Here is a 144,179-nt window from a genome sequence, read left to right as displayed (position 1 = left end):
AGGAATTGACCGGCCAGGCTTCCAAAAAGCGCAAAACTACCGAAACGTCCCATAAGGCCACATATTTGGGACGTGGAGGAACCGACATACGAACGCCTTTAAGGACTTTGGACACCAAAGGATGCTCCCCCACAGGTTTACCATCAATAGGAATATGACCCGCTGAAATAGCAGAGCGGAAGTTGTTGACGGTACCGTACGCCAAACCAGAAGCTGAATATAGGGAAGCCAAAAAATTGACAATTAAAGAGACATCCGCTGATGTCGGATCAGCTTGCCGTTGAGCACACCAATCACTCCAACGTTTCCAGGAACCTCTGTAACGTTTGTGGGTAGCTGGAGCCCAGGCGTTGCTGAGGAGTCTGGTAGCGTCCGTCGAAAGGCCTGACACAGCCCACCGTTCCCCGAAATCCGCCACGCCAGGAGAAGGAGAGAGCCTGACTGAACCAGGGGATGCGGATTCTGAAGCGGATCTAACAGGAGATTCCGCTTCTGAGGCAGAAGAAATGGCAATGCGCAAGTCATTTCCAGGAGAACAGGGAACCACGGTTGAGCCTGCCACAGAGGAGTGATCAGAATCAGCTCCGCCTGAAAACGCGTCACATAGGCCAGAACCCTGGGGATCATCATAAACGGAGGAAACGCATAACACAGGGACGTCGGCCACGGTTGAAGGAAAGCATCCGTTGCCAGAGCCTCCGGGTCCGGTCTCCAGCTGAAGAACCGGGGAAGTTGGGCATTGAGCCGGGACGCAAAGAGATCGATCTGACAAGGGCCCCAAATCCGTAGAAGTTGTCGAAACACACGCGGATGGAGTCTCCAGTCGCTGAAATCCCTCAGGTATCTGGAGTTCCAATCCGCCACCACATTGCGACAACCCGGAAGGTACTCCGCAATAACTGTGATCCTGTTGTGTAGACAGTAATGCCAAAACTCCTTGGCGATCTCCGCCAACAACCTCGAACGAGTCCCCCCGAGCTTGTTGATATAACGGACTGCTGATACATTGTCCATCCGGAGAAGTATACAGCAGCGGGACTGAAGTGGAGACAGACATTTGATCGCGAACGATCCCGCCAGCAACTCTAAACAATTGATGTGGAGAGAGCGTTCCTGGGGTGACCATCGTCCCCCGGTCGTGACCGAACCGCAGCGGGCTCCCCAGCCCCACTGACTGGCGTCCGACTTGATCACAATCTCCGGAGAAGACCCGAAGAGGGCCCTGCCGTTCCAGGCCTCCATGTGGTGCAACCACCATGTCATCTCTGACTTCGCCTCCTCCGACAGAGGGATGTGGTCGGAATAGCGAAGGCCCCTCTGAAGATGTTGAATCTTCAAGCGCTGCAACGCTCGGTAATGCAGCGGAGCTGGAAATTTCGCCTGCAGAGAAGATGCTAAAAGACCGACAACTCGAGCTAATGATCTCAACGACACCGTCGGACTCGAGACCACAGACCTCAATTCCCTCTTGATGTATCGAACTTTCTGACGAGGTAGCAGAAGTTGACAAGAGAGGGAATTGATTTGGAACCCCAAGAAATCTATCACCTGAGTAGGTTGAAGTACAGATTTGGGAACGTTCACTAAAAATCCTAGAGACTGGAGAAGGTCTACTGTCCACGTCAGATGAGTCATAAGCTTTACTGGACAATCCGCCAACAGGAGGATGTCGTCCAAATAGATGATCAAGCGAACTCCGCGACTGCGGAGTGACTCCACAACCGGACGCAACAGTTTCGTGAAGCACCACGGTGCTGACGAAAGGCCGAAAGGAAGAACCTGATATTGATACCATTTCCCCAGCCACTGGAACTGAAGAAAGCGGCAATGGTGCGGAAAAATCGGAACCGAGAGGTATGCATCCTTGAGGTCTAGACGGACCATCCAATCCCGTTCCCTCAGGAGATCCCTCAAGAGATGGATTCCCTCCATCTTGAAGTGGCGGTAAACCACCCCTGCATTGAAGTCCTTCAGATTGAGGACTAACCTCGATCCCCCTCCCTTTTTCTCCACAAGGAAGATTGAGCTGGCAAAGCCCTGAGGATGGCGCACCGTAGGCACAATCGCCCCCTTCGCCTCCAGAGACCTGAGTTCCTCTGTGATGAACTCTTGACCTCGGTTTGAGAAATGGAGAGGAAAGGGAGGATGGGACTGACGAACAGGGTGATAAACTTCTAGCTTGAAGCCCTGAACCGTCTCCAGCACCCATGCATCGCTGGAGATTGATCGCCAGTTCTCTAGGAAAAGGCGAATCCTGCCCCCCAGAACAACACTGCATGCAGGAAGAATTCTCACCTGAAGTGGCGGAATCGTGGTAGCCGCCGGAGGATCCACCAGCACGTCCTTTTTTAAACTGGCCACGGCCTTTTCTGGAGGGATAGAAGTTCGAACGTGGGGTATATCCCGAATCCTGCTGACCACCCCGCTGGGGCTGGTACCCTTTCTGGGAGGGCTGTTGCTGACCACGGCCGGAGGAACGCCCCCTATTTCTTCCGGCCCTGTTGAAAACCGGACGAAAGGTCCGGCGCAGAGACGCCTGTGCCTTATCTAGGCCGCTGAAGGTATTCACAAAGTTGGTCAGCTCCTTTAAAAATGGATGTCCAAAAAGCAGACCCTGAGCCGCAGGGCCCGACTCTGAAGTAGCCAATTCTTGTAGCTTAGGGTCCAATTTCAGTAAAATCGAACGGCGCCGTTCGGCAGAGAGCGCACAGTTGGCATTACCCAACTGGCAAACGGCGCGTTGAGCCCAATTAATTAGCTCATCCGGATCAACCATCCGATTGGTACTCTTTGCAAGAAAACCAAGGTCTAACATTTTGGTGAGGGGCCCCAGGAGATCCAAAACCTTGTCCTGGCAAGCCCGCCAGGACCTGTCAAGACCCTTTTTGGGATCTTTCGCAAATTTGCGCAGGTACGTCGTCATGGTGGGATCCACCTCAGGGGTCTCCGCCAGATGATCAGCCAAGTCCGGTCGTGGGCATTCAGACCGGAGACGGGCACGCACCTCCTTCTCAAAGGGCTGACGTATGTGCTGCTGGACGTACTCCGTCACAGCAGGGGAAGGAAGCCAAGCCGTGGACTGGGGATGGACAATGTCCGCCGGCTCAAAAGTAAGGACAGGTGGGTTCGTCGACGCATCGACAAAATGTTCTTTACACTTCCTCTTCTTGGGAGGGGGAGGGGCGGGGTCTGAGGACGAAGAGGACTGCAGGTCATCACTCTCATCCTCCTCCACTATAGTGGTAGGGTTGGTAGAAGAGAAGGATTGTGCCAACTTCTTAAAGTCCGAAGCATGCGGATTAGCAGGCGAAGATGAAGAAGCTTTCTTAGTTGCAGGGACCCAACCCTGTTGTCTGGCATACTGAGTTAATTGCCGCTTTAGAGGCGTTATAGCACGTACCATAGCTTTATTCATGGAGTGTTGAACTCCCCGGTCTAAAGCCTCCACAAGATTCTGCTCCATGGTATCCGGAGCCTCATCATCAAACTCCTCCTCCTCCTCATAATAGTACTCACTCATGGTTCACAGGTGTTGTGAAAAATTAATATGCCCACAAAGGAGGAAGGAAAAATAAATGCAAGCCAAAGGCTAATGCAAAGGGGAGTGAAAAAACCCTCACAGCAAGCCCAACTGTAGAAAACTACAGGCAAAATACAAGTAAAGAGTGGAGGGTCGGCTCACTGCATCAAAAAACGTCACTCTAGGCAAAGCCTATGCAATATTATTACAACCGGAGTCTTTTCTCAGGCTCCGGCGTCAACAGGGGCTAAATCTGATGGCCGTGGGCGCTAACGCCGTGAAAGACGTCTGTCAAGAAGCTCCGTCACAAGGTAAACATGGAGCGCCGGAAATGGCACAACGCGCATGCGCGAAGACCGTCTGCCAAACAGAAGAAAGGAGAGCTCGCGCAAGCAGCGCGAGGCTCCCCAAAACCCCCAAGGACCACTCCACAAGCACAGAAAAGAGCGCAGGCACCAAGCGCCTTGCTCCTGGAAGGAGTAACCTCGCTCCCAGCCGCGAGTCGCCGGAAAATAAAAACGGGCGCAATAAACACAACGCGGCGAAAAGCGCAAACCGAGCGCACAACAAGGCATACACAACTCAGCAATGTAAGCACAACAAAGCGCAAAAACAATGATAAGAAGGTAAGAGCACTTAACTGGCTGCGGAGCAGCAAAGAAAGAGGAAGTGGGATTGTCTGTACGCTTATTTATACTACAAGACTCTATGGTTATCACCCAAGTGTTTCTGGGTAATGTGGTTTTTTACTTGGCTGCTGAGCATTTCAATAAAGAAATGAGACTAGCTTAATCGGAGCCTCCTGTCCTGCAATAGAATTAAATATGTCTAATTAATAAACAAATGAATTAAGAAAGAAAGTAATCAGTGAATTAATGAATTGTTTGGATCAGTATAATGCAGTCCTGAGTACTTTTAGATGTCCCTCTCGGGGTAAATAGTATAGTTCTATTGCTATGTGACATGTTACAGATCCATTTACTTTGCGTAGTGGAACAAGGGCTAATGAATCCATTGGTTTAAAGAAGCACGTTTCTGAGGTATTCGTCCGATTGTGAGTATTAATGTAGTGAGAGCAGTACTCATATTCATTGTGATATCTGGAAAGGTGAGGAGCAAGGACCAGGAAATCACCTGGAATAAAACACATCAAAAGGATCATGGAATAAGATGCATTTTCATGGGGAAACTGTGGGGCATATTATCAAGGACCGGTGTTAAAATTATCCCCATTTTATCGGCAGGAAACTGCAGATAAAACGGCGATAATGGGCTAGATAATACGTCCTTGTTAATTCCCATAGAAGCCCATGTTAACACCAGAACATGGGCTTCTATCGGAATTAACAAGGGCGTATTATCAAGCCCATTATCGCGGTTTTATCTGCAGTTTCCTGCCGATAAAACAGCGATAATTTTAACACCGGTCCTTGATAATATGCCCCTGTATTTTTTGTCAGAGTGAGAGATAACCAGGATCAGCACGTTTACCCTAACTATCTGCTACTGTGAAGAGTCTATTCTGAGGATCCATCATGGTGTGTGATAGAGGACAAAGGAGACTGTCAAAGTGAAGCCAAAAAGTTTGCATCAACACATACAGAAGATAAAACTGTCACATTACTGGTGCGCTGAATAAAAAAATGGTTTAACTTTCATTGAGATAGGTCAGAGGTTCACTGGAATTTACAGATCACCTATCACAAGTGTGACTGAAACATTAGCACAGCATCCACTAAGTAGATCAATTGAGTAGTTAGTTCCTGTATTTTTTATTTGCACACATTTAAAAAAAAATCCTGTATCTTCTCAGTTTTTTGCATAAAGTGCAAATATTGAAAGCACTTCTTTCAGCGAATTGACTTTAACAACTCACTGTATCTTGGTCTCTCCCATTATGCTTTACAAAAACTTCTGTTGTAAAACCTTGGAGCCAGGCTAGTGCTGTGGCTCAAGAGAAGCTGTCCCATCTCTGCGGTATTGGGTTTCTTGCCCTGGCTGTCTGCAAAGCAATGGCTGCTCTCTAAGTATCTGATGTATCATAGGGTTTTACCCATTCTGTGTCTATGGGAAGATGTGTTAATACATAAGGCATAACTCTCTATGTCCTCTGCACAAGACAATCACTTCTATCACATTGTTCTCAATGCTATAGGCCAGCTCTTCTCTAAGATCTGAGGATTGGGTCCTGCGACTAGTGGCTGCGCAGGTGGCGGAGCCTTTTCTGGTGGCTGCTGCCACCAGGTGAAACGCTTTTCTTTTAGCCACTTTGCAAGATTCAGATGTGGTAAAATTGAGAAAAAACTAAAATACAGCTGAGTTAACTCGATTTTATCCCTGTAGGGGCTCATTTCCTTTGAGTACTGCCATAAACCCTCAACGTTTTAGTGCTCCATACATCATCTCCTTGTGTTTGCTTAACATGTCAACACTGCCATCAGTATTGTATTGTGTTCTACTACAATTAATTACACCTTACTCAATTAGCTGTGCAGGCCCCGGGTACCACATCTACTTATGAAGAGGTGCTGCCCTTCTGTTGAGATGCTTGGTCCGACGTTTCGCGAGGTGATGTATTTCTGGTGGCCATTTGGATGCCACTGATATTTAAGCCCGTTTTCGGGGACACTGGATGCTTTGCATCAAGGATCCCATAGGGGAAGCATCGTCTCCTAGAACCACCACAGAGCCACAAGAATCCGCACAAAGCCGATAAGGACCTTGGGTTGGGAGGGATCAGACCTGAGCGAGTGTTGGGAGGCTAGGTCCACTATTCTTAGCGGCATTTAACTGTTCTGGGCTATTGATTCTTGAACATTGGACATTTTTGAGGTGGTGGCCGGCTTTCTCTACCACTGCTCTGTTCCACCAGTACTGTTTGGAACACTGAATATACCATTTGGTCATACAGGCACTCCGTACACGGTGCCCAGTACCATAACTACCCAGTTCAAAGGGGGTTCATGATTGTTGTTGTCTGTAATCTCCCCCTAAGGACATTGTGTTTGTGTTATTGTATCCATATTTGTACATGCCAGCCCAGGGTGGTGTAACCTGGTGCCTGGTGCCTGGTGCCTGACTTCCTAGTTCCAAAGCCCCTCGTTTACAGTGGAACCATTGCCATGTTATGGTGATAACCAATCGTGGCACTGACTGTTTGTGAACCAACAGCAATCTAACCTTTTGGGTGTCAGTTTGGGGGGACCCAACGATTGTCACATGGTTGCTCAACTGACCTGCTGCAAAACGTTTGTTATTCTAGCTCATTGATTTTGCTACCTGTTTTAAATTGTTATTTTCGTTTATTGTTTGTTCCAGACGCCTTTTCTTTGTGTTAACGCCGATCATCATGCATAACCTCTGGTCATGATGGCGTGGGTGCTAGGGGGAGTTGGTCCATGCTGCTCCCTCAGCAGACTAACCAACAACCAGGACAGAAGCATTCTTCGTGTGGCGTTTTTGACATTCTCATCCAGATAGACCACAGCAAAGCATGTTACTGGGTCATATAACTGGGGATGTTGGGCTTTGTATATTCCTCTAAGAAAGCCACACATTAGAAGGATTAAGTGTGCCTGGATGGGAGCCCCAGGTCTTAAGATGGACGCCCTACCCGAGCCAACCCAGTAGGCCCCACACACTGAACCAAGACTAACTGTTACTGCCTGAGATGGTCCCCCCCCATGGATACATGATTGCACGGTGATGTCACACTATGCCCAGCCACATATCGGACACCAGCAATACATATCCCCGCCATCACCCCTCACATCTTTCCCATTTCATCCCCCCAAGGTTGAAGTTAACATTATTCATCGGCAGTTCAATGGCCGGTGATCATCAATAGGGAATGCACTCCTTACCTATCACACTACATAGCGCCCATATGTCATCATGGGGATAGGCATACCTATGGACTCTAGGAAAACGCACCCAACCAGGCTCTTACACATGTCTATTAAAGTGTTCGACCTACTAAACAGGTAGCTCCCAGTCTGTACCACCGAAAAAGGTTACTTGTACACTGTATAAACAGTTATCACAAACTTGATATCCTGTAGATGTTTCCCCTTTTGTCCGTATTACAAATAGGAATTGCTCAATTATGTCTGTGCTATGCCAATCAGCTATGTATGATGTTAAAAACCAATGAACAAATTTAAACAAAATAAAGTGTGCCTGGATGGGCCATCACTGGCAGGATACAGTGCGTGCTGGGCACAGCCCCACTTACACGTCAATAGGCTGTGCTCTACCTTCACATAAAGAACTTCATACTAGCCCATTGTGAATGCCAGGCAGGAGCTAGGACGGCAAGGCAGGACTTAAAAGGGAATCTTTAGAAACTTCCCCTACTTCAAAGAATGCACGAGCTGTAAAAATAGAACTCTTCAGTACACACATGGACCTGTGGAAAACTCAGAAGAACAACTGCTGTGCAACTCTGCTGCAAGAAGAACTGTTAACCTGCTGCCCTGCTGCTCTGATGCACTGCTGCCAGAGTGAAAAGGACTGGATCTGCCTGCAGTGAGTCCTATCCCCCAAGTGCTGCCATCCCAGCCCAGTGCTCTTGGAAGTGGGCCTGAAGTTGCTCTGCCAGTTCACCTGTGATCCTAGCAGAACAGACACAGCGCAACGCATTGGCTCGCAGCGCCGTTGTGGAACTGTCGCTGTGTGACACATCCCCCGCACGGAACCTCGCACGGCAGCCCACAGTTTCACAGAGCCACTGCTGCAAGACACATCCTTAATGCAGGACATTGCAACATGGCATGCAGCTCCTCAGATCCGCTGCTGTGTAAAGCATCCTTGGTGCAGGACCTTCTAATACTCTGCAGCAATGATTCTAGGCTCTTTGTTCAACAGAACTAACTTGGTCACTGTATCGCCCCCCTCTCCATTGCGGTTGGTCTTAACTTGTGATTTTATCAAGGTCCAGCGTGACCAGATAACAACAGTTGGAGCTTTGTGCTTTTGGGCACTATTTTTCCCTAAGTCTCTAAAAGTGCATATGTCCTGTTCTACTGACTGGATTTTTGTCGTTTTGGTGTTCAATAGTTTACTAAAATTAACTCTATTTTTCTGAATTGGTGTGGGATTTTTCTAGTTTTTTTTTCCTTTTATTTTAATACTGTTTGTGCGCTGCATAAATACTTTGCACATTGCCTCTAAGTTAAGCATGACTGCTTTTGGGCCAAGCTACCACAGGGCTAAGCACAGGTTAATTTAGTGACATTAGTGGTTCACCCTGACTGGAACTGTGGCTATTGCTTGACAAGGGTTTATACCCCCCTCAACTAACTCAATGTTTCACAAATGGGGGATTATTTATGACCCCTTGCGTCACTTTTGTGCCTCCGGTGCGTCACTTTTTGTGATGCACCAGCGGCGTAAAAAGTGAGCCTTGTTGCACCATATTTACTAAGTGACGCATCTGCCTAGATGCATCACTTTATAAACCCCTGTGTCACATTATACCTGCGCCAGGTATAATGTATGGAAGGGGGGGGGGCGTTCCGTCGCAAGAAAGGGTCGTAAAAGTGATGTAGTAAAATCTATAAGATTTTATTATGCCACTTCTAGGACACAAATGCGTCAATATCTTACGCCTGCCTCACGGCAGGTGTAAGACTGACGCAGGCACAATTCACATGGGACTTGCCCATGTGAAATGACCCATTGCTGGAGTTACGTAACTTTTGTGACACACTCCAGTGATGCGTCATTTTTGAGCCTACAGATACGTCGAAATACTGACGTATCTGTAACTCCTTGCGACATGATGTGTCATACTGTAAATATGACACATCATTGGTGTCGCAAGGAGGGCGCCATGAAAAGTGATGCATTGCTGTTTTCTCCCAGCGATGCATCACTTTTCATAAATGAGGCCCATAGTATCTCTACTCCTCCATATAAATATATACCCCTCTCTGAACCCTAGTATTTCTATACCTGCCTTTGCCTTAGTGCATCAATCTTTGCCTATACCCTTGTACCTCTTTACCCGCTCCCGTGTCCAGTACTCCTAACACTTTTCCACCTTACATGATATGCCCACTTTTCAGTTTTTAGTTAAAATGTATTTATTGAGGATTAGGTTGTTTGTTCATTTTTTGGAAATTTAAAAAGATTGAGTAAAAGTCATAGGTTGTTAGGCTTGTGTTCTCCAATTGTTTCCGAGGGTGAGTAGAGCTATGCAATTATTATTTGAAGTTCTCTCATAAGTATTCATATCCATACCTTCAGATTTGTAATTCGATTCTAAGGAAACATTCAATAACAAAGTCCTCAAAGCAAATGTTTGTTATGCAAATATTATCTTTCGATTAGTTACACGCCAGAAATAAACAACCACTTGGGGGCAGTGGTGCACCATGCAATACTTATTGGACTCACAGCAAAACTCTAAAGTCAGGCGAGTTGAACACACTTCACTGGCGGATGAAGATAACCTTCGTATAAAAAAACGTTATTTGAATCTGGAGATCATTTTTTTCAAATATTGCTAATCCAAGCAAAAATGACTTTCAGAATGTGTTGCTTCACCTTGTAATGGGGAAGAACTTATTTCACCCAGCTCCTTACAATTTCACGAGGCGCCTTGAATGCTCCCAGAAGTCCCTCGAGCCTGAGATTCGTCACTTCAAAACTTCGTAATCACAGAAACATTCCTTCTCTCGTGTTACTACTGTGGCCTTGGGGCCCCCCCAAAAATTGCATACCCCAAAATATTACCTCAAAAGCACGCCCACGGGTGAAGGAATTGGATACAGTGTTAAACCCCAATTTCAGGAGGCAATGTGCCACCGAGATAAGACACCTTCAACATATCAAAATACAGTTAATTAAGGAAAATCGGATATAATGACGACGGGCCCGATTCACAGAACTAACTTAAGACTCAATCCTAAACTTACTACTATTTTGGTATTCACAGAATGCACTTACTACTTTTGGCATTCACAGAATGAATTTACTACTTTTGGTATTCACAGAAGTTAGGATTTTGTCTTAAGTCTGTCTTAAGTTTGTCTTAAGACAAATTTAAGACAAAATCCTAACTTCTGTGAATACCAAAAGTAGTAAGTTCATTCTGTGAATGCCAAAAGTAGTAAGTGCATTCTGTGAATACCAAAATAGTAGTAAGTTTAGGATTGAGTCTTAAGTTCATTCTGTGAATCGGGCCCATAGTTCTAGAGCAGAAACAGACATTTTTATGGATTTCTTACAAAAATTTAAAAAGTGTTCAATAGAAGTTTTCACGGTGCAGGTGCATAAAGAATCATTGCACGAAGACTCTCAGTAAATAGGACAATGCGGAATAATGGGCAAATCAGAAAAATTCTAAGTCCTTAGAGAGCAGCAACATGTATAACAAAATGGGCAGCATCCCTAGAAACATCAGAATGTGTTCAGGAAAGCTCAGTCTCACCGTCAAAATATTATGCTTATGTACCGTTTCTTGAATAGGAAATAATTTGTTTCTGCAAAATCATCAAGGTGATAGCAAAAGAATTATACTTTCAGAACATAGTCCTACAAAACATCACATTGCCTTATCATCTAAGCACTATCCCGCTACATGAATATTGATTCTGCCCACTCTATGCTATTCACATGCTGCGATGGCAGAGCAGACTAGGTAGAATAACAAGAGCACGTTGCTCTGAATAAATGCACACGGGGAGCTAGCAGAAGGATTTGAAAATGCAACGTTGCTATTTTCATGACTGAAAGTTTTCTTCAAGAACAGCACAGAATAACCAGTGCTGGACTGGCTGTAGCAGGCACCGGGTGTTTCCCTGGTGGGCCGCCAGGGTGGGGGAGATTTTGGACACCTGGGTGTCCGTTTTTAGTACGGGGGGGGGGGCAATTTGGGCCCCGGTAACAAAATTGGCCGAAACCGGCCCCAGGAAACAGCTCGGCCGCACCACCAAGCTCCCCCCAGGGGGCCAACCGAGAAGGTTGCTAGGGTCAGTTTCGGTTCCCAGTCCGGCCCTGAGAATAACATCAATGGAAATAAACAAATATGGCTCTGCTTTAACCGTGTGCGGTAGAAATAATGAATGGAGAACACGCAGGATATAAAATGTTAAATAAATAAATAACAGACATACATGCATAAAGGGGTCAGAAGGCAACTTTCATAAATGTTTAGGCCTTTACATGAAAACCACCACCACTAGTTGGCATCCCTGGATGCCAACTGATCTAGCCTTAAATAAGTGCCTGACCTGTCAATGGGCGCTGATCTGGACTGATGAATGCAAAGTCGATGTAAACTGTGGCTACAGCTGTTATGGGTCAGCCAGGCATGAAATATGAATATATAGAAGGTTGCTCTTGATCCACAGTGATCAGAAGGATGTGGTAAATCTGGTGGAGATCAAGAGCATTGGTAGGTCAGGGGGACACAGGAGGGCTGATTGATAATGAAGAAAAAGATGAACTGTAAAAGCAGACTGGCCAATCCGGGAAAAATGAAGGTAAAACCTGCTAAAGAGGAAAACTAAAATGATAATTAAAGCATTTTTTTATCATTTTATTTTTGCCTAAAAGCTAATGAGCGAGCTTCAGTGGGACGGGTCCAGACAATCCTTTTGGAGAGGCATGGCAGGGGGAGGAGTGGTGAGCACTTTTAAATGCACGTGTGTGTTTGGCCTGCCCTCCTAGGTCAGCCAAACACACATGTGCATATACATACAGGTTGGAAAGACACCCAAGGCTCTAATGCACTGTCTGAGTGGCAAACAAAGCTGCTAAGACCAATAGTATTCCTAGCATATGAGAAGCTCTGAGTTGACATTTTGCATCTAGGAGCTTGCACCGTCAGAGTCCAGGATCGGACGAGAGATGGAAGGCGGCGGTCGTCAGATTGCAAGGTAAGTGTGATTTTAATTATAATTTGTTGTGCGTTTAGTTTTGATTGTATTCCCCTCCCGTCTCACCAATGAACACTTATAGCAGCCGCCACTGGGTGAAACTCGTAGGTCAGGAAATAAGAACCATAGCTCATGTGATAGTGAAGTGGTGAATGATGGATGGATGGTAGGTCCATTGTTGCTGGGCCTAAGTGATTTGTGAAAGACTGATTGGAATGGGAATGATAGTCCCATATATTTAATGAATTATTTCAGTGTAAGGTAGTTTTATAAGGTAATGTAAGAGGGTGCAACTTTTGACACACCCAACAGGTGATTGTTGTCAATTTTGTCATCTCATCTGATATAGTTAAAGTATAACAAGATGGCGGGCTGAGAGGACGCACTGTCCGTGAGCTCCCGTAGTCCTGGGCCCTTGAACCGCTGAACATCGCTGATCTCCCCCCGATCGAGCGGTGTTCGGAGCCTGAAGCGGAGGAGCACGCGGCGGCGCCGCGCAGAGCTCCGTGTGGCCTTGCAGTTCCGGGCGCGGAGCACCGGAGTGAGCCCGGGGCGAGAGGTGGCCGAGGAGCCGGCCGGGCGCTGGAGGTGCCGAGATAGCTGCCTGCCGGGGCTGCGAGGGGACGGACTCGCCACCACACCGACGGCCGAGAGAAGGCGGTCGGCCCACGCACAAGCCTCCAGTGGCATCCGGCGGCGGGGGAAGCTTGGAGCACCGGCCTGAGTGCGTTGAGGGAGGACCCGGTGAGGAGTCGCAATGCCAGGCCACGGTCCGGGCCGGCCGTTGGGCCTGTGACCGCTCGCCATCCCCCGCACCCCCCTGCGAAGCCCCACGCGGGAGGTGAGCGTCCTACCAGGTCTACCTGCCCGTAGCGGCGCCCACAGGGACATAACTGCCAGCCATCATCCCGGACCCGACCCAGGGTAGTTGTTTGCACGGGGCCGGGGAGCCGCGCTACAGTTCGGCGTAGGGTCGCTACGCGAGCCCGTGGTCGCGACCAGAAGTGGGCCTTTGGCTGCTTGCGCTTCTCCCGCGGCACCGGTGCTCAGCTCCTGGGGCAGGGACGGCCCTAGCGACCCCTTCGAGGCCGCGGAACAGTCCTGGGCCTCACACCACCAAGCACAGCGCCTGTGGCGCGGCTCGCTTCTGGGCCGAGGGGCCGTGGCCCAGGTGGGCCGGGACGAGACCCCGTCTCCCATCGGTGCGGCGCCGCCGAGGTGTGGGGGACCTGTGCGGCCAACCTGAGGGAGCATCTAGTGGACTGTCCGTGCTTTGGTCGACCCACCCCGGTGGTGCGGATCGTCTTGCCGCCGACGCCACGCGGCCTCTCCTTTTGACTCGAGACATCGTTGCTGCGACCTGCGCTGGAAGTGGTCCGCGATCGCTCCCGTCGAGCCGGTGCTCTTGGTGTCCTGGGAACCCACGGGCGGGAGCGAGGATTGGCAGCGATACCCGTCGGAGTGACACTGGGCCCAGGCCTCGCAGGGAGAATCACCTCCTGGAGCGGTACCTAACCACACAGCTTCGCCCGGGTGCCGTGCCCCTCGGCGCACCTCCCCACTTTCAAGATGTCCAGTAACAGGGGGGGCAAGAAGGGAGACCGCACTCTGCCGGACATGCTGAGCAGGGGTGCCCCGAGACAGGATAGGAGTCAGCCAGCCCCGAGCCCCTCGAACAACTCCCGAGGAGCAGAAGGAGGGGAGCCTCCAGTGACCAGTCTTTCTTGGAGTCGCTGTTCAGCTCCCTCAGAGAGGATTTCCACACGCTAAAGCAGGAGGTGGCCGGAGAGGTTCGTGAGGTGCGGAGAGAGAGAGGTCGACTCCCTTGGCGAACGAGTGGCTACTGTGGAAGACGCTGGCCACTCCCGAGACGAGGAGATTGTGCACCTACAGCAGGAGGTACTGAGACTCAGGGATCAACAGCTTTACCTCCAAGCACACGCTGAAGATCTCGAGAACAGGTCCAGGCGCAATAACATCCGAGTACGGGGAATCCCATCAAAAGAGGAAGGAGACAACGTCGCTGCTTACCTGAGGGACCTGTTCAGAGAAATACTGGGCGAACCTGCAGACTTCCCCGTTAGAATTGATAGGGCACACAGAGTGGGCCTGCCGCGCCGAGCCTCGGCGCCGCCCCCTGACATCTTGGCCTTCCTACCGGACTTCCCCTTGAAGGAATGGATTGTTCGTGAAGCACGGCGACAGCAATCCCTCCGCTTTCGTGACCATCAAGTGGCCCTTTTTCAGGACTTGTCGGCCATCACGCTGCAAAAACACAAAGCGTTTAAAATAGCCACGGATTTCCTGCGGGAGCACGACACGCAGTACTCCTGGGGCCACCCCTTTCGGCTCATCTTCCGCTGGAACGGAACTTGGCATCAACTCCGGTCCCTGCAGGACACCTGTGGAGTGCTGGGAATCACGGATGAGGACGCACCTACCCCCCGCCGTCGGCGCATCACTAGAGACGTGTGCGACGCTTCCAGGGCGGCGGTCCCCACCTACGCCCATGCGGCCTGATTCGCCCACTATCCAGGCCGAAATGGACAGTGCAGTCACGGCCTGAGCGAACTCCGGGGGGAGATCAATATGGCTTCATCATCTTTGCAGGTTCGAGGGGTCCAGGGGTGGGGGGCGGCGGGAGGGTGGGTTGTGGCTGGACGTCCACCTGAATAACTTTCCACGGATTTGTCCACTAGGGACCAGACTGGGACAATGGTGTTTTTTGAGCAGTTGGTTGAGGGGAAGGAGGGTGAGGGGGGTAGTTGGGGAAGTTTCGGGGCTGGAGGGGTAGGAAGAGGGGATGGGAGGAGGGAAGGGGGAGAGGGGGAACAGTGAGGTTGGTTGTTTGCATGGGGGGCCTGTTGGGGGGGAAAGGAATGAGGGGACGGCGACGGGACGGGACGAGCTGTTGGAGAGAAGTTCGAGGGGAGTTGGGGGGGAGGGACGGGGACCGTACTGTATTGCTGCTGCATTTGCTTTGACCTTACACTACTCCTACACACTACTTGCATTGGCACCGCCCCTCCCGGGCTGTGACTCGCTGACTGGGCTATGTTTTTTCCCTCATCGATGACAGCCCTTAAGGTCGTTACTCTTAATGTGAAAGGGCTGAATAACCCTGTCAAAAGGAGGGCAGTGCTGTCCCTGCTAGAAAACACACAGGCTGATATTTGTCTTTTGCAGGAGACACACCTTCTGGCCAGAGATTGTCAAAGGATGCGGTCCACGAAATTTCCAACGCAGTTTTTCTCCTCCAATACCACCAAGACGGTGGGGGTTGCGATCCTAGTGTCCAGAACGTTTAGAGGGGAGGTCCTACATAAAGTGGCAGAACAGAAAGGGAGGCTCCTAGCTTACAGGGTTAAGATGGGGGTCTGGCATTTACCATTGGCTCGATATATAGCCCCAACGAACATCAGGAACGGCTCCTTCACTCGGCCTTGGTGGATATCGCAACCACCCGAGATAGGCACATGATCATAGGAGGGGACCTAAATATGGTCTTCGATTCGTCCTTGGACAGATCGGCGCAGCGATACCCACAGACGGGGGAGATCTCGCAGACGGGTAAGTCCCAATTGGCCGACCTAGATCTGCACGATCTCTGGCGCCGCCTCCATCCTACCGCCCGGGCCTACTCCTATTACTCACATGCACATAAGACCTACGCGAGACTGGACCACCTTCTGGTCACAGGACCGGTCTGTGACCTGGCCATAGCTTCGGAAATAGGGGTCCTCTCGCTGTCGGACCATGCCCCTGTCGTGGGCAGTTTCCGGCTACCACCGATATCTCCCTCACGCTGGGTGTGGCGCCTTAGAGATACCCTTCTGCATTAGAAGGCTGTGGTAGAACACATACGGGACGCAATTCGCGAATACCTGATGCACAATGATAATGCTGACACCACCAGGGCGACACAGTGGGCTGCACTGAAGGCGGTGCTCAGAGGTGAACTCATTGCCATCTCCTCGGCGGAGAATAAAGAACGGCAACAAAAGAGGGACGAACTCACCAGTAAAGTGCGTGAGCTAGAACAGGTACATCAGAGAACCGGGGCTCCCAGAGTCTGGAAGCAACTTAAAGCCGCAAGGAAACTCCTGTCAGCGTTGGACATGGATAGGGCGGAATACACTGCATTACGATTGAAACATGCGTACTACACGGGCGGCGATAGGTGTGGCCGGCCCCTGGCGAATAAGCTCCGAGTAGCGCATCAAAACACTTGGTGAAGGAGCTATCGGTCTCTGCCGGGGTGACGGCCTCGGAGGATACCCAGATAGCAGAAGGCTTCCGTCGATTCTACGCCGAACTGTATGCGGGTGAGCCCCCTTCGGCACAGGCGGAGGCAGAGTATCTGGACTCGGTTGACCTTCCCTCCCTCACCTCGGCACAGGCGGAACATCTGGAACGAGTTGAGGAGGTGATTACAGCCATCTCCAGGCTCAAACACGGGAAGGCGCCGGGCCCTGACGGCTACACGTCTCTCTTTTATAAAACGTTTTGCCTGGAGTTAGCACCTCTCCTTACGCGCCTCTTTAACTCATTCACAGCGCCTGGAGCTATTCCCCCGTATCTACTTCAGGCAACGGTGTCGGTCATCCCCAAACCTGGAAAAGACCGGACTCAGTGTGGCTCCTATAGGCCGATTTCCCTTTTGAACGTTGACCTCAAACTGTACACTGGGATCCTGGCGGCCCGCCTGGCACCTCACCTGCCGGGACTGGTGGACCCAGATCAGGCAGGGTTTATCCCTGGGAGGCAAACAGTGGACAATACCAAGAGAGTGGTCCACATACTGGAGAAGGCCTCCCGAGTCCCGGGGGAGAGGATGCTGCTAGCGATCGACGCGGAGAAGGCCTTCGATCGGCTACATTGGCCCTACTTGGAGAGAGTTCTGTCGAAGGTGGGCATAGGGGAGAAATTTCGCACCCTGGTATTCAACTGCTACAGATTTCCATCTGCGGTGGTATGGGTGAATGGCTGCAGTTCTCAGAAGTTTGCGATAGAGCGGGGCACCAGACAAGGGTGCCCACTGTCACCACTGCTCTTTGCTCTCTATATGGAGCCCTTTGCCCAAAGGATACGCCAAAATCCGAATGCGACTGGCATACGGATGGGGAGGTATACGCACACCATCAGTCCCTACGCATACGATATTATCTTAACGCTAACTGACCCAAGGAGGGCACTCCCTGCTTGTATCACTGAGCTAGATTTTGCTGCTGTCGCAGGCTTTAGGATGAATATGGGGAAATCTGCGGCCCTTGACGTCTCGCTGACTTCCGCCACAAGAACCGAACTTCAGGGCCTCTTCCCCATGCACTGGTCTAGAGACCTAGTGCCATACTTAGGCATACTATTGGCACCCTCCCTACCTGCTATGGTGACCGCCAACTACGCGGCCTTAGGTAAGAAAATTAAAGGGGAGTTAGCCCAATGGAACAAGGGAACGCTGTCTTGGCTGGGCAGAATAGCCGCAGTGAAGATGACTCTCCTGCCACAGGTGCTATATCTCTTCCGAGCTCTGCCGCTTCAGCCCCCGAAAGGATGGCTCCGGCAGACTCAAGCAGACCTGGCACGCTTCGTCTGGCAGGGCCGTAAGCCCCGACTCAAGAGAGCCTTATCCACACTGGCCCCTGAGGCGGGTAGACTGGGCATACCGGATCTACACAGGTATTTCCAAGCGGCACAACTACGATATCTCGTGGAGTGGAGCAGGTGGGAGTCCGATAAGCACTGGCTTTTTCAGGATCAGGCGGTCGCGGGCCGGACCTTGCAAGAGGTGCCCTTCCTGCGCAGGGCTCACCGTCCCCCCAACCTGTATGCGTCCTTCGTCACTAATGCTACACATGATCTCACCACCTTCCCTTCGCCGTTCACACCACTGATTGGGAACCCAGATTTTCATCCCGGGATGGATCCCGAGGCTTTCATACATTGGCGGGCTGCAAGATGCAGTGCGCTGTTCCATATATACGGCCCAGACGGCGTCATCTCATTTCCAGATCTCTGGCGAGAATACAATCTGCCCGAGACCGAACGGATGCGGTATATGCAAGTGCGTCATTGGGCGCTTCAGCCGCAGTTGCGCGAATCGGCAGATAGAAACCTCAAACCTTATGAGAAGTGGCTCGTGACACGCACCTCGGACTCAAAACTCATTTCGGACCTATATAAGCTCCTGCAGCCTTCCTCTTTTCACATTTATAATCCGGGACAGGAACGCGGGGATCGAGAACTGGGGAGAGTTCTGAGTCACGCAGAATGGGACCACATTTCCTACCGGGCACGACATTCCGCGTACCATACCGGACTCACCGAAACGTTCACTAAGGTATCCACATACTGGTATTATACACCGGAGAGACTGCATGAAATGGACCATAACATCGTGAACACTTGTTGGAGGGAATGTGGGCAGGTAGGCACACTTACACATGTTCTATGGGACTGCCCCCTACTATGCCCCTATTGGAAAGAGGTCTTGTGTAGGAGAGTAGGGTCTGCTATCCTATGGTCACCCCAAATTTTTGCTTTTTGCTTCACTGGTTTTCGACTACTGAGGCTGTGGGCCTGCTGATCAGACCCCCAGCCTGCTGTTCTCTCACTAAATTACTGATACATGTGCTATAGGCACATACCCCAATTGGAAATGGACTCCTTGTCAGCCCCTGTATAATGCACTATAGGTGCCCAGGGCATAGGGGCCACCAAGGCCTACCAGGGGCTGCAGCATATCTTTTGCCACCCCTGGCTGGTTCTTAAATTGACACAACTGGCTGATCACTCAGCTGGGGTAAGGTGGTGTAATCACCCCTTGCTTAGATATAGTATACCTATATCTAAACCTATATCTGGACACATATAAACCTGTGAGCCACTCCTATGGAAGGCCTCGTCAATCCTGGAGGCAGAGTGCGTGGTTTAATGTGAGATGGAGCTCTAGCATGAGCTGAGCCTGTCTGCAGCTGTCGGGAACCACTCCCTAAGCTGTTTCAGGATACTGCCATACCATATACTCTTAAGTGCCTTATAATCCTCGCGGTTATATAGCAACTTTGGTTTGGCTTTATCAAAACATGTCGTGTAAGGTGTCATACGATTTGGAATACTATCCCCTCGCCAGTTCTGGCGACGGGGATAGCATTCAACCCCTCTAGAGGGGTAAGACATGTTGCTTTACTTAAATGCGGTTAATTTCTAAAAAGACCTTAGATCCACAAAATGGATGCCTCTGCCACAGACAAGAGTCTGGACCCCTGCAGCTGACCGAAACTCAGCCAAATGGGGCCTGGACAAAGGGTTTGCTGTCGCAGGAGGGTGTCACCACCCTCCAGACAGGAGATAGTGGATTGTAGCAGGGAGGTTTGAAAGAAACCAGACACTGCTTGGGGCGCACAAGGCTGCCCCTTGCATAATCCGGCCAAACCGGTTCTGGGGCACTCCAGCCCTCGTGCCAGGGCGGCCTGGATCAAAGGAAGGGGGTGTATCCACCCACTTCCTGGGTCCCACCCATAGGGGGGGACCTAGCAGGTAATCACGCCCCCCAGATTCGAATAAGAGTGGGAGCAGTGCCAATGCACTTTAGATTTCCTGAACGAAACATAAGAAACAAAACTCTGGACCCTTGGACCTCCTACTCAACGTGGAAGCCCGAAGAATCTCCCTTGTGGTCAAGGAGTGACCACCCTGCGTAAGCAGGCACCATCCAGCCCTCGACGTCTACTTTGTTGCAGTTCCCGCCGGAACTCGAGCAACAGAGATCAACGAGATCAAGCTTGCCTGCCTTCCAACAGCCCGATCCACAGTCTCTGCAGAGCTGAGACCCGTGGAGGCGACCGGAAGCGTGGGGCACGCCATCTTGAATTGACCACGAGACGCTGACCGTGCAGCCCACGAGTGACCCTCAAAGCTGTGCACCGGGGTTTGAGAAGCCCCCACCCTGAGCCACTCTTGCAACGAAGTTCAGCCCTCCACACTAGACGAGTGCTGCGTGGGGCCCTTCTGCTCCATTTGGCTCAACGCGTTGGCCCGGTCAATTGCCAGCTGGCTAGTGGTCCCTGTGCTGACGAAACTACAAATACGACTTGTGAATCTGGTTGCTCCAGATCTACACCAGCTCCCCTGAAAAGGAGCACCCACTCTGACCCTCCTGGTTCGAGTGAGAAGCAATCTCTTGGTTCCGCGTGGATTGCTTTTGCCAAGTGTTGTTTGCTCCAATCTTGAAGCCGACAGCGCCGACGGCGAGAGCTTGCATGGGACAGATCGTGACCTGCTCCTGGACGTCGCAGATGCCCCAGAGCCCACGTGACAGCGGAGAGAAGCTCCTCAACGACCACCTGATTGCGCCCGACATTGCCTGGTTCCGTCCTGGTTCCACCCTGGTCACTGCTGAGTGACCCAGACTCTGTCCCCTCTGCTTTCAGGTACTCTTCGACTTGAGTCCACCCTTGGACTCCACCGGACACTTCACTTTCACCCCGCCTGCAGCCCTTTCAGCTTCAAGCACCAAGAGCCTGCGTGACGAAACCCGACTCAACTTCGACCCCGTGCACCCGCTTCCTGTGGGTGAGGTAACTTTGCTCCGCCGGTGTTCCCACACTGGTACACATCTCTAGGGTCTGTGTCTTAAGTTTTGTTCCTCTAGGTTCAGCGGAAGTGTCCTTAAACTCTAACTTTACACTTTTTACGCACCATTGGTTAACATTGGTGCATGCGTGCGCTTTCCGCACTGCTACCGAATCCCGTGGGCCGTTCCCGACTTCAGCACTGCTTGTCCCGACTGCTCCCAGCGATTCCCTAGGCCCTAGGCCTAACCACTGCTCGAGTGGCATCTCTTATACCACTTGTTTAGTATATGGTTTGAGTGGCCACCCGCCCTCATCCATAATTGTGCAACTTTGTATGTTTAAACAGTGCTTTTGATTTAATGCTTGTGCCCCTTTATTCATAAAGAATACTGGGGATTGTTTTTAGTAATAAACACATATATTTTTATAATATATACTTGTGTGGTGTCCTTTCATTTGATATTACAGGATTGTATGTGGTAAAACAGCTCGCTTAACACGACCTCTTAAGTTAAGCCTTTAGGCTGCTTAGTCCATGCTACCCCTAGGATAGCTTGTCTAATAAGGTTGACTTACAACCAGACACCATAAGGGATTGTTTGGTCTGATAATAGGTGGTTCCAGAATTGGAAACATCACCTATCAGGCCAACTTCTCACATTGGTGAGCAGCGGTGCGGATTTGAGCTTGCTGTTGTTTTACCATTGCAATCTTTTTATCAAATTGAAAGATCACATCAAGTACCTCTAGGTACATATAAATCAAAAGCTTAGCATATTAAGTTCTACTGAACTTAGTAGTTGTAGATTAAAGGGATTAGCACACCCTGACTACAACTCACTAGCAAGGTACAGTAGGAAAACACTTAGTGTAGGTAAGTGCACCACTTACACCTCACTAGTAGTCATGTGTGACACAGGAAAAGCCTCAGGGTCTACTCCTGTGACAGTTGACCTTACCCAGGCAACTTCCAGCTATGACAAACTAACCCGAAAGGACTTGATTGCCTTGTGCGTATCAAGAGGGTTAAAAAGGGGCAGAAGTCCCACCTGTCCTATCCTGATAGCCATTCTAGAACAGGATGACTTAGAGAGGGCGAATGGTATTCCCCTACAGTCAGGAGAAGGAGAGAACCCACCTGTAACTGGTATCCCTCAGGAGGAAGAAGGAGAAGAAGGAGAAGAGGGAGATGAGGACTCAGATGTTGAGGACACAGAAGACCAGGATCAGAGGGGTAGCCAGGTCCAAGTTGCCAGGCTTAACCAGGCCAACTTAGACCTACTAGGGAATGGAGAGGGCCAGCACCTCCCCAGAACCTATAACATTCTCCCAGGCAACAGAAGAGTGAGATCTCCCTCAGGGGACTCTCATATTTCTAGTGCCTCAAGGGAATCACAGAGAGGCATGACTGCTTCTCAAAAGCTAGAGCATAGGGCCAGAATGAGGGCTGTCAAACTCCAAATAGAGAGGGAGGAGGTAGCCTTGGCTCAAGCTAGACTTGCCTTGGCAAGAGAGCAGAAATTGAGTGGCTTAGATGCCACTGGTGGCAGCAATTTTCCAAGAGAAAAAGACAGGGGCTATGATAATAGAAACCTGACAAAAATTGTGCCCCCCTACAAGGAAGGGGATGACATCCACAAATGGATGACTGCTCTGGAGAGAGCCTGCATGGTACAGCAGGTTCCTCAGGATCAGTGGGCTGCAATTTTATGGTACTCCTTTTCTGAGAAAGGGAGGGACAGGCTCCTCACAGTTAGACCTGAGGATGCCAAAAACTACTCTGTTTTGAAGAGTGCTCTTATTGAAGGGTTTGGCCTAACCACTGAGCAATACAGGTTGTTGTTCAGAGACACCCAAAAAGCACAGACTCAAGACTGGACTGATTTCGTTGAGTGTGCCACTAAGGCTTTGGAGGGTTGGTTGCAGGGAAGTAAAGTTTCAGACTATACAGGATTGTACAATCTTATAATGAGAGAGCAGATCCTTAATAACTGTACAAACCAGCTGTTGCATCAATACCTTATTGACTCTGATCTGACCTCTCCCCAAGAATTGGGAAAGAAGGCGGACAAATGGGTCAGAACAAGGATTAAGCAGAAACCCCAGAACCAAGGTGGTGACCAGAAGAAAACAGACCAGAAGGGTGGAAATCAGAAAGATAAAGAAAAAGACCAAAAGTCTTCAGGCCCCCAAACTAATAGTAAGGAGGGTGGTTCCCAAAATGGAAACAAGAAGAAGAAGAACAAAGGTCCAAAGACACCTTGGTGTAATACCTGCAAATCAGTTTCACACTGGGGCAGTGAATGCACTAAGGCAAATCCAGTCCCCACCACTCCAGCTCCTAAAGCAACTGCAACCCCTAGTCCAGTAAGCAGTGGTGGAACACAGTCCAAGGGTGTAGCTGGGTTGACCCTGGGTATTGAAGTAGGATCTGGCCTAGTCAGAACCCCTACACAGGCAGTTCTCCTATATGATGTGGACATAGATTTGCCCACTGCAGTGAGTCCCAGTAACCTGGGCAAATATAGGCAGACGCCTTTAATTAATGAGAAACTGGCTCAGGCCTACAGGGACACATGTGCCAGTGTCACAATGGTGACACCTGACTTTGTGGACCCTGGACAGATTGTACTAGGTGAGAGTTACCTAGTGACCAATGCAAGCAACTGCACTACTTCCCATAGTGTAGCAGTTGTGAACTTCTCCTGGGGAGGGGTAAATGGCCTAAAGAAAGTTGTTGTGAGTGCAGACCTTCCAGTAGACTGTCTGTTAGGCAATGATCTTGAAAGCTCAGCTTGGTCAGAAGTGGAGTACAGGACTCATGCAGAAATGCTAGGGATTTCAGAGCACGTCCTTGCAGTGATGAGGTCTCAGGCTAAGAAGTGCCTTCCTGAACCAGTGGTGGATCTTGGAACAATAGACCAACCACAACCCAAGAGAAGGAGCAAGAGAGGAAAGGCTGAGCCTTCCACCTTGCCCCAGGTTGAGGATCAAGTTTCAGAGGAAACTGATTCTGCAGTCCAAGAGGAGACTGTCTCTGAGGAACTTGAACCTGACCAGGTTGAGTTTCTGGGGACAGGGGGACCCTCAAGGGCAGACCTGAGGCAGGCTCAATTAGATTGCCCTTCCCTTGAACCCCTCAGACAGCAGGCTGCTGCTGAGGCTGCTGGGGATGCCCAAGGTACCCATACTGTGTATTGGGATGATGGACTCCTTTACTCAGAGGCTAGAGACCCCAAGCCTGGCATGACCAGGAGGTTGGTCATACCTCTGCAGTTTAGGGGGTTCCTTCTTACCTTGGCCCATGATATTCCCCTTGCAGGACACTTAGGCCAGAACAAGACGTGGGACAGGCTTGTTTCACACTTTCACTGGCCTCATATGTCAGAAAATGTCAAGGAGTTTTGTCGCTCCTGTGTCACTTGCCAAGCCAGTGGTAAGTCAGGTGGCACAACAAAGGCCCCCCTAATACCACTACCTGTGGTGGGGGTTCCCTTTGAAAGAGTTGGAATTGATATTGTGGGTCCAATGGACCCCCAAACAGCATCTGGGAACAGATTTATACTGGTGGTAGTGGATCATGCCACCAGGTATCCAGAGGCTATTCCCCTAAGGACCACCACAGCACCTGTGGTGGCAAAAGCCCTCATTGCAGTTTTCTCAAGAGTGGGCTTTCCAAAGGAGGTACTATCAGATAGAGGCACGAACTTTATGTCTAGCTATCTGAAAGCAATGTGGAAGGAGTGTGGAGTAAACTATAAGTTTACCACCCCCTATCATCCACAGTGCAATGGGCTTGTGGAGAGATTTAACAAGACCCTTAAAGGCATGATAAAAGGATTACCAGAGAAGCTCAGGCGGAAATGGGACATTCTTTTACCTTGCCTGCTCTTTGCTTACAGAGAGGTCCCACAGAAGGGGGTTGGCTACAGCCCTTTTGAACTTTTGTTTGGCCACCCTGTGAGAGGTCCATTGTGTTTGGTGAAGGAAGGATGGGAGTTACCTCTCAAAAAGCCCAAACTAGACATAGTGGACTATGTACTTGGTCTCCGCTCCAGGATGGCTGAATACATGGAGAGAGCATCCAAAAACCTGGAGGCCAGCCAAGAATTACAAAAAGCTTGGCATGACCAAAAGGCTGTACTGGTAGAGTTCCAACCAGGACAGAAGGTGTGGGTACTGGAGCCAGTGGCCCCAGCAGCACTCCAGGACAAATGGAGTGGACCCTATCCTATCATTGAGAAAAAGGGAGAAGTCACCTACTTGGTTGACTTTGGAACACCCAGGAGCCCTCACAGGGTAATCCATGTGAATCGCTTGAAAGCATTTGTGGACAGGGAGGACATGAGCTTGCTCATGGCCACAGATGGGGATCAGGAGGAAGAGAGTGACCCTCTCCCAGACCTGCTTTCTCAGAACCCTGATGATGGTTCAGTTGATGGAGTAGCCTTGGCGGGCAGCCTCACTGACCAGCAACAGATGGACTGCAGACAAGTTTTGCAGGCCCACAGGCATTTGTTTTCACTCACACCCAGCCAGACTGACTGGTGTACCCATGTGGTGGACACTGGTGACAGTCTGCCTGTGAAGAATAAGATCTACAGGCAACCTGACCATGTCAGGGATTGCATCAAGGCTGAGGTGCAAAAGATGTTGGAGCTTGGAGTGATTGAGCAATCAGAGAGCCCATGGGCCAGCCCAGTAGTCCTGGTGCCAAAACCTCATACCCAAGATGGAAAGAGAGAAATTAGATTTTGCGTGGACTACAGGGGTCTCAATGCTGTCACTAGGACAGATGCTCACCCCATTCCAAGAGCAGATGAGCTCATTGACAGATTGGCTTCTGCCAAGTTTCTGAGCACATTTGATTTGACAGCTGGCTACTGGCAAATCAGACTAGCTGAAGAGTCAAAAGCCAAAACAGCATTCTCTACCCCTAGTGGACATTATCAGTTTGTGGTAATGCCCTTTGGTTTGAAGAATGCACCTCCCACTTTCCAAAGGTTGGTGAACCAAGTCCTTACTGGGTTGGATGACTTTTGTGCAGCATATCTAGATGATATTGCTGTCTTTAGCTCCACCTGGGAGGATCACCTGATCCACCTAAAGAAAGTTTTGGAGGCCCTGCAAAAGGCAGGCCTAACTATCAAGGCTACTAAGTGCCAGATAGGGCAGAGTAAGGTTGTATACCTGGGCCACCTAGTAGGTGGAGGCCAGGTTCAGCCACTGGAGAGCAAAATCCAGGCCATACAGGACTGGGCTCCTCCAGTTACCCAGACACAAGTCAGAGCCTTCTTGGGCCTGACTGGGTATTACAGAAAGTTTGTGAAAAACTATGGGTCTATAGTGACACCATTAAATGACTTGACATCCAAGAAGATGCCAAAAAAGGTTCAGTGGACAGTTAGCTGTCAAAAGGCATTTGATGACCTGAAGAAGGCCATGTGCTCTGCACCTATCCTGAAGAGTCCTGACTACTCCAAACAGTTCATTGTACAGACAGATGCTTCTGAGTTGGGGGTGGGAGCTGTGCTCCCACAACTTAATCAAGATGGTCAAGACCAGCCCATTGCTTTCATTAGCAGAAGGCTGACCCCTAGAGAGAAACGTTGGTCAGCCATTGAGAGGGAGGCCTTTGCTGTGGTTTGGGCCCTGAAGAAGTTGAGGTCCTACTTGTTTGGAACTCACTTCCTAGTTCAGACAGACCATAAGCCCCTCTTGTGGCTTAATCAGATGAAGGGTGAAAATCCCAAACTGCTCAGGTGGTCCATTTCCCTACAGGGGATGGACTTTACAGTGGAGCACCGCCCAGGGACTGACCATGGTAATGCAGATGGTCTCTCCAGGTACTTCCACTTAGAACATGAAGACTTATCTGGTCGAGGTTAGTTTAATGTCCCTGCGTTTGGGGGGGGGGGTTGTGTAGGAGAGTAGGGTCTGCTATCCTATGGTCACCCCAAATTTTTGCTTTTTGCTTCACTGGTTTTCGACTACTGAGGCTGTGGGCCTGCTGATCAGACCCGCAGCCTGCTGTTCTCTCACTAAATTACTGATACATGTGCTATAGGCACATACCCCAATTGGAAATGGACTCCTTGTCAGCCCCTGTATAATGCACTATAGGTGCCCAGGGCATAGGGGCCACCAAGGCCTACCAGGGGCTGCAGCATATCTTTTGCCACCCCTGGCTGGTTCTTAAATTGACACAACTGGCTGATTACCCAGCTGGGGTAAGGTGGTGTAATCACCCCTTGCTTAGATATAGTATACCTATATCTAAACCTATATCTGGACACATATAAACCTGTGAGCCACTCCTATGGAAGGCCTCATCAATCCTGGAGGCAGAGTGCGTGGTTTAATGTGAGATGGAGCTCTAGCATGAGCTGAGCCTGTCTGCAGCTGTCGGGAACCACTCCCTAAGCTGTTTCAGGATACTGCCATACCATATACTCTTAAGTGCCTTATAATCCTCGCGGTTATATAGCAACTTTGGTTTGGCTTTATCAAAACATGTCGTGTAAGGTGTCATACGATTTGGAATACTATCCCCTCGCCAGTTCTGGCGACGGGGATAGCATTCCACCCCTCTAGAGGGGTAAGACATGTTGCTTTACTTAAATGCGGTTAATTTCTAAAAAGACCTTAGATCCACAAAATGGATGCCTCTGCCACAGACAAGAGTCTGGACCCCTGCAGCTGACCGAAACTCAGCCAAATGGGGCCTGGACAAAGGGTTTCCTGTCGCAGGAGGGTGTCACCACCCTCCAGACAGGAGATAGTGGATTGTAGCAGGGAGGTTTGAAAGAAACCAGACACTGCTTGGGGCGCACAAGGCTGCCCCTTGCATAATCCGGCCAAACCGGTTCTGGGGCACTCCAGCCCTCGTGCCAGGGCGGCCTGGATCAAAGGAAGGGGGTGTATCCACCCACTTCCTGGGTCCCACCCATAGGGGGGGACCTAGCAGGTAATCACGCCCCCCAGATTCGAATAAGAGTGGGAGCAGTGCCAATGCACTTTAGATTTCCTGAACGAAACATAAGAAACGAAACTCTGGACCCTTGGACCTCCTACTCAACGTGGAAGCCTGAAGAATCTCCCTTGTGGTCAAGGAGTGACCACCCTGCGTAAGCAGGCACCATCCAGCCCTCGACATCTACTTTGTTGCAGTTCCCGCCGGAACTCGAGCGACAGAGATCGACGAGATCAAGCTTGCCTGCCTTCCAACAGCCCGATCCACAGTCCCTGCAGAGCTGAGACCTGTGGAGGCGACCGGAAGCGTGGGGCACGCCATCTTGAATTGACCACGAGACGCTGACCGTGCAGCCCACGAGTGACCCTCGAAGCTGTGCACCGGGGTTTGAGAAGCCCCCACCCTGAGCCACTCTTGCAACGAAGTTCAGCCCTCCACACTCGACGAGTGCTGCGTGGGGCCCTTCTGCTCCATTTGGCTCAACGCGTTGGCCCGGTCACTTGCCAGATGGCTAGTGGTCCCTGTGCCGACGAAACTACAAATACGACTTGTGAATCTGGTTGCTCCAGATCTACACCAGCTCCCCTGAAAAGGAGCACCCACTCTGACCCTCCTGGTTCGAGTGAGAAGCAATCTCCCGGTTCCGCGTGGATTGCTTTTGCCAAGTGTTGTTTGCTCCAATCTTGAAGCCGACAGCGCCGACGGCGAGAGCCTGCGTGGGACAGATCGTGACCTGCTCCTGGACGTCGCAGATGCCCCAGAGCCCACGTGACAGCGGAGAGAAGCTCCTCGACGACCACCTGATTGCGCCCAACATTGCCTGGTTCCGTCCTGGTTCCACCCTGGTCACTGCTGAGTGACCCAGACTCTGTCCCCTCTGCTTTCAGGTACTCTTCGACTTGAGTCCACCCTTGGACTCCACCGGACACTTCACTTTCACCCCGCCTGCAGCCCTTTCAGCTTCAAGCACCAAGAGCCTGCGTGACGAAACCCGACTCAACTTCGACCCTGTGCACCCGCTTCCTGTGGGTGAGGTAACTTTGCTCCGCCGGTGTTCCCACACTGGTACACATCTCTAGGGTCTGTGTCTTAAGTTTTGTTCCTCTAGGTTCAGCGGAAGTGTCCTTAAACTCTAACTTTACACTTTTTACGCACCATTGGTTAACATTGGTGCATGCGTGCGCTTTCCGCACTGCTCCCGAATCCCGTGGGCCGTTCCCGACTTCAGCACTGCTTGTCCCGACTGCTCCCAGCGATTCCCTAGGCCCTAGGCCTAACCACTGCTCGAGTGGCATCTCTTTTACCACTTGTTTAGTATATGGTTTGAGTGGCCACCCGCCCTCATCCATAATTGTGCAACTTTGTATGTTTAAACAGTGCTTTTGATTTAACACTTGTGCCCCTTTATTCATAAAGAATACTGGGGATTGTTTTTAGTAATAAACACATATATTTTTATAATATATACTTGTGTGGTGTCCTTTCATTTGATATTACAGGATTGTATGTGGTAAAACAGCTCGCTTAACACGACCTCTTAAGTTAAGCCTTTAGGCTGCTTAGTCCATGCTACCCCTAGGATAGCTTGTCTAATAAGGTTGACTTACAACCAGACACCATAAGGGATTGTTTGGTCTGATAATAGGTGGTTCCAGAATTGGAAACATCACCTATCAGGCCAACTTCTCACATCTTGGACGAGATTGACTTGCGCTTTGACATAGAACTGCCTCGCTTCCCCGCATATGTCCTGCTGGGCTCGCCCAACGGGCTGATGTAACCCTTGAAATCCCACAGGGGTAGGCAGATAGCGATTGCATTGTGCTCTGCTGTCCAGAACATACTCATTCACTGGCGCACCACCACGCTCCCTTCCACCACCGGCTGGTTGCACAGGTTGTGGCATGTGCTGGGGATGGAGAAGTTGTCCCTTATGGTGGCGGGGGAGATGGAAAAGTTTAATGACCTGTGGCAGCCGTTCCACTCCTTACTAGTGACGGAATTTAGAGAACTTACATGCCCCCGGTATCTCCGATTGTTGAGATTAACATCACCGGCGGCTCCAGCGGACCATTGAGTTTGGGATTGTGGTCGAATGAGAGGGGAGGGCGCACTGTGGGGGTGACATGGGAGGGCGACTTTGGCACGGTACGGGGGGAGGGCAGGAGGGGATCCGGGGGAAGGGGAGGAGGAGAGTTCGGAATGGGGTTGTTTGGCTTTGAAGTTGTTGTTGCCGCATACGCACCCAGCACCATGCTCTGATGGACATTACGATAACAGAGCCCTGCACGCTGGCTGCGCTCCTTCATAGCGGTACCATGGCATTAACTCTTCAGGACAACTGTTTCATTTGTTTGTACTGTCTTCAAAATAAAATACTTTAAACCTAAAGTATAACAAACCTAACATTACCAATTAACAACTCAATCTATAAGCAACCTTCAGGCAGATAGTAATCTAGTTTGTTAGGTTGTCACATTCACTATTTTACAGAGGTACTACACTGTAAAAATAAAAATTAGATTTTAATTACATTATATTTTCAAGCAATATGCTAGACATTTCTGTATGTGTAGGCTTTATTTTCCCCTGCTGTACAACTTCAAATCATTATTTCTCTTACATTGGGCTGCATTGGATCGAAAGACAGAGATGCTATTAAAAGTAAATCAAAATATAAAAAAGGTATCTCTTTTGACTCATTTTCCTACAATTGATGCAAAAAGCAAAATCCAGATAGGAATTGTGCCATTAGTGAACTTCCATAAATAGGAATCATTCATGGATGTATGAGACCCTAAACATCTGGATGGTGACAGGAGACAGCTTGGGAGCATTGGTAGCTGCCAGACCCTGATCTGAACTGATGTACAGCTTCTATACCCTAACTCCTGCATACATAACATCACTGCAGAGGATCTTTGGCTATGTGCAGTGGAAGGTGTTGCAGGTAGATATGTTCAAGGGTGTTTATTACAAGTGAATAAAATGAAATGAAAAGGGCATTTGTAAAGCGCATGGCTACTAAGAGGCCTCCCCGCGCTAGGCATGACCGGTGAATAGGCGGAGAAGATTATTTTATTTTAGGGGAACAGAAGGATTTTTAGTTGTTTCCGAAAGGCGGGATGGCTGGGTTCTTTCCAGAGGTGGCGAGGCAGTGTATTCCAAAGCTTTCTGGCATTTAGAGAGAAACGTCTGCCGCCGCTTCTGGACCGTTTAATTCTGGGGATATCAATTAAGTGAAGTTTGTCCGAGCGAAGCTTTCTCCTCACTTTTATGGATGAATTATGGCTGCGATACGGGGAGGGCCCATCCCCTGTACGGATCTGTGGAAGATGCAGAGTGATTTGAAGGTAATTCGTTCTTTCACTGGAAGACAATGTAGGAGGCGGAGAGCCGGTTTTGCGGAGAGGAATTTGGATGTTCCCGTCAAAAGTCTAGCTGTGCAGTTCTGGACAGTCTGCAATTTGTTAATTACTGAAATCGGGGCTCCTAAGTGGAGAGCATTTCCGTAATCTAACCTTGAGAGTACGAGGGATTGGACCATCATTTTCTTGGCTTGGGAAGGGAGCAGGGGAAGCACTTTTCTGGCCATTCTAATCAGGCCAAAACAAGTTGCAACTGTCTCCCTCGCTGCGCCTTGAATGTTAGATTCTGGTCTAACCAGATGCCCAGACTCTTTATTTCCAGCTTAGGTGCTGGCACTGGGCCCATGCATGCTGGCCAGATGGTTCTGAGTGTCGTGTTGTCGAAATTACCCAGGGTCATAATCTGTGTCTTTTCTCCATTTAGTTTCAAATGGGATGACCCCATCCATTTTACAACTTCCGTTAGACACGGTTTCAGGGTCATAGGGTATTGTGTGGTTTGGTTCAGAGCTACAACCAGTTGGGTGTTGTCAGCGTAGGTAACGATATGGATCCCGAAAGGAGCCACGATCCAGGCCAAAGGGACCATATAAGCGTTAAAAAGCGTGGGGCTCAAAGATGAACCCAGCGGTACACCACTTAGAAGAGGCCGGGTTTGGAGCTCATGCCTTCTTCAAAAACCTGGAAGGAGCGTCCATCCAGGAAGGAGCGCAGCCAACTCAATGCGGTCCTAGCTACTCCCAAGTTGCTGAGACGGTTGATCAGGACATGGTGGTTCATCGTGTCGAATGCCGCACTCAGATCCAACAGTATAATGGCTGCTGAGCCTCCTGTATCCAGGATCTTCCTGCTTTCCTCAACAACCGCTAACAGGGCAATTTCTGTGCTCTGCCGTGGCCGGAAACCTGTTTGGGAGAGATGCAGCAGGTTAAAGGTTTCAAGAAAATTTGAAAGAATGTGGTTGACCTATTTTTCGGTGATTTTTGCGATCCCCGGGAGAAGCGAGATGGGGCAATAGTTGCCAAGGTCTGCGGGATCAAGTTGGGGCTTCTTCAGGAGAGTTGTGACCATTGTCCCTTTCCAGAGAGGGGGGACTACTCCTGTATTAAGCGAAGCATTGATCACATCTGTGATAGTGGGACCAATTGTGGATGCTGCCTTTATTAGAATGTTCATGGGAGCTGGGTCTCTCGGCGATCCACTTTTTACTGAGGGCATTAGATTCAGGAGCATTTCCTGGGGGAGAGGACGGAAGAACTCCAACCGGTGATCGGTGGGGGGAGGATCATGAACAGACCTCACGCTTGCGGGGTCAATTCGGGGAAGTGTTTTAAGGATGTTCTGAATTTTTGAGTCAAGAATCTCAACCTGATTTTCGCAGCGTGTACCATAGGTGTCAGTGGCAGCTAGAGAGGCTGGGCTTTTGAGGAGTCTTTTTATGATGAGGAAGGTCTCTCTGGGGTAGTTGGCAGCTAGCCAGATTTTCTCCTCATAGAAGGACGCCTGGGCTTTCTTTATTTCAGCTCTGTACTTGCATACAGCTCTTCTGTAAGCGAGCTTGCTGTCAGATGAAAAGTCTTTCCTCCAGTGTCTTTCTAATATTTTACAGTTCTGTTTATGGCTGTGTAGTTCAGAGGAGTACCAGGGCGATCGGTAGGAACCGTTCTTCTTTATGATCAGGGCTTTGGGAAGGACCTGGTTCAGTGAGTCTTCTATCCAACTGCAGAAGTTATTGTACGCTATGACTGGGCTGGGGGCTGTCTGGGGTCTGTTCATTTCCAGCTCTTGGATCCATTTATCCTGGGGGAGTTTAGACCAAGGGCGGATAAGGGCCCGTGCGGGATGGGCGGGGGGTGGATATCTGGGGGCGCCATGATAAGGGCACAATAAGATGGTCAGACCAGGGAATGGGGATAGGGTCATTTCCCTGGAGGTTATCCAGATTGGAAAAGACTGAGTCGAGGCAGTGTCCCTGCTCATGCGTGGGTAGAAATACTTTTTGAGCCAGCTGGAGTGTCGCAAGGTCGTTTGCTAGTTCGACTGCTGAGGTAGTTCCAGGATCATCGAAATGTAAGTTAAAAGGAGCGTGAAATTACCAAGTTACCAATTAAGTTAAGGTAAATCACTTTCATACTGTACAGGTAGCAACAGGGAGGCCAAGCATCCAAAAGAAATGTAGGAGAACAAGAATTAAGCAGATAAGCAGCTCTGTTGCTGCAATGAAAAACAATAACATTAATATTGGGTGCTCGGAGAATAATTTCAAATGATCTTTTCTATACATTAGCAATCTATGTCGTCCAAGCACAAACCAGTGCACAAGATTGCTCAGAGTTCAGGGATCAAGCAACAACTCTATGGAAAACAATTAGGATACGGCACAAGAGTATGAGTAACACCAGCAGAAGCATTTCAAAAGCTCGATCAAGAGTCTTCACTAGTCGGAAATATGTGTCAGTCTAAAGCACTTTTTAGGGGACGTAAAGGGACATAAGGGAAGGTTTTTAAGAGTCCATTCAAGGGCCAATAGAGTTTATGAAATGGTTCAGGTCGGAGTCCAGGGAAGGTTCTGCATAGGGTCTGCAGAAAGGGGTTTAGCAAAAGAAGCTAAAGCATGCGGGCTGCAAAAAAGTCCGAAGTCATCTCCCCCTCACACAGGCCAACAATAAGTTATAATTGATAGAGTCCATCGGCAACTCCCCTTTGGTTACATCATCAATAGAAATATATTGTATTTGTTTCAATCTCTATGGATTCGCATGGTACATACTGCAACAGTAGAGAAATATCCCACACTGGACATGGGAACATCGTCTCAGTCAGACGCTCAGGTTGGAGCGTAATAGTCCATTACTTGTCCACAGGTTTCTCATGTGCTCGCAGTCAAATTCCTTTCTCAGATATGTATGCATTGCTATACAAGAAATGTATCTCTTCTAAGCAAGCAATGCATGAGAACACCTACAAGGAAAGTAAGTCAGCAAATACAGGTGAACAATGAATTATGAAATGGAATACAGGCCTTTGAGTGTCTGCTAACTTCAGGCAATAAATTCAATGATGCATATTTAACATACGTGTGCACAATTCAACATATACGAAAATAATATACTTTAGTACTTTTAGTTCATGTATCATTTCCATATAAAAAATAATCAAGTGGCACATTAATAGGTATGCCCTGGAACTACATTTGAAAGTACATATGTGTAACATTAATGCATACATTGGAAATTCTTTGTTGTTTGACTTATCTTAGAATGCTACACACATAAGGACTGTAGGGAGCTAAAAACAATTGGAAATAGTTACAAGGATTTAACGCCACCAGATTGTCACTTTTTCCGACATTCTGGTGGCGTTGAGACCTCTACCTTATTTACAAGATGGTACAAAAGGGGGTGGTGATGGACGGAGCATCTGAATCAATCAAACACTCACACCCAGATGGCCGCCATAAGTGTGGCAGGGTATGCTCAGACGTGAGTCCCTTGCTCACTTTGCCACTGGATTCAAGCAAGCCGGGCTGAAGACGGCTGTAATGCCAGAAACCGGTCCTCGGAAGCTTGTTTCCGGTCCAGGGAAGGCATGGCTTGGCAGTTCGGGCTGGACTGTTCCCATAGGCACAGGGTCAGACTGATTTGCATATAGCCATGTCTGAACTGGGGTGGCAGAGTGGGCTAAAGAACGGTGATGGATTCAACCCAGATCTTTTGACTGGGTGTGAGTGTTTGATTGGTTCGGATGCTCCGTCTATCACCACCCCCTTTTGTACCGCTTTTGGCCACCATAAGTGTGGTAGGGTATGCTCAGACGTGAGTCCCTTGCTCACTTTGCCACTGGATTCAAGCAAGCCGGGCTGAAGACGGCTGTAATGCCAGAAACCGGTCCTCGGATGCTTGTTTCCAGTCCAGGGAAGGCATGGCTTGGCAGTTCGGGCTGGACTGTTCCCATGAGGCACAGGGTGAGACTGATTTGCATATAGCCATGTCTGAACTGGGGTGGCAGAGTGGGCTAAAGAACGGTGATGGATTCAACCCAGATCTTTTGACTGGGTGTGAGTGTTTGATTGGTTCGGATGCTCCGTCCATCACCACCCCTTTGTGTACCGTTATTTACAAGATGGCATTAAAAATGCCCCTATTCACGCAGCACTTCGTGTGATAGGGGAGTGCAGTGGGTCTTACAGTAGATATTTCGCCGCAACACCCATTGCTGTTTGTTGCTGCCCCATATTTACAGAGTATGGGTCAGTGCCAAAAATATCGCCAGGGAATACCTGGTCTTAAGTAGGTGACACCAGGAGAAATGTTTCATTTCTCCTCCTATGTTGCTCTCTGCAACACACTTAGGAACAGCAAAACGCCTGTAAAGCTAGTTTATGTGCAGGAAGGTCTCCCTTCCTGCACATAAACAATCACCGCTGCAGCGCAGGAAGCCTTGCAACATGGTGCAAGGGTGCCTGCGCTGGTGCTAGGCAGTTTCTTTAGCACTAGCACTAAGGGAAACACAGGGGTTCACTGCATTCTTGTAAATACTGCGCATCCCTGCATTTTGAAAATGACGGAGCGCGGTGTTACCAATTTTGGCGTAACACTGTGCTCCGCCAGTTTCTAGTACATATGCCTCTTTATCTCTATGAGTTACGCAGACAAATTAGCATACATTTAGGATCATGAATCCAGTTTCCGTAATAATGTGAAAAGGGTAGTCTGAAATAAACTGCAGATTACTAATGTTCATTTTTGTAATATAACACGTTATATTAAAAATCTCTTAGTAAAAATGAATATACATTTGTTATTACATGTTGGTCACTTTATTAATCCATACCAATTTAGTATTTCTAAGTCATTTATATTAATACATTTCTTTTGTCAAAGATGGGTACCTTTAGGCGAAGATAGATAAACTAAACATCAAAAGCATTTCTTTCAACTTTAGTAAGCATTCTATGTGAGAAACAGTCAAGCCTCGCCACAATTTATTTATTTATTTATTATAATGTTTTGTATAGCGCGAACAAGACCCGTGGGTATCAGAGCGCTTCACATAAAAGATCATGTTAAAGATTAACATATAAAGTCACATTGATCACATCATAAAGAAATGAGGTAGATAGTCACATCACACATATATGAGGTAGATAATTATAAGGCTTTGGGAGGAGCATATAGATATATATCCCTCCGTATGAACATTATGCATTAAGAGGTCGGTTAAGGTTAACTTATATCATATCTATTTACGCAAACCAGTATGAGGTAGAAGATTATATGGCTTTACGATGTGAGATAATATATAAATTCACATTGATATGAGGTAGTGATGCCCGCCTCAGTAATGACGCCAGTCTCATATCGTCGAATCCTACCACTTATTCCCGTTGAGGCTCCCCTTTCTGATGGCGAGGATGTTCTGAAGTAGGGCTGCACTTGTTTGTAACCGTGATCAATAAACCTATGTAAGGTATTTACTCATCATGAAGCTCTTCACTTCTCGCTTAAATGTTCCAATATTCTGAATCTTCCTGATGTTTGGAGGGAGTGAGTTCCAGATTCTGGGGGAGGCTCCTGAGAATGCTCTGTCATAAGTTTTTTTCTTTCTGAAAAAGGCTGGCCGCAGCAGCAGCTCCTTGGCACTCCTAGTTGGTCTGTTACCTCCCGATAGCTTAATTTTTTTGGCTAGGTATCTTGGCGTGTTGTAGTGGAGCGCTTTATGGGTGATACACGCTATCTTTAGATGTATTCTGGCTTCAAAGGGTAGCCAGTTTAAAGCTTTCAGGTGAGGGGATATATGGTCAAATTTTCTCAAACCCGTGATGAGTCTTGCAGCTGCGTTGAGGCACGCTTTTAGAGGTGCTGTGGACGTTTTTGGTAAGCCAGCTAGGGTGGTGCAGCCATATTCGATCCTAGAGATAACTAGGGATTGGATTGCAAGATTAAGATCCGCCTTTGAGAGGAATGGTTTCAATTTTCTTAAGTAATTCAGGTGGAAGCGGGCACTTTTAGCCATTGAATTAATGTGGACTTTCATGTCAAGGTTTTCATCTAAAGTGATTCCTAGCGATTTAGCTGAATTGACTAGAGTTGGGGTGCAGTTTAGCGCCGTCACCAGCTTGGTCCATTCCTTTATTTCTGCCTGGCTCCTTGTTGGTGAAATTAGTAGGAACTCTGTTTTGTGGGCGTTTAGCTTCAGATGATTGGAAGTTAACCATTGCAATGCTGTTTTTAAAGTCTCATTCATTAGCTCAATGTCTTCAAGGGAGGCGATCTTTATGTATATCTGCGTGTCATCCGCATACATGTGATAGGATATCTGTGATTTTCGGAGAATTTCTGTAAGAGGTTCGACATACAAGTTAAACAAGTCGGGGGATAGTGTCGATCCTTGTGGAACTCCAATTGAATTAGGGCATATAGGTGAAATTGATTGGTTGACCAGGAATCGTTGAGTTCTGTTCCGTAAGAAAGACTCGAACCATTTCAACACATTTCCCGTTAGTCCCATCCTGTCCTGCAGCCTGGTCAGTAATGCTTCGTGATTTACTGTGTCAAATGCCGACGACAGGTCCAGGAGAATCAGTAAGCATGCTTGGTTTTGGTCTAGGGCCTGTAGCGCATCATCGACAATATGGAGAATCGCTGTTTCCGTGCTATGCCCAGATCTGAATCCTGATTGGCATTCATCTAGTAGGGAGAACTTGGTGATGTGTTGGCTCAGTTGGCACTGCATGCATTTCTCAATTAGTTTGGCCAATATAGGGATGTTGGTTACTGGGCGAAAGTTATTCGGATCTGTTGCATCCGCTGTAGGTTTTTTGATTATGGGAACAACTTGTCCTGTTTTTAGACAGTCAGGGAGGATCCCTTGTGACAGTGATACGTTTATTATTTTGGTCCAGATTGGGACTACAATATGGCTGATTTCTCTTAGGCACTTCGCGGGTAGGGGGTCGTGATAGTGGTTGTTAGGCTTAATTTCGGAGAGCGTTCTGGCGACCTTGTCCTGGTCATATAATTCGAATGTGTCCCAGTATGCCTTGTTTTTTGTCTTGCTACACTCTGTAGTCGAGTCGGAATCGTTCGTAGCCAATGATTGGATTGGAAGGTTAGCCGCTGCGTTAGTGAGCTCCACTTCCAACGATTTGGCCTTCTCCGTGAAAAATGTCGAGAATTCCTCGCAGCTTAGAGGAGCCTTCGAGTTCTCATGAGCGGTTTTGGCTAGTTTATTTGATTGTTGCTTTAGGATTTCAAAGAGTTTCCGCGGTCTGTTTTTGGCACTGTCCAGTTCAGATCTTATATATTCCTTTTTGGAATTGATGACCTTTTTGTTATATTGGTTTCTGATGTTTCTGAGGGTTGGGTGATATTGCCCTTTTTCACTACAGGTATCATGAATGTTATGGCGTGGTGATCTGACCAATCACATGGTGTTATTGAGAGGATTGATGTATCCTTGTCTCTTGAAATAATCCAGTCTAACGTTGCTCCTTTCGAATGAGTAGGTTGTGTGCATGCTTGAATGAGGTTTAGCTCGGCGAGGAAGTCTTTAAGCGTGTTAACTAGTTTGTCATTGTAGTCTTCCCAATGTAAGTTGAAATCGCCTAGGAATATATTCTTAGCATCAGTGTTAGTGTTAGAGTTATGATCTCCATTAACTGCTCTGTGAACTTTGCGTTCTCTCTGGGTGGGTGGTAAAACGCATGTAGGTTGCATCTTTGATTAGTTGCTGATCTTATATTAGGACCTAGGTATTCACAAGATTCTAGTGGATCGGATTGTATTTGGTTGACCTCTATATCCGCTCGGTGAATGCAGGCTATCCCTCCTCCAATCTTTTTTACTCTATCTAGTCTCACAATGTTATATTGAGGAGGCACTAATTTATCCATTGTTGGCGAAGATGATTCTGAAAGCCATGTTTCTGTAAGGACTGCCAGATCAATTTCCTTGTTGATGATGAGGTCTGCTATGTCTGAAGCATGTTTGGCTGCCGATCGACAATTGAGTAAGAGGCAGGTCAGTGACTTCCCAGAGTTGTTATGGTTCATCTCTTTGGTCTCAGTTATTAGCTGTATTCGATGTAAATTGTTGAGGTCGGGTTTTCTATCATTCTTTCTGGATGTTCTATTAGAATCGACCGGTACTGTTTTGATTCACAAGGGTGTTGTCAGATACGTGTGCACAGATCATGGTCTCAAGTAAGAATCATATGCAAAGTACATGCTCTTTTATGTGTCGGGTATCATTACTGATAGATTTTATGTGATGTGTAAAGACTAGAAACCTTTGTGGGGCACCAGTTGTATACAGTGGGCTATGGGCACACTGCTTGGCTGTAGGCCAGGCCCGAGACAGCCCTGGATCCAAAATGCTCACTACATGTGCCCTAACCCCAAGGCAAAGTTATTTGTTGTTTGAAATTTGTTCAGGATTTTACCACAGATAAATGTAATGCACATCTTTGAATTCTGCAAAATAAATGGATGTCCCCCAACCTGCCATATACTCCCTATGGGTAGGGAATCTCCCCATTAGTCTAATACATCCTCTTTTGCTTTTTTCAGGCTGCAGGCCTTGGTGCCTGCCATAAAATATTGTCTGCTGCAAAAGAAAATTGCATTTGCTGCCAGGCAATCAGAGCAACCGGATTCTCAATTCTTGTACGGATCCATGGATCCACCATTGAATGAAGCCTCGCAGCCCTGGATTCTAAAAGTGAAGTCTCTAGCCTACAGTCTTAAACTCAAGCAGACAAGAATCTCACCTTAAAAAATATCATCTGGGAAGTGATAAGCAATCTGGCAACAAACTGGCATAAGTAACTAAATCACACCCTAGAAGCACTGTAGCCAAGTGAACTGTGGACAAGCAGCCTGCAGGTGCCCTTGTCTGCCAGACTGCTGACCTCAAAAGAAAATTGCATTTGCTGCCAGGCAATCAGAGCAACCGGATTCTCAATTCTTGTACGGATCCATGGATCCACCATTGAATGAAGCCTCGCAGCCCTGGATTCTAAAAGTGAAGTCTCTAGCCTACTGTCTTAAACTCAAGCAGACAAGAATCTCACCTTAAAACATATCATCTGGGAAGTGATAAGCAATCTGGCAACAAACTGGCATAAGTAACTAAATCACACCCTAGAAGCACTGTAGCCAAGTGAACTGTGGACAAGCAGCCTGCAGGTGCCCTTGGCTGCCAGACTGCTGACCTAGCAAATGAGGCTAATAACAACAGAATATGATGTACAAGCCATGAAGAAATTAGCACACCGAGGGGTGGACTCAGCACTGTATGAGCCAGGGATCCTTCCATCCTGTCTTTCCCTGCCTCTCAGCTTGAGAATGAAACATCAGCTAATGGGCAAGCGATTTGGATTAATCCCTTTAGAACTTTATTGGAACGGATGCAGGAACCTGGATGACTCTGACAGATAATGTCTGTACAAAAGAAAAGGAATCATTGACACATGTACTTTGCATCTGTAACAAGTTGCTCCCATTAAGGAAGCTCTGGCTTTAGTCGGTATAGCACATTTTAAATGTCAAGTCTTGTCGAGGTGCCGTATAAGCCTGGTTAAGATTTAGCCCAGTTAGCTGCACTTTCGTGGAATTTATTAAATCTGTAGCCACACTGTTTGCTTCCCCTCAGGACCCATGAACCTCCTCCATGCTGAATTGTTCACTCTCATCAGGGGCGGCTCTAGGCTCATGGCGGCCCTGGGCAGGGAGCATAGGTAGGGGGCCGCGGAAGAGGGGGTCTGGGCGGGGCGGAGCGCGGAGGCCAGTGAAGAGGGGGGTCAGGGTGTTTGGAAGTGGAACAGAGCCGGAGGCCGCCAAATCCCTGCCTGGGGCCGCCACGCAAATATGTATCCATCCTCAGAGGATTATTATATTAAGGATATATATTGGCGTGGTGGCCCCTGGGGTTTGGTGGCCCTGTGCAGGTGCACGGCTTGCACATGCCTAAGGCCGCCCCTGCTCTCATAATGATTGATTGGCCAAGGATGGGAAAGTCTGTCAACCAATCCATCCCTCATCTGGATTGCGAACAGAGACTGAAGGGGGATACACTTGAGCCTTTTAGATGGGGGGGAAGGCCAACCCACTATTTACAACCTGTTTTCATGTCTTTTACAATAGCTTTTATATTTTTTACTTCCTATTTAACTGTGTGTTCTTCCCCTGCTATGGGATTTCTGGTTGTAATGATTTTAATTATTCAGGCAATAAATATCAATCTATCTATCTAACTATCTATCTATCTATCTATCTATCTATCTATCTATCTATCTATATATCTATCTGTCTATCGCCATTGGATGAAGATGAAATAATACTCCTCTCCTAATCGGAATCATTTATTTTTCAAATATATCATCTTCTGAGGGTTCAAATGATCCAGACCCATGAATTAATAATTTTGTAACCCTTCATATTCAGTCTGGCTTCTTTTTGTAATTCAAATATCTCAAATACTGCTCAAACCATTTACCTCAAACCAAGGAAAACATCACCCTAAGTTTAATTTCTAGGTGTGTGCCAACTCTGTGATAATTTCATTCAGCAGGTTTTGCTGCTGTCGAGAGCAAATTGAGCAATGTGAGTTAAAATGAATTACACAACCTTTTGATCCCTCCTATAATGTTCCTGCATGAACCTTGGCATGCCAGCAAGTAGCCAGTTAAGCTGTTTGGAAAGCTTGGTGCACATTTGTCAAATAGAGTCAACATTACACAAAAAGCACTTTTCCAATAAAAACTGTGACCTAACTATAAGTAAACATTCTCTATTGTTGACTGTATAATATACATGATTATATCAATGTAGAACATTTCAGACAGGGAGAAAGAAACGACTCCACGGACAGCACTGAAATGATCCTCTCATCCAGATGTGGTGGGATAACGTCTGCAAGGGCCATCTGCAGCACCTTCGCTTGCACTACAGCTCTCTGAGGATTTGGTACTCCATGCTCGGAATCTTTAATGCACAATGCTTTTATCTGGTTGTCTGTTGAGCTGGGATTCAGGGCAATATCTCCAAATACATAACACACTACTGTGCAACCTGTGTCTACTATGTCCCACCAGCAGCAGGGGCAGCCCTGCCTAGACAAAAATATTGAATGGACTTACCTGGCCTGATGGAGATGAACTGAACTAGTTTTATGATGTCATGGCTGGGGACCAAGTATTACTTATTCAGTGGTACCACTGCACTGTTAGAAGAGCTAGGAGTACAGGCAGGGGGTGGCTCCTGTGGAGAACAGATATGGAAAGTTAAGATGCAGATGGCAGCATCAGTATTATCTCGCTGTGCTGTCCTCAATGGATTGCTGCAGATCAGAGAAGCAAGTAGATAGGGCTTCTTCAGCTTAAATGCAGTATTTACAGTCATAAACAATATATGTGGTGAATGTTCAATATTGGTGAGAGTGGATGCTTAGGCCATAGTATGGGAGTGTCTAGGCTCAAACATCAATGGAAAAGTAGAGTGAGTTCAAAGAAAAGCAAGGGGGCTGTGTCAAGTCTGTCGCTAATAAAAGCACAGGACCCACAGAAAATATGATAGCGACAGATGTATGGTTTTCAGTGGCAAAGTCAAAAATTCTCCCCATAAGCAGACGGACGTGGCAAAGTGCCCTGTTCGTGAGACCTCCAGCTGCATCAGGCATTGAAATCTTCCAGATGAACAGCAGGGTAGAATGTAGCCCCTTACCAGCTCATCTTAGTGACCTCACTGACCGGTATCATAGCCAGTGTGCCATGGGGAGAGGATGTGGTTTTATGGCTATACTGACGACTTTGGAGCTGGGAAACCAAGGTTTGAGCCTCGGGGTCGACTCCACATCCTGTGATTCTGGGCAAATCACTTAATCTCTCCGTGCCCACCGAAAAAAAAGTAAAAAATGAATGTGTCCTTGTGTAACGTAACTGGTGCTCATGTAAAGTGCTCCAATGCCTTCGGGTCGAGTTCACGCTATATAATTCTGCACAAAAAAAAGGCCCCAGTGAAAGAGAAGGATATTCCCCTCCAGCTGCTTTGAATAATAAAATACAGCGATAATCGTGGTTCAGTGGAGCTCTCAGGCACCTGGGCCCTGGTGCCACTGCACCTGCTGCACCAATGGAAGCAGCGCCCCTGTCGCTGACACAAGATGATATGGATTGAGTTAAGGCACGTTTCAGTGTTCCGAACTTCTCATTTCAGAGACCTTTGTCACATGCTTTATACTCCATTTTATAAGAACTTGCTGACTAGAGAGCCTGCTCGCTGACCTGGTTCAACGCCTGCAGGCTTTGAATCTGCCTCCAGTCCCTACCTCTGAGGTATTGGCTTTGCCAATGCTTGTTTTATATGTTTCAGAAGAGCTACTTATGCATTGGCTTCAGTTGCCTATTTCTAGGCTCGTCGTAGGTTTTTCATCTCTATTTTCTTTCTTTACAGCAATGGGTTTCCTATTATTAACATTGTGACTTCACTAACAAGTATCCTGGTATTATAAAAACAAACCGATTCGTTCATCTTATCACCGTTTTCTTATTGCCCTAATTCACTGATGCAAATACATTGTTGTATACTTAGTTATACTTGACTTCCTCATTAATCAGAACTGTAGCCGAACAATGACAGTTTGGTTTCCACTAAGTGGCAGGCTCTACTAGGAAATCTGTGTTCGAAATTCAGTGTAGTATTAGCCCAGTTTTTAGGTCTGCTGTTAGCCATGACCATTTGATCATACTAACATAATATCTATAATACACTTACTTAAAGGGACTTTTCAGCAAACTCTCTTCACCCATTGGTCTGTTGTTGTGTCATTCCCATTTTTGTCTGCCCATTACAGCATTCAGCATACGGCAATGGGTCGGCCACCTTAAGCCTCTGGCTAATGTCACTTTCAGTGACTGCATTTTGCTCTTTCACAAGGTGCACATCCTCACTCAAGGATCTCCCTTCAGTGCCAATGTTGCCTCATGTGATAGAAGAACGCATTTGAAGTGAGCACAGGGCACATTCCAGTGTTATAAGTTTCTGTCTCTGTCCAATGCTTTTGTAAATTCCTTTTGAAGTGGACAGCTCCTGTTTTACAGTATACCACGTTGTGTTCCTGGACTCAGTTTCACCAATTGTTGGTTGATTAACTTGGCCCTTGAAGAAAACCAAACTTTATGGTGTTAAATTTGCAGCAGACTTATGGTGGGGGTGTGATTTGGGGTTTAGTGTCCAATATTTTAGACTGTGAACCCTTTTACATTATTTCCTTCATTCTTTCTTTTTGTTTTTCCTTCTTTCTTTCATTCTTCCCTTCTTTATGTTTTCCTACTTTCTTTTTTGCCTGCTTTGCTTTTTCTTTCTTTTTTTATGCTTTCCTTCTTTCTTTCTGGCTTCTTAGTTTCATCCCTTCTTTTTTTGCCTTCTTTCCTTTCTTTGCTTTTTCTTTCTTTTTTTATGCTTTCCTTCTTTCTTTCTGGCTTCTTTGTTTCATCCCTTTCTTTTTTGCCTTCTTTCATTTCCTTCTTTCATGCCTTTTTTCCTTTTGCTTTCCTACTATCTTCTTTTCACCTTCTTTACTTCTTACCTTGTTTCTTCCTTTTTGTCCTCCTTCCTTCCCTTTTCTACCTTCGCCTATTCCTTCCAAGAGCAAAACCGATCCTGGGTTGCTTGTGATGCAGTTCAGCGAGGCCGTGGCTTTGCAATTCGGGCTGGACTGTTTCAATTGGAGCAGGGTCAAGACTGATCTGCATATACCACACTGAGGTGGCATGGTGTGTAAAATAACGATGGACTGAGATGCAGCCCTGAATTATTACCAGTTGCTGAGATTAATTCTAGCTTTCCATCCATCATGTTTTAGTATACTTTAGTGTGTTGCACTGAGTGTGATGGGTATGTTCAGACGTGGGTCCTGTGCACACTATGTCACTGCAACCAAGCTATACCTGACCGATGAGCCCGAACTAGGGTATAACCGGTCCTGGGTGGCTTGTGTTCCAATATATAAAGGAAGTGTATGTTGGTAAATATAACGTAGTCGCTGTTGTTTCCTTGCAATGGTCAGCCTTTTCCGCCTTCACCACATCGGAATGTGCTGAAAAAAATGACGTGTGTGCGGTTTGAACGGGCCCGGCTGTCCGACGCACACGCCCACCGTGACGTCAGATGGCCGGGGACCTTCCGACCCATGGAAGGAGTTAATTTGATGGATGTGGCAATTGAAAATCAAGTACACAGGCACGATAAAGTAATACTTAAAGAAGAGATGTAAATATATACTCACACTTCTATGTATTTCATAGATGCTTTATGTGAATGCATGTCTGAAACCCGAATCGTGACACTGATGTAAAACTTTTTTTAAGCGAGTATTTTGACAGTAAATCTTAATTAAAGATCAGCTAAACATGAATCGTTTCAAATGACCTCCGGGCAACCGAAATCTGGCCGCCATCTTGTAGTGGACCAGATCGTAAGAGAAATGAACCAAAACATGTTATCTTGGTTCCCCCAGATATTTTATCGTATAAACTCCTAATTGATATACGTATTATATTTCAGATATACTTTGGCCGTGCCATTTACGGTCGAAAATACGATTGTTCCAGCGCTAAAACAGTCAGCGCCATTTTGAATAGGGGAAGTAACTACCTAGCACAGAAATAGATCTACACCATTTTAAAATTGAAAGTACGGATGTACACTCCTAATTAATATTTTTTAATACGATAGTTTTTGACAGAGAATATTAACAATATGTATTATATTTTTCTGCAATACTTTAACCATGCCCTTTGCAGTCAAGAATACAGTCGCTTAGCGCAAAACCAGTCAGCGCCATTTTGAATTGGGAAGTGATTACCTCGCGCTAAAATTAATCAGCGCTATTTTAAAATCAGATGTACGGGTATAAGGAGTATTTTATAGCCATATATGCTCCAACAGAAAAATAAGTTTCTTCTATTTAGCTCCCTCGCTCATCAAACATGGTTATATATATTAGCGGCAGAGTACAGCATATTCAAGTGGCACGATATTTTATCTACAACACACTTGTTCCGCAGGTCAACAATAAACTATTACTATATCTCTATTCTTTTATCTTTATCGTAATTGTGCTAAAGCTATTTTAAGTTGTTTCATAGTGATATATGCATTCAGACATCGGTTTATTCAGTATACCTCACCTATCTCTATTCTTTTATCTTTATCGTAATTGTGCTGAAGCTATTTTAAGTTGTTTCACAGTAATATATGCATTCAGGCATGGATTTATTCAGTATACCTCAACTATATATTATGGATGTGTGAAACACAATAGTATTCAAGGCTCATAGATAGTTTTAGACATCATTGAAAACAATTTTTTTTAACAGATTAAAAACAAATGTTCCTGGATTCAAACAGATTCTCACTAAGCCTAGTGGGAATCTTATGCAGTTACAACAATATTTGCATTAGCAAGATAAGATTATACAGTTTATGAAAAAATAAAGAATTATCCTTTACAAAAAATGATACAGTTCATTATTAATATTCAGGCCCATGGAGATAGTACGAAGATGACAGATCCAACTAGCCTCAGTCTGTCTAAGTGCTCTAGTTCTATCCCCACCCCTTACTAGAGGTTTCACCTGTTCAATTGCATAGAACCATATTTTTGGTTCTTCTGGATGTTTCTCATGAATGTGTACTAATACTGGGTATCTCTCATCCTTGTTTTTAATCGCCCTCACGTGCTCTTGTATTCGAGTTTTGAGGCTACGGATGCTGCTGCCTACATAGATTTTATTGCAGGCACATCCAATAATGTACACAGTATAGGTTGTATTGCAATTTATAAAGGAATTAATTGTGAACGCTCTTTCGATGTTATGCTTGAATCTAGTTTTTCTATGTAGCCCCAAAGGGCAGATATTGCATGAGCTGCATGTAAAAAAAACATTTGGTTTTTCGGGTAACCACGTCATTGTAGTCTTTTTCAGATCTTTTACATAACTTGGGCAAAGCATGTTCTTTATAGTTTTGCCCCTTCTATACACAATTTAGGGTTTTTCAGAGATAGTGCCCGCAGGTAGCTTTGCGGATTTCAACAGATACCAATTTCGGCGAAGGATGTTATACACATGATGGCTTTAAACATTATACTGGGTTATGAAGGTCATATTTTCATTCTCAGGCATCCTTGCATTTTTAGATTTCTGACTCAGAGTGCTTTGTCTATTGATTTTCTTGATTTTTGACTCTGCTTGTGTTAAACATTCTTTAGAATAACCTCTGCTCAAGAAGTCACTTTTTCTCTGTTCTACATTTTCCTTAAAAGACTCATCAAGGCTGCAATTACGCAATTGGTATCTGTTGAAATCCGCAAAAATTGTTTTCAATGATGTCTAAAACTATCTATGAGCCTTGAATACTATTGTGTTTCACACATCCATAATATATAGTTGAGGTATACTGAATAAATCCATGCCTGAATGCATATATTACTATGAAACAACTTAAAATAGCTTCAGCACAATTACGATAAAGATAAAAGAATAGCGATAGGTGAGGTATACTGAATAAACCCATGTCTGAATGCATATATCACTATGAAACAACTTAAAATAGCTTTAGCACAATTACGATAAAGATAAAAGAATAGAGATATAGTAATAGTTTATTGTTGACCTGCGGAACAAGTGTGTTGTAGATAAAATATCGTGCCACTTGAATATACTGTACTCTGCCGCTAATATATATAACCATGTTTGATGAGCGAGGGAGCTAAATAGAAGAAACTTATTTTTCTGTTGGAGCATATATGGCTATAAAATACTCCTTATACCCGTACATCTGATTTTAAAATAGAGCTGATTAATTTTAGCGCGAGGTAATCACTTCCCAATTCAAAATGGCGCTGACTGGTTTTGCGCTAAGCGACCGTATTCTTGACTGCAAAGGGCATGGTTAAAGTATTGCAGAAAAATATAATACATATTGTTATTATTCTCTGTCAAAAACTATCGTATTAAAAAATATTAATTAGGAGTGTACATCCGTACTTTCAATTTTAAAATGGTGTAGATCTATTTCTGTGCTAGGTAGTTACTTCCCCTATTCAAAATGGCGCTGACTGTTTTAGCGCTGGAACAATCGTATTTTCGATCGTAAATGGCACGGCCAAAGTATATCTGAAATATAATACATATATCAATTAGGAGTTTATACGATATAATATCTGAGGGAACCAAGATAACATGTTTTGGTTCATTTCTCTTACGATCTGGTCCACTACAAGATGGCGGCCAGATTTCGGTTGCTCGGAGGTCATTTGAAACGATTCATGTTTAGCTGATTTTCAATTGCATGGTATTTAAACCCGTGTATGTCACTAAGATCTTATCGACAGTTCTTGAAGACGGCTACGTGGTGCGAGGTTACGGCGCTTAATCGAAGTAAGTGATTATCCTGGGGGCCCTTTTCTCAAGTGCAGGAGCACTGGCACTGCTATTTTTCATGGGCGTCTTATCGACCCTTTTTAAACTCTTGAGAAATATGCGGGGAAGTACTATGTTCATTAGACTGTTCAAAAAATGCTTTTTGCCCCTTTCTTATGTTTATTTAATTATCTTAAATGATTGCATTACTCGTTTTCCTGACTCCTCTACTAAGTGCCGTTTTGTTATAACGTGTACCTCATGCCCAATATTGTTGTTGGCACTTCTAATTTTCATGGTCGTTTTATCGATCCTTTTTAAACTTTTGAGAAATATGCAGGGGAGTACTATGTTTGTTAGCAGGCTGTTCATATAATGCCTTTGTCCCTTTCTTATGTTTATTTAATTATCTTAAATGATTCCATCACTTATTTTCTGACTCCTTAATGGAGTGCCGTTTTATTATAACGTGTACCTCACACCTAAATATCGCTGTTCTTCAACATGACTTAGTCTCTTTTCTTTATGGAGTCCAATAAGGTGCACATGAGATGGTCTGTTATATGTAGGAAACCCCTTATTAAGGATAATTTTATTTTTATGTTAATCCACTGCTTTGCTTTATATTAAGGGGGATCTCATACGCCACAGAGACCGGACGTGACATATACATTTAATCCGAAACCTTTCCTCTTTGCAAATATATGGAGCAAATACATGGAGGAGAATTATTAAAAAATAGTGCGGTATGTCTGGCGTTGTAAACTAAGTTTATTAAAACCATCATATAGGTTAAAATGATCTAATAAAGGGAAATATTTTTCCTCTATTAGGTGGCTATCCCCAGGTACTAACTGGAAGATTGGATAAATATATTCCAGGAATTGAATAATTATCACGCATAAATTGACGATCATTATAGGAGAGAGTTTAAATGGAAACTCAAAGGTACACATGAATAACTGGTTATAAAATTACCAAAACTATATAGATTACAGTACATCAATTACGTGTTTTTTGTTTACCTATAATAATTATAAGGTGCTGCTACCAATGAACATTTTATTATTGGAAGTGGAGATTGAAAGAATAACCATAGATTACTAAGGTCCCTTGTAGTTTTAAGAACGCCTTGCTCATCCCTCTCATTAAAAAACCAGGAGCAAACCCACTTGACCCGATAAATTACAGGCCTATATCTCTTTTACCTTATGCATCTAAAATTCTGGAAGCCTACGTCTCCTCCTGCCTGTCTACGTTTATCGAAAAATATGAATATCTGGAACCAAATCAGGCTGGTTTCCGTCCCTGTCATTCGACGGAGACCGCGATCCTGGCTGTCCAAAATACCCTAAGATCTAATGCTGATAGAGGCATTCATCAGGCTCTTGTACTCCTTGACCTATCGGCCGCGTTCGACACGGTTGACTATACCATTCTTGTCAACCGTGTCGAACAGGCCGGACTCAGAGGACCTGCCTTAAACTGGATCACCTCTTTTATAACAGGACGCTCGCAGTCAGTGAGACTTGGCACTTTCACAGCTCCCAAAACTCCTACTACATGTGGGGTTCCTCAAGGATCCTCATTATCACCTCTACTATTTAATCTTTACCTCCGCCCATTACTTCACTCTTTAAGGAACTCCAAAGTTACCATCTACAACTATGCGGATGACCTCCAACTTGTCTTTCCTCTTAACACCGCAGATTCTGTGACAGACTTCCAGAACACTATGACACATATACAGAGGTGGATGAACCTTAACCATCTAAAACTTAACCCAGGCAAGACAGAGTTGATCTTGCCTGGGAAAAGTGAATTGAGCTGGGGCCCTTGGTTCTGGCCATCTGACATGGGAGCCCCACCCACAAAATCCCTCTCTGTTAAAAGTCTGGGGGTCACGCTGAGCACAGATCTCTCTTTGAAAGGACAAGTTGGAACAGTAGTCTCCGCTAGTTTTTTCCAACTTAAAAAAATAAAAAAAATAGCCTAGTTCCTGACACAATCTGCTCTTATTCAGGTAGTCATTGCCCTTGTTCTTTCCCGATTGGATTTTTCCAACAGCCTCTATCTGGGACTTCCAGTAGGCCAGTTGAAAAGACTTCAGCTTGTTCAAAATCAAGCAGCTAGGCTGATTTGCAGACAATCTAAATGGCAGCCTATCAGACCTGGCCTGGAAAGATTACATTGGCAACCTGTAAAACAAAGGGTTGTGTTCAAGACTGGATGTATTATTTTTAAAGCTTTACAGGATACAGGTTTAAAATTCATTAGGAAACTTGTCTTTAGATATAATCATTCATTAAACCTTCGCTCTGCGCATAAAAGTTTTCTGGTTGTCCCCACCTTTAAGAAAAAACGTCTGGGGGGCAATTGTTTTGATTATCTTGCAGCTACCTTTTGGAATTCTCTTCCCCTGCCTATAAGGCAGAGCCCTGATCTTCTTACTTTCAGACACTCTCTCAAGACTTGGCTTTTTAAACAGGCTTACTTTTAGAGTATTATTTTGTGTTATGTTTTTCTCTGATAGCGCCATGAAGCCCACGGGCGTACGCGCGCTTAATAAATACATTTTAACATAACATTACAGTATATTAATCACATGTGTCATGTTTACCTATATTAATTATAAGGTGCTGCTACCAATGAACATTTTATTATCGGAAGTGGAGATTGAAAGAATAACCAGCATAGTCAGAATCACCACTTCTTGGTAAGCAAACTCAATGGCGTAATCTAAATATGAGCAGTTCTTCCATATGAAAAATCATCGCCCCAAATATAAAAGTGTTTGTTTAGGAATGACCCTTTTTACATTAAGAATAGGTTCTTTTTCCTTCATTTAAAGGAAACTATGAAATAAAATCAGGTATAAATTAGTAGGTGAATTAGGCTGATATATATATGATGAGAACATGTTGATACTAATTTCAACTCTGTATAGAAGATATCGATTGCATTTATCTTTACTGTACATTAGTGTGTGTTTTTAAACTTGTAAAAATGATTGTATATAATATGTATTTTTTTGTATACTTGTTTGTAGCCCTGAAGAAGTCCTTTTGGACGAAACGCGTTGGCTACTTTTTGTATGAAGAATAAGAATAAAGAACTATTAAAGCCCTACTGAACGGATTCTAAACTTCATTTGTTTACTATTGTTCTTTGTGGAAAGTGCTGGACCATTGTGTTTTATTGTAAATTGTGGGTATATACCTTTGGAAACTTAGGGGTATGGAGCTTCAGGTCCCTGGCACACAGATTCTATGAGTACTTAAGACTACATCACAGATAAGTGCAGTCACTATTGCCCTATACCCTGGATTGTCCGGTGCTATTTTTTCACAGATGTGCATATGTATTAAAATACTAATGTCCATGAGTGTATTGCACGTGAGTGAATCATTATATATGGCTTCATATAGCACTAAAAACCAGGCATTCAACTGCAAGTGTAATGTGATTGGTTAAATCGTGCAATTATTTCAGGTTCATTTTTCTTACAAATAAATATGGCCGAATACAGATTAACATAGCAGGCAAAGTCAAACAGTCGGGTGTTGACTTTTTCAAATGCCTGTGTTGTCAACACTGGGGTCCATTAGTGAACAATAAAATAATTTTCAAAACCTTTCAGAGAAAGTCATCAAAGTGTGCACATGCACAGAAAGCCATCTCTGAATGTTTGTGAAATCCTTTAACGTGTATTGCATAATGCTAAAGAAAGATAAAGTACTGAAAAAAGCATTCCAGGATGGCCATTATGCCTTCTCAGGGGATGTATGACGTTACAACGCATGCTATTACAACGCATGCCTTTACGAAGCAAGTTTTACAACGCAAGTCGTTACAACGACTTGCGTTGGGGGGCGCTGGATAGTGAATAGTATAATTTACTATTCCAACTCCAGTCCCCGTGGATAGTAGGGAAGATGTTGGAAACTATTTCCTATCCTAGAGCACACCCCAGCGCAAGTCGTTGTAAAAGTTGCGTTGTAATGGTTGCGTCGTAAAGGCACTTTGTTGTAAAAGTTGCGTTGTAAAGGATGTTCCCCCTTCTCAGGTAGAGGTAGCCATTGTGGAAGAACTTCTGCAATAGTATTTGCAAAACAAATTCATAGATGGCTGTCTGTGGGTGCATGTGCAGCTTTATTGGATTTTTTTTGCTGTAATATTATTTTGCCATTCTAGGATAATTAAGGGCTATTATGGATGTTAAATTAATAACAGGGTATGCACGACATGCCACGCACATTAAGACAAACGTGCAAACCTAATATCAGAGTGCAAGCAGATAGTGGACCCATGCAAAACTACAAACAGAAAATGCTCTTTATCAATCCGCTCAATGCGATTGGAGGGTCAGATCTAGAGTAGGCACAACATTCACCTTGCTGCTCTAGGCTTGCATGTTTTGTTAACACCATGCTATCTCTCTGCACATTGACTTATTCTATGTGGTCTCCATCTACTTGGGTATGCTAATAGAGTACAGATTGTGTCTGTGGTGTATTCAATGTTCATGTGGTATTGTTCTGATAGGTCGCTTTAGGATTCTGAAGGGCTTAACCTTTTACCATCATTGTTCCTGCTGGGTTGTATTTTACCTGTACACCAAACACTACAGTAAATTGAATAAACATTGAAGTTGCTCACCTACAGTCTTAAATGCAATATTTAGCTGACACAGGATTCTGGGATGTGTCTTATGTCGTTTTTGAATGCAGTCTGACTTTTGGGGTACACTCCCAGTACCTTCGCGAGAGCTGTTCCAGAATGCAGTCAGGGCATATTGGAGCTGCCACCCTGGAGGCTTTCCCTCAGCATTGCCCCTACCATGTGGGGGTCACTGTAGGTGAAAAAAGCCAACTCTGGGGTGGAAAACTTTAAACATGGTGGTATGGTGGCGCTTCCTCCTCCGTACCAGCTGATGATTACCCGACAAGCCGAATGACTTTTCCTGAAACGGGAGCTCTAATTCATAAATGCTGGCATGGGAGAATTTGCAATTGACTCTGGCAGTGAGATGAAGCATCATGAAATTACCCACAACTAATGCTAAAGGTACCCTAGGGCAGTGCTCCTGATGGTTTTGTTCCGGTCGGCTCTGCACACAGTGAACATCAGTTGGGTGCACCATGAAGAGTGAAAACAAGTCTTAGATCAGTGCTACATCCTGGACAACCCTGAGGCAGAAGATGCCAGTTGGGTGAATGGAGCATACAACTATGGGCCATATTATCAAGCAATTGCGATAATGATCGCAAAGCGCGCTAAGCACGTTTTTGTCTATCGCTGAATTACATTGCCGTGTAATTGGCGTATTACCAACGCTTTGCTAACAGGCGATGTTCAAACCAGCGATAGACAGCGACAAACCTCATTAGCGCGTGCACTAATGAAAAACTTAAATATGGGAGTGTGGACTTAATTTGTCAATCCACCTCCCATTAAAAAGATAGCTAAGTCAGGATTTTACCTGACGTTAGATTCCTGCGATAACAGCGGTTAGCGCTGCTATTTTTATCGCATTGTGTTTCGGGTCTCACTTGTTAATAGCGCGATGTTGTCTTTGCGACTATTTTGCAGTTGTTTTGTGAAGGAACGCCTACTTTGCATCTAATTAGCAAGGCGAGGCGTCAGTAAAACTGCTGCGAACATGCGCAAACGCATGTTGGCGGCGCATTGATGATATGGAGATACATATATCGCCGCTTTTCTGCAGAAAACAGCTGCTAATGCGGCGATGTTGGGATTGATAATATGCCCCAATGTTGCAGCAACCACTGGCATATTGAGCTGGGCTATGCTCTGGGGCATAATAAAGACCCCTGATGGGTTCCATCCCTTCAGTGGACCTCCACTCAGGACAAAACGTAGGAGTATCTGAGAGCTATGGAACACTCAAGGGTCAGTCAGAACGCTTTAAAGGGGGGGGGGAATCATTTTGCATTGCATCACTAGTGATTTCCAACCACCAGACTCACTAGGCGCATTTAGCCGCAAATAGTTACCAAAGAACGTATAAAGCTCACAAAGCAGCATGTGCCACTTCCAGCTGCTGGAGAGGGAAACTGTTATGCAAATTGATTTAAAGGTACATGCTTTAATAGATACCATCAAAATGCAAATGTTCCTGTTCTTGTGCTGTCTCGTGGCTTTGTGACCTGCCTGGGCCGGAGAAGGAAAGGAGCTTTCTTTTATATGAGACAGAAATATCCAACTTTTAATTTATTTATAGAAGCAGAGGTCTCTGCCAGGCAAGTTAATAGATAACACGTTTAATTTTTAAGAGCTGACCTCATCGCATTTATAGAAAGCGGTCTTTTAGCAACACACGAGGACACAAGATAAAAAAGAACAAAAAAAACCCACAAATATTCCATCTCAGGATCTCTTGTGTATTATAAAGACCGGTAGGGTTCACAGAAGAATGGTGCTTCAGGTAACTTCCCTATGACATATTTTTTAAACCTGATATGAGTCTAGTAATTGTGGTACCATAACAGGTAATTGTAGTCTTAACGAAAATTAAGCTTTATATGGGAATACTTTAGTGATGTCACACACTTGTTTCTCACTGTATTAAGCTACGTACATCTAAACAACATTGTGCTTTGTTACAGTATTCAAGCGTTTACAGAGGGAATGCTTCAATATGTGCCTATTTTAAGATACTAAATACCAAAATCCCGATTATGAGTCTGGCGGTCCGAGGACTGACAAACTCGTGGGGCGTGGCGGTGGCAGTACAGCCACCACCGCAGAGGTGGTCCAACCGTCCAATTACCAGTTGGGGAGTCGGACTGCCATGGGACCCCTGCCACCGCCTTTCCCTGGAGGTGGCGCGGCAATCAGAGGCCGCAATATGCTTGGACGAAATCCTGTGCACATAGCTGACCTTTTGTGGTCAATAAACCAGACATGGGTGCTGTTAGACCCGGGATCCCTGGTTGGCTGAGGTAGGTACCTGAGACCAAGTAGGGACCAGCGTTCCAACGTCAGGGAAAGGAGGGTCAACTTCTTAGATAGCCCGGCTCACCCCCTAGGTAGCTAGGCACAAGCAGCCAGGCTCATTTTCAAAGCAAATTTGTAAAGTATTTGCAACCAAGCTCACAACAACCCAATGTTGACACCACAAATAGACCCCACACCAGTTTTATAAAAACAAGTATAAACGGTATGTAAAAAGATAGACGATAAGGCCATACAATATAAATCCAATATATGAGGTTGTGTACTATTTCTCCTGGACGGTTGTTAGGCCAGCCAGCCCTTGTAAGTTCTGGCGATATTAATGAGTACTTCTAAACATTCTCCTGTAATCCTAATATCATATTAAACAGTTTGTAATGCTAGAATCAGGCACTTATGCAATGTAAAAATACTGGAAGGCATGACGCAGCAATCAGACACTCTGCAATGTAAAAATAATGCAATGCGTAATGCAACAATCAGGCACTTTGCAAAGTAAAATAATGAAATGCGTAATACAACCACAAGGGATGTCGTTATGCAGAAATAAGGCAATGCGTAATTCACTAATCAGGTCATTTGTTTTGCTGGAATAATGCAATGCGCAATACACTAATCCCGTAGTTCGTTATGCAGAAACAGTGCAATGCGTCATACGACAATCAGGTAATTCGTTATGCAGATAAAATGCCATGCGCCATACACTAATCAGGTAGTTTGTTATACAGGAATAATGCAATGCGTAATACTGTAATCAGCTACTCCGTTATGCAGAAATGATGCAATGTGTAATATGTCAGTCAGGTACTCCGTTATGTAGAAATGGAATAAAGCTAAATACACTCAGGCACCGATCACTGTGCCTTAGGCGGTCTCTCTGCCTCTCCTTCTGACTTGCAGTTAGCCGTTCAACAGTTGCCCCCAACACGGTACGATGTAAACAAAAAGTGAAGCTCTGCACTCCGGCCCTTGTACTGCCACTCCCTTAGCAATACGGGCCTCAATCCGAGCCGAAGCAGAGGCTCACGCTGCCGACCCGAGAGAGGCTGAGAGCGTCTCCCGCTGAGCCCGCACCCCGCCCCACCCTAGGAGTCAACACACGTTACCTGGGGGGCGCAAACTCACTCTCCTCCCCTCGTCCAGTGGCTGGGCTTCCAATGCAAGTTTTTGAATTAGAAACAGCAGGCTCGGGCCGGCAACTCAGCTCCTCCGGGACTGCCGGTCTGGGCGGCTAAAGTTACGAAGATCTCAGGCTACCCCAGAGCACACGCACACAGCGTCGCTGAGTTTTCCTTAAACTTCGGGTGCACGATCACTGGGCACTCCACACACAGGTCTCAGGCTGCACGAACATCACGCGCACAGCGTCACTGAGACTCACTTTAACTCTGGTGCACACGATAACAAGGCAAATCCTCACAAAGGGTCTCACAGTGTACAACGCACCCGCACACAGCGTCGAGGAGACTCACTTGGATTCCGGTGCACACGATCACTGGACAATCCTCACAAAGTTGTTCAGGCTGCACAAAGCACACGCACACAACGTAGCTGATCCTTGCTTGGACTCCAGGTGCCCACGATCACAGGGCGTGCCTTACGAGGGTCTCAGGCTGCAACAAGCACGCACACACTGCACTGCACTGCTGAGACTTTCATGGAAACGTTTGTGTTCCTGTGTTTCCAAGCAGGGAGCCAGCTCACCTCGGGCCTTTGGGGATAAGTTACTTCAGGACACAGCACACTGCAAAGTCTTTTCAAGCAGGGGGACACAGGACACAGCAAAGTCCCTTTAGCCTTTCCTTGGTTAAAACAGCAAACTGCAGGCCAGTCCCAGAACACACAGCAAGGTTCAGTCCTATCATTCAGTCTCTTCAGTTGTTTTTTCCTTGGCAAAGGTCCTCTTGACCATGAAGTAGCTCCAGTCTTGTTCACACTTGATCAAGTCATTCTCCAAAGTTCAGGGGCTTCAGCTCTCATAGTTATACCCCTCAATGGCGTTGAAGTCTTTGTGGCTCAGGGGGCATGGGCCCCTGTACAAACCAGTTCTGGGTACCTCCCTACTAGTGATACATTTCTTCCTTTGATTAGTGGAGGTCTGGATTCTCAGTTACTCAGCAGGGGATGGGACAGTTGTTTTATAGCAGCAACCCAGGCCTCTTTACCTCCAGGGCCTTCTCCTCCCCCTACACTCCAGATGCAGGTCAGCCTGTTGTTTTCTCACCTCCTCCCCTGGGTTAAGACATTCCCCAGATCCTATCGCTTTCAAATCCAGACAGTCAATCCACAGCCAGGCAGAGACATACAGAAATGGTGGAGCACAAAAACTCAGCCACTTGCAAAAGAGTGGCTTCTAAACACCCAATGCAAAAACCACCTTCATAAAAAGATGTGTTATTACATTGTGAGTTCAGGCATACTAAACTTCACCTTTCCATCTTAAGCTTTTGGGAAGATAGGCTGGAAAGCATATTACACAGCCTCCCCATTCTATCCTATGGGCAAGATGGCCTTTCCACAGTGAAAAGCGAAATGGAGATTATTTCACTGTCAGGCAGTTGCGGTCGGTGGTGGGAGTAGCTGCCGGGCGGTGACGTGGGGAGGGGTGGGTGGGAGATAGTAAACTATGGATTACGAAGGATTGCAGGTAAGTAAACATATCAATAAATAAAATGAATTTTGTTGCGTGCACTGCATCGCATTTGGGGATGCAGTGCGGGCAACTTTCATCATACACAGCTGTTGTCCTGTTAGGTAATTGGTATGTGGTGCTGTATAAATTCCCTACTTCAACACATAAATAATCCGGGGTTCTACCCGTATCGCGATGGCTATTTATAGCTCTATAATATGTCATTTGCCTTCAATTTAGTGACAGTCCGAGTTTAGTGGTGCTACAAATATTAGGTATCCAAGCAGCTAGGGGGTACAGTTAGTTTGGGCTAGTCACTTGAGCATTATTCATGTATTTTTCTGTCATCAATACCAAAATTGAATTCATGGCCAGCGATAGTTCCAGTTACCTCTGGTGCGGAGTTAGCCAGGGGTTGGTGGTACAGGGAACACCCTGTTTTAGGGTGCATCATTAAAAGAGTTGGTGTACGTGGCTCTCAGTTGATCATCCCCAAGGGTGCCAACAAATCCTGGTGCAGAACTTTAACTTTGAATTGAACTTTTGAGCTGGTTGCACAGCACAGATCGGTGCCCAGGGGGACAGTAATACCCAACTAGGTATCACTGCTACTTGCAGCTTATAGACTTATCGCCCCAGACGGGGGGCGAGCCCTTGAGGCACGAAAGTAAAGAAAAAACACACAGGATTAACAGCAGTGCACGATCCTGCACTCACAGCTGACAGCATTTTCCCGCCTCACAGGATAAGTAGCACGCTAAAGAAAGAACAAAAACAAAAAACAAAATGCAGTACGATGAAATTTCTGTCTCTACAGACAGTAGAGCGGAAACTTTTGCTTATACAATGGAAGCCAGCGAGAAAACATACTCCCTAATTCAACCTTCAGGAACAGAACAAGTGTATACAAAAAACAAAGAACAACAAGTAAAACACCTATTATATTTAACGAGAAAGGAGATCAACCAAAGAATGCACGCATCCACCATGATAAAGTATCACAAAGCTCAGCGTATACCAAGAGGCCTCAGGATAGCTCTCAAGCCCAGCTTATGCAAAAACTCAAAAAATTTCACCGAAAAATGGTTTGCCATCTTGAACAAATGTAGTTTGGATCTTATTCTATTAATCATAGAGGAGTTGGCTCACATATTGGAAGAACTTAAACAGGATATAGACCAAACTAAAGCAGAACTAGGAAAATTAATCTCACCAGAAGAATTCGCAACCATTTTAGAGGATATAAATAACCAATTAATTAAACACTCTCAAGAAGTTAATGAGCGCAAATTGCGCAAATACAAACGTGACACACTGGACTATAAATTACATGAAGTGTACACATGGGCGGAAGTATACGCCCGGAAAAGACAAACTAAAGGATACACGTCCCACACAGACACGTCCTCCACGGACAGCGAAAGAACAACCCAAACCAAAAACAGACCACAAAAGGAGCAACAACAAAGCGAGAAAGCAGCAACACAACTGACAGTAGCTTTTTTAGAGGAAGGCCGGATAGAAACAGAAGACCCCGGAGGGGACGCAGAAAAAGAAAAGGGATCAAATCAACCTCAAACTCGAACAACAACAACCAAAAAAGACAAGAAGAAGCAACAACAGACACCAAAAACTTAGTGTTGAACATTTCCGACTTCATACTCAATTCCACACAAATAGAAACGTTACAAAAGGGATTATCGTTTGTTCCTACCGCCCACACCAACACATTAGAACTCGATGTTAGCCTATTTAAACTAACAAGGAAACTGCGTTTGAGACACTTTTTTGAGAACGTTGTGGAAAAAAAGACGACAGATGAACCGGATGAACTCATGGGTCTTAGAACCCGAAGTACGTATATGCCACCAATAAGCCACAAAACGATTGACCTTTATGAACAACTTTGTAGTAAGGAACTACAGCAACTGAACACCAAGAAAAAGACACACAAAATGAACATGACAAAAAAGGAGTTTGGCATCTTAAGATCAATAGCGACCAACGAGAATATAATTTGCCAAAAGGCAGATAAGGGAGGAGCCCTTGTAATACTCAACAAAACATATTATCAAGAAACCATGACAGAACACCTTATGGACACAGATTTATACATGGAGATGGAATTCAACCCTACAGAGGAGATCAAAAAAACTTTGCTAACAATAGTAGACAAGGCACATGATCTAGGGATCATAACGGACAAAACCAAAAAATACTTAATCCAAGATAATTGCAAATCACCATCGATATACCTTGTACCCAAAGTACATAAAGACTTACAGAAACCACCCTGCAGACCGATCGTGTCCACCAAACAAAGCATCCACGAACCAGTGGGCAAATATCTGGACAGATACCTTCAGTCTTTGGTGTTAAAAACCCGATCATATCTGAAAGACACCACAGATTTCCTCCTAAAACTATCTACTATCAGCCCTGAAGAAAATATGATCATGGCAACCATCGACGTGAAAGCCCTTTATACCTCGATACCTCACCATCAAGGGCTGGAAGCCATAGAAAGAGCACTTTTGGATAGCGAGTATCCACAAGAATTACAAGTCTTCATACTAGAACTTATGCAGTTCACTCTGCTACACAGTTACTTTGAACATGAAAATAAATGGTATATCCAAAAGAACGGCACGTCAATGGGAAATTGTGCCGCACCGGCATATGCCAACCTGTTCATGGCAGCATTCGAGGAAGAACATGTCTACCAAAACCCCACCTGGAACCAACACATAGTGACGTATGTAAGATTCATAGACAATATTTTTGTCATATGGAGGGGCACCAAAGACTCTCTGGAAGAACAAATAAAGATTTTGGACACTCGGTTAGACCGAATAGGATTCACATGGAATATCAATGAAACATGTATACAATACTTAGATGTAGAGATTACCAAACACACCAATACATTTTCTACCAACCTGTACCGCAAAAGCACGGATAGAAATAACTTACTACTATACAACAGTCACCATCCTCCAGCCCTTAAGAAACATCTGCCATATTCTCAAATGCTTAGGGTCAAGAGAGTGGTTTCAGAGGCCACACAATGTACAGAACAACTAGACAATATGACAAAGAGATTCAGTGATAGAGGATATCCACAGGAGGTAACTCAAAAAGCACTAACCCGGGCTCAATCAAAACCAAGGCAAGACCTCCTCAAAAGGAGCGATAAAAAACCCAGTAACCGCATTACGTGCGTAAGTAAATTCTCCACAGTCAGCACACAATTTAAGCATATCATCAAAAAACATTGGCCTATGTTAAAGTTGGAACCGGATTTCCGTGGCATCTTTGCACAAGAACCTATTTTTGCACATACTCGTGCAAAAAATATTGCAGATTTTCTCAAACCAAGAAGCGAAGAAACATGCAAAATCACCTTTCGGGGCACAGTACCCTGTCATAACTGCAGCACATGTAACAACATCATAAAAGGATCAACCATAACACATCCACAAAAGGGGTACCCCATATTATTAAAAGTGAATGCAACATGCGACTCTAGCAAACCTAATCTACATGATAAAGTGCCCATGTGGAGATGTCTACGTAGGACATACCGAAAGAAAACTGAAAATACGCATAAATGAACACAAAAGCACTATAAGGTTGAAATCCACGAAGACAAGCATTGCAGAACATTTCACACAGATGCAGCATAACGTTAGTCAACTAAGAGTGTGCGTTTTGGAAATATTGCCCAAAAAAGAAGGATCTTCCAACAAAACCAGTTTACTAAAACAGGAGAATTATTGGATTTATAACCTTGGCAGCCTGAAACCAGGCGGAGTTAATGAACGGACTGAATTTCTTTGTTACCTATAAATATACATATTCCAGTTTATACCACGCACTTGAAATAAAAAATTTAGCCTTAGTGAATAGGACACCAGCTTTTAGGCAGTACCCATCATAGTTGGAAGCGTGCACCAGGGGGGATCGAACCGGTAACCCTCGCATTCACTTAGTGAACAATAAAGTTACATTGTAAGCAAAAAATCGCGGAGGCGATATCAATGTGCGCAGGTGCGAACCTCTCATAACGCTTACCGGAAGAGAGGAGAGGTAGCGGGTCGTTTTGAGCCACAGAGCAGAGCGTAACACACGCCGAGGTGAGCAATTTGAATTTTAAATAACGGGGGGTTAAAACACAGTAAGCGCGTAAAACCGCTTAGAAACTAGAGGCCTGCATTGTGTGTAGACACCGTGTTTGAGCGAACATTACACCAGACGTTTAAACTGACAGGCCAGCGCGTAAAGCGAGGTTGTAATGACACTATAGCGGTGACTGAAGAGTAAACACGTAGACGGCGAACACCCGCCATAGTAATCCATAACACTATCCTTGTAAAGCACACGCTCAGTGAAAGCTATTTCGATGTTACCTTTAGACAGTTCCCACATTTTAATGAGAGACAAACAAAATGTGGCTCAGGGGTTAGAGGCAGTAGACCCGGAAGCTGAGATCGGTCCTAGACCAGGGTTCAATTCCCCGCCTCGGCGGGTCTTGGGCTAAAAATTCCACGGACTCGATAATTCTTGCCCTGGTGCCTCCTCGACTCACGGGTTCACACTCTGCGACTCTGGGCAATAGCTTGCTTAATCTCCACAACGGCCCCTCGCGGCGGGATGCCTGACTTTCACCTTGTGGATACCCTGCTATCTCACAGGGGAATACCAGGACGGGTTCCCTAAGCAAGCGCCGGGAAACCCACTGCGGGTAGCTGTGCGCTATATAAGCTCAACTACATTTACATTTACATTTAACTAACTTTGAGTTTCATAAAAATCCAAACACGAATGAGTTAACATGTTGATCAATAGTATATGCAATGAGATTGATGATATTACTGATGTTGATTTTTTCATTTTCTGATTATTGTAGAACTTATTTTCCTGATGAAGGCAGTAATAACTGCCGAAATGCATTGGATTTCATGAGGAATAAATGAAATTATGGATAAATAAATACAACTATGAAGAAGCATCATTTTAATTCATTTGAACTTTAACTTTGAATTGAACTTTTGAGCTGGTTGCACAGCACAGATCGGTGCCCAGGGGGACAGTAATACCCAACTAGGTATCACTGCTACTTGCAGCGATTTATTTGGGACATAATCCACAGGTTATTGGGGTAACCGTCAGCAGTACTTAGGACTCATTGTGTGCCTTGGTAAGGAAATCCATTTTACATGCTCATCACAATAATCTGTAGGGATGGTGTTGTAAAGGAAACAAGTTGTAAACGTAGGAACTTCAAAGCAAATACTGGAGTTTATTCACAGCACAGAAAACGAGTGAACAAGCCACCATCTGGCCAAGCTCCAACCGTCTCTCACAGAATGCCCTACAGAACATCAGTAGGTAATACATAGCCAGGGTTCTAATTAAAAGACACAAAGGAAAGACCAACCCATAAATAAGATAAAACATATTTACAACACATCTCCCTCCCATGAGCCCCAAAAGTAAAAACAAGGAAAATAAATTAATTAACAAATATAATCACCCAAATAAGCAGGTGGATGTCGGGAGCGAGAACTTCTCACAGTTGTCCTCACATTTGTACTAACAGCATTGTCATTGTTGGTAACATTATCATGAGTAGAGAAACTAATAGCTTGAGGATTTTCACAACCAGAAGCATCACCACTACCCACCTCCCTCCTTGCACCAGACTGTAAAGATTAATTCGAAACAATTTGAGTAGAGAGCATATAACCATTATTGCTCAAACTAGGGTTAGAAATAGAATTTCCAGAAACATCAGAATGTCTTCGATACTGGGCGACTCTGCGGAAATTCCATTTCTCCCCATTCTCATGGACAATAAAATGGGGAACACTTGTTTGACATAAAAAGGACCTCTAATCTTTTTGAGACCTTTAGAAAACCTTCCAGGTTTAACCTTGACCAGATCCCCCACAGCAATTGGCAAAGAAACACTGTCACTGGTAAATTGGGAGGACGGGTTTACATTAAGATTTGTTAACCACGATGGGATCAATTTCGTGACAGGTGGACGCCCTTGCATCAATTCAAACGGAGACTTGTCATCCTGTTTGTGAGGATTAGACCGATAGGCCCTTACAAGTTCCTGAACCCTATCATCCGAAAAACATCCAAACTCACAAGACATCTGAATAATGCCTTTCACAAGTCTATTGACTCTCTGGCACATACCATTTCCTCTAGGATTGTAGAGACTAGTTCTGCGATGAGTTACTCCACAACTTTGCAAAAACACATTCATTTTGTTCGAAGTCAACTGTGTTCCGTTATCAGTAATTAAAAATGAAGGAAAACCTTCATCTATAAATACACTTTTGAGAAAATCAATTGTGGCATCAGTAGTAATTTCCCTTACAAAAAGCACTGTTAACCATTTGGAATAACAATCTATAACCACGATTGCAAATCGTTGATTAAAAGGCAATTCGTCCATGGGACCAATAAAATCCAAACAGATTGTATGCCAAGGCCGATTGAGATAGGAAATTTCACCAATTTCTTTGGATCCCACAATTTTTAACCTTTTTTCACCCTCTTTACAAAATTCGCACTGCACCACACATCTTACAGCATCAGTATCAATAGATGGCCACCAAAAATTCTCTTTCACCCTACGTTGGGTAAGAGTCTGGCCTAGATGTCCCTCATGTGCCAAGGAAAGTATCTTGTGCCTTAAAGAACAAGGAGGAATGAACCTGTCACCCGTCATCAACACATTAACGTTAGGAAGGGATAACTCATCCACTATTTTGATGAAAGGACGGACGAAAGGTTCAACAGTGCTTTCTCTCCTTGAGCCTTTATTGATAAGATCAACAACACTCCTAAGAGTAACATCCTTTTCCATGCCCATAGACCACTCATCCCAAGTGAAAGAACCAGCACTCAGAAAAAGGACATCCTCCATAAAAGCTATAGCACAGTCATCTTGAGGTTCGACCATCCCATTGGACTGAACGGGAAGACGAGACAAACAGTCAGCTTGCACGTTTTTCCAACATTGAACAAACTGCAACTCAAATTGAAAATCCTGAAGGCGTGAAGCTAGCCTAGCCAATCTGGGTGACCCCTTTCCAGTACCACCAGGAGCCAAAACATTGACTAAAGGTTTGTGATCTGACCGTAACAGAAACTTATTTCCCCACAAAAAGGTCCTAAAATAATACGTGCCCCAGACAGCCGCAAGCGCTTCATGCTCAATTACGGAATAGTTCCGCTCTGAAGATGTTAAAGGCCTGGAAGCAAAGGCTATTGTTTTTTCTTCTGAGCCATGTCTCTGTAATAAAACAGCACCCAGGCCAATGCTGCTTGCATCCACCATTAAGATAGATGAACATTTTATGTCAAAAGGAGTAAGAACCTTAGCAGAAACTAGTTCTTTTTTTATCATTACAAAACAAGTTTCTTGCTCTGAGGTCCAAGAAAATTTGACGCCCTTTTTAAGTAAACTCCTCAAAGGAGCAGTTTTAAAAAAAAAGTCTTTCACAAATTTCGAATAAAATTCAATAAGGCCCATAAAAGACCGCAACTGATCTTTATCAACAGGAGATGGAGCCATTTCAATTGCCTCTAGCAAATTCTTCTTAGGTTTGACCCCATCAGCCGAGAGAGCAAAACCAAAATACTCAATTTCTTGCGACAAAAACGAACACTTTTCCTTCCGTAGAGTAAGGCCAGCCTCATCAATTCTACACAAAACACGCTGGAGAACATTATTATGCTCTTCCAAGGAATCACCAAAGATTAATATGTCATCCTGAAAATAAATGACTTTATCAATGCCCTTAAAAACCTCTGACACCATCCGCTGAAAAACACTGGCTGCAGAAATGAGCCCAAAAGGTAATCTATTGAACTGGAATGTCCCCTCTGCAGTGATAAAGGCTGTAAGGTGCTTAGACTCGTCATGTAGACGAATCTGGTGATAGGCATGTTTTAAATCCAGCTTACTAAAGAATTTAGCCCCTCTCAAAGTAGAGATTAACTCACCAATGTTTGGTAACGGGAAGACATCTGCAACAACACACTTGTTAAGAGATCTCAGATCTACACAGAATCTGATTTTCTTATCAGATTTCTGAGAAATAACTACTGGCGAAATCCATGATGATGCCTCGACGGGTTCAATGATCCCGCCTTGAAGCATCTCCTCTAAAACCTCTTTAACTTCATTTCTAACAGCAAATGGAACTCTTCTAGCTTTATGCTGGACGAGGATGGAACCTTCCTTTAGTAAAATTTTGTGATGATACCTTTGTAACTCTCCCAATTCGTCTCTGAACACATTTCGATAACTGTGAAGAATGTCATCAGTGTTAAGATCATCAACAACCAAAACAGGTTCAACAGCCCTTGGATTGATTATAATGTGAAGGTCAAATTGATGCATCCAATCCAAAATGGCTGGACCATCAGTTGAAACATAGACCTTTCCATAAATCAATCTGTTTTTTAAACGAATTTCTCCTTCAAAATACCCAACTAAATCAATCTTTTCGCCCTGATAGCCCTTTGGATGAATGTCAGAAGACATTAAGATCCTATCTCCCCACACTTGCTTCAGCAAAGACATAGAAATAATCGTCCATTTAGAACCACAATCAACCATTAAACTAATGTCTTTGCCATCAATGATAAAATCAGCTTTTGGGCGTCTCTCTCTATTTTCCAGGCTAATTACAGTATCATCCACAACAAGAATTTTGTTTGCATCACGCTTTAACTCATGTTGTTCACTAACTACAGTCACTCTCGAATTCATCTTATTTTTGCACATTTTTGCAAAATGACTGAGTTTGCCGCACTTCAAGCACTCTTTATTGTTAGCAAAGCACAACTTTGCATCAGCACTATGAGTGTTACTTCCACACCTCGAACACACCTTGGTTTGCCATTTGTTATAGCCTTGACTCATATTTTTTTTTTGCATAACAAACCCTTTTTTTCTAACCATTGCAACAGCTCCACTCTCATTATCACTGTTATCACTATTAATTACAGATTTGTGAGATACTTCTGTTACACTCTGGTCCAAACCACTTTTCTGTAATTCTAACATACACTTTTCTGATTATTCAACAATTTTAGCAAGTTCAATTGCAACTTTTAAGGTTGGGTTTTTCGCCGCCCAAAGCCTCTCTTGTATTTTACGATTGTTACTCTGAACAATAAGTTGGTCAAGTATATGTTGGTCAGTCATTTGCCCGAAGTTACACTTCACTGACAACTCTCGCAACCGAGCCACAAAATCATCAATAGTTTCTGCTTCACGTTGTCTATTTTTGTAGAACTTGTATCTGTTTAGAACAAGATTTTCTTCCTTTGCAAATCTTGTCTCAAGCCTAGCAATTGCTTCTTTGAATTCATCTAAAGGAGATTGCGAACCAGAAGGTAAAACTTGAGGTAAGTACTTGAATAATCTTTGCCCTTCCTTCCCTAAGGTGGTCATTAACAGTGCTTTCTTCCTTTTGGGAGAAAAGTCCTCTCCATCTAATGCCTCTATATAGTTATTAAACATGACAATCCAATATTCCCACGCAGTACTCGGATTACCAGGTTCACAGAGGAAAGGAGGAGGTAAGGCTACATTTACTTGTTGAGACATTATGAATGAAAGAACGTAAAATTAGAAACCAAATTGAAAATAAATTGTTCCAAATAGTAACTTTGTCAATTAGTGAATCACCCCAAAACAGAAACACGCTTGAAGAAACTGGTTAATTGTCAAAAAGGGTGATGAAATTATTTGAAACTATCTGCTTACTTCTTTGCTTTTCCTTTTTCAATTTGGAGAAATCAAGACACAGCTAACTAGTTTCCTAGAAATAATTGTTGTGAAGGAACGTAGCGTTGATCCTGCCTCAGCGTAGACGCAACTGACATGAAATGCGATCAAATACGGGAGGATAAGCATGCGCAGTAAGAAATTGCCTTCACTTTATTTTCTGGATGTAAACAGGAAACCAAAGATGGCCGCCGACATCTTGCGTCTTGCGTAGTGACGTCACAAGGTCAAAGTTGCACGTGATGATAACGCTACAGTCAGCGCATATTCCTCTTTGTTGCCGTGACGACCATTGCCATATGCGTCACACAAGTTCAATCCATTGGTCACTAGGCAACAAAAGTGACACACTACCAACAAAGCACAGTGCTCGAGCGCGCACGCGAAGAAAGTTTCAACGCTCACCTTTAAATTAATCGAAAACGTCTCCTTTTCTTCCGAAATTTGTCGAAATGGAATCGGTTTTAAAATTGAAAAATTTCCACAAACCGTAGCACTCTATGGATTCTCTCTCGATGGCTGTTTTGTCCGTTTTCTGTTATTTTTCTTAAATTGTCCGCTGTGATCATGGAACAGCTTGGCAGATTCTTCGTAGGCCCCTTTTCGCCAAAATGTTGTAAAGGAAACAAGTTGTAAACGTAGGAACTTCAAAGCAAATACTGGAGTTTATTCACAGCACAGAAAACGAGTGAACAAGCCACCATCTGGCCAAGCTCCAACCGTCTCTCACAGAATGCCCTACAGAACATCAGTAGGTAATACATAGCCAGGGTTCTAATTAAAAGACACAAAGGAAAGACCAACCCATAAATAAGATAAAACATATTTACAACAGATGGATTGGGCTTTGCTCAATTGGGGCTTTACTTAATTGCCATATATTTATATACCGAGTTTACTTTTTCTTTTAAGGGTCAGTAGTCCTTAGTGAGGGCTGGTGGGATGCAACACAATTAACATGGAATGGGCCTCAGGAAGTAAATGCATTGTAATAGCGCATCCCAATAACGGGTGGTGAGGCATTTCTGTCATAATCCACAGGCAATGGGACTTGCGGAGAAATCAGTCAACATTACAGTGACGTTTCTGGATTGCAAAGCATGGATATGTAGAGTGCTGGTATTTCTTTTCTGTTACGTGCCAGCAGTCCAATATTTATCTGCAAAGTTTCACTTTCTGTTTTCGTGTTCCAGCAAATGGATGGTGAGTTATTTCTGACATAAACCACTGGCAATAGGAATTGCTGAGTAATCAATCAACATTAGGGTGGCTTTACTAGATTGCCAAGCATTAATATACACAGTCCTGTTTTTCTATTCTGTTACGTATCAGCAGTCCTTCAGGAGGAATGATGGTGTGCAACACAATTAACATGGAGTGGCCCTTGCGAAGGAAATCCATGTTAGAGCCTCGCCCCATTAACCAGTGTAGATTTATGGGGCTGCACTTAACTGCTCAAGATGTCTCCCCAAAGTTTCTCTTTCCTTTTTAAGTATCAGCACTTGTGGTGAGAACTGGTGGTGTGCAACACAACTCACATGGGGTGGGCCTTGGGAGCCACATGCCTATTAAAAGCCAACCCCAATAAAGGGTTGCAATTTATTTTGCGGCACAATCCACAGGCAATTGGAATTGCTTAAAACCATCTACATTATGGTGGCTTTATTCAATAGCATTTTTCTTTTTGAAGTCTGGCAGTTTTAGTAAGGACCAATGGTGTGCAACGCAGTTAACATCCAGTGGGCCGCAGGTCCTCCATGGAAGAGGGGCGAGACGTGGTTTTCTGATGGGTTTCCCTTCTCATCTGAAGCCCATGATAGCGGTAAAACAATGGCATTTGGTTTCTGTCTCCCAAATTGGCAGTTGGGTGGTGGCAATAGCACCACATTAATGGGTGCAGCCCAGTATGCTTACCTCAGGCAGGCGCAGCCCGGTACGAGTACCAGTGGCCATTCCTTCATTTGCAGAGCAAAGTCTGTTAGTATGTACGGAGTACATACTTGGGGAGGCTGCCTATATGCAGGTACCCTGGGGGGCCGGAGTGCTATGTGGAGGCTGGTGCACAGACAAAACATTGAGTTTTTTATTTCGGCCTACATTAATATCAAGTTTTAAATATCGTAGGGACAGAATATCGACATCAAGAATATCGGTGGCCAGAATATCGAACTGAAGGTAAGAAATATTGGTTTTTTTAATACCGAAGTTAGTAATATCGATAGCAAAAAATATCAATGTTAATAATGTCAATGTTTACGTTGGTGTTATGTATTTTAGTATGTATTTTATATGTATGTGTTCCAAATGTTTGTTATGTTTTCTATTTTTTTTTAAATATATGTATTAATTCTTTAGAAGTTAGTAATTGTTTTTAAAGTAAATGTTGCATTTTAGTACCGTAGCGGGTTGTGGGTTTATAGGGGAATAGGGTGGGAAGTAATTTAATTATAATAAATTAATTAATTTTAATGTTTGGGTATTGATGTATTCATTGTTTATTAATTATTAATTGGTAATTACTTTTTATTAAGTAATTAATTGATGAATATATTAATTGTGTTAATTTAGTTTAGGAGCAGGGAGTGGGTTTATAGGGGACTAGGATGGGAAGTAATTTATTATAATTAAGTCATTATTTATTAATAATTTTTGGTCTGGATAATTAATTTATTGTTAATTAATTATTATTGGTAATTACTTTTTCTTAATTAATATTTATTATTATTTATAATTAATGTATTGTTAATTAATTAATAATTGTTAATTATTTTGTATTGATTGATTAATTGATAATCATATTATTTGTGTTATATTTTATGTGGAGTGGGTTGTGTGTTTATAGGGCAATAGGGTGGGAAGTAATTTAATGTAATTAAAGTAATTATTAATCTTAATTTATTGGTATTTATAATTAATTTATTGTTAATTTATTAATAAATCAGTCTTTCATTAAAACAATGATTTAATTAATAAGTATGTTATTTTTAACCCCCACGCTAGCCAAGACTTTCCCTACTGTTGCACTCTCTGGAGTTGGAATAGTAATTTTTACCCCTACTCTATCCAACACTTTCCCTACTGTTGCACTCTCTGATGTGGTAATAGTAATTTTTACCCCTACGCTATTCAACACTTTCCCTACTATTGCACTCTTTGGAGGGGCAATAGTAATTTTTACCCCTACCCTATCCAACACTTTCCCTACTGTTGCACTCTCTGCAGTGGGAATAGTAATTCTTACCCCTACGGTATCCAACACTTTCCCTACTGTTGCATTCTCTGGAGTTGGAATAGTAATTTTTACCCCTACTCTATCCAACACTTCCCCTACTGTTGTACTCACTGGAGTGGGAATAATAATTTTAACCCTTTCGCTATCTAACATTTTCCCTACTGTTGCATTCTCCGGAGTGGGAAAAGTACATTTTTACCCCTACACTATCCAACACTTTCCTTACTGTTGCACTCTCTGGAGTGGAAATAGTAGTTTTTAACCCTACGCTATCCAACACTTTCCCTACTGTTGCACTCTCTGTAGTTGTAATAGTAATTTTTACCCCTATGCCATCCAACACTTTCCCTACTGTTGCACTCTCTGGAGTTGGAATAGTAATTGTTACCCCTACTCTATCCAACACTTTTCCTACTGTTGCACTTTTTGGAGTGGAAATAGTAATTTTATTCCCTCTGCCATCCAATATTTTTCAGTATTGTTTTAGTGAATATTGTGTATAATTTGTTTTAAAAACATTAAAAATATTGTAGTTTTTTAATTTGGTATATACAAGCAAAAAATTCAACTAAGCCGTGGATCACGGAATTTTTGGCAATTCCGAGTTCTACGCGGGACGCAAAATTACCCAAATTTTGCAAATTCCGCGAGCTGAATGGAATTTACCACCCAGGGCTAGTCATATTGCAGGTGCTGTTTGTTTGGAAAGTTTGAATACAGTATCCTGCCTAATTTCTTTACTGTCTTTAGGATGGGGGGGTGCCACATTGCAGGTACTGTTGGGTTGGCTGGGACAGGCTATGCAATCCAATGCAGTTCCCCATTCGGTCCTTTTAATCATTAACGCTGGTGGGAATGATATAATGTCATTAGGCAGGTTACGGTGGAGGGAGGCTTGTTCGCAGCCCCTTTTGGGGTTACACAGTTCTTACCGACAATGTCATTACTGTGGTCGGAAGTAAAACTGCAAGCAGTATGGGCTGGGGGTGCCCCTGATAAGGCAATGAACACGTCTGTAAGCTGAACTATTTCATTAAGTTGGCACAATTTACTCCAATTAGGTAAAAGGGGGCAGTTCATTGGGATGGGGTGCATCTGTCAGTAATAAGCACAGGAGCTCTTTAACCACACTGTACTAGTGGCCATGGGGGAGCACTGTCAGCGTTGGGGGGAGGGCGAGTGCGCCAGGTAGCTTCTCACCCAGTGGAAGAGGACTGTCAGTTAACAACAAAGGGGAATGCACAACAATGCAAGTTCAACGACTCAATGGACCCCAGAAGGGGGTAGGATCCACGTTTGCAAAGGGTAGGTGGAAAAGGGGGACTGGCCTGCTGGTGGTCCTGGGTTCTACTGCCCTAACCCGCAACGTATGGACTGAGTAGAACCTTGGGGGGGCTGCCTGTGTGCAGCTGTGCTATGCGGTGCCCTGGATTTCAAGTAATGCAACTGTTTGCTGTATCGCGTTGGGGCCTGCAGTGCTGGCACAATGTGCGCAGCTGAGTGGGGAGCTTGGCCAAGTTCAACTGTACAGCCAAACTCAAGTGCAGGTGTAATGTCATTTCTAATTTTCTTACTTCCTTTGACATGTTGTTGCCGCTAAAGTGTACGGCCACACTGAAGTTCAAGTGTAATGTCGTTCCTAAATTACTTAGGGCCCGATGTAGGTAATCCCAGATTACCGATTCTTAAATACCGAATCATACCGATTCGGTATTTAAGAACAGGCAAATGGGATGTAGGTAATTTTACTGAAAAAATTTGCGAATCGGTAAGTTTCGGTAATTACCGAATCGGTAGATTCGGTAATTGCCATTCATTCCTATGGGCCTGGAGGCCCATAGGAATGAACCCACCCTGTTGCACCCCTCAATTGTGTATGGGTGCACATGTTGCAGACATACATGCCCTAAGGTCATGTATGTCTGCAACATGGCACTGTTGGAAAAGCAAAAAAAATGCTTTTTCCAAGGTGTTCATTATTTACCACCAACTTGTAGTTGGTGGTAAATAACGAATCCTAAAAGGGGAAAAGCACTCATTTGAGTGCTCCCTACATAGCGAATTCGGTAATTTACCGATTCGGTATTTTAAGGAATCGGTAATTTACCGATTCCTTAAAATACCGATTCGGTAAATTACCGAATCAGTAAAATGCCCACCTACATCTCATTTTCCAAATACCAGTCGGTAACGGACGAAATTACCGAATTTCGGCCGTTACCAACCGGTATTTGCCTACCTACATCTGGCCCTAAATGCCTTTGACAGGTTGATGCAGCTAAAGCATGATACTGTGAATAATTGTATATATCCAAACAGGATGGTTTTCTTCTATTGGTCTGAGATGAATTACCTGCTTTGATGTGAATAAAAGAGGCTACGGCTTGGACAACATGCACTGATTCTGAGAGTTCTTGGGCATAGCGGGTTGGAAATGACGAAAATGGAAAGGAGTGACTGTCACGTTGTGCGCATACTATATGCTGTTCGTGGGAAAGCAACACTCATAGTCGTTGACTGTCACTCATAATTACACTGAAATTATGAAAATGTCACACATCAGCAATCTGAAACTTTGGCAGCTATGATTAGGGTGTTGTATAGAGTGTCACCGTCATCACAAGCAGTAGGTGAGAGGAGCACTTAATCCGGGAAGGGGCTCGGGGCGCCACATTTGGAGAAGCGTGGCTCAATGGTTAGAGCGGCAGACCCTGATGCAGAGGTCTGGCCCGGGACCAGGGTTCGATTCCCGCCTCGGCGGCTCTTGGACTCAATTTCCCCGGACCTGATAATTCTCGCCTCGGTGCCTAGTCTAATCATGGGTCCCACTCTGTGACTCTGGGCAATAGCTCGCTTAATCTCCACAACGGCCCCAGCAGCGCTTGGATGCCTGGCTTCACCTTGGGGGTGCCCAGGAGTGGACATTTCACATGGAAAAGCCAGGAAGGGTTCCACAGCGGTGTGAGTGCAGCGCCGGGACGCCCCGTCGCATGGGCAGCAGTGCGCTTTACAAATACAACACATTTACATTTACATTTACATTTGGTTTTGCCATGTTCCTTATTTCAGCTACGGCCAGCAATGCGTGCACATAGCAAATTACAGGGATCTTTAATAGGATGAAACACATTTTACTTTAACATAAACCTTTGCGAACCTACACTATTAATGTAGGACATCTCTACTAATTAAACTACCAAACACAACCAAGCAACCATACACAGCTGATCTGCGAAGATAACAGTACAGCAGGAAGAGGAAGCCCAGAGTAAAAAAATCATTTAGGTGCAATACAGAGCGTAGACGATGCTATACAAATGCCGGTAGCAAACATTATATAAAATAACACCCCGATCCCTGATAGATTGGAAAAATACCACAAGCAGATTTCTGTGATGTTCGGTCCCATATTATTAGCACATTCACAGCACAGACCTGAGATACTGTATTATTAAAACGTTTTTATAGAGAAAGAGGTATTTTAATTTTTTTTTTTTAAGAAAACGTTTGTTATAACGGCTAGTAGTTATTGTGCTGTTTCGTTTTGTGATGTCACTGGAGCTCGTAAACTCCAGCTGCCGTTTCAGTACAAATAGAACTTAGTTATAAAGACAATGGCCACAAGAGGGCAATGCTGGCTCATGAAACCAGCAGATTACTGACAATGATTCAGCATTTTTGTCTGGAAAAAAATGCTATACCATGCTGCACAAACACTCAAAAACGGTGTTCCAGGGGTATTGTACTCCAGCCTTTGTATGCACTTACTAACTCTACGTGGGGCACTGCAGCACTTACCCCCATGGACAGCAGGTTACACCGTCTAGGGTGTGTAGCTGGTAGGCTGTTTCTCTTTTGAGCCTCTTTGGGAAGTATTTTCACGTCGTGCGTGAGGACCACCAAGATGCAGCTAATGTGATACGGCACCCAGCACTTAGCGGTGTGATGGGTGAAGGTATGAGAGAGGTAGATGCACAAATTATAATTGTAAGAACATACTTGTAGGCAGCTTGCACAGCACCAGCCTAGCTGTAGGGGATGTGCCTACTCCGGAACACATACACCATATGAAGGAGGAAGAAAGTGTAAGCGCTATTAAGACTCACACTTGAGACAAATGCCAGAGACATTTTAAGGCATGGGCAAAGTGGGCAATTGCCCCCTGCCCCCATCTTCCAAGGAAACCCCTAGTAAAGGGGGTTGACAGTCGTGATTCGTGCCATAATATCAACATTGTTTCTCATAAAAAGCAGCTTAATTTGTTAATTTGAAAGCCAAGCATGCCTAACAGAAATGTAAGGCCAAATTTGCTAAAGTCAAGGGGCCTCATTTATGAGGTCGTGCGGGAGTTTTGCGCTTCCGATGTGTCACTTTTTGTGACGCATCGGCGGCGTAAAACATGCGTCGTGTTGCGCACTATTTACAAAGTGACGCATCTAAGCAGATGCGTCACTTTGTAAACCCCTGCGCTACATTTTACCTGCGTCAGGTATAATGTATGCAGAGGGGGCGTTCCCCCGCAAAAAGCCTTGTAATAGTGACGCAGTGAAATCTATGAGATTTCACTGCGTCACTTTTAGGACGCTGGTGCGTCAAAATCTTGCGCCTGCCTCACAGCAGGCGTAAGACTGACGCAAGCCCTTTCACATGGGGCTTTCCCCATGTGAAAGGACGCATTGCTGGAGTTGCGTCACTTTTGTGACACACCCCAGCAATGGGTGACTTTTGAGCTTACAGATACGTCAGAAATACTGACGTATCTGTAACTCCTTGCGACATGATGCGTCATATTATAAATATGACGCATCAATCATGTCGCAGGGAGAGCGCAGTGAAAAGTGACGCATCGCTGTTTTCACGCAGCGATGCGTCACTTTTCATAAATAAGGCCCTTGGGCAGCAACTAGTCAAGCAAAGTGACGCAAAGCCGCAAATTCTTGGGGCCTTATTTATGAAAAGTGACGCATCGCTGCGTGAAAACAGCGATGCGTTACTTTTCACTGCGCTCTCCCTGCGACATGATTGATGCGTCATATTTATAATATGACGCATCATGTCGCAAGGAGTTACAGATACGTCAGTATTTCTGACGTATCTGTAAGCGCAAAAGTCACGCATTGCTGGGGTGTGTCACAAAAGTGACGCAACTCCAGCAATGCGTCCTTTCACATGGGGAAAGCCCCATGTGAAAGGGCTTGCGTCAGTCTTACGCCTGCTGTGAGGCAGGCGCAAGATTTTGACGCACCAGCGTCCTAAAAGTGACGCAGTGAAATCTCATAGATTTCACTGCGTCACTATTACGAGGCTTTTTGCGGGGGAACGCCCCCTCTGCATACATTATACCCGACGCAGGCAAAATGTAGCTCAGGGGTTTACAAAGTGACGCATCTGCTTAGATGCGTCACTTTGTAAATAGTGCGCAACACGACGCATGTTTTATGCCGCCATGCGTCACAAAAAGTGACGCATCGGAAGCGCAAACTCCCGCACGGCCTCATAAATGAGGCCCCAGGAATGGTATTTACTTTTCAATTCAAGTGATATTTTGCACTGGAAAACCATCCTTTTTGCAGCACAAACGGTGTTTTGCGCTGCTTTGCAGCACTTTGGGTAAAGGGGGCGTTACTTGGTTGAACTAGCATGAGCGCCCATACATTTTGACTCAAAGTTCCACCTTACCATATTCCCTTTGGGGGAGCTCCTGAAACCCAGACCACGCTTTCTGTCAGAAACTGATAGAGCGGAAATCCTTGCATCTCAATCACTTAGTAAAATAGTCTATGGACCCTTGATTGCAGACTTGAAGGGCGAGAAAGGATCTACCATCAGCAATACATGATAAGTTCAGGAAACCAATGTGGCTCCACAGAAATGACTGGGAGGATGATGTCTAAACCATACGGGCTTTATTAGCAGTTTAGTTAAATCACAATTCAAATCAGTTTGCAAAAGTTCAGAAATAATTTCATAAGAGTATACATATTAAAATGGTCATTCAATCAAAACGTGTATATTATGAGGAGAAAAATGCGCAAAACATAATCATGTAGGTGAGGCAAAATACCAAATATAAAAGAAACACCTTTCTGCAGAAAAACAATCATCGGAGGCTTTTTCCATGTTCTACGTGTGCTGCAAGATGTAGCACATGTAGAAAGAGGAAACAACGAGGAGAAATGAAGATATTTCTCCTTGCTACAACTCACCTGGGAAGGTGTAGCATTTTGACACATTCCCAGGTCTACGAGTAATGGTAAATCTGAGAATAGGCCAACATCCATGGGTGGATGCATGGGAATATCCACTCGCCACCTATGGAACGCCTTCCTGGGCAGAGTAACGCAAGGCAGTGACTTGCGCTGCTTTGCATTACCCCAAATTTACCAAGCCACATAGGGCCACACGAGGCGGGCCTGTGTGGCTTGGTAAGCCACACAGGCCCACCTTGTGCCACGCTACCTTGCGTGGCACAAGGGTGACACAAAACTTTGGTAAATGTGCCCCTTACGTTTTATGCACACCAACATGTCTTTTGCAAATGACATTCAAAGCACCCAGCAAGATAGTGAAATGATCAATGCACATTAATCTAAAGGCAAGCACAACTCAAGAGAGGAAATGACCAACTATAGAGGCTTTGTCATTACTTGCTCCACTTGTGATTGGATATCAGGTGGTATTTCCCACTCGCCTTTGGCACGCCATAATATATGTCAACTTGTCCAACACTCGATCCCCCAACATCTCTCCCCCTTACTTGACACATGTTTGTTATACATATCTAACCCCTTTAGTCAGGGATAAAGTCCTCTAAGGTGTTCTGAACTGTGAGTCGTCCAATGACTGAGTCGAGATCTTACAATAGTTGAAGTGAGGTTTCAGGTTAGCCACCTATATTGGCAGCCATCTTCGGCACAGTACTATAAATACTGCGCCCAGGTCTTGGCCGTTGTTCAGGTTTCTTTCTCTGGAGCTAAACACACATTCAAGTCAAGTCAAGTCAAGATTTATATAGCGCACTACATACCCAGAGGGTCTCAAGGCGCTTGGGGAAGGGGGAGGTTTACTTATCGAATATCCAGGTTTTAAGCTGTTTTCTGAAGGCTAGGTGGTTTTGAGTAAGGCGAAGGTGGGTGGGAAGGGAATTCCAGGTTTTGGCCGCTAAGTAGGAGAAGGATCTTCCCCCCATGGTGGCTTTGTGGATGCGCGGCACAGCGGCGAGGGCTTGGTTGGACGAGCGCAGCTGGCGGGTGGGGGTGTAAAAGGAGAGGCGCGTGTTGAGACAATCAGGTCCAAGTTCGTATAGGGCTTTGTGTGCATGGGTGAGGAGACGGAACATTATCCTCTTGTTGACGGGGAGCCAGTGAAGGTCTTTCAGGTGAATGGAGATGTGGTCTGTGCGGGGAATGTCAAGTATGAGTCTGGCTGAAGCATTTTGGATGCGTTGGAGTTTTTTCTGCAGTTTTGCGGTGGTACCGGCATATAGGGTGTTTCCGTAGTCCAGACGGCTAGTAACCAGTGCGTGGGTGACCGTTTTTCTTGTTTCGGTGGGGATCCAGCAAAATGTTTTTTTGAGCATGCGTAGGATGTTGAAGCATGAAGAAGAGACGGCGCATGACTTGTCTGGTCATCGAGAGTGAGGAGTCCAGGATGATGCCCAGGTTCCGTGCATGGTCCGTCGGTATGGGGGCTTTTCCTAGTGCCGTTGGCCACCAAGAGTCGTCCCAGGCGGAAGGGGATGCACCTAAGATGAGGACTTCCGTTTTGTCCGAGTCCAGTTTTAGACGACTTTGCTTCATCCACTCGGCTACTTCTTTCATCCCATCATGTAGGTTGGTTTTGGCGGAGATTGGGTCTTTGGTGAGTGAGAGGATCAGCTGAGTGTCATCAGCGTAAGAGATGATGTTGAGGTTGTGTTGACGTGCGATGGTTGCGAGGGGGCTCATGTAGACGTTGAAGAGGGTGGGGCTGAGTGATGATCCTTGCGGGACGCCGCAGATGACTTCAGTGGCCGCTGACTTAAAAGGGGGGAGGCGGACTCTCTGAGTTCTTCCAGCGAGGAATGAGATGATCCAGTCTAATGCTTTTCCTTGAATTCCGATGGTTCTGAGGCGTTGTATCAGGGTGCTATGGCAGACTGTGTCGAAGGCTGCAGAGAGGTCAAGGAGGATGAGGGCGACTGTGTCTCCGTTGTCCAGTAGTGTTCGAATGTCGTCTGTTGCTGCGATGAGGGCGGTCTCGGAGCTCTGTTTGGCGCGGAATCCAGATTGTGAGGAGTCGAGTGATTTGTTGGTTTCGAGGAAGGCGGCGAGCTGATTGTTGACGGCTTTCTCAATGACTTTGGCAGGGAATGGGAGGAGCGAGATGGGGCGGTAATTTTTGAGTTCGGTGGGGTCAGCTGTGGGCTTCTTTAGAAGGGCGCTGAGTTCGGCGTGTTTCCAGCTTTCTGGGAATGTGGCGGAGTTGAGGGAGCAGTTGATGACGTCTCGGAGGTGGGGTGCGATAATGGAGTTTGCTTTGTTGAAGATGTGATGGGGGCATGGGTCTGTAGGGGATCCTGAGTGGATGGAGTTCATTAGGCGAATGGTGTCTTCTGTGGTGATTGGGTTCCAGTCGAAAAGGTTATTCAGAGGAGTTACAGGTTCGGAGGTAAGTGAGGTTGACTGGTTTACGGGTTGGTTGTCGAAGCTGTTGTGGATGTCGGCGATTTTGTCATGGAAGAATGAGGCGAGGGAGTCGCAGAGGACTTGAGAAGGGGTGATGTCGTTTGAGCTGGCGGTGGGGTTGGTGAATTCTTTGATGATGTTGAAAAGTTCCTTGCTGTTGTGGGCGTTGTTGTCTAGTCGGTCTTTGAGCGCTGATTTCTTGGTTGATCGGATTAGTTGGTGGTGTTTTCGGGTGGCGTTTTTGAAGGCGGCTTGGGTGGTAGTGTTTGGGTCTTTTTTCCACGTTTTCTCAAGGGAACGACAGAGCTTCTTGGATTTTTTGAGGTCATCGTTGAACCAGGGGGCGTTCTTGCTGCCTTGTTTGATTTGATGTTTTTTCAAGGGAGCTACTTTGTCGGCGGTTTGGGTTAACCATTTTGTGAGGTTGATGGCGGCTTGGTTAGGGTTCGTTGAGTAGGACGGGGGTTTTTGAAGCAGTGATGTGGAGATCTGGTCGACGGTGATTTTGTTCCAATTTCTTCGCAGAGTTGGTTGAGGGTGGTTGAGGATCGTGGTCTTATTGTAAATGAAGTGGATGCAACTGTGGTCCGTCCAGTGGAGGGGTGTGGTGTGCGTGAAGGAGATATGCTTGCTGGAAGTGAAGATAGGGTCGAGTGTGTGTCTTGCATAGTGTGTGGGGGTGTTAACAAGTTGTTTGAGTCCGAGATTGGCGAGGTTGTCCAGGAGGGTGGTGGTGTTATTGTTGTTGCTCTTTTCCAGGTGGAAATTGAGGTCTCCCAGTAGAATGTATTCTTCCAAGGGGAGGGCGTGTGGGGTGATGAAGTCAGTGATGTCTTCGCTGAATCTAGTGCGGGGTCCTGGTGGCCTGTAGAGGAGGGTGCCTCTAAGTGTGGTCGGTGTGGATCTGGAAGTGAAGGTGTTCGGCGATAGTGAGGTTGTCTTCTGAGCTGGTTGAGACGCGGATGGTGTTCCTGTTTGGATGGTGCGGTCCTTGCGGATGATCTTGTAGCCGTCCGGGATAGCTATGGTGATGTCTGGAGCTGAGGAGGCATTCATCCAGGTTTCTGTTAGGAAGGCGATGTCCGGAGAAATGGTGTCGAGTAGATGCCAAAGGTCGATGGCGTGTTTGTGAACCAAGCGGGTGTTGAGAAGGATGCATTTGAGGTGGTTGGTGTTGGCTCTCTGTTTGGTGTTTGTGGATTTGGTGTGGGATTTGACGCAGGTGAATTTGCAGGAGTGGCAGGTGAAGGGTCCATGGGTGTGTCCTGGTGCTGTTTGGGCGCAGGTAGGGTGTTGGCCGGGGTTAAGTGCTAAGAGGGTGGAGGCGTTGTAAGTGATGCGGGAGGGGTGGGTGAAGCGGGGACCAGGGCGTCTGGCGCTGGGCGCGGGCTAGGCGCGGACAGGCGTAGACGAGCTTACCTTTGGCGCACCTTCGGCGTGGCCGCAGCGCGTGGACGCTGCGCGTTGGGACATCTGTCATAAATGGATAGTGGAGGGGGCGGAGCGTGGGAGGGTCAGCTGGGAGGCGGGAGCGAGGTGCAGGGAGGGTTCAGGACGGGCCGAAAACAAAGCAAATGGCCGTCAGGTAAACAAATGCTGCGAGGGTCTCCTACAGCAAGAGCTAGAATGGTAATGGAGCGCTATGGGGCAAGATTATTTCAGGGCAGCAGAGGAAGCGCTATAACAAGTAAAGCCAGAGAGCGCTGAACAGTACAAATTACGAAGCACACCACAGCCACAGTTCAAATCTAAATTGTAGTAGGCAGCAAGCAAATACAAGGCACAGCAGCGTTGCAGAGCGCGGCGCGGTTATGTAAATAAATAATTTAATATGCGAGCCAGAAATCAGCAGTGTGGTACAATACCAGGAGAGGAGAGGAGGTGGGGGAGCGACCACTTCTGGAAGCAGCAGGGCGGTCACAATAGCGTTGGAGATCATGCGACTTACCTCAGTCCTTGATTGCAGATCCTGGCCCCATCTCAGGACATCTATGAGATCTTCTCCTCTTCTGCTGCACGTAGACTCCTGCTCCCACATTTGACCTCAGCACCTGCAACAACAAAAACAAAAAACAAAAAATTACTTGAAAAGATCCTTGGTACTCCTAGAACCTCACATCCTGCTCTGGGACTCTCACTGGCCTCAGATGGGCTGGTTTGCAGCACATTCTAGCAGTTGCTCTCCCTGGCTGATGTTGATCCCAGTGCACCAACCTCAAACCTCACCAGCTCCTCTGCGTGCTTGCACACTTATTGTGCAGGTGCAGAAAAGTGACATTCATGCACAGGGACATGTGCAGGACAGTGAGCTTGATGTAACCATATGGTTTTCACCAGGCACCATCATTATACTGTGAATGTGCAGAAGAATACATCCTCATACTCACCAATAAGTGCAATACTTGCACATTAGATAAAGCAGCATAGTGTCACTGTCAGTGTGCCCCCTGATGGCAGTCTTCTGGAGGGGAGGGGTAAATGGGATCCAATGGACCCCCAAAACTTGCAGGCAGGTGCAGTCAGTGACTGTATCCGCCCGCAAGGGGATCTCAAATCCCCCATCAAAGTGCAGACAGGTTGCCGCCTACATTGTGAAAACACAGAGTGGCTTCAAAGCAGCTGCTCCGTTTTTCATAGGAATGCGCTGTCCCCAGGACATTGCAAGTTCGCGGCTGCCTTGAGGGCAGCGCATTAACCCTAATTTGGCGGGTACAATCAAGGAAAAATTGCCATATGTGTAATACAGCCCCTGAATCTGTGTTATTGAAGTGCCCCCGGGGCGCAACAGGAGTTTGTGCCTGCTTTGCGGGCACCTGGGGCACTTTGGTATTACAAAAGGGGCTGCAGACGCTTGCGCATCCTCTTCTGTAATTCAGATATTGCTGGCGCACTCAAAGCTCCAGCGCTATCTTCAGAGGGTGCTCCTTCGTTTGCATGGGAGCGTGTCTGTGCCGCATTTTAGATGCGGGCGCAGAGGCAAAAAAGCTGTCAGGATGTGAACTGTCAGTTCGCCCAGGGCCGGCGCTAGGCATGGGCAGTGTGGGCAGCTGCCCAGGGCCTCACGCTAAGCTATAACACAGGGGGGCCACCACATCCGTGTGAAAGGCCACACTTCCACAGTTAGCCGCCCTGCTCCTCTAAGGCCCCCTGCCCCACACTATCATATTACAAAAAGAGGTGCCTTGATCTTGCTGGTGAGGTAGCGGTGGCATTCCAGGGGGTGCAGTGGGGGAAGAGACAAGCATAATGGGAAGGGGCCAGCAATTATGTTAATTCACAGTGCGGGGACGGCGCAGCGCCCCTGTTAAGTACCGGCCATTCTAGGTGACAGAAGGCCCCTTTGTTTAGATAAGGAGAGGTGGGTGAGGGGAGGAGGGAGCAGCCAGATCGCATCTTTGATACCGAATTTTTATTTTATGGAAATGTGCCTGCTCGTTACTGCTCCGAGGCTCAGAGGAGATGGGCCCCCTTCCCTGGGTCTCAAAACGCTGGAGTACACTGTAAGGTCCAGCTGTGGGGGGCCCCTTCCCTGGGCCTCTAAGCGCTGGAGAAGCTGCAAGGCCCAGGTGTGGGGGGGCCCCCTTCCCTGGGCGTCTAATCGTCGGAGAAGCTGCAAGGCCCAGGTGTGGGGGCCCCCTTCCCTGGGCCTTGTATCCATTTTGTAGTGCTGCTAAGATGCTAAGAGCAGAGGAGCCTCAGGCATGTCATGATGGCCTATAGATTTACTTCGAAGTATTTTGCCTGTCTTTAGGTCTCATGTCTAGAGCCTTGGGGGCATGCCCCTACTTCTTTAATTTAATATATTTAGTTCCCCATACTTTTCCATTTTAAACACGCCTCCCAGGATGGCAGAAATAGCCATAGCCTATAGATAAGGGGCAGGGAGGTCAGACTATGTCATTTTCCTTCTTGCCCAGAGAGGACAAGGACAGTGCCCACTTCTGCTCTGCCGCTGGCAGCTCCCCCCCCCCCCTTCTTACTCTTACTCTTTTTCTGTCTTGCTCCTCCGTACTTACTGAAAACCGTAACTTCAAGAAATGGGTATCACTCCCTCTTATCTCTTTTCCTTTATTTGTTCTTCCGTGAAATTAATCCAAAAAGAAAAACACTTTTGCTGGAAATTTTGTGTTTTTTAGAAGTTTTTCTATTCCAAAGTGCAGTCTCAGGACAGAGAGAAATAAGTTTCAAGATGGGAAATATAACCAAATAAAGCAAGACACAGTGGGTTGCAAAGTGGCCTGATTGATTTTATTCAAATCCAAAAACTTTAGCGCCACATTACAGAGTTTACCAGTGAAGCGCTATTTTTGTTTTCTAGTCTTTCTTTGAACAACATTGTTTTCCCCGGTAGAGAAGTGCACCACTCCTGGAGGTACTGAAATACCTGCTTGAAGGGTGGATTGGATAACAAAATGTCCCTTCTGGGACTTGTAGTCATATCCTTAACTTTTCAGGCAAAAGCACTCACTGATTTCTGAATAATAAGTGCAAAAGTGTTAAGGTAACTAACTATGTTGTTCCTTCTTACATTTCGCATGTGTTTCTTAATCTTGCTTTCCCTTGAGTGTTTGCTTTCTCCAGGATGTTGTAACTTATTTTTTTTCAGCAGCATATTACTCTTGTCTAGTGCATAATTTCAATTGAGTCACAACCAGGTGTTTATAGCGGGGCACAATTCGGTTGTAGCTGAAAGCAGTGCGAGTTTCTCTCAGTGGGGCAGTATGGTGTTCAGTGGGGGAGAAGATGTGGCACTATGGCCAGAGCCTTCATGACCTGTCCACTAGACAACTCTCCTGAGGGAGCACATTCCCATGCTAGACTGTCGAAGGCCCTGCAAGAGCTTAGAAGCTCTGGTGTCTTAGCACCAGCAGGTGGACCCTAATAGTGGCAAGCATGGGTTAACCTTGAAAGTCTGGCAATCATAATCCATACTGAAGTTCACCTCTAGTTTTGCACGGAGTCCTACGAAGCAGCACATCATAGTGCGACTATGACTGTCACTGAGGTCATAGGACACCTTGTGACTCTGGGCAATAGCTCGCTTAATCTTCCCGACGTCCCCCAGCGCCTTGACACCTTCGGGTAATTGTTCGCGCTTTACAAATAGTGGACATTTACATTTACATTTACATTTGAGCAGGGAGGCTCTAGGGCGTTGCGACCGGTACAATCGCACCTGGCGCTGACTTCGGGTGGGGTGGCATGTTTGCAGGTATATTATGTTTTTAAAAACACTTAATGCCTCCTCCTGGCCTCCAGCAATTTCCGGCAACAATAAAAATATCATGATAACTCTGGTGATTAATATTCTTCCTAGTCAGAGATAGAGTTTTGTCAAGTGGAAGTTTTGATTCGTGGAAAGGTAGTACAGACGGTTAATGTGCCTGCTGCAAAGAACACGTACTATGCAGAACACCAAGTGCACATAATATAAATAGGTCAGTGGGTTACTGCTTTTGTCAGAGAGAGCCTTTTGTTTGTTGCAGTTTATAAGTCAAAATCCTAACAAAGAACAGTGAGCTGTTAACTGTCATCTTAGAGTTTGATGCAAACTGCAAGGTATAAATTAGAGCATTATGTTTTTCCCCCAGTCTGTGATTATCCTAATGTTGCAAAATGGGTTCTTTTAGGTAGAAATCAATTCTGGTTATTAAGGAGAACCCTCAACCATGGTGTTACATTCTAAATTTATAGTTTGCGTTTCTCCTGACCAATCACTTTTAAACTATACTTCCTACTGGTATGGTTGTCATGTGTTGTCATGTGAGTCCTTTGCCGTATGTAACATTTCCTATAGAGTGATTTACACACGTATGATTGATTGTCTCTGTGTAATGTATGTGATATTAAGTGGGGGAGAGGATTTGGCCTAACGGCTAGGGCGCTCGACCTCGGGATCTGGGTTCGAGTCTCGGTAACAACGCCAAACATCCTGCGATTCTGGGCAAATCACTTAATCTCTCCGTGCCTAACAAAAATGAATGTGTGTCCTCATGTAACGTAACTGGTGCTATGTAAAGCGCTCTGATACCCGATTCGGTTCGGGTCAAGTTTGCGCTATATAAAACTCTGCAAAAAAAAAAAAAAAGTGCTCTGACACTCTACACTGGTATCAGTGGCACTGTAAATCAAATTAAATGCATCTGACCGAGAGTGTGGTTATGGAGACTTGAGAGGCACTGCTAAAGGGTGTTAGTGAGGGAATCTGTAGCGGAGGGCGTCATTGGAGGGCACCAACAAACATTGTCGCACAGTGCTTCACTAGCGCTAAAGCCGGGCAGTACCACTTCCTACAGTTTAATAACAAATCAAAAACATTGATTTGAAAACCCCTTGAATCTACACAGCATACCTTTACTTTAAACACACCCAGATACTAGACCTTCCCTAATGAATCCATACCAGGGAGCCACTCAACAAGAATAATCTAGAATGTTGGAGTTACTCTATCTTCATTGTTTGATTGCAATTTTTCCTTTTATCTGCTTTTTATAAGAAATGTAGATTTGCTCACTTGTTTTCCATGCTCTCATCACCTCAAGCCTTGTGAGGAAAAGTGAATAATTCTGTACTCTAAATCCAAAAGCACTGGTTCTTGGTTCTCAGCTGCCCTTTTGTGTTATGGTCAGTGAGTTACATAGCTTTCAAAGTAAAATAAAAAATACATGTATTTGAACTAGAATTAATCTTGCTATATATTCCCTTTTGCAAATTTTTTCCCAGTGATGCCATTCAATTTATTTTCCACAATGCTGTGGGATTTTTATCATGCGCTCATCTGGAAACAATCAGTTAACATGGAGTAAAAAATATCCATTATTTTGAGACCTGCACCTAGCTTTTCCATCCAATGTGACAAATGTAATCCATTTCATACAGTTTTAAAATATATAGACTTATTGCATTTGTATATTTATCTTTTTGTCCATGTTACTGATATCAACATTAGGTCTTTTCATTGACGCCAAATAAGATCAATAGTCCTGCTATGTCACTTTCTGTGATGTCAATCCTTGTGATGTTGGATGTATGACGTTATAACGCATACTTTTACTCCGCAGACCATTACAACGCGACTTTTACTCCGCATACCGTTACAACGCATAGCGCCTTGGGGCGCTGGATAGTGGTAAGTATAATTTACTATTCTAACTCCAGTCCCCGTGGACCCTAGGGAAGGTGTTGGATAGTAAATTATACTTATTCCCTATCCTAGAGCGCCCCCCAGCGCAATGCGTTGTAATGGTATGCGGAGTAATGGTCGCGTTGTAATGGTAGTGCGGAGTAAAAGATCCGTTGTAACAGGTGTATACCGTGATGTTACATGCAAATTAGAGGGGCCTCACATCCTCCCTTTCGCCCCGGCCCCCAGAAGTCCTAGGACCGGCCCTGAGTTCGCCCCCTGATGACAGCCCTCTGGAGAGGGTAAATGGGGTCCCATTGACCCCCCCAGCCATCCCCTTGGGCTCCTGTTTGTTTAAAGAAACATGTAACATCCAACAGACCAACCAATATGCCTCCATGTATGATGTGTGAATCCACAAAGTCATTGCACCGACCATGCTGCTGACTGCACATGTGCATGCCACTATACTGTATTTTCAAAGGTGACCAATGCTGCAGCCAGAAGTCTAGAGGTCCATTCTGCTGCCACCTTTCTCCTGCAAATGAGCAATTAAAAAGACAATCCAGGCAAATAATGACAGAAATTCTTCACATGCTGCACCAAATATTTTTGTTTTTGGATTCCCCCATTCTTCTAAAGTTTGGAATTGATGAAATGGTGTCCCTTCAAAGAATGAAGGAGCAGTTGATATGGTGATTGACCAGGCTCCTCAGAGTCAAACAACACACCAAGAGTGAGGTGGACGGATGTGAAAGGAGCCTGGTCGGGAAGACATCTCCTTTGTATATTGACTTCCCTCCGTCAATTCGCCCCAATTCCATTTGATGATCAGATCTAGAGGAGACACAACATCCACCCTGTCGTTCTAGGCTTGGATGTTATGAAACCACCATCTTAATGCCTCTTACACATTATACCATTCCTTGTGGTGGATGTATGTCGTTACTACGCATGCTTTTACAACGCATGCCTTTACCACGCAAGTTTTACAACGCAAGTTGTTACATCGACTTGCGTTGGGGGGCGCTGGATAGTGAATAGTTTAATTTACTATTCCAACTCCAGTCCCCGTGGATAGTAGCGAAGAAGTTGGATAGTAAATTAAACTATTTCCTATCCTACAGCGCCCCCCAGCGCAATTCATTGTAACGCTTGCGTTGTAAAAGTTGCGTGGTAAAAGTTGCATTGTAAACGCTGTTCCCGCTTGTGGTCGCCCTGCCTCCATCTGATTGGTCATGCCAATAGAGTGAAGGTTGTGTCTGTGTATTCATTGTTCCAGATGCAGGGCTACTGAAATGAGGCGACTCTTCAGCTGCAGCTTTTTTTTGCATAATTATAAATGAGTTGCGTTTGCTACATAATCCATGATCTGCACCATAATCTGCAGATTTAAAAAAAAATGTTTCTAGCTCAAACAGATCATATCTTACTAAAAATGTGGCAACATGTTCACCAGAAAGGAAGGCCCTTCGCTAAGCTTAACTGGTCATCTTTCAGTTACTTATTCCTGTATTTAGTTGTTAGCTGATACTAATGAGGTGAAATATTTCCCCAGAGAGCATTAACATGTGCAGAAATTACAAAATAATGAAATAATACTATGCTGCATTATGTTACAGGATTTGCCTATTATTGCTGCATAATTAAGCCAACCCTACAGCATAATTTGGTGCTCCCCCACCATATAATTCCAGTGGGCCAGTCTATATGGTATTGCTCTGGCAACTGGATTCTGATTGGTTGAGCATTTTATCGTCATTGTGGCTGCTGGGTGCATTTTACCTCTACACCAATGATTACAGTAAATGCAATAAACACTGAAGTTTTCCACCTACCCTCTTCAATGCAATATTTAACTGACACATGTACTGTGGGGTAACAAAGCCCCCCGCAGTGCTCCCCCCTAGCATAGTACCCTGACCTGAGATCTCCTGAGTCAGTCTGTAGGGGGGCCCCTCCATTTACATTTCGCCACTGACATGGTGGACCTGCCGCCACAGAGATTTTGCCTCAATGTGGCCCCAGCTGTACTGATGGGAGCCACTTTGGGTGGAAAAACCCACTACTGTGGCGGAAAGCTCAAAACATGGTGGTATGCTACAACCCCCCCCCCTCCATGCCCCCCCCTACCTGCAAATGGACGTCCTGACCAACAAGATTTAAATGAACCCCTAATATTCCAACAAGGACAAACCCAGTGATTTTTTATGAAACAGGCGCTCTAATTCTTAAATGCTGGCATGTGAGAACTGGCGATGAGAAGCATCTTCAGGAGATTACCCTCAAATAATGCTAATGGGATCCTAGGGCAGGGCTTCTGAGGGTTTTCCTCCTGAAAATCTGTAGGGTGCGCCATGAAGAATGACAATGGGCCAATGACCAGAGCCTTATCTTGGACAACCCTGACCCACAAGAAGGCTGTAGGGCGAATGGAGCATACAACTATGCGTTTCCACCCGCGGAGAGATTCAATAAGGGGCTGTGCTCAGGGGCATAACACATCCTGCTATAGCTTCTGTGGCACAGGTGGGCTCCATCCAGCCCAAGGCTTGTGAATATCTGTGAGGTAAGGAAATCTCAGGAGCCCCTCGCCATGTCCTGCCAGGGATCCCACCACTTTGCTTTGCATCACTTTCTGTGCTGTACCACTTCGAAGTCCCGGAGAACTCAAAGCTGAGCAAGCAGGAGCCTGATGTGGATTTGTTGTTACAGTCTTTGGGTTCACCTTCATTTCACCTTCATAACACTTCTCTCGTTCCTAGTTGAGGAAGGTTCAGCCAAAACGTTGAGTGCAAATTTAGATCCTCAGTGCCTTGCCTAAAATGCAGATTTTCAAAAAGAGGTACAGATTACCTGCCAGCTTGAAGCACAATCTCACAGTGTGAGGAGGGAGTGGGACCACTTCTCCTAAAAAACAAGCTTTTGCAATGCAATAGGTCCCGTATTTTTTAGAGTTAGAGCTTTGTTTGGAGTGTAGTGGATGTATGAACAGAGACGCTGCTGCAGCACTGTCTAGAGGACTCAGAATGGGGAATTACAACTGGGAATAGAGACACAGCTGCAGCACTGCCAAGAGGACTTAGAATGAAAGAGTTACCGACTGGACCAGAGAAGCAGCTAGCAGCACTGTTTGGAGAACGTAGAATGAGGAATTGCTACTGGGACCTGAGACACAGCTTCAGCACTGCCTAAAGGACTTAGAATGGGCGAGTTACTGACGGGACCAAACACGCAGCCAGCAGCACTACCTAGAGGATTTAGAATGAGGAATTACCACTGGGACCAGGCAAGCAGCTGGCAGTGCTGGCTAGAGGACTTAGAATGGGAGAGTTACTGACAGCACCAGAGAAGCAGCTAGCAGCGCAGTCTAGAGGACTAAGAATGAGGAATTGCCACTGGAAACAGAGACACTGCTGCAGCACTGGCTAGAAGATTTAGGGCCTCATTTATGAGGCCCCTTGGGCCATCGGAACGTCACTTTTTGTGACGTTCCGTGGCGCAGAAGCCTGCGTGATATTTATCAGGCAGCGCTAAGCCACTTTTTTGGGATTAATGCTGCCTGATAAATATCAGTCCCTTTAACACAGTGTTCTGCGCTAAAGGCGCGTGGAATGGGTGTTGCTGGGGGCGTTCCCAGCAACATCCATGGCCTTTTGACACTGCCCCAGATTTACGAGAAATCGTAAATCTGAGGCAGTGGCAAAAACTTACGCCTCCCCAGGGGAGGCGTAAGAGAGGCCAATGGGGAGAAATATCTTTATTTCTCCTCGTTTTTCCTTTTTCTACGTGTGCTGCAGAATGCATTCTGCAGCACAAATAGAAAGAGGAAAAGCCTCTTGTGATTATTTTTGTACAGAAAGGTTTCCCTTACTGTACAAAAATAATCATCCCCACAACGCAGCCATCCTTGCACCATTGTGCAAAGCCCATTGTGCGCCGGCGCAGGGGAAAAGGACAGGAATGCGCCATATCTGATAGATACGGCGCATTCCTGCCCTTTTCTTTTGCCGTAGGGAAGCGCATCAGGAAGGCCAGCTGCGCTGCCCTATGGCAAAACCTCATAAATGAGGCCCACAGAATGTAGAAGTTACTAACGGGAACAGAGAAGCAGCTAGCAGCACAGTCTAGAGAACTTAGAATGAGAAATTACTGACGGGACTAGTTTGAAGTAAAAGAAGGTTAGATATTTGTTATATGTACTCGTAAAACACTATAGTGTGTCAACTTTTAGAAAAGTTCAAGCTTGTTGCTGACACACACCTTTTGTCTGAGGCAGGTGCCAGGATGGAAACCAGAGATGGCCTGAGAAAGCAGAGAACTTGCCGTCTTTGTTTTACAACAGACCTGCATGAGTATACGAGGCATTACATTAGCATGCCAGTAAATGTTGTTATCATAGTTATGAGCTGCACTTGTGTTTTTGTAAGGAACACAGCCATAAAGTTAATTACATTACATATTATATCCTCCAAATATTTGTAGTCTGTAATTCTTACAAACAGAGACAACACCAAAAACAAGATTAAAACAAGGCACACATCCTCCCAAAGTGGGCACAATGATGGGGATTCATAACTTATTTAACATGAAGTGCGCGTTCCGTGAAGCATGTAGCACGCCTATTATGTTCAAATTTGGAGGAATGAAGTCAGTAAGGCTTAGTTTTTTAGGTCGAGCCTGGGCAGCCCATGCGCTGCTCTGTGAAGCATGCTGTATTGGAGCATTCACTTGAAGCCCCGCCCACTCTCCGCCCATATATGTCATTGGCTTGTGTCATTGTCCTTCGTAAATGCTGGCTTCTGATTTGTAAATAGGCTTGTTAGACCCTCCTTAGTGGGAAACATCCTTTTCAACGCAACTTTTACCACGCAGTGCCTTTACGACGCAACTATTACAACACATGTCATTACAACGCATTGCGCTGGGGGCGCTCTAGGATAGGGAATGGATTTAATTTACTATCCAACACCTTCCCTACTATCCACGGGGACTGGAGTTGGAATAGTAAATTAAACTATTCACTATCCAGCACCCCTTAACGCTATGCGTTGTAACAGCATGCGTTGTAAAACCTGCGATGTAAAGGCATGCGTAGTAAAAGCATGCGTTGTAATGTCATACATCCCTCCTTAGTACCGTGTTGCCTTCATTAGTAACCTCCAATGAGGACACCCCCTTTTACTTGGGTTGTTGGTTGGTAGGCATAAGTACAGTCTCCGAGCACTATTTCGTTTAATGGTTTTCATAAGCCTGCTGTTGCAGGCATGGCACACTAGCTTGCAACAGCTTTATTATTTTTTTTACATAGCACGGCACGCTGATAGTGGCGGTCATGCCTTTGTGTTACTTGCTACGCCAAATGTGGCTGCATGTTTTAAAAAAACTATACATTTATTTCTTTATTTTAAATTGCCCCATGCCGCACTTACACTTTAATGTCAGCCGCACCCCCATCTCAATTGTAAAGACCTGTAGGGTTCACAGGCGAAGTGCGAACTTTGCTTCAGGTAACTTCATTATGACATATTTTTACAAACCTGAAAGGATTCTAGTAATTGTGTTACCGTAACCGATAAGTGTAGTATTATCGAAAATTCTACTTTATATGGGAATACTTTAGGGTGGTGCGACCGTTGCCACCGCACTCGGGCCGACTTCAAGGGGGGAGGGGCATTTTTTCAAATATATTATAGAATTAAAATCTACTGCAGCGTTTCTTTCCTCCAGAATTTTTCGGGCAACAATAAAAATGTTAAGATAACTGGTGAATAATGGAGCTGCTGGAGAGAGATGGAGTCTGTCTAGTGGAAGTTTTGATTCACCATAAGGTAACTCAGAGGGTTTATGCTGCAAAGCATGTGTACCATGCAGATCACAACGTGCTTATAATGTAAATAGTTCAATGGGTTACTGTTTTTGTCAGAGAGAGCCTTTTGTTAGTTGTAGTTTATAAGATAAATTTCTGGTATAGAACAGTGAGCTATTACCTGTCATCAAAGAGCTGCATGCAGAAATACATGTGAGAAGGTGTGGTTATGGAGACTTTAGGGGCACTGTTAAAGGGTGGTAGTGAGGGAAGGAGGTTTTGGGGACAACGGGCGCCACCAGTCCTGACTTTAGTGGTTACACACTCATTTCTCACTGTATTAAGCTGAGCACATTTAAACTATATTGTGCTTTATTGTAGTATGCATGCCGGTCCAGGGGGAATGATTCCAATACGTGATTAATTTAAGGTATTGAATTCCAGGTGTCGCAACGTTTTTTTGAATAATGACTATAGAGACAGCCGCCACTAATCAATTCAGTTCTATTTCTAGATTTGGGAGAATCTGCAAGCCCACTAAAGAAGAGCAAGGAAAATGCAATTAACAACAAACACTGGCAAAGCAAATAGATCTGTTCTTGACAAGCTGGTGCAATGGTTAGTGTTTTCTTTATTTAATTTTGTAAGCATGTACAATAAAAAGAAAAAGAAAAGAAAACATGCCACCACCTATATGTGGTGATCATATGGTTATAACAAAGATTTTATGTATGTGGCAGTTTTACTAATGATTTTTTTTTAAATAGCAAGCCTTTCAATTGTGCCATGCACTGTATAATTGTGAAGGAGTCGCTGCCTAACCAAGCACTCAAGACAGTGGCAGCTTCAATGTTCCAAAGTTACGTAAAGACTTTATGATATTGCTTAGAGATTGGCAAATGAGATACTCTGTGAAAACGTGACAAATATCCCACCTGCCAGAGACCATACTGTACTCGCAATAAGGCGGGCCGGACATCCGCCACATTTGTGATGGAGTTCCCCAACCTCTAAGCTCTAAATAGGGCCCTTTATAACAACAAAATGAGTCAGGCCCTAAATCACCATTTAACTGGACATCCGAACTGCAGGCAAAAACAATAGTTGGTAATTAAGATTAGTATACAAATAAACACAGTTAAAAAGCATACCATGAACACCTTCATCAACCAGGAGAAATTAGCTATTTTTGGATATGAACAATGTCCAAAGGCTTTGCGCATTCACTGTGACCTCTGACCTGCCTTTGGTCAGGAGCTCGCTCCCCCACAACCGCAGCACCACCTAGCTGTGCCCGTGTCCCTGACTCCCGCCCACGCTGCTGTTCACGTGTTCGAGGCCCTCCTCCACCCGCAGGCATCTACCTGCGCCTCATCCCTGGTGTCTAGTGGGCTTCTGGTAAGCGTCGCTAGACTTGTGCATTGTGCCTTATTGTAACTGTTTTACTGTGCCCTGTTTTATTGTGCCTTGATTTATTGTGCCGTTCTTCATTCGTTTCCTTTGTGCCTTTTCTGGTTTTCTGCCTGTTCTTGCCCCTTGTGCGCTCCCCTTTGCCAGCTCTCTCTGAGCCGCTTCCCCGCCGCTGCCTCCCTACGGCCCGCCCCCCTCGCGCCCCCATTCACCACTCCCTCCCGCCTCCCAGCTGCTCCTCCCTCGCTCCTCCCTTCTTAATGGCGGTCGCTGCGCGTCGAGGGTGAGTGACCTCTGACCTGCCTTTGGTCAGGAGCTCGCTCCCCCACGACCGCAGCACCACCTAGCTGTGCCCGTGTCCCTGACCCCCCCCCACGCTGTTGTTCGCGTGTTCGAGACCCTCCTCCACCCGCAGGCATCCGCCTGCGCCTCATCCTTGGTGTCTAGTGTGCTTCTGGTAAGCGTCGCTAGACTTGTGCATTGTGCCTTATTGTAAGTGTTTTACGGTGCCCTGTTTTCTTGTGCCTTGATTTATTGCGCCGTTCTTCATTCGGTTCCTTTGTGCCTTTTCTGGTTTTCTGCCTGTTCTTGCCCCTTGTGCGCTCCCCTTTGCCGGCTCTCTCTGAGCCACTTCCCCGCCGCTGCCTCCCTGCGGCCCCGCCCCCCTCGCGCCCCCATTCGCCGCTCCTTCCCGCCTCCCTTCTGCTCCTCCCTCCCTCCTCCCTTCTTAATGGCGGTCGCTGCGCGTCGAGGGTGAGTCACCTCTGACCTGCCTTTGGTCAGGAGCTCGCCAGAGGCAAGCCCGTCTGCGCCCGTCCGCGCCTGGACCGCGCCCAGCGCCAGAACTCCTGGACCCCGCGCCCGCCGCAACGACAGACTGCTCTACGACTCAAGCACCCTCCACGCACTTAACACCGTACGAGACCACCCCTGCTACCAGGCCATCCCGAAGCACACCCAAGGGCCCTTCACCTGCCGAACTGCAGCTTCACCAGCATTCAGCCCGCCAAACCTCCATCCAGAGAACCCAACCACTTCAGATGCATCCTCCTCAACACCCGCTCCGCTCGCAAGCACGCCATCGAACTTTGGGACCTCCTAGATTCTACCGGCCCCAATGTCGCCTTCCTGACTGAGACCTGGCTGAACGCCACCTCAGCGCCAGACATTGCCATGGCCATCCCACAAGGCTACAAGATCTCCCGCAGAGACCGCGTCAACTGAGTTGGAGGGGAAATCGCCATCGTCCACAAAGACACCCTCAGACCTCAGAGTCTTGACCAACACCGACGACACCCTCACCACTGCTGAACACATGCACTTCTAGATCCACACCGACCCCAACACGACCCTCAGAGGAACACTCGTCTACAGACCACCCGGCCCACGACCACAGTTCAACGACACCATCGCCGACCTCATCAGCACCCACGCCCTCGCCTCCACGGACTACATCCTCCTCGGGGACCATAACTTCCATCTCGAGAACAACAACGACGCCAACTCCACCACCCTGATCAACAATCTCGCCAACCTCGGACTTAAACAGCTCGTGACGACCCCCACCCACGCAGACGGACACACGCTGGACCCCATCTTCTCTGCAAGCCCCCACGTCTCCTTCAACGACACCACCGAACCCCACTGGACCAACCACAGATGCGTCCACTTCACCTTCAAGAAAGCCACCACACACCACCGCGCCCAACAGTTTCCATGCCGCTGCTGGGGCAAGGTCACCGAGGACCAACTGACAACCACCCTCACCCTGAGACCACCCGCCGACCCCATCGACCCCAACACCGCCGCGACCAACCTCTAACAGTCGATCAACGACTGCGCCAACGCCCTTGCCCCTCTCAAGATCCCCACAACTAACCACACTAACAAGAAATCCGCCTGGAGCACCGAAGACCTCCGGACATCCAAGTGCACCTGCCGGAAGCTGGAAAAGAAATGGCTTCACGACCGAACACCAGACAGCCACAAAGCCCACAAGAACGCCACCCGCAGACACCACCAACTCACCAGGACCACCAAGAGGACCGCCTTCAAGGACCGCCTAGACAACAACGCACACAACACCAAAGAGCTCTTCAGCATCGTGAAAGAACTCTCCAACACCAACGACATTCCACCATCACAGGACCTGTGCGACTCCCTGGCCACCTTATTTCACCGCAAGATCACCGACAACGACGACAGCTTCAACTCCGACACCCCCGCACCCACCACCGAGACAACCACCCCCGCGACCTCAATCCGCACCAGCCGCCTTACCGCCTGGCCCACCGTCAGCGACAAAGACACAATCAAAACCATGAACTCCATCCACTCCGGATCCCCATCCGACCCCTGCCCTCACCACGTTTTCAACAAAGCCAGCACAACCATCGCACCCCACCTCCGGAAAGCAATCAACATCTCCTTCGAGACAGCAACCTTCCCAGAAAGCTGGAAGCACACCGAGATCAACGCCCTACTGAAGAAACCCAAGGCGGACCCCAAGGACCTCAAGAACCTCCGGCCCATCTCCCTGCTCCCGTTCCCGGCAAAAGTGACAGAGAAGATTGTCAACAAACAGCTAACCCGCTACCTCGAAGACAACAACATCCTGGACCCTTCTCAATCCGGTTTTCGCAGCAACCACAGCACCGAGACCGCCCTCATTGCCGCCACCGACGCCATCAGAATCCTGATGGACAAGGGAGAAACAGCCGCCTCATCCTCCTGGACCTATCAGCAGCCTTCGACACGGTCTGCTACCGCACCTTAGCAGCACACCTCCATGACGCCGGAATCCAAGAGAAGGCCCTGGCCTGGACCACATCCTTCCTCTCAAAAATCACGAGATCATCTGCGGCATTCCTCAGGGATCCTCCCTCAGCCCAACGCTGTTCGATATCTACATGGCACCGCTCGCCCACGTCGCACGACAACATAACCTGAAGATCATCTCCTACGCCGACGACACCCAGCTGATCATCTCCCTCACCGAAGACCCCCATCACCGCCAAAGCCAATCTCCACAAAGGATTGAAGGCCGTCGCCGACTGGATGAACGACAGCAGACTGAAGCTGAACACAGACAAGACGGAGGTCCTCATCCTCGGACCCACCCCATCAGCCTGGGACGACTCCTGGTGGCCCACATCGCTAGGCACTGCCCCGGAACCCACCGACCACGCACGCAACCTGGGGGTCATCCTCGACTCCGCCCTCTCCATGACCAAGCAAGTCAACGCCGTCTCCGCGTCATGCATCAACACGATCTTCAAATGGATCCCTCCCAACACGAGAAAAACCATCACCCAGGCCCTCGTCACCAGCAGACTCGACTACGGGAACGCCCTCTACTCAACAACCAAGCTGCTGAGACGACTACAACGAATTCAGAACGCCTCGGCACAACTGATCCTCGACGTCCCCTGACGCAGCCACATCACACCCCATCTGAGAGGCCTACACTGGCTCCCCGTCAACAAGAGGATCACCTTCAAACTCCTCATCCACGTACACAAAGCGCTACACAACACAGGACCTACATACCTCAACGACCGACTCAGCTTCCACACCCCCACCCGCAGCCTCCGCTCTGCCAGCCTCGCCCTCGCCTCAGTTCCTCGTATCCGGAAAACCGCCGGCGGCGGCAGATCCTTCTCCTACCTCGCCGCCAAGACATGGAACACTCTCCCTACCAGCCTACGACAGACCCAGGACCTGCTGGCCTTCAGAGGACTCCTCAAGACCTGGCTCTTCGATCAGTAGCAGCCCCACTTCCCCCCGCGCCTTGAGACCCTCACGGGTATGTAGCGTGCTTTAGAAATGCAGTGATTGATTGATTGATTGATTGATTGATTGACTATAACTGAAAGGAGCCATCAGGAAAATTGGACTGACCCACTTCCCTATGATGTATGTTGTGATGAGTGAAAGTAAGATGTGAATGACAATTTACATGACTAATGGATGAAACTGGATAATCAAAAGCATCTGTATATGTATATTAGGTATGAATTGTTTGGAAAAACAATAGTCTGGCAAAATAGGCAAAGCTGTCACACAGGCCAGATATAAAAAAAAGTAGGGTAGAGGAGGCCCATTCACCCCAACCCCTGAAGGGTTCCACAGTCTTTCTGCTGCAGTCCCCTGATTGACTGGAAGCCGACTAGACAATAGGATTTATTTTTACAAAATAATATGGTGAAGAGCTGCCTGCCTAGCCGCTGAAAGACTGGTTAGTCACTGTGTCTAACCTAATGTGCCCCCAGGAGGGAAGATTGAATGATCTGCCTCCAATATGCTACCCCTGTGAGTGAGGGATGAGAAAGCACACTGGAGCCATGGATAATTAAAAAAAACTGTGTGGGAACCGGCTCATCTTGACATCAGGCTGCACGCCTGCCCCTATTGCCCCAACACTAATTCTGCTCCTGTGAATAATAGAGCTGCCCCATTCCATGGCAAGCTAGTGGGATTTTGGATTCCTTTGGGTGTATTTTGTACAAATGGACCATCAGAGAAGAGGTAAATCCCAGTTTCATCGCAGTTGCCATACTGAATGGCTGCACTATTAAGGGCCTGTATCAGCTAGCAACCAGGGAACCCTATAAACTCTGTGCATTTCTGAAACCTAGTGGACCCAGACGAATAATGTGGCTTGTGTGGGTGTCACTATGTTTTCTTGCTCATAATGACCTGCAAATCTCAAACCTTAGCTAAATTCATGTACTTTCCTTAACATTTTTGTGAGGGAAAGTTCTGGAATCTGTGAGGATCCATACAATATTTTCCACTCAGTGTTTCTACACTTTACTAGACAAAAATGATACCACACCTGAGTGACTGGGCTGAATGCCTACGCCAGAAATAGATGTAAACGTTGATTGTATGAAGTCAATATTGTCTTTGCATGGCCCCTGCTTTGATCCATTCCTGTCTCAGACGTTAGTCTCAGCTACACAAGTGGGGTGCCAATTTTTCATGTGAGAATTGTGGGATCATAAGGCTGTAGGAATTGTTGTGGATCCTCACAGATTCCTGGACTTTTGCTTTCACAGAAACATGGGAAGATGGTAATCTTTGCACAGTAAACCATTTTTAATGCCATTTTATGAAAAGAAAAAAACTATGTTTTCTTGCACAGCACCTTTGCACATTTTCCTCAAATAAACTCAATTTGACTATATATTGCTTATTTTCTCACATCACTATAGGGGAAAGCACAAACCCTGTGTATCATTTGAATTTTCCAAATAAAGAGGAAAAAGAGGCAAATTTTGCCTGGATACCTTTTGTGAAAAATAGTCATAAAGGCTTAAGCGTGAAGTGCCCCAAATGTCAACAAAGGGATCTGAATTAGAGACAAAAAAGGCCTTGACAGTGAAGTGGTTAATACTTATGAATTTTATAATTTTATGTGGCAGCCCATTTTGGGCAAATATTTGGCAAGAGGACCCAATTGATAGTACGTATTTGTATAAGAGAACATGTTATTACCGGCTGTGTGTTATTCAGTTGAGGAAATTACTTGATTAAGATATAAAGATCTGTAATTAACATTGTTTTTTGAAACACGCAGGTATTTCCATTTGGATCAATTGCGAATTTTACCTTGCAAATATGGCGGCCGAAAACAAAGTATGGAGACTTTGAAGGCAACGGTCCTTTTCCTTTGCCACACTCCAATTTCAATGCAGGAACAGCCCATGTGACTTTTCAAAACATAAAGGAACCAAATGTGATTGGGCACATTTTATTTATTATTATACTTTGAGAAAGGCTATTCGCCAAAACGCGTCTGCTTGAATAAATGGAATTAACTGCCCTTGAGTGATATCTATATATATTCTGCAACCCCTAACTGGATTCACAAAGTAGCACAGCACTCAGGACGCTGTTTGATTCATCACTTTTTTAGTGGCTGAAGAGGTTTAATCTACGCGTTTCAGTAGTCACAGCTATCTTGGTCAGGATGAGGAAAACATGGCGTGTATCTTAAGTATGTGCAAAGAAGCTCCTGTAAACAGTGATTACAGACCAATATAAAGTGCATATGTGCAGATAAACATAACAAATGTATTTGCCATCTTGTAGTGGGTAACTAATCAATTCATAGTATATTCATGTAGTGCCTTATAATATAAACGTATTAAATGATTGGAAATTCATATGGGGCCTCATTTATGAGGCCTTGCGTGAGTTTTGCGCTTCCGATGCGTCACTTTTTGTGACGCATCGGTGGCGTAAAACATGCCTCCTGATGTGCACTATTTACAAAGTGACGCATCTAAGCAGATGCCTCACTTTGTAAACCCCTGCGCTACATTATACCTGCGTCAGGTATAATGTATGCAGAGGGGGCGTTCACCCGCAAAAAGCCTCGTAATAGTGACGCAGTGAAATCTGAGATTTCACTGCGTCACTTTTAAGACGCTGTTGCGTCAAAATCTTGCGCCTGGCTCACAGCAGGCGTAAGACTGACGCAAGGCCTTTCACATGGGGCTTTCCCCATGTGAAAGGAAGCACTGCTGGAGTTGCGTCACTTTTGTGACACACTCCAGCAATGCGTCACTTTTGCGCCTACAGATACGTCAGAAATACTGACGTATCTGTAACTCCTTGCGACATGATGCGTCATATTATAAATATGACGCATCAATCATGTAGCAGGGAGAGCGCAGTGAAAAGTGACGCATCGCTGTTTTCACGCAGCGATGCGTCACTTTTCATAAATGAGGTGGATGGTACATAAAATAACACAATGCATAAGTAGCTTAGCTTCTGTCTTTCAGAATTTTATATAGCACGGGGGGCATGGCTTAGAGTCTGGCAGGAATGGAGGTGTCGGGCTGAGGCTCCTGGACTGAGGCGGGTAAATCGCGCCCGGAGATTATTATTGACAACACCTTCAGTGAAAACGAGCGACCGAAATGCTGCGTACACCGACGCTGTCCCTTCGTCTACAGTTCCAGTAACTTAAAAGCTATTATTTAAGGAAAATCACGCGTTCGAGGAGATGCGCTCTGCCGGCCAGCCATTTTACAGCCTTTATTACGGCGCGCCCGCGCTTTACTTTTACTAAGCGAAGAATTGTTCTGGCCTCCACTACTTCTACAGTCCACCCTCATGCTTTGGAAATGTTTTTATTTTTTATTTTTATTTCAACATAGCAAAGAACCATAGAGGCGCGCTAACCCAGTTTCACCTCACCTTTATATAGTGTGAGGTGATGCGGTTACAGCCGCCATTTTGTGTTTATGCTGTTCCACAAGTGCGATAATTCTTCATTATAAACACAAGGAACATTGGTTCCCTCTCTTCTGCACCATAAACTCCTTCTTGAGGTCATCTCCATGCAGACAAAATTTCTTTGACTCTAATGCCTTGCGTAGTTTTGTAAAGAGCTAGAACCTGCTATTTTGTCGTTGCTGACCAGGCACTCAGAGGCTTTTACTATTTTTTGAATTGCCATTTCTTATTATCCGCTCCTCATCTACAGGATCTGTACATGTTTCCAAGTCTCTTATTCTCAAAGTCTAATGGGCAGAACAAAAAGTGCTTTTTCTACTGTTTCGAAAACAAAGCATATTTTTGTTAAAAATTCTACAGTTTTTTCTCAATTCTCCCAACTGGAATCCTTGAGGATCTTGGATATAGATCACTGTGCTACAAACATGGAACCCGCGCAAATGGCCACAGGAAAATCTAACTTGAAACGTCTAAAGAAAGACCCCCCTCACCACCTAAACCGTCTTCTTCAGTCTCAATGGAACATTTACTTCAAGAAATAAGAGCTCTTAGACCTTTTGTAGAGGAAACAAACAACAAGCTACTAATTCTTTCAGATAACTGGTCGCAATTAGATGTTAGACTTACAACTGTGGAACAAAATGTTTCCTCTTTTCAAGACACTAACAAATGTGTTACGTCCCTGCAATCTCAAGTTTCATCATTACAAAAACAGGTCAAGGACTTTGAAAATTGAAACAGGAGGAATATTCTACGTATTTATAATTTAGCAGAAGGCCATTGCTTTTTTTGAATCCTTCCTTCCCAAGATTCGTCGTATGCCAGATGGAACTTCATTGAATATCCAACGCGTCCATAGGCTAGGGCGCATCACCACCAATTCTTCATCTTCCCAGAGGCCAAGAGGTGTCATTATGTACTTTCTTGAATACACAGATCTGTTAAAGGTTCTGGTACCTGGAACGGCCCTGTTCTATGTACGCAAATGGCACAAAGCTGCCTATCTGCCGTATTCACCTGGCTGGCACAGGCCAAACTCAAAGGTAACGAGGGGAAATCAAAGGTCCTACTATACGGCCAGTTTCCCTCTTCCCTTACTGAAACCTTGTGGCCCTCTGATTTCTCCCGCCCACTCTCTGAGGGCGGTCCGGCTAAGAACCTGGGAATCTGGTTTGGGGAGGATCTTAGGTGCTCGGAGCACATTAAAAGACTAACGAGTGTCTGCTTTGGAACTCTTAAATCCTTAAGCAGATTTTTCCCTCTACTTCCTCAACCAGCCAAGGAAATGGTGGCTCGGGCGCTTATCTTGTCCCGCCTGGATTATGCTAATGCGCTTTTTCTTGGCATACCCGGATTTCTGGTCAATAAACTGCAATTAATCCAAAACGCGGCAGCCAGACTCTTATTTAACATCTCTAAGCGATCAAGTATTAGATCACATTTGCGTGATCTTCACTGGCTGCCCGTGGCCCAGCGGGTGCAGTTCAAGGCCCTCATTTTAACCCACAGAGCCTTGCACGACTCAGGTCCCTCCGACATAAGGAAAAGGGTGGCTTTCTATACACCCAGGAGATCTTTACGATCGGCTTCCCATAGGCTGATGACCACCCCTCACTTTCGTCGCTCTAGGATGGGCGGCCAGTCTCTTTCAGTCAAAGTAGCCTCCTTATGGAATGTCCTTCCTGTCGTGCTGCGTCACACCCAGGATTTCCAGCGATTCAAGAAGCTTCTCAAAACTCACCTTTTTAACCAGGCCTAATAATTCTTGTTCTAGCCTCAGGTTGCTACGTCTTCCCGCCAGGATACTCAAGAGTTATTGTGCACGTAATACATTCCATATAACATAACATAACATAGCTTCCAGGGCTATTCAAAAGATTTCTTGGTCTGGTGCTACTTTATTTTTTGCACAGGATTATTCAAGAGCTACCGCTTCAAGACGCAAGGCCTTCCTTGGCATGAGACCAGCCCTCCATTCTTTGGTGCCAGATACGGCCTTTTCCACCCATGCTTGTTTAAAGTTACTTATAATAACAATACTACTTCTTATGAAGACCCTGTGCGTCTGCAAAGCTTATTAAATACACAGATGACGGATCCTATGGACTCTTCAAGTCCATCCTCCTCGCATGTCACTTGATTTACGTAAGACGCTTCCTTAAGTTACCACTTTATCGTTGATGCAGGTTTAATACTGTTATGTATTCACAATTGTATTGCATTTTAATGCTACTTTTCATATTGCTATTTAAAGTTACATGATTCTTCTTCTCTCAGGTTGCTACTCAATACGTGCTAAAATTATTTTGTTTACTTCATTTCTTCTTTTCCTAGCTTCCACAGTTGCTACTTTGTTTTGGCGTGATCCCCTCTTGGTTTGGTCCGGTCCTCACTGGTCATCTCATCTGCTCCTTGTGGCTTCACCTACCCCTCCTTTTATGTTCCCTTCGTTTAAGTATGTCGTTTGTTCGGTTTTTATTCTTCGTTGTGTTTCGCAATTTAACTTTTCTCTTTTATGCGGTGTCAGTTACAGTTCTTCCTCGTGTTATCCTTTCTCATGCATACCATTTTATGCTATTTCATCTTCCTTTTTTTTCTAACTCTTTACCTTTTGATATTCATTATTTTTTTCTTTCTCTATTTAATCAACTCTCTCCTTCGCCTAAGGTTTCTGTTGTCAAACTCTCATTCTCCTTTCCATTTGCATTCCTACTACTCTACCTACTTTCCCTACTCTTTTTCATTGGTATACGGTGTCATTATAAATAATTGGTTTTATCTCACAATTTTGAACTACTCCATTTTTTATTATTTATGTCATTAAGACTCATCTCATGGAACGTTAGGGGTCTGAATTCTCCCATCAAAAGACAGCGAATACTCACTGATCTAGAAATGCCAATATAGTTTTTCTACAAGAAACCCATCTCATAGAAGATGAATCTTTAAAATTAAAAAGGGGTTGGGTGGGGGAAGTTTTCTCTTCTCCAGGTGATGGAAAACATAACTGAGTTATAATACTTTGCCGTAAGTCACTTCCAATCTCACTTGTTTCACAACATTCTGATATTGAGAGCAGATTGCTGAATGTTAAATTACAGCTAAAGGATGTTCCAGTATACATTTTTAATGTTTATGTCCCTACATGTGGTGAACCCTCTTTTTTGTCCACAATGGCCGAACAAATTTCACATTCTATGGAAGATAACTTTGTATTAGCTGGGGATTACAATCAGGTCTTTGGTCCTTTTGTCGATAGAAATTCAAAATTTCCCTTCGTTCCTAACAAACCCCATAAATCTTTTGTACATACCATCACTCAACACAGACTCCTTAAGCTTGGCGCTTATCCAATCCGACCACCAGAGAATACACTTTTTATTCCCCCACCCATCACACCCAAGTCAAGGAACGATTATCTTTTTGTTTCCCACAACATTTCTCAAACACTTTAATATGCAGAAATAGGCCCTATTTTACTTTCAGATCATGCTCCTGTTTCAATTGGCATAGACATTTTACCTAAATCCTCACTCCCTAGATGATGGCGCTTTAATAATGCTCTTCTCTTAAACCCAGAGTTCACTGCTTCCTTTATTACTTTCTTTAATGAATTTTTTTTAAATTAATCGCAATGAACATATGCAATTTTCCACTATATGGGACGCATATAAAGCCTCTGCACAAGATTTCATCATTGCTTTTGTAACCAAGAAACGCAAAATTGCACGAACACATACTCAAAATATCCTTCATGATATTAAAAAATTAGAACATGCTTACTATATATCACACTCGCACGACTGCTTAACAGCCCTCATAATGCTAAATTACAATTCAACAAAAAGTCCACGGACGATGCTTCTTTATATCTGTTAAAATCTAGTGCTAAGTTTTATGGAGGCAGAAATAAGGCAGGAAAATTATTAGCCAATGATTTAACAATTAGGCAAAACAAATTAAACATAGAATCGATCTATGACACAAATTCAGATCTAAAATTTAAAGACGCCGAAATCTTAAGCAAATTCTCCCTTTTTTACAAATCTTTATATTCATCCAAAACACACCCCACAGATCAGTCTCTCATATTTCTTCTCCAACATACCTAAACCCCAACTTGCCTCCCTGGATTAATCCCCCCTGGAATCAGAGATTACACAGCATGAACTCCTAACAGCGCTACAGCATCTTAGAAAAGACAAAGCGCCCGGACCGTTGAATTTTATCTTCACTTTTCCAACATTCTTTTGCCCAAACTACACTCTTTAAAGGATTCCTTTACCTCCATGCATAGATCCTCGGGTTCCTTCTCAGAAGCTCACATATGCCTCGTCCCTAAAGAGGGCAAAGATCCCAAGTTTTGCAAGAATTACAGGCCTATCTCCTTGGTTAACATTGACTACAAAATTTTTTCTAAAGCGTTAGCTCTCCGACTTGACTCTTACCTATCGAAATTGTTGGGAAAAGAACAATAAGGCTTTGTTAAAGGTAGATTTAAAACCCGAACCTACATGGTTTCCAATTGTCAAATTGCCATATAAAGCTTGCAGCGTATGCTGACGATATTTTGCTTTTTCTTTCTAATCCCTGTGAATCAATCTCTGCCTTCCTAGCGGAGGTTCAGGCATACTCCTTTATATCCGTCTATAAGCTAAATAATGACAAATGCAAAATCTTGCCCTTAACCAACTATACATTCAAATCGGAATTTAGTTCTTCTTATTTCACTTGAAGTCCTAACCATATTTAGTATTTAGGTCTACACATCACTCCCCGTATTGCTGACAACGTAACACTGTGCATGGGTAATGTATCCAAAAGATCTCGGATCTAACTACCAAGTGGCATCCCCTCTATTTATCCTGGTGGGGACGCTTGGATACCATCAAGATGATGCTGTCTCCCATAGTTTTATATACTATCTCTAATATACTAGTCCCAATTCCAGTTAAAAAATTTAAGAAGATTAATTCCATTATCTCTTCCTTTTTATGGAATATTAAGAAATCCAGAATGTCTTTGATGAGGCTAATTCACCCCAAAACTGAAGGTGGTGTCAACTTCCCTGACTTTCAAGCATATCACAAAGCATTCCTTCTACGTCAGGCCTCCCTTTTGCTACTCGAACATAAGGATGACCACCCCCTATGGGCTTCAATTAAGCAACTTTTTCTATCTCCCTTTTCTTTTCAATAATATCTTTCTCTCTCACACAAACCACAATCCCTTTCCACTCCCATAATAAAGTTGACTTCTAAACTCCTTCAAATATTTCCTCCTTCTCCATAGCAAACCACAGATTCCTTCCTTAACTCCACCATCTGGCATAATACATTTTTACTTATTAACAATAGACCCTTCTACTGGAAGGGTTGGAGACAAAAGGGATTATTTTGGGTTCATCAACTATTTTCACATTCTGTCTTCATGCCTTTTTCTTCACTTAACTGTTTCACCAACCTGCCTTATTCAATTCTAAATATAATCTTTGAAAGGAAGCAGTGATGTCCACATATAATCAAATACCAGACACACCTATTATTCCCAATAGCCTGACTTCCTTCCCAAATTTGCACTTCCTCCTAAAAAACTCACCTAAGGCTTCCACCATCTACAGTTCTTTACAAGGTGATGACACAACGATACAGAAATCCAAAATAGAGGAAGCATGGGAGCATGATCTTCAGATGTCCTGGCCAATTCCTTTATGGAAAAATGTATGGATCTAATTGCGAAAATCCTCCAGAGCAGCAAATACAACACAAACTCTATTCTTTATATACAATAAACTTTTATTAACTCCACACGCCTTAAGTAAGACATTTTCAATGGTGCTGGATGTTTGTTGGACATGTTCCTCTTCAAACGCTGATTTATTTCACATGTTATTTTCTTGTATATCCGTATGCAGCTTTTAGAAACAAGTTTGGGCTTAGATTAATCAAATTTTTGGTACTAAATTTCCTTTTTCTTTTATTAATATTTTCTTGGGAAGCCTTTCACCTGTCTGGGACAATGTGATGCTTAATGTTAAAATTATTGACCTGTTGTTAGCAGTAGCATTTCAACAAATTACTATAAATTGGAAGGACTCTACAAAAATGTCTTATAGAGTGTGGTGGTACGCCGTTTGCCACAATCATAGGCTAGATACGGCTTTTGTTTGCCTCATAACATTGGCAACGAAACATTTGGATTTGTGGTCATCTGTTACAACATTTCTTGATATATGTGCCAAAAATTCCTCTCAGTTACTACCATCACAACAGGAAGTCCTTAAACCACCCTGATTACCCAGACGTTCCTAATATTCTTCACATTTTATTTATAGTAGATTTTCTTTGCTTTATTGTACCTTGTATGTTATTACTCAGGAGTTTGATCCCTATACTCTTCATATGGCATATGTTTGAATGTATTATTATGAAGATATCATTTTATATTTTTCGCAGACACCGTTATACTTACCAATAAAACTTTCTTGAACTAGAATTTTATATAGCGCAAACTTGACCCGAAGATATCAGGTATCAGACCGCTTTACATTAGCACCAGTTGCGTTACACAAGGACACATCCATTTTTGTTTCTTTATTTGTTTAGTTGTAGACTATAGTTGTTCTGCATCAGGGTCATATATATTCAAATAGTGACCATGGGTATCTGAATGGCTGATTACTTGCTAGTCACCAGTATTAATTCTATAAAACGTATCTGCTGTCCACAGAGAAACAGCATCAGCCTCCTGGTTGTCTCTGTGGCTGCAAAGATTGTGGAGAATGCCTGAAAGGTACTTTTACCAGATGGCAACTAAGGAATGGGTTTGTAACTCCTGTAATACATTGTTCTTTACAGCTACATGTTAACATTGTGATCCTTATAAAGGAAATTTATAAGTATTCAGTAAAACATTCTGACAGGTTTGCAGCAAATTTGCAGCTACAGTTTTATTTCACAATGAACATGGTCCTATGCGCTCATTATAATGCAACATTAAATTCTGGAAAAGTAATGCAGAGGGGTGTTGTCACAATGACAGTCTGCCACACCTGGGGTGATCCCAGTGCTGCAGGTGCCGTGTGCCTGCACACCCCAGGTGTGGTAGTGAAGAGTTCATTAAAAATCTGCATCAACTCATCCCTTCATGCCTCATAGAATAAACCACAAAGATGAGGTCAGCCTTGAATCCAGGGCAGGGAACAGGAAAGGCTTGATCTACAGCTGCAACCTAACAACGTAAGCGCAGGTTCCCCAGCTGTTGTTTTCTGTACAAACCATGTTCCACAATTCCCAGCCTGTTGAAACAGAGTCATATGTGCCTGTGCACCTCCGTTGAAGGGGTGGCTTATCTGTGCACAACATGCACTGAACCTTTTTTCCAACCTGCGTGTTACCTTCGTAATTCATATTTATTTCAGTTTTTTTGGAGTGCTAGCTATGGTACAATGCAATGCAATATGTTAGAAGTAATTTGTATGTTTGTATGTAAAGTTATTTATGCAGAACCAACCTATTGGGAAACCAAAGTGTTTAATGGAGAGAGAAAATCAGAGGATACAGTTCAAGATTGTTTACAATAGGACATGTAGGAGTCAGTATTTAACATCTGTGGTGACAGTGCTCTTCCAAGAGATGAGTCTTTAATTTATTGGCCGATGAGAGCACTACCTCCCCAGTGCGGCCAACGGCCGACGGAGCCCCGCCCACCTTTTAGAACTCCCGTACCGCGGCGGAAAAACCTTGGCGGTTAAGGCGTTAACTCCTGCAAAGTGTTTTTGTTTTTTAATCTGTCACCGTGCACAATGTTTGTAATTCTATGTGGATTGATATGATGATGCTGCTGCAACTGTACACATTGACATTTGTTTGAATACTTTTTTAACTTTGGGAATTTTTATTATTAAATTGTCTTTACAAATTTTTTATTTACTTTTATGTGTAAGCACACAGTTTTTTTTGGTCAGAACAGTAACCCTCAAGATTGGGTGTATGTAGATTGGAGTGATTGAGTAGAAAACATTGGTGGTTAAGTAGTCTCCAAAGGACAATTCTTTGATTTTTTCACAATAATTTTTCCAAAGAAAGATAGGTGGATGATGGTGGTGTTCTTCAGCCGGGAGAGGATCTTTCCTGTTTTGAGGCCTTTAGGGAGGTAATCACCATGTTTGTGTAAAGTAGGTGGTGAGGACATTGACAAATAGAAATGTCACCATAGGTCATTATAAATGGTCACAAAAGGAGGTGGAAATGAGTGAGGTGAGGGTGTCAATGAGTTTGGTATGTAAAAAGAGGTTGTCCACTTAGTGATTGAGTGATGTGGAATCGGCAGCTGCTGTATTGTTTTGTGTTCCTGATCTGGGATATGATTTTGTTTATTTCTTCGTTGAAGACGTGTTTGATGCTCTTAGCCTTAACAGCATGCTCCTAAGTCATTGTTTTCTGACGTGTATTTTGAAGTTATAAACTGGCATGCATTTATTTTATAATACGATAACCTTAAGACCCACTCTGAACACCTATACCGAGATATTCAGACTTTCCTTGCTACAGTCCAATTGTGGCATTACTACCAGCCTGTACAAATAAAGCATCACTATTCTACGTTAATACAGTATTAAACTTCGGATCTGGTGTCACGCTGCTCTCTGCACGAACTTGGCACTTGGCACTTTTTTGACGCACCAGTAGTGGAATGGACCTGCCTATATTTACCAGGCCACGTAAAGTCACCCTGGGCGAGTTTTTATGGCCTTGTAAATATGGCCCCCTTTCACTAAATTCTTTGCTTAAAAGGCTTTTCCATAGGTGTTGCTGTGGGTGTTCCCGTGCAACATCCATGGAACCTGACGCATTTCCAGATTTACAACGTTATGTAAAACTGGGAATGCGTCAGAATCCTACGCCTCCCCACAAGAGGCGTAAGAGTGTCCTCGATTTTTCCTATTTCTATGCGTGCTGCAGATTGCAGCATGCATAGAATGAGGAAAATGGTATCAATGATTGTTTTGTGTAGGAAGGTGTTCTTTTCTGCACAAAAACAATCATGCCTGCAACGCAGGCACCATTTCAACATGATGTAAGGGGGTCTGCATTGGTGCACGGCTGCTGTTCATGCGCCGGTTAAGGGAAGAAGGACAGGTATGCTCCATTTCTCGTAGATACGGCATATTCCTGCCTTTTATTTTGATGCATGGCAGGGTAGCAGGAAGGGTTGCTGCACTGCCATGTGTCAAAATATAGTAAACGAGGCCCTGGATTTGCAAAGGTACCGGACTGCCATGAATACGTCTTTTTCAAGCTGTGCACCTCTGATCTGTGTCTCGCTTGTCACCCTGATAGTCAGGTGACAACTTTTTCTACCTCCAGAAAAGATCTAAAGATCTTTCTTTTTAACAGGCACTTCATCAGGGAACCCTAACTTTGCCTCTTCCTAAGGGCATCATTAGTAAACCTCCATGGCACCCCTACAATAGGTTCACCTGCTCCCTCCTTGTACGCACACCCAGTGCCAAACTGCACGAGTTTGTGACTTCTGTATACTTGAAACACTCCCTGACTTTCTGATTTCTTTGTGATAGCCCTGATTGCTTCACTATTGCTAACCTACGTTTTGAATGTGGACTGTTCTCTCCAAACGTATGTGCAGCTCTCTGATGCCCGGCTGGCCTGGTTCATGTTCTACAAAACTCCAAATCAATCAGCACCATAATTTGGTCTTTGATACATAGATAGACATTTGAGTTCGATAGGGCCTGATTCAGAGAGATTTTTCCTTAAGGGTTTCTGACTGCTGGAAATTCAGGAGTATGGGCCAGATGTACGATGAGAATTAGCATGCCCAGACGGGTTTGCGACCCATTTGCACATGCTAATTCTGATAGGGCCATGTACAAACACTATTTTGCGAGTCGTATACCAATGTTTTGCGACCACAATTGCGGTCGCAAAACACTCGCAAATTACCACCATCTTCAAGACTCACTGGCTCTGAAATATTTTTTAAGGGCAGGCAGTGGTTTAAGGGACCACTGCCTTCCCTTAAAAAATGAAACAAAAACGTTCCATTATTATTTTTTTTAAATGCATCCAGTTTTCCTTTAAGGAAAACGGGCTGCATTTTTTTAAAACTGCTTTATTGAAAAGCAGTCTGAGACATGGAGGTCTGCTGAGACCGGCAGGCCACCATCCCTGTGAGGGCCGGCCATTTCCAAAGGGGTCGCAAATTGCTAGTGGCTCATTAATATTCATGAGCCTCGCATTTTGCAACCCCATTGGAAAATTGCAATCAGTGTCTCTGACACTGAAGTACATTGTAAATTGTGCCTTGAAATTTGCGACTCGCAATCGAGCACAAATTTCAAGGCGCAATTTACAAGGGTCGTACATCTGGCCCTAAGTTATGTTATGTGCCTTTTGCAAGATACACTGCCTTGCATCGCTACAAATATTTCAGGGCTCCTGAGTACGGGACCTTATGAGACAGAAGGACAACAGGAGCAAGCTACCCAAGTAATTACTCTCTACAATGACCTGGCTGGATTACCTTTGAGTACTCTATACATGAGAGTGTGCAGGGGCCTTTTAAACGTCTCATGGTGGTTTCAGGTTAAAGCCACAGCACCCTCACAGAGACACCCCACTGCCCGAATTCCATTTGACCAGCAACACTGTCCAGGGTTGTCCAGCATCTGATGTCAGAAAGTGGGTTGGTCTGCCAGTGTGCTGGTGCTCACCCATATTGAATTGAACGTCCTTATGTGCTACAGTGAGGTTCTTGAATGTGACCCTTACGGGCACCTATAGCCAGTGCGGACGATGCTGCCTGGGCATTTTTCTTGATGCACAATTTGTACCAGCTGTAAACGGGCAAGAGCATAGGCAAGGCAGCCACCATGGAGTTGCATTCTGATTAGATCTATTCCCATGACCAGCGCAGATCTGACATGAGCTGTTAAGTTGTCAGGAAAGTGCGAATGTTCTTCGCAACTTCATATAAACACTACATATGGGGGCGTGGACTGGCTAAATAGCTGCTCAGACATAGCTGGCTGCAGGGGCCTCATGGAATCTACTTGTTTCAATAGGATGGCTGACCCCTTCAAGCAAGAAGACGACAGGCAAGGAAAGCAGGGATGTGTGTACCACCACATGAATGACTTGGGACCTTCTCGTCATCGTCCAGGTCCTGGGGAGCATACATCTAGGTCCCTTGGAAGTGAGTGCCTGCCAGGTACATCAGCGATTGGAGTGTGTGGGGGTGATGGAGTACTTCCGAAGGTGGGCCTCTGAACCACTGAGGACCAGCCACAAAGCGCTCTGGAGACACAGCGGCACCACAGAAGGTCTGCCGCAAACTCTTTGATGAAAGTCAACTGAAGCGGCTGATTCACTTAGGATCTAGTGAGGGTATGGATAAAGAAGGTATGAATACAACACTCACTTATTAAAATGGCTATGGGTAAATGTTGGTGTATCTGGAAACCTAGGCTCATGTTTCTCATTGCTGCATGGGTGCAAAGCAGCAATAAAATCAGCTTCAATTCAGAAAATCCTCACCTGAGCCCCTTTGCGTTATTAAGTGCTTTGCATTTGTAAGGGTGGCAATAAAGAGGTACCAGCATAAAGATATCACTTATAGAGAAATATCACCAGCAGAAAGTTAACACCTGCAGAGAGATAGTACTGACTGAATGAGCGCATGGACCACTTGAAACTTAGGAACACAAGCAGGGATTTAGTGGCAAGTGAGATAAGTGTGGCTTGGCAGCTAGTGTCCCGCTTCTCGCGTGGAAACAGGAAACTAGCGTTATGAAGAAGGTGGAATGAAGCCAACCCTGCACACAAGCTGCGTAACTATCCAGTCTACAACAATCTCTCCTGAATTGTCCCTGATAGACAGAAGGTCACAAACACATCTTACAAATGCGAGCAAGCCCTTGCCCACCAAGAGCTAACATTATTGTGACCACAATGTTGAGGGACAAATTATCGAAATGGAAGATTCTATACATTTTTCACAACTAACTTCAATATATACATACCTTGGTGATATATAGATCTTCAAAATACATAAATGTAGAGCTAGGAATATTAAATCCTTACCTCCCTCGGTGACTTACCAGTTTGATGTTTTGTTCCTAGATAGTGTGGTAACAATATTGTAACCTACTGATATTTGGGCGTCAATATTCCCTTCTACAATCTTCAATAAACTCCAAACTTTTGAGGAACAGGAGAGAAGTCTCCTCGCATCCAGTTTCCTTACTAGACAATACCTGCTCCCAATACCAACATATTGCACTGGCCACTCTCCAGAGCCATCAATGCCTTCAGCCTATTATTGAAAAACTCTTAAAGGACAATATTAGATACTTTCAGGCTTACCCCATTACCTTTGAATATCAGAATAAGATACTTCATTTCATCTATAGTTTTAAGGCAGCACAGCTTCAGGAATTGGAGGAGGACTCAAATTTACATGGGAATGCAGTAAGAGACGTGTAATAGAACAGACAGCATTATCCATAGATGAAGAGCGGTTTGCAAAGGTTATGAGATGAGGAATCAATCAATCAATCAATCATAACATTTGTAAAGCGCACTCCTCACCTGTGAGGGTCTCAAGGTGCTAAGGGGAGAGGTGCTGCTACTGCTTGAAAAGCCAGGTCTTGAGTAGCCTCCTGAAGGTGAGTAGGTCCTAGGTCTGCCGTACAAGGATGGGGAGGGTGTTCCAGGTTTTGACGGCGAGGTGGGAGAACGATCTGCCGCCGGTGTTTGGTCTTTGGATGCGGGGGGCGGTGGCAAGGTCGGCGGAGCAGAGCTGGCGGTTCGGGGTGTAGAAGGTGAGTCGTCTGTTGAGGTATGTCGGTCCGGTGTTGTGGAGTGCTTTGTGTGCATGGGTGAGGAGCTTGAAGGTGATCCTCTTGTTGACGGGAAGCCAGTGCAGGTCTTTAGGAGGGGTGTGATGTGGCTGCGGTGAGGGATGTCGAGGATCAAGCGTGCGGAGGTGTTCTTATGCGTTGTAGTTGTTTCAGGAGTTTGGCCAAGGCTCCTGCGTAGAGGGCGTTACCGTAGACTAGCCTGCTGCTGACGAGGGCCTGTGTGACCGTTCTTCTTGCTTAAGTGGGGATCCACCTGTAGATCTTGCGGCACATGCGGAGGGTTTTGAAGCAGGTGGACAAGACGGCGTTGACTTGCTTGGTCATGGAGAGTGTTCCGTCGAGGATGAACCCTGGGTTGCATGCGTGGTCGGTGGGTGTCGGTGCTACTCCCAGTGCGGTCGGCCACCAGGAGTCATCCCACGTGGAGGGAGTGGAGCCGAGAATGTCTTCCGTCTTGTCTGAGTTCAGCTTCAGAAAAGGGGGTGGTGATGAACAGAGTACCTGAATTAAGCAGACCACTCTTAACCAGTCCAAAGATCAGGGCTTGATCCATCACCGTTTTTTAGCTCACTGCACCATCCCAGCTCAGAACTTGGCTATATGCAAATTAGTCTGTTCCTGTCCCAGTGCATGATGGGAACAGGGCAAACCAAACTACCAAGCCAATTCTTGTACTGGGAAGGAAACAAGCTTCCGGGGACCGGTTTCTGCCATTTCAGGCGTCTTCGGCCCGGCTTGCTTGAATCCTGATGGTGCAATGAGCAAGGGACTCACATCTGAGTATACCCTTCCACGCTTATGGTGGACAAAATGATTCAGAAAAGGGGGTGGTGATGAACAGAGTACCTGAATTAAGCAGACCACTCTTACCCAGTCCAAAGATCAGGGCTTGATCCATCACCGTTTTTTAGCTCACTGCACCATCCCAGCTCAGAACTTGGCTATATGCAAATTAGTTTGTTCCTGTCCCAGTGCATGATGGGAACAGTTCCCATGATGCACTGAGCCAGGGACAGACTAATTTGCATATAGCCAGGTTCTGAGCTGGGATGGGGCAGTGAGATAAATAACGGTGATGGATCAAGCCCTGATCTTTGGACTGGGTAAGAGTGGTCTGCTTAATTCAGACACTCTGTTCATCACCACCCCCTTTTCTGAATCGTTTTTGGCCACTATAGGTGTGGCAGGGTATACTCAGACATGAGTCCCTTTCTCACTGCTCCATCAGGATTCAAGCAAGCCGGGCCGAAGAGGCTGAAATGCCAGAAACCGGTCCCCGGTAGCTTGTCTCCTTTCTGGTGAAGAATTGGCTTGGTAGTTTGGTCTGCCCTGTTCCCATGATGCACTGGGCCAGGGACAGACTAATTTGCATATAGCCAGGTTCTGAGCTGGGATGGGGCAGTGAGATAAATAACGGTGATGGATCAAGCCCTGATCTTTGGACTGGGTAAGAGTGGTCTGCTTAATTCAGACACTCTGTTCATCACCACCCCCTTTTCTGAATCGTTTTTGGCCACTATAGGTGTGGCAGGGTATACTCAGACATGAGTCCCTTTCTCACTGCTCCATCAGGATTCAAGCAAGCCGGGCCGAAGAGGCTGAAATGCCAGAAACCGGTCCCCGGTAGCTTGTCTCCTTTCTGGTGAAGAATTGGCTTGGTAGTTTGGTCTGCCCTGTTCCCATGATGCACTGGGCCAGGGACAGACTAATTTGCATATAGCCAGGTTCTGAGCTGGGATGGGGCAGTGAGATAAATAACGGTGATGGATCAAGCCCTGATCTTTGGACTGGGTAAGAGTGGTCTGCTTAATTCAGACACTCTGTTCATCACCACCCCCTTTTCTGAATTGAGTTCAGCTTCAGGCAGCTGATCTTCATCCACTCGGTGACGGCTTTCATTCCTTTGTGAAGGTTGGTTTTGGCGGTGAGGGGGTCCTTGGTGAGGGAGAGATGACAAGTGACGAGCAGTAGAGACAGAACCTAAACATTCACATATAATCAGTGAGACATTTACTTTTGGTTCTCGTCTGTTACTTCTTCCTGTAACCTTGAGTTGGGGTTTCTTCTTTTTTGCCTTAGTTGACACATTCTCTCTGCTTATGCATAATGAAGTGGAAAGACAAGGTAAGTACTGGGTGGAGAGGGTTTTTGGAGCGAAGGTATATTGATGGTTATATTTTGCTCCTACTCCTATATGAACAATATGGAAATGGAAGATCTAAAATCCGAAAGACGTATAGGTGTTTTACCGCTGAACATCCCTTACATTGTTGCAAATAGTACAGTTCCATCAGGAGAAATACCTCCAATCAAATGGCCAAAGTTTAAGTCTTACTTTTTATTAAAAATGTTCACTAACCTAGTTGTTAAATACTCATTTATAGTTCTGGGACTTTAGAGGGAAGAGAAGGAAATGAACATTAGACACTGCAGAGTATCAACGTGATTACCTAAGGTTGAAAATCCTTCAATAGAGAAAGGCAGGGCACCCTAAAACCTCTCTGTTAATACACTTAGAACTTCCCCATGCCCCCAAGAAACTCATGCTTGTCTCTTGAATACTAAAGGGCTCAAATCCCCAATAAAAAACTAGAATAAAGCACCACGTATGGGACGTGTAATACAATGATAGTCCTCCAAGAAACACATATGCAGAAACATAAGTCATACGTGATTGCTTTTTGCTCATCAGCCAAAAATAACCATTAATGGAACAGCATTATGCGTTTCACTGATCGCTTAAAGCCAAACATGCACAAAGGAGAAAAAGAGGGCAGATACATCATGGTGTGAATTTCACAGTAGTTATAGTGTAGTCCCCACATGCTGGCCAGGATCTCTTTCTAAGTTCATTTCTCAACATACAATGGGACATCGCGAAGGGCGACCTCAGAATTACTGGACATTTCAATTCAGTGCAGAATTCAGCCTTGGACAGATCACACAATGCCACACCACACTCAGCTGCCTTAAAAAAACTAAAGAGCATTTTTAGAAACAAGAGACTAAGGAACTCTTGGTAGGAACACTATATGGATCATGCAGAATACACTTATATTTCACAAACCCATAGAACATATTCAAGAATCGATTGCACTTTGGTGAGCAATGCCTTTATGCATTTGATGTATGGCACTAAAATATACTCAATAATAATCTTAGATGCTCAACGAAGTATCTTGGGATCTAAGGTCTACCTTGAGTGAGGAACAGATCCAGTTTAAAAGATTAATTGAAAGAACATATGATAGAATCATATCAACATACCAAACCAACAATCCCCCGCCCCTAAAAGATATGGGTCCTGAATGTACTTGGGAATCTTTAAAAGTGGTTATACAAGACAAATGCATAGGAGCAAGAGCTAGTCTAGAGACTGCAAGATGGAGAGAGTAGGCATTCCTTGAGGAGGCTCTTGCCTACTTTGAGAAGTAACAAAAGAAAAACCCCAGTAGAACCTTGCTATGCAAAGTTATGTCCCAGTGATGGAAATTAAATGCAATCAATGCTAACAAAGTAGAACTTACCGTTCTTTTCATATTTAAATTGACAATAATGGGTGATTTTCACATTAACAGCTAACCATAGCTAGGGTGTGTTCACAATAGGTTAGCTAACCCTTCTTTGACCCCCAAAAACTATGCAAGATCAAGGCAATAAAGTGGGACTAAGTTAGCTAGCCCCTTTGGTGCGTCAGACGCCCGGGGGGCGGCCGAAGCACCAATGCTCATGTACGTATGACGTCCCCCGGCCGTCCTCGCACATGGCACAGGGAATCCCTTTGGTGCGGGCACCAGAGGGATTCCCTTTATCCCTCAACAGCCTCGGGAGCTGGGCGAAGAGCTTCCCCAGCTCCCTAGGCTGCTCCCCTGGTTTCCCTGAAATGACGATCAGCGAGCACGTCGTGCTGATGTCATGTCAGTGAAACCGAAACTGAAATGAGCCAAGAGGCTCATTTCAGTTTCACTTTCCATATGCTCAGGGGGCTATCTCAGCCCCCCAAGCACGTAGAAAGACAGGAGAGGTGTCATTGGAAAGGGAAGAATCCAATGGTACCCCTCATTAATGAATCCCTTCTTGAGGATCGCCCCAGGAGGGCGATCTCCAAGCAGGGATCCACCCACTAGCCACCAGGGAATGAGGGAGCAGCCCCTTGGGCAAGGGTCTTTGCCCCATCATAATTGTTTGGGCATAACAGTCTTTCTGCCCCTCCCTGGGGGGCATAGGGGGGCAGTAGCCCGAATCTGCGCTCCGGGGGGTGCAGGAAAGCCCACTAGAAACCATGGATTTTATTTTTAATGATTTTGTGCTGGGGGCTGCCCATAAAGGGCATGGCAATGCCCCCACCCCCCAGAGAAATGTCAGTCTTTCTGCCCCCCCCCCAGGGGTCAGACAGGGCAGTAGCCCCCAATCTGCCCCCGGGGATCAGAAAGCCCACTAGAAACCAGGGATTTTGTTTTTATTGATGTTGGGGTGGGGGCTGCCCAATATAAGCATGACAATGCCCCAAACCCGGAAGAAATTCCAGTCTTTCTGCCCCCAGGGGGCAGAAAGCCCACTAGAAACCAGGGATTTTTTTATTGATGTATGGGTGGGCACTGCCCAAGATGGGAAGGCCAATGCCCCCACCCCGCCCCCAGAAAATGCAACAGTCTTTCTGCTCCCCCCAGGGGCAGATTCAGGCAGTAGCCTATGATCTACCCCAGTGGGGGGCAGAAATCCCACAAGGCACCAGGGATTTTTTTTTTATGAAGATGGGGTGGGGGCTGCCCAGTAGCCCCCAATCTGCGCCCCGGGCGGGGACCGAAAGCCCATTAGAAACAAGGGATCTTTTTTATTGATGTAGTGATGGGAGCTGCCCAAGATGGGCAGGCCAATGCCCCCACCCTCCCCAAAAATAATTACTACAGTCTTTCTGCCCCCACTCCCCCCCCCCGGAGGCATATTGGGGCAATAGCCGATTATCTGGCCCCACAAGAGGGCAGAACGCCCATTAGGCCTCAGGAAGTATTTTTTGAATTCAGGGGTGAGGTCAGCCCAGAATGGTCTTGCCAATGCCCACACCTCCCCCCAAAAATGCCACAGTCTTTCTGCTCCCCTAGAGGGTGGGGCAGTGGCCCCTGATCTGCCGCTGGGGGGCAGAAAGCCCACTAGGTGCCAGCTATTATGTTTGCTTTTTTTATGCGAGGGGGTGGGGGCTGCCCAGAATGGGCATACTAAAATCGGGGCAACTCCCCCCTGATTCCCACCCAGGGCGGCAGACTTGTTTTTAGCAATGTGCCTTCCTGTGGATTTTGGATACGAGCGAAGCCGGCACATAGGGAAACATAGCACACCTGTACATTTTTTAAAACTAGACACCAAGGGGACACTACATTTTCACAGTGAAAACTGACCCTTTTTTTGCAAAGTGCCTAGCTGTAGATTTTGAACACTAGCTCTTCTGGCACCTAGGGAAAGCCAGAAAACCTATACATTTTTGAAAACTAGAAACCCAGGGAAATCCAGGATGGGGTGACGTGTCTGGCTCTCACCAGGTTCTGTTACCCAGAATCCCTTGCAAACCTCAAAGTTTGTTAAAAAAAAAATTTTCCTCACATTTCTGTGATGAAAAGTTCTAGCATGTGCATGCATCCACAAATGTCCTACCACACATCGTTCCCCTAGGTCTCCCAATAAAAATGGTATGTCACTCACGTGAATGGGTCGAGAACCCACGACAGGCAAGAATCCAAAACCTATTGAGGCAACATCAAAATTACGTATCACAAAAAAACCTGGTTTTGCAAGGGGTGTCCCATGAGTTTTTGGCCCGGGCTCGGTGGCCATCTAGGGAAACCTACCAATCCCACACATTTTTGAAAACTAAACACCCGGTGGAGTCTAGCAGGGTATGGCTTGCATGGGCCCCCCAACATTTTCCTACTCAGAATCCCCTGCAAACCTCAAATTTAGCTTAAAAAATCAACTTTTTCTCGGATTTCTGTGATGAAAAGTTTTGGCATCTGTGTGAATGCACAAATTCCATCCACCTCGCATTCCCCAAAGTCTTTTGAGAAAAATGGCACCTCACTTGTGTGGGTAGGCCTAGTGCCCGCAACAGGAAACAGCCCAAAACGCTACGTGGACACACCACATATTCACAGTGAAAACTGACCCTTTTTTGCAAAGTACCTAGCTGTAGATTTTGAACCCTAGCTCTGCCGGCACCTAGGGAGACCTACCAAACCTATATATTTTTTTAAACTAGACACCCAGGGAAAACCAGGATAGGGTGACTTGTCTGGCTCTTATCAGGTTCTGTTACCCAGAATCCCCTGCAAACCTCAATCTTTGTAAAAAAACACATTTTCCTCACATTTCTGTTGTGGAAAGTTCTGAAATCAGCGTGGAGCCACAAATTTCCTACTGCCCAGCGCTCCCGATAAAAATGGTACCTCACTCGCGTGGGTGGGTCAAGTACCCATGCCAGGCAAGGGCCCAAAACCTACAGAGGCGACATCAAAATTACCTATCACAAAACAACATTGTTTTGCAAGGGTGGTCACCTGGGTTTTTGGCCCCAGGCTTGGCGGCCATCTTGGGAAGCTACCAAACCCTCACAGAGCCCAAAACTTAGGGATTAAGGGTATAGCACCTTCAATTCTAAGCACTACATCTTTTTAAAAATAAGTTTTTAGCAAGTTCTCTATTGGACACCCACACAAGTGAGTTATCATTTTACTCAGGAGACTAAGGAGAATGCTGTGGGTAGGACATTTGTGCCAGCACTGTGATTACACACAAAAATATGTAGAAAATTTGATATTTTCAGCTAAATTTGAGGTTTGCAGGGGATTCTGGGTAGGAAAACATTGGGGGATGCACGCAAGCCATACCTTGCTGGAATCCCCTGGGTGTATAGTTTTCAGACATGTGTGGGTTAAGTAGTTTACCAAGGTGGCCGCCGGACCTGGGGCCAAAAACCCAGATGACCCCCTTGCAAAACAAGGTTGTTTTGCGATAGGTAGTTTTGATGTCGCCTCAATAGGTTTTGGGCCCTTTTCTGGCACGGTTCCTTGACCCACCCACACAAGTGAGGTACCATTGTTATCGGGAAACCTGGGGGAATGCTGGGTGAGAGGAAATTTGTGGCTCCACAGAGATTCCAGAACTCTCACACAAAGACATTTGAGAAAAATTTGATTTTTCAGCTAAATTTGAGGTTTGCAGGGGATTCTGGGTAGGAAACCGTTGGGGGGGGGGGTCCACACAAGCCATACCTCGCTGGACTCCCCGGGTGTATCATTTTCAGAAATGTGTGAGTTTGGTAGGTTTCCCAAGATGGCCACCCAGCCCTGTGCCAAAAATCCAGGTGATCCCCTCCGAAAGCCAGATTGTTTTGTGATAGGTCATTTTGAAGTCTCCTCAATAGGTTTTGGGTCCTTGCCTGTCGCGGGTACTTCACCCACCCACGCGAGTGAGGTACCATTTTTATTGGGAGACCTGGGGGAACACTCGGTGGTAGGAAATTTGTGGATCCACAGAGATTCCAAAACTTTCCCACACAGAAATTTGAGAAAAATTTGATATTTTCAGCTAAATTTGAGGTTTGCTTGAGATTCTGGGTAGGAAAACCTTGGGGGGTCCACACAACCTATACCTTGCTGGACTCCCCCGGGTGCATAGTTTTCATAAATGTGTGGGTTTGGTAGATTTCCCAAGATGGCCGCCGAGCCTGGGGCCAAAAACCCAGGTGACTCCCCTTGCAAAATCAAGTTGTTTTGTGATAGGTAATTTTGATGTCTCTTCAATACGTTTTGGGACCTTGCCTATCGCGGGTACTTGGGGCATGCACATGAGTGAGGTACCATTTCTATTTGGAGATCTGGGGAACACTGGGCCCGATTCACAGAATGAACTTAAGACTCAATCCTAAAATTACTACTATTTTGGTATTCACAGAATGCACTTACTACTTTTGGCATTCACAGAATGAACTTACTACTTTTGGTATTCACAGAAGTTAGGATTTTGTCTTAAGTTTGTCTTAAGACAAACTTAAGACAAACTTAAGACAGACTTAAGACAGACTTAAGACAAAATCCTAACTTCTGTGAATACCAAAAGTAGTAAGTTCATTCTGTGAATGCCAAAAGTAGTAAGTGCATTCTGTGAATACCAAAATAGTAGTAAGTTTAGGATTGAGTCTTAAGTTCATTCTGAGAATCGGGCCCACTGGGTGGTAGGAAATTTGTGGATCTATGCAGATTCCAGAACTTTCCACCACAGAAATGTGAGCAAAATGTATCTTTTTGACAAAGTTTGAGGTTTGCAAGAGATTCTGAGTAACAGAACCTAGTGGAAGCCAGACAAGTCACCCCATCCTGAATTCCCCTGGGTGTCTAGTTTTAAAAAATGGATAGGTTTGCTAGGTTTCCCTAGATTCCGTCAGAGCTAGGGTTCAAAATCTACAGCAAGTCACTTTGCAAAAAAAGGGTCAGTTTTCACTGTGAAAATGTGGTGTGTCCATGTTGCGTTTTGGGGTTTGTGAAAAAATTCCTAGGCAGTCAAACCAGTAGGTAAACAAATAATCTGACCCAATAGCAAAAGGAACATTCAAGAAATAAATTTATAAAACAAGCATACTTGGAACATCTATTGCCTGTTTTTTTTTTATCTTGAATGAAGATATCATCTGCTTGTCATCAGTTTCCAAATGTAAGTCATTACCAATATATGCATTCATTCTGGAGTATTCACTGTATTATGGTAACGACAATCTTTATGCCATCAGTGCAATTTTCACTCACTTGTTATATGTTGTCCTGCACATTAGAATTTCTTGATAGTTGAGTTCGACACAATCTAGTGAAAAGACATGTCCATCTTGTGACATGTGGGAAACAAATTAGCAAGTCTGAACCGAATAGCGTAAAGGATATTCCTGTTAGAGATGTAGAATGTTATGCTCTGGTGACTTACGTTTTATTAGATAATGTATTTTTGACTTGTGTGTTTACAATATATAAGAATTGTACCTTATATACGTTTTTTATATATACTTCCAGATAACCAACTGTGACTCCTGAGGAAGGCGTTTTCCGCCGAAACTCGCGTCAAGTTCTTATTCGCCATTGCACTCTAGGCACCACTTATGATTTAGGGTGTCTTTTTATTAAATTGTTAAAAATCTTTTTTTACATTTTATGTATTAATTGTATATGTTTTGATTATTGTATGATTTCATAATATAGTCTGATATTTGTTCAGGTTCCTATATGATTTTTACTATGTCAATTAAAAGTATGCTTGTTTTTATAAATTTATTTCTTGAATGTTCCTTTTGCTATTGGGTCAGATTAATTGTTTGCCTACTGGTTTGACTGCCTAGGAATTTTTTCACAAACTTTATATACCCTGCCCTAGGAGTCTGCTTGCATTACTACCCAGGGGGTCCTTGTTTTTCTCATTCCATGTTGCGTTTTGGGCCTTTTCCTGTCTCTGGCACTAGGCCTACCCACACAAGTGAGGTACCAATTTTCTTAGAGGACTTTGGGGAATGCGGGTGGGTGAAAGTTTGTGGATCTACACAGATTCCAGACATTTCCACCACAGAAATATGAGGAAAGTGTAGTTTGTGGATACATTTTGAGGTTTGCAAGGGATTCTGGATAATAACCTGGTGAGAGCCAGATAGGTCACCCCATACTGGATTTCCCTGGGTGTCTAGTTAAAAAAAATATATAGGTTTGCTAGGTTTCTCTAGGTGCCGGCAGAGCCAGGGTACAAAATCTACAGCTAGGCACTTTGCAAAAAAGGGTCAGTTTTCACTGTGAAAGTGAGGTGTGTCCACGTAGCATTTTGGGCCGTTTCCTGTCGTGGGCACCAGGCCTACTCTCTGGGAGCCTTCCACCACAGAAAGGTGAGGAAATGTGTTTTTTACACAAGTTAAGGTTTGCAAGGGATTCTGGGTATCAGAACCTCGCGAGAGCCAGACAAGTCACCCCATCCTGGATTACCCCGGTTGTCTAGTTTTTATAAATGTATAGGTTTGCTAGGTTTTCCTAGGTGCCGGCAGAGCTAGGGTTCAAAACCTACAGCAAGGCACTTTGCAAAAAAAGCGTCCGTTTTCACTATGGAAATGTGGTGCGTCCACTTTGCGTTTCGGGCCGTTTCCTGTCGCAGGCACTAGGCCTAGCCACACAAGTGAAGTACCATTTTACTCCGAAGACTTTAGGAAATGCGGGTGGGTGGAGTTTTGTGGATCCACACAGATTCCAGAACTTTCCACCACAGAAATGAGAGGAATATGTGTTTTTTTTACAAAGTTTGAGGTTTGCAAGGGATTATGGTTAACAGAACCTGGTGAGAGCTAGCCACTACACCTACCCACACAAGTGAGGTATCATTTTCATTGGGAGACTTAGGGAAACACAAAATCGTGAAGCAATTGTTATTACCTATTGACTTTCAATGCATTTCTGCCTTCCAAATGTAAGACAATGTGTAAAAAAGAAGTAACTTTGAAAAATGACCTATAATTCACATGCTGGTATGGGAAACCACAATTTCTGAGATGCGCAAATAGCTACTGTTCCCATTTCAGAAAACCATAGGTGACTTTCATACTGATTTTTCCCTGCTTATATTTTTTCAAATGAGTTGCTATATACCCGGTACCCACTAAAAAACCATTGCAAGATGCTGCTCAGTTATTGGCTCTGGGTTTCTCGGGTTCTTGGTGAACCTACAAGTCCTAGATATCCCCACAACCAGAAGGGTCTAGTGGATATAATGGTATATTGCTTTCAAACATCTGTCATACTTAGTAGAAGTTACAGGTGAAACCGTTGGCACAAATGCTAGTTTTTTTAACTCATTTTCAATTTGTTCTATTTTCACCTGTTAGTTTCTATATGAGAACCTTCAAGGATCTACACAAATGACCCCTTGAGGAATTCAAAATGGTGCCTACTTTTCAGAAATGTATAGATTTCCAGGATCCATCCTTGCTTTCCTACCCATTTTTACCATTAACTGGAAGGAGGTTGAAAGCACAAAAAATAGCAAAAATAGGCTATATCCCAGAAAAATGCCAAAACTGTGTAATAACCTTTGTTTTTCTAACAAAAGTCTGCTTGTCCCTGAAAGCTAGGAAGAGGGTGATGTCAGCACCACAACCCCTTTGTTGATACCATTTACAGGGAAAAACCAGAGGCTTTCATCCGGAGCCCTTTTTTCCCATTAAAAAAAAGAAAGAAAATGTAGCTGTATTTTGGCAAATTTCTAAGTCCCCTCCAGGGGAATCCACAAACCCTGGGTAGCTTTAGAATCCCTGTGATGCTTGGAAGAAAAGGACGTAAATTTGGCCTGGATACCTTATGTGGTCAAAAAGTTACAGGGGCCTAAGCACGAACTACCCCAAATAGCCAGACAAAGGCATAGCACGGGGGGGGGAAGGCCTAGCAGCGAAGGGGCTAGACAGCTCAGAACTAAAATCAACTGCATCAGGGGCATACAACACCATACAGGTCAGATAGATAGAGCCGAAAACGAAAAACATGAAGTGCATTGATTTGTACATGCAAGAACCCACCCTGAAAGTAATGCAGTGGAAATATTTATAGTCTGCCAATCTTACGTAACTCACTTACGACCAAAGGGAGCCCCTAGAAACTTCCATTACTGCGGAAGACGTTAAACCAACCTTTAAATCTCTCAAACTACACAAAGCACTAGGGTCAGATATGTAAACTGTCATTTTTTTTATTAACATTTTCTCAACACCACCTAAGTCTTACACAACTACTATTTTCAATGCACTGATTACAAATGGTAAACTATGGTTATGGAATATCGTGGAAATAAAATTGGTGACACGTTGTCACTAGGTTTTGTTTTCATTTGACTACATGTAATTACACATCCAATACTAAAGGTGCTTACTTATATTCATGAATCATTTGATATTTAAAGTTACTTACCATACTGAATGATTTTCACATTAGCAGCTAACTATAGGTAGGGTGTATTCACGTTACATTAGCCATAGTCACTGTAGGTTCAGTTTGAAAGACCCTGTGTTGATTGAAATGTCATGTTTCTGCTTTCTCTGCATAATCCGTTCTCTCCTTTTAGAAAGTCAGGTTTCAGGAATGTTCTTATTAACTGTTCTTGGAGGTTGTGTGTAAGGGCTATCAACAGTATCTTTTTAATGAGCTAGACAATACATCTTAATACCTTTACCTCCCTTGTGGGATATCAATGAAGCCCACAGTGCTGATAAATCTAACATTGTATGGCTCGATGTGCAGGTGCACTCATTTTTGCATACAGGTCGCTGGCAAGAAACGGGAGGGCTCATCGTTTAGACCACGGTTGTCAGTAATAGCAACTAAAACGCTTCCAACTCTTACTTATGCTAGTGCTGCTTTGTGCGGGAAAGGCTCAGCCCTCTGTAACAACCTAACGACAAGAATCTTTAAAAAGGTTTTTCAACTTCCCCGGTTGGCTTTGCAGGCGCAAGTACGTCTAGGATTTGGGATAATGAATGAGACATTGAGCAGATTGTATACGTCCATAAAGGTTTGGTATTGTATAAAACCAGGGGGCATATTATCAAAAAAGGCAATAAAATTATCGCTGCTTTAGCGGCAGGTTTCCTGCCGCTAAAGCGGCGATAATGGCGTTGAAAATATGCCCTTGTGAATTCCCATTGCAGCCCAGGTTAACACCAGAACCTGGGCTGCTATGGGAATTCACAAGGACATATTATCAAGCCTATTATCGGCAGTTTCCTGCCACTAAAGCGCCGATAATTTTATCGCCTTTCTTGATAATATGACCCAAAATACGGAGAACTCTGCCCTTAACGCTGCACTATTGGCCAAACTTGAGCAAGACAAAACACCCCTGTTTAACCAATTCCTGTACAATGCACTCAAATCGACTTGTACCACTGATCTTTGGATCAAAACATGCCCTTTCCATCATTCAATCTAGCCATAAACAAAGTCGCAAAATTCCATTCATTATTACTCGATAAAAGCATTTTGAGCCTGAGATCCATTGCTTGGATGGTGATAAACATCTACCAAGCCTTAAGACCAGCAGCTTATTTAGACACATTCTCGGTCCGCTTGAAAAACAACTAATGGCATTGCTTTTTGGAATATATCCCACACTCTCAGATGCTCCAAGCTGGAAAAGCATTGACTCAAAAGGTGTCGCCGCTGCAAGAACGATAAGGAAGATCTTATCCACATGATATGCATTTGTCAGAAACTACAATCAGCACGAGTCACTTTATTAAGGAAAGCCTTTTTGCCTAGAGGAATACGGACTTGGAGATCTGCCATAATAAAGGGGCTAGATCCATCCGACCCCCAAAATGAATTGTAAATTGATTAAGTTCCTCCGAATACATGAATAGGCTGAGAAACTCAAGGGGCCTCATTTATGAGGCGGTGCGTCACTTTTACGCCACCGGTGCGTCACTTTTTGTGACGCACCAGTAGCGTAAAAAATGTGCCTTGTTGCACCATATTTACAAAGTGACGCATCGAGGTAGATGCGTCACTTTGTAAACCCCTGCGCTACATTATACCTACGCCAGGTATAATGTTTGCAGGGGGGGCGTTCTGACGCAAGAAAGGGTCATAGAAGTCTACAAGATTTCACTGCGCCACTTCTAGGACACAAATGCGTCAATTTTTTACGCCTGCGCGGGCCCTTTCACATGGGGCTCGCCCCAGGTGAAAGGATACATTGCTGATGTTGCGTCACTTTTGTGACACACTCCAGCAATGCATCACTTTTGCGCCATACATATACGTCAGAAATACTGACGTAACTCCTTGCGCAATGATTCGTCATACTGTAAATATGACGCATCATTGGTGTCGCAAGGAGGGCGCAGTAAAAAGTGACGCATCGCTGTTTTCACGCAGCGATGCGTCACTTTTCATTAAAGAGGCCCAAGGTACATTAAGAGGTTTTTTCCTTCGGGGCATATGCCGACGGCAACCCGACCTGTTGATCCACACCCCAAAGAAAAAGGGAGTTCATATCTGAACTACATATTTTGGCAGCAAATAGACGTGAAACACTGGAGGGTCACTGACTAGTTAACCAGTTTACATTGGACTCAGAGACTGCGGAACTGAACTAAAATAAAAAAATCGATTCTGGACGGAAAGGCAACAAATTACCGTATTACCTGCTTATTGATGTTTTCAATCTTGTAAGTCTTAATTGCATTTTATTGTGTAGGACTAGTGGACACATTACAGCCCAAAAAAATTGATTTGTGTAAATTAAGTACAACACTAGGAGACTCCTTCGATATGAATTACCTGACAACAGACGTTTTTAAACTAGTGTCGGTTAATTTATTCTTGATGTATAGGACTTGTTGAAATTTCACAGTAAAAAAATGTTCTGTGCAAACTAGGTATTATATTACATGATTTTTATGATAATTTTGTTAAATGAATTTAATCTCTGTTTTTACTCGCAATTGATCTATGCGGTAAAATTGTTATGGTTTGAATTAATTAACTAAACAATAAAAAAAATGTTCTCTAACACTGTATGTGAATTATGAGAAAAGGGCTGACACTGAAAGTTTCATAAATGTTTAGATTTGATTAGTTCCTTCTCTCTAGGAACTGTAGGAGTGAATGGTTTTTCGAATTTCATGTTTGACTGTGTATTAATGCTCTTAGTCAATTAGACTAGTTCTGTTCACCTTGGAGGCAGACATCCCTCTCCTGCGATTGAGACCCCTTTGTCCTTTCATTTCTGCTGGTAGAGTTGATCTCTCAAGCAAGCACATTTATCCTTTTCCTTACTGCTCCTGGAACCTTCATGTGGTGCTGCCCTAGAGGCTACATTTTCTGACACATGCTGGTTAAATGTTCCCCAACTGCAATCAAAATCTTAGTTTAGCATTAAGGATTTTCCCTTCAGGGGAACTGAATCTGTTATGATTTTCGCATCAGGTCTTAAATGACTTGTCTTCGCATTTGCTGTTTCATCTGTCTGAATTATATTGAATTATGTGGTACCAGGTGATTATTGATTCATGCTATAAGTGATTGATTTGAGTTCTAACTTTACTAATTTGCTAACAAAACCAATATGGTTTGCAAATCTACTACTCTGTCATTCTTATGAGGCAAATTGTGCTTTACTGTTTTTGAGGTGCCATTAAACTGTTGATGATAAGCCATATTTTGAGTCAAAATTCCATCCACTTAGGTACAGTCAAGACTTGAGATTTGCACCAGCTTTTGCACAATACAAACATGTCCTTATCTGCTAAATCAACATCAAGGTCACACAATATTGTGACCAAAATAACCAGGACCAACATATCTGCAGGTAAGCACTTATGTATTTTCTATGCTTAACTCCACATCTTGACGATATACATATATTCAAGGTACGTAGATGTGGAGCTAAGAATAGTAAATCTATACCTCCTTCTGTGCACTTACCTTCCTGATGGTTTGGGCCTTCATATTTAGGTCATGATATTGTGTAACCTCGATATTACCTCCTCGATATTCCATACCACAATCAATGGGAAAGTGAGCCCCCAATGGTTGAGTCCTATATTTCCCTTTTAGATATGTGAGCCTTAAGCTGATCTAATTGTTGTTGGCCTACTCATACACAGGGTTTATAAATTAAATGCTACTAGCGAGCTTTCAGCACTCACTGTGCTACCCACTTACATAGCCCTTTAAACATAGCCCTTTAAACATGTTTTGACCTGACAAAATAAACCGTTTGCTAGGCCTAACCATTACTTTTTAATTCATATAAGCCACCCCTAGGGTAGGTCCTAAAATGCCTGTGGGGTAGGGTGCAGTGTATTTAAGAAGTTGGACATTTAATTTTAACCTTTACATGTCCTGGTAGTGAAAAACTGTCCCATAGGATAACGTTGTGTTAACTTCTTACAATAAATGAGTGATAACTTTAAAATAGGAGAAAGTAGGAATGTGGAGTTTGGTGTCTAAAGAATTGTAATTTAAAACCCTCTTTAATGGTCAAATCAGATTTTAAGTCACAATTCTGAAAATGACACTTTTAATGAAATTACATTTTCATGTCCTCACCTTTTGGTGCCTGCTGGCTGTACCCTGAATCACAAAACGAGTTGTAGCTGGCAGTTGGGCGTTATGTATTGCTCCCAGCCAGTCAGACAAAGGAGAAATAGATGTTGGTAGGATAGGATAGCGCTGACTTGATGAAGGGAAGAAACCATCACCTCCCACACTTGCTCATCATAAAGGCTCTGCCTAAGTACACTCACAAAGGTTTTCACTGGGGGTGGGCGGAATTTGCGTAGTCGCGCTTCGCAAAGCTCTGCAAATGGTAAAAAATCTCCGTGAGCACGCAGAGTTCCGGGAACACGCGGAATTGCTTGTTCCGCCTGTTTGCGATGCTTTTTTCCTGTTCGCGAACGCTGTTTGCGTGCTCAGGGGAGAAATATCTCACGAACGCGCATTTTGAAAGCGCGAACAAGCTAAAAATTCCACAAAGCCCCGGAATTTTTGGCAATTCCGTGTTCTCCGAAATTACCCATACTCCGCAAATTCCACGAGCGGAACGGAATTTACCGCCCAGGCCTAGTTTTCACACCAGTCTTTTGTGACCACAGACAAGCTGGGGCAAGGGCAGGGAGTCAGGAGTGGGCACCTTCAGAACCTTCTCCTACTTTAAAGTGGGCACCAGGTATAAATAAAAGATCCTCAGATCCAACTCTTCAGTGCACCTCTGGACTTGTAGAAGACTCATAAGGACTGCTGTGCTGCTCTCCCAGAAGGACTGCTACTCTGTTGACCTGCTGCCTAAGTGAAAGGACTGGACCAGCACTTTGATCCTAGGACCACTAGAGTGACTCCAAGGGCTAGTTGACTGGTCTCCTGATCAGATCCTCAGGAAAAGAATAGGCACCAACGTTCCTGAACCCAGCATCTGGACTCTGTCTGCTGTTGGTCTTGCACTCCATGTGGTGCCAACCCCATGCCTGGACCCTTCGAAGTGGGCTTGAAGGTGCTCTGCCAGCCCAACTATGGTCCTGTAATCAGAACTGATGCATGCGTAACGCATCTCCTCACAGCTGCATCGGGACCGCCACAGTGCAATGCACCCCAGACTATGGATCTCACATCGCAGCCTGCAGTCTCCTCTGAAGTGTCACTACGTGACGCATCTTTGCCGCATGATCTCGCATCGCTCCACAACCAAGGATTTAAGGTGCTTTGTTCAGTGGACCTATCCAGGTCCCTGTGTCTGGCATGCACTCTGTCGCGGTCAGGCAGTACTTGTGACTTTGTACCAGTCAGGCGTTACCAGATAACCACAGTTGGCACTTTGTGCTTCTAGACACTATTTGGTGTAAGATTTTTCTTGTGTTGTGTTTTAACACTATTACTGTTTGAGGTGCTATATAAATACTTTCCACATTGCCTCTAAGTTAAGCCTGACTGCTTTTGTGTCAACCTACCACAGGTGGAAGCACAGGTCAATTTGGGATTTGCTTGTAACTTCACCTTGACAGAAATTGTGGTTGCTACTTGAGCAGTGTTTCACCACCTTCAACCAGTAACCAATTGTCCTACATTCCCTAATACCGAAGCTGGCGAAAGATATCACACAACACCCCTCCTTCAGATCCATAGCACTGCTCAATGTAGACAATAAGGGGCATATTTACAATCTCCCATCGCCACAGGACCAAATTTAGTAATGATACTGTGGCGAGATGCGCTTCACCTTATTTACAAGGTAACGTTAAGCCACTTAAAGTGGCTTAACACTGCCTTGTAAATAAGGCCCCCTTTGACGCTATACTTAGCAATGGGTGTTACGGTGGGCTATCCACCACAACACCCATTGGTTTTGATGCTGCCCCATATTTACAAGGGCAGCGTAAATATGAGGCAGGACCAAAATGAAGACCAGGAAAAACATGGTCTTAAACAGACACAATGAGGAGAAATGTTTTATTTCTCCTCGTTTTTGCTGTTTCGATGTGCGCTGCATTGTACAGCACACATAGAAACAACCAAAGGCATTTGACTGTTTATGTGCAGGAAGGTATCCCTTCCCGCACATAAACAATCAATTTAAAAAAAATTACGTTTTGCAGTTCTGTGTGCTGCCTAATGCAGCACACATAGAAGTTTCAAAACGCCATTTAAAGATTGTTTATGTGCAGGAAGGGACACATTCCTGCACATAAACAATCTCACCGTCAATGCAGGTACCCTTGCACCATAGTGCAAGAGTGTCTGCTTTGACGGGGAGATTTAACGCCAGTGCAGGGGGAAACACGGGACTGCATCATAGTGTTGTAAATATGGTGCAGCCCTGCGTTTCAGGAGTGGCAGAGCGTGGTGTTAAGCCAAGGACGCTAACGCCATACTCCGCCACATCTCTAGTAAATATGCCCCTAAGTTGTACACCAAAATAATGGCCAATAGACATTACTCCTGAATCCCAGCCATCCCAACCAATCAGACTTCATAGAGGGAAGGCAGACAAATGACAGCATTCGGAGAATAGTCCAACTGGTTGAAACAGCTAAAAAGAAAGCAGTAACAATGATACTAGCATTCCTTGATGCAGTGAAAGCCTTTGACTGAGTGGACTGGCACTTTTTAGTTAACCCCTGCATGAATTTAGCTTCTGCCCTACCTTCATTTCAGTTAGCAATGGCTGCTTATCAAGCGCCAACTACAAAAATTAATTCGAACCAGAAGCTCTCATGGCCTTTCACGTTTTGGAAAGGCACACAACAGGGCTGCTCTCTCTCTCTCCGCTCTTTGCACTTGGTGTTTTCTCTTTTTCAGCAAAAATCTGAGAAGAAGGAACGATTTGGGGTATTTCCTTAGGTCAAAATGACCCAAAACCAATTCTATTCACTGGTCTTTCTCTCACTGACATCGCTGACAACCTTTATAATGCACCTGCAACATTGACTAAAAGAACCTGAAGCCGTAGTCAGCTTTAATATCAATATTAATACATTTGAAATAATAAATCTCACATTATCCCATATTGAGGTGACCATCCTGACTGCCCGAATGCCCTTTCGATGGACAAGCCCAGTAAATTCTTGGTGATCCAATTTACGCTCAATCACTCCGACTTGAACCAGGCTAATTATCTACAACTCTTGACAGCAATGAAGGATTTGTACTGCTGGTCAATAAAGTTAAAATAAGCATTTCGTCCAGGATCCTGTATCTGGTTTGGGAACTCCATGACTACAAAGATTGTTTTTATCAAATTTCAAAAAATTACACACCACTTTTTCTAGCGAGATCACAGAGCTGGTACTGCATTTAAATTCTTATGTCCGCCCAAAATGTTAAAGGGTTAGCCTTTCCAGATTACGTAATTTATTATAAGGCATCTCTGCTACGAGTTATTGCAGACTGGTCTCTCAGGGAAACTGACAAGAATTAGACACACAGTGACAGGGCAGTGGTGGGAAAAACAATATGGGATTTACTACGGAAACCAAAGGTAGACAGGACTCCTAATGCATATATAAATATCCCTACTGACACTACGCTGGTAGTATGCAACACTATCTCCAAAAAGTATACTATGCCTAACTTTTTCTCCTCATTTACCACAATCAATCATGATCTGGCTTTCACACCAGCTTTATCAAATGGAAACACAGGAATTATTCAACCATTTCAGACTTGGTCCAAGGTCAAGGCCTCTTGAAATTTTATTCCTAGAAATAAAAATGCAATCTTGATGAGAATGAGAGATTTTGTTAAACACCGCTAAGGCACTCAGCTATGCACCTGAGCAATAAGGCAGTCTCCACTCAGAAACTGACCCCAAGAGAGACATCTTCTAAAGCAGCTGGAGTTGCAAAGAGGCGAATAACGACACTGTACAACTTACGCTTGCACGCCTCATCTCTGTATAGAGTAATGGGTTGAGGCTGTGACTGCAAAGTGCACTGTAATAGAGTCTTAGGGAAAGAAGTAGAAGAAAAGCAGTGGTTACTGCTTTGGGCACCATTTCTGAAAATTATCATAGGATACTAGGGACAAAAGCACACTACAATGTGGTCTATGATTGTATTTGCACCCAGCTAAACTCAACTTTATCCTCATACAGTGCAGTGAACTGGAGTGTGTGTGATTTGGTAGGGAACTATAGGTATATTTGGTGTGTTTGCCCCTAGGTCAAGCCTTACTAGGCCGAGATTCGGGCTGCCATGGAAACGATAGTAGGATATCCTTCACCAATAGTAAAGACCAAGATGATCGAATATTGGGAAAAGGAACATCCATGCATCCATCTTCATTATATTACTATAGGCAATGTGTACATAAGTGATGGAGAGGCTGTTCAACGCACTCACAGACACCGACAAATTTTTTGAAGCAGTGCGGCGCCTTTTTCAGAATATTTGTTGAGGGTTGTCCAATGGTGTCCAGTCCTGCTCGCATCAGAGCCTTATATCTGTGTCACTCTTAAAGACAACACATAAAAATTGTGCTGTGGATGTACATAGCGTCCTGGCCAGCACGAGTTTTGGGTGCGGTGGTTCCCCGCTCCCCGCTCTTACATGAGTTTGTCGCAGGGGCGGCACACACAGGAATCATCGCCATCACCCCCCCGCTCTTCAACGTGGTTGTGGGGCGGCAAAGGCAGGGACCACCCGGGCGGGAATGTGCCTAGCTACACCACTGATGCTACTTATAAAACCCAATGAAAACTACTTGTTTAAAAAAAAAAAAAGAGGATGTTAGGGTTACCAATGAGCTGACTGGATTCTGTGTCCTATCCATTACAAGCATTGGCAAAGTCAATAGGTGTGGTTTGCATTTTGAGTCCTGATTTTACACTCAAAAACCTTCCTGCTGTGAAAAAATGATATTAAAAGGATTGCTTTCTCTATGAAATGTATGCACATGATAAAGACTTGAATGAGTTACGATTTAGTGTTGTTTGAGATGTAAAACCTTTGCTTTTGCATTGCAAAGGAGACAATCCATACGATTATATACCAAATAGCCAAAAGATTGAGGTGAAAGACTAAAAATCCTTGGGGGGTGAGCCAAAGCACATTCTGTGTATATGGTAAAAAGATTATATCAATGAGCCTTACAGGTAATTGCACTGCCAATTCAGATCCAAAAAAAGACTTGTTTTGTTATTGACTATGACTTTTATTAGGAGTGGCCTGGTAATTGGTGATATATTGATTCCACTTAACAACATCTGACTCGGCTGAGTTTGAATTTCAGATGCGATAAATGCCATTCAATTCGTTTTTGGAAAATTGCACACACATTTTGGTGGTTGCAACAATAAAATTCACTCGTACATGCAGAGTATTTTTTTCCCTGATAAATATTGGCAGGTTTGAATTTCCAATATTTAACGTATAGCTCATATTTGCAATATATTCGATGACAGCATTTAGCGCACATATTGCAAAAAACTGGGCTACTTGTCACGACGGCCTGGTACTATTCCCTCACTGTGGTTGAGTTAAAATTCTAATAAAATAATGTTGGGGAAAATCCATATAAAAACAGCATTTTACCTACTAGAAGAGGACCCTAAGGCATAGGTGTTATAAATTCATAAACAGGCCTTGATATTTGGTGCAATCTATGCAGGGAGAAAATTGACTTTCCTAGCGCTCTGAGAGCTTGACTGCGCGTAGGTTCTGTTGGATGCGAGAATGATTCCATTTGGTAAAAATCCATTACTGAGCGGCTTATTTACAAGCCCAGTGCGCTACTTTTTTTGACGTTCCAGCGGAACACTGGGCTTACCCATATCTACGAGGCCACGTAATGCCACCATGCGTGACTTTTCATTGCCTCGCAGATATGTTGTGAGGCAACCCAGTGCAAGTCACTCCGTTGCCCCACGCTACGATGGGGAGGCGTGCCATGGGCGTTACGGTGGGTGTTCCCAACTAACACCCATGACATTTGGCACAATCCCAGATTTATGACATGCTGCAAACCTGGGAATATGTCAACACCTTGCGTCTCCCCAGGGGTGGGTTTGGGTTTTTTTGTGAAGGAAGATATCCCTTCCTCCACAAAAACAACCTGAATTCAACGCTGACACCATTTCACCATGGTGCAAGGGCGCCTGCATCGAGGCATGTCAGCCATTTGTGCTCCAGCGCCGTGAAAGAGGACAGAAATGCGCCATATGATCATAGATGGGCACATCCGCACCCTTTTCTTTTGGCGTAGGACAACGCAGCAGGAAGGGTTGCGGCGTAGCCCTACGTCAAAAATAGGTAAATGAGGCCCCAGTGGAACAATATGCAGATTTCGGTGCTTACCGTATGCCCCAGTACAGATGGGGTCTTTCCCCCTTATTAGATTAGGCAGAGATGACCTGCTGGATCGAGCATAGGGTGTGATCTTTATCACACCAGGTAATTACCTGGCAATTGTGACTCCTGTGCAAATTGCAAATTAACAGGCCGCTTTTAATTAACTCCATAGTAGAAAAACTTTATTACATGCTTTCTTCACTTCTTGCAAAGAAACTAACTTAAGTGTAGGCATTGGAGGATAACTGTGAAGTGCCAATACTCTCTTTTTCAAACAAAAGTGCAGGCACTGTGCTGAGAACTTGGCAGCACCTGTCCAACTAAAGCCGTCCTACCAGCTCTGTGCCTGGAGCCGAGCCACACTGGATTATTCAATGCTCTCCTCCTCAAGAACACACTGTACACCTGAGAACAGCACAGGTAAGCTTGAAAAATACCTCGAAGGCTTTATCTGGGGATTTTTTTTATTATGCTCAAATTACTCTGTCATATGATATTTATGGTTGGATAATGGAGAGAGGAGCTTTTAGCAGCCCCTGGTGATGTCTTTACATCATCAACAATATACCCTGAGCTGTGCCCTTGTGAAATATCGAACAGCATTCCAAGGTTCTTGTTGTTTGGTCTGGGCAATGTCTGAAAGTGGCACCTTTGCCAGGAAGTTTTCAAAGGCTCATGGGATTCATGATAGGACCTGGTGTTTAGTGGACCGTGGCATTGTACTTCAGTCCTGAAAAGAGTTATTGTTTAGCGCACATATCTGAGGTTAGGGAGGGAATGCTGAACCAGAGGTGAGCCATAAAATGGAGGCCATCAAAAATAAAATAGCAAAAGAATTCTAAGAGCGGCTTAGGCTTCAGAAACCCACCGAAAAACTGAGGTGCCAAAACAAATCCCTCATGACTGACTTTAATATGACCTGGAGTAGTCAGGCGCGGGAAGCAGCCTCATTCCATGCTGGCAAGCCTTGGAATATTTACCTGAAAACTTGTTTGGACTCTCTTGTTTATTTATTTCCTTCATTGTTTTCTGTGTAGTGCCTGGGTGCCTTTTGATGTGGCACCAGGTCAGGGTGCCCAGAGTAGGCCCAGGAAGGCTGCGTCCATGTCGGATTTTCAGGATAGCCACAAAAAAATAATTGTACATGCAATTGACCTAGTTGGAACTCATTGGACATGGACCCTCAGATTAACCCATTAATTTCTTTAGTGGGTATTGTGAAAATCCGTCATGGATCCAACTCTCCTAGAGCACATTGGACAGCCATGCTTTAGACCTTTGCAAATTCCTTTGATTGGAAGGAATTTGATACCTGTTCTGTAGGCTGGAATTGATGAACAATGCAGGAGTCAGGCTTAAGACTCGAGCGATAAAGAAGAACTACATCTCCCCTGTTGGACTTGGCCCTTCTTGCAAGGTCATCCATAAACTGTTTGCCTTCTTCCTAGCCTAACATGGTGTTGGTGGTTTTAGGACTCTGGGCACTTTAGCACTGATTAGCAGTGCACAGTGCGTGTGCTCTCTGCCCTCCATAGGCTAACATTGGGAACTCCCCCCTTATGGGATAACTCCTAAATAAAACAATATAAGTATGGCATGTTTCGGGTGTGTGGAATGGAAATGATAAATGCTGCGCAATGGTGTGGCAGATTTATTTTCACTATTGTAGGAATGCCACTTTTAGAAGTTGGCATTTCTGTGTGCTGTGTGCCTGCCTGCCTGCATGTCTTCTAGAAGTGACCGGGGCTGGTGAGGAGAGGGTGGTTCCAGGGAGGGCAGAGGGAGGCAGGGTCAGGCTTAATGGGAGGTCTGCAACTGAAGTAGTGGGTGGAGAAATCCCCTGTCGCTGAATAGGTCTGTGCCTGCCTTGTGCAATGCTAGCTCCACCCCCCTACTAACACCCCTCCCAGTGCCAGTTCGGACTGGAACTTCCAGGACCCTTCCAGAAGCTTCTGCCCCCTTCTAGACACAGGCAGAAAGGTGTATAAATACAGGGGCTGTGACCCCATGGGGGTGGTGTGCTTGTGCTGACTTAGAGGGGACACTCTGCCAGGAGGAACCGCCGCGGGACCCTGCCTGCTGGCCCCGGTGCCCAGCTTTGCCCCTCTGCCTTCTAAAGGACCAGGAAGAGACTTTTGTTGGAGTGAAGACGGCTGTGCCAGGAGGATTGCCACACTGCACGATTTGACTGTTCCCATGAACTGCTATACTGTTCTGGTGAGCTGCCCTACTGCCTGCTGATCTTGCCCAACCTTGGCTGTCTGCTCTCCTGGCCCCTAGCGCCTCATGAAAGCTACTTTATTCTGTGGGACCCTGGAACTGTGAAGACTCTAGGGCATCGTGAGCGCTATATTTCAAAGCCCTAAGGAGAAGGCGGGTGGATCCTGCAGTGCTGTGCTGCCAAAGCGCTACAAGGGAATCCCGGCATGTGGGATTCCTCCCCTCATGCTTACCTAATCGTGGGAGCCTACCCCACGCTTGCATTTTTGAGACAGGGGGCGGGCCCACCCCGCTTGCTGCCAGGGAGAGCTGCTTATTTAAAAGCGGGAACCTACCCCGTGTCTGGCCGATTTTGGTGGGTGCCCACCCCGCTTATTTTGATATTTATATGGTGGGTGCCCACCCCACAGGGCAGCTTTATGGTGGTTTTTAATGCGGGTGCCCACCCCGCGTTCTACTTTGGAGAATCACCGCCACTGACCCAATTGCAAGGCCGGAAGTCAGGCAACCTGACCTGGGGCGTGGGTGAGGCCTCACCCAAGGAACCAGGAAGTCACAGAGTCCCACGCGTGACCTCTCGTGAGCTGATGGGAGCCCCGTGCCTGCCGCACAAGAAGACGGGACCCTTGAGGGCTCCCTTCGCTGCTCTACAGCCTTCCCCCACCTGCCAGGAATAGAGGCAGTCCTGCTGAGGTCTCCGGTGACGGAAGGAGCCCTGGAGCTGCGCAAGCAGACTACCGGTGAGTGGGTCTGATCTGGAGGGTGAGAGCGAGGCACAGGACCAGTGCCTGTATACCGGAGCGGCCCCGCAGGAACAGCAGGCCGCTCCGACGTTGGGGCCACATTTGTTTTGAAGACCCCATGGGGCTCCAGCACGGTCCGGGCCACAGTGCCCCGGGGGCTACACATCGGCACAGAGTTGCAGGCCGCTGCCACATTTTTTTTCTCTTCTTTGGGCACAATTATTTATTTTCTTTCAGGGCTCCCACGGGCACAATGGTGCCAAAGATGCTTTTATTTTTGTGGGCCTGACTCTTCCTCAGCTGCGCCGCAGTTGTGGGCAGCTGCAACGTTTGTGGGCAACATCCTTTTTATTCTTAGAGTCCCAGAGAGGGGCTCCCACTTGGTCAGTGACTTGTGCCTCATTCGTCACAGCTGCACCGCAGGAGCGGGCAGCTGCAATGTTGGGCAAATATGTTTTTATAGTCCCGGAGGGGGGCTCTCCAGGCGGTGTAGTGCCACAAGACTCATTGACACAGCTGTCCCGCAAGTTAGCAGGAGCTGCACCAAGGGAGCACTTTTCACATAGTAGAGTCCCAGTGGGGGCTCAGGCAGCAGAGGGGGTGATTTATTATGGAGATAATGCCCTGTCTTACTAATGTCTTTAGGCCTAATGCTCTTCCCCAATGTCCACATTGCTGATTTTATGCCCAATGTGACTTATGCTGATATGATGCATTATGGGTTTAGGCCTTCATGCTCATGTGATTATACCTAATGCTAATAAGGTTATGCCTAATGTCATTGGTAAGTTATGCCTAATGCAGTATAAAGTATACACGGGGTTACTATGATTCACTAGTGCCATAATGTTCAGGCCTCGTTATGTGTACATGATGTAGTTAGGCTGATGCTTGCTCAGCGTGATTTATGCCCCATGATTGTTGCATAATGTATTTTTATGCCTAATGTTGCTTTATGCTTATGGGGATGCCTAACATCAGGTTATTAGGTTCATGCCTGATCTAATGTGTTTATGCCTCATGTTAATGTGATGCTAAGTTCTTGATCTTGCCAATAGGTACTGGTTGCCTTGCAAGTACTGGTTGTTTTACATTTATTACTGGTACTTTTGTGATGATTCTGGCAGCGACCCGATTGGCGCTGCCTTGTATATAGTCCCCTGTAAATTGTGACCTGGTGCCAGTTGGCACAGTGTATATATATCTGTGATTGTATTCTAATGTGTTTTTTTTATAATGCAAAGGCTATTTTTATATAACCTTGTGTGGAGTTACTTTTGTAGTGTGCTTAGTGTATTGCCGCGTTGTGAGTGTGTGTGTTGCGCAAACGCTTTACACATTGCCTCTGAGATAGGCCTGACTGTCCATGCCAAGCTACCAAGGGGGTGAGCAGGGGTTATACTCAGGGTGTAGCTCTCTCGCCCAGACTGGAACGGGGGTTTCTGCCTGACCTTGGCACTTGCCCTAGCCTACCGGGAAACCCCTTTTCAAGCGTCCCCTTACCTCCTCCTCAAACTCCTCCTCCACTTACTGTCTGAAGAAGAGGTAAATTTCCTGTGCACGGTACAAGTTTGCAGCAGGGCTAAGCTCTCCCTCATTGTCTAAACCTCGGCCATATCATGAGGCTTGAAGTCTCCACACCCCTTTTCTCCCCCTCCCCACTTCCACAGGTCCCAGCTTGCAGACCTCTGCTCCTTGATGCTGGCCCATCATTCTGAACTTCCTGCCTTTATATTTCAGTTGAACCTAAATCATGTGGTCTTCAGGAATCCCCGAAGAACTGACATTTTATTCAACCAGATCACCCTATGGGCAGATGTTGTCCAGTTTCTGGGCCTTTGCCAAGGGCACTGAGACATTTTATCTTTATAGAAAACACTCAAAGTAGTCACAAGGTTATGAAGGGACCACTGTGGAAGGCACGCAATAGGGGACCTTACATGTCCAACCACAGAACAATGGTATGAATAGCACATGCAGAAATGCAACCCATCCAAATCTGAACTCATCTGTATGTGGACCTAGCTTTGAAAAGCAGAGGAGCAATATACTGAAAACAAGGGAAATTACAGCAACCTTCAGTGCATGTTGGAAGAGGGGAGATTAGGACGTCGTTTAAGTTATATCTGAGAAATAGAAATGAAAGGGGTGTAGGTTCATGACAAAGGGCCAGACTGGCCTGTCAGGCACCTGTAGTGTAGTTCCTATTATCCCAATAGGCTCTGCGCATTGGAATAATACCTTCAATAGTATAGACCTAGGACGGAGGTTAACTAGGTCTTCTACTGACGATATTAGACTTAAAGTTTTTGGTTTTGCCAGCTAGCTCAGAGTTCACTAGAAACTTTCTTGAATAGGCAAGGAGGAGTTTAACCTCCCTGGATAGACAAGAAGGGATTTAGTTTCTGACAACCATAGAACATGACAACTTTGCTCTCCCCTAATCAAGAGTGTATCTCTAGAGTCGTGTGAAAACAAAAGACAACTTATTTTACTCAGTCAGTACGTGCATTCTTAGTTTCACCAGATTGTAGAGAAAAGGAAGAGACGGGCGTGTTCAATAAAAGATGTTATTTATTGATCAGTCTCTTTTCTCGTACAAGAGAAATGAATCGATATTATTGCGATACTTATGGTTAAGTAAAGTGCATACAATAGAAGCAGGAGTATAAAATAATACTGCAGAAGCATTGATATGGTTTCTAAGCCATATGATATTTAAAACTGATAAAATAGATACATACATATATTCATTTGACTAATCGTACTCAACTGGTGCTTCTAACCACGCCTACCCCAGTGTACCTGACCTAAGCCTAATACGTGGGCGGGAGTAGATAAATAGCAGTTTAAGTTAAGTTTCTTTTGCCAAGTGACTGACTCAAGAATTCTCTGCAAGGGGTCATTCAGTTCTGTACCTGGGATCTAGAATGGTTGAGGGCTGGTATCTCTCGTCTCTGGTCTTGATATTCCAGCTGCCTGCGAGGGCCGCTTGGAAGCGCCGGAGCTGGATTTCTCGGCAGGAGAAAAGCAGCGCCTCGTTCTCAGCGCGTCAGGAAGGCGGGGCAGCGCGTGTGGGCTTCGCTCTCTGCTGGGCTCCTCAGCACGTCTCGCTGCTCCGATCTCGTCACCACCGCGTGTGTTTGCTTAAGGCAATGTCGGTAATATTTATACCTGTAAGGTGCCGAGATTGACGTAAGGATGGACATGGATACGTCAATAAGGATGTCATACGAGCGGGCTCGTTCGCACATTCTTTTGCTGAAGTTCTCGGTGAAATCAAAACAATGGCCGCAGGGATTTTCCCAGGTTGTCATAGGTTCGATTTGTTTTGAGAACTCCGTATGCCTTATCAGGGGCTGGAGGAATAGTGCTTGTCTAATTAGATGGCAAGCGTTATGACCTAATCAGATAACGCGTTCCTGTGCCGTGGTGTGGCTTAATCAGATAACGTTTTTTTTGTACCGTGGGATGGCTGCTAGTTAATTATTAACCAGAACAGGGTCAGGAATAGGGGGATCGATACAGAACCTATAGGAATACATCACACCCACTCCACGCAGACTATGTCCATATTTACAAATCTAGGCATAGTAAATATACTAGTAGAGTATGTGTATACCGTACCACCCCAAAATACATCCATATGCATTTTGAAACATGAAATATACGAAAAGATAAATATTTGCAATATATGCACTCAAGCAGTATAATAATGCTAAATCAATTACGCATATTCATACATCATTATTAATAAAATATGAAAATAACACATAAAATGGCTCTTAAGACAGAAGAAAAAAATGCGAGACCATTTCATCACAAAAATAAAATATATATGAACATGCCAGAGGGCAGCTAACGTCTCTACAGTTCCTAAAAATAGAAATTTAGTTCTCTAAGAATAGTTTCTACTTCAAGCACAAGATAAGTGTCCCGAAAAATTGCAACATATTTTGGGGCCGCTGAAAAAATTATGTTCCGCTGTCCGTAAACTGGAGAAAAATTGTTCACAATACCTAATTATCAAAGTTGAAGGCCAAATTCAGGGTGTTGGGAACGCCGTGTGCTAGCTTGCTCAAAAGCCATTATTTCTGCTCTGGTGAGAACATCATATCATTTAGACTCTCGAAAAAGCTGTCAACAGCTTCCTGTGAAAGTTCCATTAACTCGGAAAAAGATGTTACCATGCATTCATGAGCATGATTGCCTTCATTGATGTTTCGATCAGCATAGCTGACAGAAGGTCGTACCTGATCGATGCTGCTTTCCTCTTGAACCTCACTACCCCTCAATCGTAGTGGTGAAGTCTCCACGAATGCCG

The sequence above is a fragment of the Lissotriton helveticus genome, chromosome 8 (assembly GCF_964261635.1).
Source record: "Lissotriton helveticus chromosome 8, aLisHel1.1, whole genome shotgun sequence".
Lineage (NCBI taxonomy): Eukaryota > Metazoa > Chordata > Amphibia > Caudata > Salamandridae > Lissotriton > Lissotriton helveticus.
The sequence above is the reverse complement of the archived record's forward strand: the minus strand, read 5'-3'. Positions refer to the sequence as shown.